The sequence below is a fragment of the Ooceraea biroi genome, chromosome 9, assembly GCF_003672135.1.
Source record: "Ooceraea biroi isolate clonal line C1 chromosome 9, Obir_v5.4, whole genome shotgun sequence".
Classification (NCBI taxonomy): Eukaryota; Metazoa; Arthropoda; class Insecta; order Hymenoptera; family Formicidae; genus Ooceraea; species Ooceraea biroi.
This window is the reverse complement of record NC_039514.1, coordinates 9,911,019-10,028,368: the sequence shown is the minus strand read 5'-3', so window position 1 is coordinate 10,028,368 and position 117,350 is coordinate 9,911,019. Positions and strand designations below refer to the sequence as shown.

Sequence of the window (117,350 nt, the reverse complement as noted above, 5' to 3'; positions counted from 1 at the left end):
TTGATTCGGGGAATCAGTGCTTTACAGAAACGTATTTTTGGAGAAAATTGAAGAATTCGTTTTTTTATCCCTCGCCAGGTTTCACCTTCAAGCTCCTTTCTGAGTAATAAATAAAAATCACAATTTATTCTTGCCTGAATTACTTCGATCCAGATTGTCAGACATTGTATTTAAAGCAATCGGGAACAATTCGACCCTCCCCCTTTATCTATTACGCGATATTTTTGAGGGAGGGAACCGGGAAGACGGTGAGTGCGAGAATTCTCGCAGATCCGCCTGCGAGCGCGGTGAGGATCTTCCGGGGAAGGCTTGCCCTCTTGTTCTCCACGACTTATATCCACCGTGATTCTCTTGCGGACCTTACTCGTCTCTTCGTTTCTATCTTCTTCTTGTTCCTACCTTCTCTTGTCCCTGCGATATTTATTACGAATGCACTCAGGTCCGTTCGCACCCTTATCGGGCTCCCGCCGGCCCTCCACAACGCGCGTCCGTACGAAGAGATCCGAGGGGGCCGCGAGCGACCACCGAGCAGTGGTTCCGCGCGCGCGAGGAGTCGATTACCAATTCGATATCACTGACGCAGCACGGAGGAGCCGCGGCGCAGTGCAACATTGCATATCAGTCATCGGTAATAAATTTAGAAACAAATTGCCGGTCACCCTTTCCGGCGACCCATCGCGCGGAAAGGCGCGCAAAGAGAGGCCCGGGGAGTCGAAGGGGTTGAAGCACCGTGAGCTATGAACGGAGGGAAAGAGGGCCCAGCGGATGCAGGCCGCAAAGCAAACAACAATAATTATTATTTGATACGAGTCGAGACGGAGTCAACGGAGGGCGATGCAGTGGAAGGTGGAGGGGGGAGGGGGCTTACGCGAGTTTGTAATATCTGTAATGGGCTGTTCTACTCGAGTGACCTGTCGGCCGATGCTGAATTAATGGCGGCCGAGATTTCGCGTGGAAACGAGAGACGATCGGTATGAGCATGAGGGCAAGAAAAGGGAGAGCAAGAGGCACAAAGAAAGACAGGGGCACCATAGCCGGAGCCCAGAGGGTGGAGAATCATTGGTCTCCTCAGTCTCTCTTTCTCAATGTGGTCTTGAATCATGACACACGAACACACAGTACCACCAATCTCTGCTACGTGTATCGGATCAAGGGAGGAAAGATGAGTTCCCCGTTCCCCCCTCACATAATCATACTTTCCACGTAACGTGGAACCGCCTGCGGACGAGCGATCCGTTCGCTGTTCTGAGTGTCGCAGCTGCAATTGGAGAACACATTATTTCCATTATTTCCACCGAGAGAGGAGCCATTCACTTCGCACGCATGGATTTTTCTATCAATTCGATATTAATTTCTCAGACAAAGCGGAGAATGGCGATTCAGAAGTTATTCCGCTTTCACGCGTACGAAATTTGTACGAACATGAAGAATGAACATAGTCATTGGAAACTACATCTGCATTTGAATCGTTTCTACATCCCAACAATTATAATATAATATCCTCATATGTGATTACAGATAATGATTGTACATGATATAATTGTCTCGTGTCATATCGTAGATATCAGATTACCCATTCGCCCGTTACCATATTCGAGGAGACTCACAGTACCGCGAGTTCGAGGCTTCTATCGTATCCGCTCACTCGCGTGAGCGATCCGCGAACTTAATGAATCGGCGGGATCAATTCTCATTACAAGTGATGACTGTACGCGCTCCTCTCGTGCGCTAACGAGCCACTGGCAATGAGAATCGGCGATTATTAATACCGCGATGTGGCGGTCATATCCGACGCGACTTATTACGTCGAGAAGTCGCGGAGTGCACTCGCGGGGTGCACTTGCGAAGTCACGGCTAATATGCTAATTACCACAAGACACCCGCGTCCGCGGTCCCGGGCGCATTTTAAAAACGGTGGGCGTTCGTGTGGGTACGTCCTAATAGCGCGCATTAGTCAAGTGAACAGTGGATCACTCGGGCCCGGAATTACCGTCGGCGAAAAAGCGAAATTACTGATATGCGGCGATGGCGACGGTCATTAGCGTCCAACGCGAGGGAGACGGACGGTATGCCTCCTTAAAAGAACGAGAAAGAAGAGAGAAAGAGAAAAAGAGAGATAGAGGGAGAAGCGAGGATGGGAGAATCTCGGGTTTCCTGCGCAGAAATATTTCCATGCAACTCGGCGTACACGCGCAGTCGTCCACCGGGCGTGCGACCGAAGTTTAACGCGCGGCATTGCTATTGCCTCTCGGTATCATCAGTATGCGACTCATTATGCATCGGGGAAGGAGAGAGCAGATGGGGAGGGTGGCACGACGAGAGATACGCGTGCGATTTTTGCGAACGCGCGAGAAGAGTCGCGCCGCACGCGTCGCGTGCAAGTCAATCGCATGCGCTGCGCGCGCGATGCATTGTTACTGCGTGCACCGCGCCCCGGGGGTAAATGCGGTCTTCCCTCCCCCCCGCCGATCGTAAATATCGCGCGCGGACACTCTCGCGACGACGTGCAAAGACCTTCTGCTTGTCCACTTCTCTCACGCCGAGCGTGGTGCACCGTGGAAGAGGAAATCTGCGTTATTACAACGCGAACGGGGTTCATTACCACCTCGCCCTGCGGGTCACTCGTGTCCGATATAGAAAAAAAAAAGAAAGAAGCACGCACGGAGATTTTATCTCCACGCGTTCACGTTGGTACACAAAAAATAGAGCAAAATTTGTAACGTGACTTTTGTTCCTCTTTATTTCTTTTTCCGCGCGTGTTATGATCTAAGTAAACAACGAGTTCTCGCGTGAATTTCTAGACTATTATTAATCAGCAGTAGGTGTTACCCAAATATAAACGGTGAATTATCTTGAGAGACTCGAACTAACCATCCAAAGGTTTTAATTAATTGCCATTGTCGGAAACGCACAATATGCTGCGCGTGAAGAGCCCAATTATTCCCGAGTCCCACACTCTGGGGTACACCGGAATTCTCGGTGATGTTACGGATTCCGCTCCGCTTTCCCGCGCGCTCGGGAACAATATGCCTCACGAGGGTTTTACGGGGGCGCTGCGGCGCCTCTCGGATTGGCCGCGGTCCCGAAAAGTCGATGTAAAATACGATGACGAGCGTGACGGGCCCCGTGGAACATCTGGCGGGACGTTTTCCGAAACAGGTAACACCAGAACGCACCAGAGGAGAGGGACAACGGAGAGGAGGAGGGGGAGTTAGTTTCAGAGCATAATGATACAGTGGAGCTGGTGGTAAAGGGCGAGATCCTCCCGCTGCTAATTAAAATCTGCCCGCGGAATACATTACTGAGGGGAGCCGGGGGCCCGCTTCGCACACACGTACCCGCGTGCCTGTGTGCCCTCTGCGTTACCGAGGACCCAAAGTGGAAAACAACGCCCACTGCGCCCGGCCGATTTGACACTTCATTATTCGCCGACCACGTGGGACCCTGTCATTAAAACGAGATTAGTCCCGTAATCGTAAAGTCCGACCGACGAGAGAGCCCCGGCGTCGCGCCCCCTCCCACGTTTCCCCCTTCGCGCCCCGGTTCTGCGGCTCCGACTTACAAAGTGGAATAAAGATGGTAATAAGCACCGGGGTCGTATTTCAAGTCCTCGGCGCAGCCAGCGTCGAGAGAGCCGAAAGCTCGCCCTCCGACCGGGCCCTCCCCAGCGACGAGCTTCACCTCGCGAAGGGCGACCGTTCGCGAGGGACTCGTTATCGCGCGATTTTCGAACTCTGCAGATTGAGATTGCGAGACAGCGTACAAGAGTCTTGAGAACGTAGGCTTTTCAGGATTCAGGCTCATAATTGTATCGAATATTTTATCGTCCGATAATGCACGATTTTTCGATTCGTAACTTCAATGAATGTTGAAATTTGCACTTGGAAACCTCGTTTCCGCTGATTTCGCATGTGCAGAAATAATTCATTCTATTCGAAGTACTCAAACATGCCTTTCGGCAGCGGTAGAGTGTGAACACGGTTAATTCTACATTTATTATTCTTTTATATTAATAATAATTCGAGGAATGACGGCGCACAATCGGTGCTTCAGGATGCGTTCGATCGTACTTCTCGGCTACTTAACCGTCATGGAGTTGGGTGCCACGGCGATGGAACGTCGCGAGTGTTCAGTCCAATCCGCCGAAAACGGACGAGGGGGTGGCGTTTTAAGGCGTCCCGGCCGATTCGCCGGGAGTTTCGCGCACGTCGAGTCGGTGCATACGCAAACCGCCGCGCCGGAACGGCAGAAAGACGTCCAGCTTATGGAGGATTAACGTCACGCCTTTGGCGGGGTCCACCCGTGGGACCGGCGTGGCACGAGAGTGCTCCCGGTCTTATGTATCGTGCGCGAGTTCTCTGAGCGAAGTTCCGAGGAAATGCGCGCGAGACGACGGTCGGCTGCCTTCTGCATTATCTCTTAGTTTGACATCGACGGAGCATCGCGAAAACAGGCCTTCATTCTTGCGAAGGGATGAAAACCCTGCTGAGAATGACGCATGTTCGTATTCGCATCGCGTTCGCCGTTCGTAATCGTCCAGCAATTTGATATTCGGACGAGCAAATGGACAACAGCAGGCAGATCGACGTTCTTCTTCGGCGATCATCGAATATTCCTTTACCCTTTTGAGAGGGTCGATCCACGTTTACGACGACCGCTCGAGGTTCCTGCATCGCGGCGATGCTTCGCGAGGGAATTCCGCGCGCTCTGGCGAGTCGCGCTTCCACGCGCCTTTTTTGTTTCGCGAAAATGAGAGTTTACTGCCTTACGTGGGGTAAGAGCGGGTACGAGCGCTCCTTTGTCTCTTTATGGCCGGAAAGTGGCCCGTGGCCGCGGCCGGGGCCTCCGTGGGGCCGAACACAGTATCGCCGCCGCCGCTGCCATCGCCGTCTTCTTCTTGAACGCCACGAAGAAGTACGGTCGGATAATAACGAGTTTCTCGCTGTCGTCCCTTTCGCCCTACGCGTAGCGCGAGTCGTAAAGTCAGCCGATGTTAACCCCTTGCCTCTCGTGCCCCAGCCGTCCCTTGTCAATTGCCATCGCCCCGCCGCCACCAGACCGTCCGTTCGGCCGTTTTTCTTCCACCGCGATGTGGACGATCGTGTCAAATTTTTATTGCGCCAACGAGCCTGTCTCGCGCGAGGTCTCGCAATCGCTTTGCCTTATACGGTATCACGGAGGAACGAGGTGGAGGACGAGAGGGAGATTCGCTTGATGCGCCTCGAGTTTACACGTGGTCGAAATGCACGAAGCAAATGTCACATCCCCCGTGAACGCCGATGAGGGTAATCGCGCGCTGATAATTGTTCAAATGTGATAAGGAGGTTCAATAAAATGTAATGGTATCAGCAGATCGTTTGAAGATAGACGAGCGAATTTCTTGTGAATTCTGCGACAGAATGTTTTTTGTACATAATGTGGGTAGTGACACGTATGGGATAATTGGTGGAATGGCAGAAATACAATAATTTCAATTTGCCACGTATGATAAAAATTGGAATAATCGTGCAGTTTGGTTGGTCGCAAAATGATTTGTGCGTTCACAGCGACAGAATTGGCGTTTTCAATAAGCTCAAAGGCCGGAATTGCGGTATCGGGATGGTACCTGTGTCATGCATCGTAAAAAGAGTCAATCATGCGATATCCATCGACGAGGTTACAAATACGAGGTTACATCCCCTCCCGGTGCACCCTGAAAGAATTTATCAACTCTGAAAAATCGCGAGCACAAAACCGTTGACATAAAATTTTTTTCCACCCACTGCACACTTCCCGTTCTTTGACAGAGTCAACTCGTTTCGCAATTCCGTTCGCTGCGCGCGCGGAAATTCGTCCAATCCATTCTGCGATATAATTGACTGCGCCTCTTCTCTGTGCCGGTAAGCTTATTATTAACCGGTTGAGTTCAGAAATTCCTACGCGAAATCTAACCGGGACGCCTCGCAGAGTCGCAGCCATACGACATGTAATTCTTGAAGAACGCAAAATTCCTGGCTCAAATAAAACGGAGGACATATGAAACTATTATTTCTAAACATGATTATTAATCTCAATTCCTCCTCATATTTTTCGCGTTCTATTTATATTCATTGTTTCAATGTTAGAAAAGAAAGAGAAATGACGAAGCAACGAGCGAACTAACAAAGCAAGTATATAGTTAAATAAATCGTCATTTATTTAACAAATCTCAAGATATGAAATTCCATTTCAACACGTGACATGAAAAAAGATCAATATAAGAAACAGCATCTTCTATCTATTAGTTACGCGAAAATTCGATCAATCAATTGAATAATAACGAAATTAAAAATGCCGAAGATGGTCCAGCTGCACGTTTCACTCGCGTACAACAATCCGTTGTTGTTACACTCGCCCTCTGTCATACTCGATATTCAACGCTACATCTATTATATAACGATGCTGTCTGATGTTTCAACGTGACGCGACCAGCCGATATTTTCTTCTCCCCGCACTTTTTTTCCACCTCCGCCGAATGAGATACAACGGGGGCGGAGGTGGTAAAGACGCATTACCAGATTGGCTCGCGTTCGCATTCAGAGGGTCCTTTACATTCATGAAGCTTTTACTCGGTTGATTTGACTACGCGTTTCGTGCATTCCACGATTCCCTCCCCCTTGCTCCCACGCTTTCTATCTCTCTCGCTCTCACCCCCTCTCGATTTGATTTGCATTGAGTGGAGTGGTCGGCTCTCCCGATAACGACCGTTTTTCTTTCGCGGTGGTGCCCGGACCCGCAGCTCGACCGCGCGGCACGGCGTCCGAGAACGCGCGTGTTCCACGCGAGCGCTTTCACGCTGATTTCGAGTGCGCGTAACGCGGACGAATTTATCTCGCGAGTCTTACCAGCAAACTGCAACCGTCGATAGTCCTCGTGTAACAACGAACCCCGTCTCGTTTTATAGATCTTGCGGAGAACCGAATATACGTGCGGCTTTCTTTTTACTTTTCTCGCGCGACCATCGCACGCACGCATGCTTATTTACCACACGATAAATTTGTTCGTAAATGTAATGATTATTTAAGATCGCAATTGCACAATTAAGGGAAGAACGTGAAATAACGTAAAGCAATATGACATATGGTGTTATAATTCTTTGTATATAAATATATATGAATAAATATTATATCATTCCTGCAATTGGGTTCTTTTGGAGACTATACTGATAAATTGTAATTTTTCTAGCAATCATGTAACACACCATGTTTTAACAACGCATACATCGCGCGCATACAGATTAAATATTAATAAAATATTAGTTATGAATACACAAGAACATATTGAAATCTGCAATATTAATGCGAATCGTACACCAATTACAAACATGGTTGCGGTATAATATTATTCGCACACGATACTCGCGAGATATCCTTTTATTCGCTCTTATTTATAACGTCAACGCGGTACAACGTAACGTTACAGCGAAATTAATTCTACTATTCACGAGTATAGAGCCACGGCACTTCTCGTTCCTTCCTGAACGCCTTGCAATATCAATTAAACATTAGTCACGCGTAAGCAATAAAGCATGCCGGAGTGCAGCGTTGACGCGCGCGAACAATGCGCGATTAAACGGACCTATCGTCGTTGAATAACACAGCGTTATTCGCACGTAATAACGCAGGTCGGATTTTTGCGGTGAGCAAACTCAACTGAAAAAATAAAAATAAACTCGCTTGCATCTCTTTGCACATCTCGCGATATGCAACGAGCTATGCCGATGGAGGAGACGGCAAGTACGGCTCTCCACTGTATCCCAATTTCATTCTCCTCCACGACAACGACATTGAGGCGGCATTGTGCCTCCTTGACAGAACGAAACGATGATTAATCGATCGCGACCGCAGCCGCGGACATCGCTCGTCGGCTTGTACGCGCGCGGCTACCACGCTTTTCGAGCGGAAAAGGGCGGTGAGGGATGAATGGCGCGTCGCGATCGTCTCCATTAATAAAAATCATATCGCTATTAAAGCACGAAAATATTTATCCTGTGTCGCGTAGCGCGGTTTTACACAGCGAACAGTCCGCTGTCACGTCGAGAATTCGAGGGTCCGGTGGACACTTCTGATCCAAGGAAGATCGGGAGAGATCAGAGCACGGTGAGGAAGATCGAGAGTACCGCGACGATGTTTAATAGTCGCGGAATGAGTCTCCACTTTCTTCTCTTTCTTCTCTTTCTTCCGTCGCTCTGACGTCTCTTCGTGGAGGGATGAAGGGCATCTGGAAATTTCCCAGATTAAATTGATTCGTACGTGCGCGCTCCGCTCCGCGGCGATCTGGCGACTCCGCGCCGATCCGACGATCCGACGTCGCCCCGTGACCGCATCATTCATCCACCAGCCTGGTGTACTATTAGCGTTGTTATTTATGGGCGAAAAGAAAGCGTAGATCCCGCGAGAACCCGCGCGGCGCCCATTATGTATCCGGATCGGGTCGCCCGGTGATTTATGCCGACCCGGTGCAAATTGCCGCTTGTCCTTTTGTGAGACCCCGGAGTGAAACGTCGCCGATTAAATCCCGCGCCGCTCGATCGCTCGTGATTTAGCGGCTCGTGGTTTAGGAGAGGGTCCCGGCCTCCGTCGCGCTCGCGTGATTGCAAAATCAGCGATCGCGATCGCGAGTGCCAACGAGAGAATCCGATGCGTGTGAGTGAAAAATGCAAGTGTCACTTGCCCGATCCCTTGCATCGATAGTAGGCTCCCTGAGGCACATATCCTGATTATCTGCGGGCTTAATTAAATTACGCAATGAAGAAGGAAACGATACCGATCCAGAAACTCCATAAGATCCAAATGTGAGCACCAAGTTTGCATTTTTACCCACTCCTTCTGTCCTCCACTTTCTCCACCGCGAAAACCCGCCCTCGTCTTGTAGTTAGTGAACTCCTTCCCATTCGAGCGCCATTCTTCGATTGTCAAATCGGAAGTTTCGCATCGCTCGCGGAATCTCATTGACACACTTTGTCACTTTGCTCATCATTCAGCGTCTCGAAGTAATCAAACGTGGGATACGTGCGCATTCGCAGCAACTCATGTTCGGTCTGCAATGTCAACAATTCGGCATAATTTTCTTGCACCTTCCTGATCAACTCAGCTCGTTGCCTGAATAATCGCATCCTTCGCTTTGTATCTTCGCTTTGCTGCGCTTCTTGATCAAGATCGCGCTCATACTCCAGCTCCCATCTCTTCACGTTCATCTCCATGATAGCGCGATCGAGTTCGGCATTCTTCTTCTTAGTACGAGCGATCTTTTCCTGGATATTCTTCAATTTGTTCATCTCTCTGGAGAGCGCCTTCTCCAAGGAACTCTTTGCGGTCTCGACCTGCTCCTCGAACTGCAGCGCGGTCTTGTCGCCACGCAGGCCCTTCGCCTTCCGCTTCAGGTACATCTTCATGTCCCGCGTGACCGTGACGTCCTTGAGGAAGCGCAGATCCTCCTCCAGATCCAGGTAGCGTGTCCTCAAGCAGCGATGCTCCCACTCGGCCGCCGCCAACTTGTGGCGGAAGTCGATCAAACGCTTGAGCGCGTCCAGCTTGCGCGCTCCGGCCGCGCGGATGTGCTCGTTCAGCTTCAGAATCTCGCTGCGCGGTATCAGAACGGCGTTCGCGGCGTCGCGACGCTCGCCTTGCATAGCAATCTCCACCTGGCCCCGCTTCAGCACCAGCTGCACCTCCTGATCCTGTTCGCGCGTTATCCGCGCCTCTCGCGCGCATTTCAGCCGTTCGCGGAGCTGGATCACGCTCGACTTGCACGCGTCGATCTTCCCCTCGAACACGCCGATCGTCCGCTCGAGCGCGGCTATCTCCAGCTGCCGCGCCCTAATCCGCAGCTCTACGTCGATCTTCTGGCGCCGCAAGCGGACCAGGTGATTCCAGTGAACCGCGTCGATCGACTGCGGCAATTCGTTCGGTCTCGCGTCGAGACTATCCAAGATCTTCAGGTAGTCCATGCACTCGGCGGGGAGATAGGTCGGCTTCACCTGGTCCAGGTAACCCGCGAGATTCACCAGGTCGCAGGCGACGATGTTCTTCAGGGAAACTTTCGGCCTGCGCTTGTATTGTCGCTCGAGAACCTCGAAGTTGCTCTTGGACAGTATGGCGAAGTCATGCTGAAGCTTCTTCGCGATCGTTTTCTCACGAGTGCAGAGTGCGTCGTGTTGTGCGAGCATATCCTGGTAGACATCGTGCAACTGTTGTACTTGTTCCTCTAGAACAGTCCCGCGCTGGCGCTTTTCGGATATCTCGCACTTCACCTGGTCGTCCTCCTTCACCGCCTTGATCCGCTCCAGATTCCGCAAGCGGCCGCGGATGTGCCGCAGCTTCAGTTGATTTATCGCCGCGTCGATCTTCAGTTTTAACTGTAAAACGAGCGTTCCTCTTCCGATGAATCTGATAAACTCGTCAAGTATTACAGAAATCACGCGTGTTACCAAATAAATCTTAATTAAAAAAATCTTAATTAAAAAATAAAATGAAAAGAAAATTGAATTAAATTAAGATTAAATTAAAAGGGACGTGCATAACTTTGTATTACTCCATCTGTAGAAATTTATGCACATTATAGTGAAATCAGATTTTTTTTAAATTAATTAAAATAAAGCAATCTTTTTAATGAGTTCACGGTAATTAAAATTATGACCAGAAAATAAGAGGAGTACCTGGAAGAGTTCGTTCACTTTGGTGTCGAACTTGCCGATGCCTTCCTGCCGAAGCGCGCTGACTTTTACATAATCAGCCTCAATCAACCTTTTGTAACGCTCGCGCTCTTGCCGGAGTATCTCCACTTCCGCCTCGTATTTCTTCACCGCCACGATGTCCTGTGCCGTGTACTTTTCTGGCTGTTTCTCCAACATGCATGCTGGCTTGCGCACGTCTACCTTGATAGTGTCCTCCCAGCGGATCTCCAGCACGCCGTCCATCATCTGCATCAGGGCGCGCTCTCGAAAATCGTCAGCCAGCAATTGTCGTCTAACACGTTCCGCTTCCTCCGCCTGCTTCTCCAGAACTTCCTGCTGCGACGGCGACACGTACGGCTTCGCCTTGATCTCGCGCTCCTCTACTTGGATGATGCTTTCAACCTTCTCCTGATCGATATCGATTTACATCGCGTATTTAGTTGCTATTATTTGCAATTACGGGAATCAGGCCAATCAGGCGTCCATAGCGCAAAATTAAATTACGAACGGGGAGAAAATTAATTTTAATCGCCGCCAGGTATCACAAATTTCATTAAGTTTCTCATTAAGAGTGAAGAATCCTCACGACGAAGTATCGCGAAGGATCAGCGCTGTACTCTTCATATCGTAAAGATCATTGAGAGCACGATTTAAAGATTTCTCGAGTTCGAGGTATATTTAAGTTCGAAGAAAATTACTCCGTTTTTCTCTTAGTAAAATCAACTCGCGATGATTTCAGAGATTTCTGAGACTATTAAGTGGAAGCGACGTTCGTGTCTCGCGTTTACCTTGGGATGCCACTCCGGATCGATGGGAAGCTGCGGAACATTCTCGCCGAACATCAGCTTCAGCTCCGAGTCTATGTGACGTATCTTCTCGTTCTTCTCTCGTATAGCAGCCATTTCCCGCTCCTTCGCCGCATACGTGTCGTCGAAGAGCTTGTTGAAGTATGCACGCAGCTCGTTGCAGTCATGCATCAAATAACGATCCTCCAGCGTCGCGTGCGCGAACCCATAAGAGTCCATCTGCGGATAATAGTGCAGCGATTGCTCGACGAACTGATGCGTGGTCATACCTGCGGACCAGTGTTGCGAGGCTTAATTGGGTAAAATTGGGAAACACAAATTTCATCTCGCGAAACGAAATTGCAGCTTCAACCTTGCGATTATTTTAAATATCCAACTTTTACAAGTTTGTGTATAATTTTCTGGGAAGGAGATCGCAAAATCCAAGATAATTTCTATTATTTTACTTCTTAAAAAATTTTTGATAACTTAAAGAAATACAAGCGCACGAAATATAAACACAGCAGATTAATCAAAATCAAAGTTTCATCACGATGCAGCGAGATTCAAATCCAGCGTTTCAGAATTTATCAAGAAAAGAAGGAAAACCAAGTACCATCGAGCGCCCGCAGCTCCGCCAACTCTTCAGGATCGACCTCACGTTCCTCTTCCTCCAAGAGCACATCCATTCTGCGTTTCTCATCCTCACGGTACACCGTGACAGGTTTGCTCAGCTCCATCCGTAGCTGTTCGTCCGTGTACGCGCGCCACGACTGGAACGTGTCGCCGCGGATGATGGCGCGCTCTGCGTCCCGGTTAAATTGCGCCCATTGCAGGTGATCCTTGAAGTATGGGTCCTCCTCGAGCGCCGGGTAATTCGTCACCTCGGTATCTCCAGAGAACGAAAATATAGAGCGACCCAGCACGACTTGCGTGTCCCAGAAAGTACTCTTGATCCATGCAGCCACGCCGTCCATCGATTCGCACAGACACTCGAGCTCCATGCGAACTTCCTCGCGCTCATCCTTGGCCGCTTTGAGCTTCTGATCGCGGCCGACCCGGTCCAGATCGAACGCCGATACCGGCAGTCGTTCTATCTCTGGAAGGGTCTCGTTAACATCGAGGAGACGTTTTACAGTATCCTTCAAGGCCGCCAAGTCTCTCATGATGGCGGCCTTCTGCGTGGCGTACATCTTCTCTTCTCGCTGCAGTTGCAAATCTTGCTGCCATTCCTCCCAGGTTTTATCCGAGACTGGGAGCTCTTGCTTAGCGCGAGTCAAGGAATCCCGAATAGCCGGATCTAGAGAAGCGTAATCGGCGAGTATCTCCTGCCTCTGTTTCTGGTAATAGCCATGATCCACTCGATACACACTCTCAATCTCGATCGTGGGGGACGATGCTTCGATTTTCTGCAAGCGACAGAAATTGTCATCGAAATTATTGACAAAGCAAATGAAGCGAAGAGAAGAAATTCAGAAGTCAAATGTAATTATTTAAAATTCAAATTCAAGAGTTAAAAGAACTTAAGAAAGTATTGAATTCAAGAATTACAATTATTTCGGGAATTAAAAACTAAATGTCCTATTCAGTACATAGAACATAATTATTGTACATAAAAGGCATTAGTTACAATAATTACTTATGAAAAAATCAATCATGTATTATGAACGTACCTTCCTGTTTGCGCGGACGCGCACGGCAACGAGGGAGCCATCGTGACCAAGTGCGACTATCATATCACCTTCGCGATTGATGATCGCTTTTGTGCTACCTGAGTCCAACCTATGATGCGCCGGCATCACGATGACGACCCTGCTTACCGTCTCGTCACGAACGATCACTAAACCATCGTAGGCGCACGTGACGATCCAGCGGCGATCAGTGAAGATGCGAGCGAGATGCACGTGGTGACCGGTCAGCATCGCATCCACCAGGTCGGCGTTTTTAAAATCGCGCTGTAACCTGAGCACATGCAGCTGTCGTTTAAGATAGGGCGAGCCTATCAGCAGCCGGGATGCATCGCCGGGCGCGTGGCAAAGATCGCGAAAGAGAGCAGGCAGTGTGATGGACACATCATCAGCCTCGTCGATAACCGGACGATCCGATCGCGACACGTCGTAGACGAAGATCTCCTGTCCCACCGCTGAGCACCATTCGTACTTGACGAAAAGAGCGAGTACTTTCAGATGGCCGCGACGTTCGGTCCCATCGTCGTGCAGCATCACATCGGCCAGCCGCCTTCTGGTCTGTACCTGGGCGATCACTCCCCATGGCTTGTCGCGGCGTACATTTATGCAATAGCAATTGCCCGTCTCCTTGTGCGCAGCGATCACGAATCTACCGGCGACAATAAATCGGCTGTCGAGCGGTGTGTAATCCGTCCGGAGCGGCGCGCGTTCATCACGAAATCGCCGCGTAGCTGGGCGGGCAAACGAGCGTTCAGAGGGTTCTTTGGAGGAGCTGTGGACCGCCGTCGGCCGCACGTTTATGAGAACGGAACGTGGAAAATCGACGGTCACGTTGCTGATGGAAAATCACGCTCGCGAAAGGTGACGAGCGACCGCGGCGCAGAACTCCCACGATTCTCGACACACTGCTCGCTCGGTCAGCCGCCACACCCAGCAGGAAGAAAGTAGCTGAGATGGCCGGAAGCCTTTGGCCTTAATTTGCGTTACGTTAGCGTGCTCGATAGCACGCTCCGCCTTTTGGCCAAACAATCAGATTTTGCGTTTATTTAAAACTATACTTAATAACTTTATAGATTCTGTGGACGTACAAGACGAGGACAAAAGTTAAGTAAAAATGGTCTCTATCTTCATTAACGATATTTTCATATTATTTAAAATAATTACAAGTCTCAAAAAGTTATTGCATTACCTGCCGGATTGCGAGAATTTCACGATGTCTAAAGGTTTGCGCTGCAGCCGGAACCGCGCTAGGATTGTCGGTTTCTCCGGATCAGTAATCCCCACGAGTATCATCTCACCCTGATCACTGACTACGACGATCAGCGGGTCATCCGGATGCAATGCTTGAGCCGACATGACGCCTTCCATGTCGAGCTCCATCTTAGCGACCTCGCTACCTCCATAGCTCTCAAGGACAGTCAGGTTCTTCAGATCATCCGTTACTACAAGATGATGGCACCAAGGACGCACAAAGTCGACGAAGCGATACGTGCCGCCGCAGTGCAGGTGCCTGTAGATCACTGGGGTGGCGGTGGCCTCCCCGGGGAACACTATTTGCATCAGGTATCCTTCCAGAGTGTAGTAGAAGAGCCAGTCGCTCCTGACGGGATGCGCGACCAGGATGTGAGGCTTGTAAATCGACTTGACGTACCACTCTTTGTGCCAGGTGTCGGTCCGTGGCTTCCGGCGGAAGTAGCGTATCTGGCAGAACGTAGTCCTGAGGATGATCCCACCGCGGAACCAACAGACGGCCGGCATCTCGATCTCCTCGCAGACGCCACAACGCTGCGAGAGGACGACGCGTCGCACATCGCTGCCGTCATAGTTGCTCAGATAGATGTGCCCCTCTCGATCCGTAATGGCCAACAGGGGTTCGCTCATCCCGGGACACCAGTCGATTCCGTAGGCGTGAGCCTCCCGCGGCAGCCGCACCTCGTGATCTTCGCGACGGAAATACGCGCGTTTTTAAAATCCTCCGGCAGACAGGCGGGAGACACGTCAGGCGTCGTCCCGTTGCGCGCACCGCCTTTCGTTCAAAATGATACTTGATGCGCCTTAATCATAGCTTAATTACATCTTAATTATAGTTATTATGTGAAAAAATTTTTATCAATTTGCCTATCTATAAAAAACAATGATCGATTCGGACTAGAATAACTCGCTAAACAAGAAGCAAGAATCATGTGCCTTTCAAGATGACGAGCTCGCCGACGACGTCGAGCTCCCAGGTGAGCAGGTGGCCGCAGGTCTTGCCTATTTGACCGATCACCGTGCGACCGGACGGCGTAATCTTGATTCTCTGGCCGACCTCGTCGCGCACCGGCGTGTCGACGATCGCGATCTTCCCGCCCGTTCTCCAGCACCACACGATCAGAGGGAAACTCGGGTACGAGCCCAGCGACACGAGATATTCGTGAGGCGTGAACGCGATCGCCAAGTAACCACTCTCACATGCCGGGGGGCACTCGCTGACCTTCGCCATCGACGGGTACACGTGGACGAGAATCCGCGGGTTCAGAGAGCGCTCGGCGAACGCGAATACCGGTGCGGACACGTGACCGGACACGCAACGGGCCCCGTCGCCGGTCCCATTGTTCCAGCACCATCGCAGGGTCTCTTGCCGCTTCACCACGTGGAAGAACACGATGTACAGGCTGCTGCACCAAGCCAGTACATCTTTGCCGATCCAGATTATCTCTTCGACTTTGCCACCACGTACCCAACATGGTGTTCTGGTAATTGCTCGATTCATATCATAAGAGATCCTGTCGTGGCGATATTGGCTAACAATAAGATAAAATAACCTGAAGAAAATGTTAATGAATTTGCAACTGCAATGACGATAGCTGAGAAGCCGGAAACAAAAGACGAATATATGAACGAACAAGACCTGCTAGCTTCCTTTTAGTTATGTTTGCTATAAAATGAGATTAATAAATTGCGAAGAATAAATAGGATAATTATAAATGGTAAATGTTGGTGATGAATAATTAACGTTAATAGAAATATATTAAATCAGTCGACATGTCTGATTTTAATTCGTGTGTTATTTTCTGTATGTTTGTAAAAGCCGAATTCACGTTCCTATTATTTTCGATATATCCATTTCGATTTGATTATTCGATATTGGTTTGAACATCTTCTATATTTTTCATTTCCGATAAATTCTTAAGTTTCTCTAATTAATATATATTTTTAACCAAATCTTTTGAGGCAGGTTATTCGAAGCCGCCGTGTCGACCAGAGAACTTCTTACGCCAAATTACGGCAATATTCCAAACTAATTTTCTATGGGGTTAAAACTTTCCATTGTTCTCTATTGTGATGGCAACAATGTAAAAACCCGAAAACTCGATGGTCACTTACAGGATTAACGTTGGAATAAATCCCGTTTTTTATATATTAAAAAGATATAATCAGATATTTTTAACGCCAAGTTTTTCGTGTTAATTATGAATATTAAATATCGTATTTAATAATAATTTTAATAGATAGTCAAAGATTTAAATGGAATTCAGTTCCTGTGCAGTGAAGCGTAACAATGACTGTGACGACATTATATCATAGCACATTTTATGAAATTAATAAAAGAGCTCTCACACACAAAACATGTCAGTAGCGAGCAACGTGTTTTAAAGGCGATGAGATTTATGACGTCCATTCATCTCGTCAAGGTACTCATGTTATTAAGTAACGACGAAGCGGGGAGCATTCAGCCGAGAATTACCTGTTTAACTGTTGCGCCTCCATTGTCTCTGCTGAATACAACTAGTGACAACTATTCTCCGACAGCATCCGTCATGCTTATTATCTAACTGTACTCTGAAGGATTCTGACGGAAGGTAGATTTATCTCCACGAAAAGAAGAGGAGCATTTATGCTTTATCGATTCGACTCGATAACCGTGCACCTCAATGGTGAAAGCACTTCAAACTCGTTCCTTCAGACGCCTGCAAAAAAATTCAGGCTGCCAAAGGCGCAATTTAAAAGAAATTAAACAAGCGTGAAAAGATGAAGTTTTATGCACGTTAACGCGATGTTTTATTCGCCATATAGGTGACTACGCACCTGTTTCATATTATAATCATCCCCTAAACCTCAGTTTCGTATTTCGCGGATACCGAAGGGTGCACTTTCTTCTCGAGCATTTTGCGATGGCGACGAACATCAAGATCATCGTTCGACGGAGGAGAAGTATAGCAGTCAACGCGCCGCTCTCTTGCTCCGGGGAAAAGAGTTTGGCAGGCTTAAGACAAAAGGTGATTAGGATACGCGCAGTCGATGGTGCTTTATAAAGACCCCCATAGCGTGGCGTGATGAGGTCAACCAGCAGGGAGTCATCCGTATAGCGAAGCCCGATCAAAAACTTATCCTTGCCACGTGATATACTGCCCGTGGATGCCTGCCAAGCGTCCTCCACTCACTCTCCCTCTTCAATCGTTCTTTCTTTCTCTCCCTCTCTCTCTCCTGTTCGACCTGGTCTCGACTGCCCTTCCGAAACCCTCTATGAACGGCACTCTGACTGACTGACTGACTGACTGCTTGCCTCGGGACCGCCTGACTTCGTATTCCTCGCGCGTATCCACTGAAGGCCAAAGAGACGACGCTCGCTTGGCCTCGCGGCGTCGCTCGCCGTCGCCTCGCCATTAAAGCGACGCCCGCTGAGATCTGTATTTGCATAACCACCCGGCCACGATCGGCGTTATCGACGGCCGCCCGTGAACGACGAGCCTAGCCCGCCGGCCCGCGTGGGAAACCAGGGTGGCAACGGAATTGCAGCTTGCGTTGAAGACCACGTTGAAGAAGAGTCTGTTATGACTCGGAGAACCCCTAAGTCACCTCATCTAAAGGGACGAAACTGAAATCATATTCGTTGTTAATTATCATAATCCTCGGACGAATCCATTTCCCAGTTTTTTATTTTTGTCTCAATTCCGCCAATGATGAAGGCATCCCGCGTGCAGTCCATAGTGAACACCCCATATCCTGGTGGACGTCGTTTAACATTCCGCCTCGCGATTCCGAGCACCGACTCCCGGGGAAGACGCGCGCGCGGCGCCGAGGGACGGCGGCGGAGAAAAATGACGGTCCCCCCGCGTGGCGGAAAGCGGCGCGGCCAAAGGGCGCCATCATATCTGCGTGCATCCCGTGGCCGGCACGCACACGTGCTGCGCGACGAGCAACCGCCACGTCTCGGTATCACATCGCTCGTGCAGTGTGGGAAACGCACGCCGCCGAGAGACGGGGAGCAAGAAAGAGATATGGAGAGGAGAGACCCTCGGCGACCGTCGCGAGAGAGAAGAGGAGATTAAACCTCCTCCAGGAGGAGGAGGAGGAGGAGAAGGTGGACCGCGAGAAGACGCTAAGAGCAAGAGAGGAAACAACTCGAAACGCGGCGGAGTAGCATTTAATCAGGGCCTCGCGTCCAAGTGCACGGTACACGTGTACGTGTACCGCGGTGGGGGAGGGGGGAGAGGAGAGCGAGAAAGAGAGAGATAGGCAGTAGAGAGAGCGGTATATGGTTCGGTTAGTTTTTGCTCGGGAGGTTGCTTGGAAATTGGCGCCAAATTAGTAAGGAGGACGAGGCGAGGCTCACGGTGCCTTGGGCTGCGTGACGCGAGACATTAAAAGTAACCTCTGCTCTCGTACACCCCCGTCCCTCCGCCGATCGCTGCCGCGATCTTCTCCTCCTCTACGCGTCCTCCCCCCTCCCACCCTGGTCCGCGGTCCTTCTCGCTCTTCCACCCCGTAGCATCGCACAACAACCACCTTCTCCTTCTGTTTCTCTTCTTCTTCTTCTTCTTCTTCTTCTTCTCTCGTTCCTCGTCTTCTCCTCCTCCTTCCCCTCCTCCGCAAAGATATCCGTGCTCCGGAGAAACGGGCAGCAGCAGCTTAGAACTCCTCGGCCTCCCAGTAATCACGTCCGCCCAAGCGAAAGGAAACGAGAGAAAAAGGAGGAATTCGCACTTACGTCGAACCCAGGTCTGCGTAGCGATCGAGAGGGGTAGGGTAGAAGAGGGTAGAGTAGAGCAGACGAGGAGTAATGGTAGAGAGGACGGGGGGCGCCGGGGGAAGCGTGTGATACCGAGCCGAGGCCGTTCCAGGATGGTCGTTGTCGAAAAAGGGTATCACGCCAGAGGATGGTCGCGAGGGATCACGGAACTGGGTCTCCCTCAGGTCCCCGCACGCCATAGCGCACGCTGACGGGACCGGTCGCCACCGAGGTCTCTCACGGGGCCCCGAAAGAGTTTTTGCACCTCACCCGAATACCTTGGAGACGCGAACCTCACCGGGAAGTTTCCGGAAAGCTAAAGGATGCAAGGGGAGGTCGTGGTAAATTCGCAGGCGCCACGATTACTTTCAGCGAACAGGAGCGATGTGAAAGGGAACTGGCGCTTGTCCATGGGACTGGAGGCTTTTTGAGGAGGCTCTCCGACATACCTACCATGCACTCAGAACGCCATCAAGAGATTATTCGGATGATTCTGCGAAATGAAATGAAGCTATTAAAGTCAATCTTCAAAAAATAATGTATGTTTACGTAAAGGTTTGCGAAGAGATCAAAGCGCGAACGTTGAGAAAATTTTTCGACGGATCACGTACATTGATCAACTACACGACTTCAAAATAACTTACGAAGAGAACCTTAATTATTTTTCAGTGATTATAAAATCATTGCACAAAGTTTCTAATATCTACAGCTATTCGCTACTAAACCGACAAGTGCGTCTCTGCATTAATTCGCATCCGAATAACGTCAGGAAGCCGCAGCTTTCTGAAGGATTAAACTTGCGACAACATCGTTACAGTTGAAAACTTCCATAGCATGTAGCATACCCGCCTAGCCACCGGCAAGCCATTCGGATCGATTCCGCGTCGTTTCGGGGAGGTAAGCGTGGATTCAATGGTCATTCACTCGCGGTAGACCGGTCGCTGGTTGGTGCACCTAGCCCAGTAATTTGATTTCCATTTCCATCCGAGAGGGGAGTCTGACGAACACGACCAAAATGCTACTCCCATTACGAATAGATACTCGGGATCCTGATTTGCGCCGACGATAGCGCCGGCACACCGCCGGGGGAGGCGTAGAAGAAAGACGAGGACGCGCGAGGATGGCGGAGGAGGACAGAGGAGGACAGAATCCACTCGGACCAGCCGAGGCAGACAGCTGCGTTTCGGGAGAACGTGCGTGCGCTACGCGCACGCACGGGGTGGCCCCTCGTCCCCGCATCAACGGTCAGGAACGCGCGCGTAGATTATAGGCGCGTCGCGCTGATCGCGCAGACGAACGTTTAAGTCGCTAAACGTCGAATTACACGCGGCGCGCATCGGGGGCTCGTCCCGCGGGGGCCCGTCGGGGATAATGACAGCCCTCGCCTAGATTCGGCTAGCTGCCGGCTTTCGTCTTCTACCGTCCTCGCCGACAGCTGCGTTCGTCCGTCGTAGATTCGTAGCTCGAATAGAAGCTGATTTCATCGCTCGCACCGGCGCGCGCGTGGTCATTTGGACGCCAGCGGGTCCCGTCTGCGCGTTTAGGCCTGAACAGATACAGAAATACAAATCGAAGAGAAGAAAAAGAGAAGAAATAACTGCGACACCCCTGAATCATCTTTCGCACCAAATGCATGAATTATTTAAAGACTCAAGTGCGCTCGAGCTTGGATTTCGCGGCGGATTCTTTGCGAGATTCTTTGCTCGCCGCGCGGACCACACACGACGCGTCGACACTCTCGCCGGGTCACTCCAAGTCAGTAACATCAATTAGCGTTCGCTCGCGCCTTCTTTGCGCCTCTCGCCCAGCACGGCGAGCATTGCCGCGCGCTTAAGTGTCCACGCCGATCTATCCCGCCGTGGATGCTGCGACCACGGCCGCCATCATCCAACAAAAGAAGCGGCGGCCGTCGTAGACTGCGGCCCGCACGATGACATATGAGCTACCGGGCCCTTTGTGTCGCCTTGAATACCGCTTAAATTGGGGAACGCGGCCCCGTCAGGGGCTACTGAACGTCGCCGCGCGGACGCCGCGATTTATCACGTACCGTACCGCACCGGCAGCGGACGATGATGATGACGAGTCCTCGAAGCGTGAAGCTAATCACTTACGCGCGTAGGTAGATCGTAGTGAGCTGGAAAATGGGATTGTTGAAAATGATATTAGTGTTCTTCATAATATGCATTAGACCTAATAGCATTTTCTAATAGAGTTTTCTTTTGTTACTAGAAAATTGACTTGAAATTTAAATTTATTCCCGATCTTTTACGATTTTATAGCATTCATATTAAAATCCTAGAGCAAGTCACTATGATGATTGAACTATTTTTTACATATTGTGAGAATAAAGCGAAAATTTTTAAAAAGAAAACAAACTAATGCATCTGATAATTTCGAGATTTGTGCACCTTCCTTTATCCGCAACCCACCGATCATCCAGATCCGAGAGGAAAATGGTACTCGCGTTCGTTACCTACAACTGCGCGCGTCGGCGGCGGTAATCTTGTAGTTTAGTGGCGGAGAGCGCGAACTTAACAAGATAGACGATCAAAGCTCGCGCACTCGAGCAGCGCTAAAAATGTCGAGTATTCGATGAGAGACAGAGAGAAAGAGAGAGAGAGAGGACGAGGAGCGAGGGGGCGAACGAGGGAGGAGGTCCGGCGTATGTGCACGCCAGGTAGATATATAAGAAGCAGATGCGTCTGTCATTAATATGAGCCGGCCGAGCTATTAATAACCAGTTAATGAGGACTCTCGTCCCGCCACCCTCTCCCTGCCGCCCCCGTATACATCCGACGTATGTGCGTGCGTACAGGGCACCGACTGCCCGTGCCCGCCACCGCGGAGATAGGGGGATGATCACGCGCGCACATATACACGTAGATGGACGTCTGTGTCCAAGGCGATCGGCGCATTGTACCCCTCGCGGGGTGTAGGTGTACGATCGCGGTCGTCAAAAGGCCCCGCCGAACGTTGTGATTTATAATCGAAGGCAGATACGTGTAGTGGCGGCTGTTGAACGGGAGGACGGAGGGGATGATTACAGTTGAAGCTGAAAATTCTTGACCTCGCAGAAAACGTTGGGACGCATGGATAATTATTTCTGGATGGACACGATGGACGTGTCTTCATTGCGACGTCAACTGCGTTGAAGTGGCGATCGCGCAAATCGCGTACTCGTGAATAATAATAAACTTTCCATTTTGTAATTCCGACAATTTACCAGGCATGATAGATTAATGCTATCAACGATAATTGAGGAGATAATAGTAATTAATACGATGCGTTCCAAGTACAGGATTAATATACGCTGCCTTCCCAGGTGGCATGAACTACATGACGAATTTGGAAACCAAGAGGCGAAGGTCTCGTGAATGGCATCCTGCTCATCTTTGTTCGTCCAAGAGAACGACACTGGCCGTGCCAGGTCAATAACGGTTATCGATTAGACAGGGTATCAGAACAGATAAGCGGGTCCCAATTCCAGCACACATCTAACGTATCGGGGCAGAGGTAACTCGGAAATCTCATCGCTCTGAATCACTGAGAAGACGATCGTCGAGTGAGAAATCCGATTTAACACCTTCGTGAGATCCACATCGATAGAGATGGCGTCGGGAATATTGAAACCTCTTACCGGAAATCGGTAGCCGCGGTGTACGAATGATCACCCGGTACCAATGTACACAGAATTGAGTTACACGTATCCCATCATATTGACGGATCTAGCTTTGCAGTTGAATTTTATCCATCTAAATAGACTGGAAACTCTCGTCCTTCGAGATTGGAAGCGAATTTCACGTTGCACATCTAGGGGGGATGGCGGAGGGGGGCACGCGGCGGGGTTGGCTTGGATAATTAAATGAGAACCCCTGAGTATACGGACGCAGGAACGCCCACGCCATGCATCAACCGTGACGTAGATAGGTAACGCCGCTGCAGATGGAGGAGAAGATGGTCCTCCGAGATATACTCTCCCCTCCCCCAACCCCTCTTTACTTCTCCCCTCGCCATCCTCCCGTCTCCTCCCCGGTCCCCGGCCCTTCCACTTTAGTTAAGGGTCAGCTATCTCGCGCGACCCATCTCCGCCTATCCAATCACACACCGCGCACCGCGTATATGGCACGCAAGCGATAATACACGGTGTCCCAATTATCCCGCGACACGGCACACGGGGTCCGCGTTGGCCTCGCTCGCCGTGAGAGTATTTTCAACACGCCCCTGCTGCTGGCCCCCGTCTCGCTCCCTGTTCCCCGCCGTACCCTGCCGCCGTACGCCGATCGGACCCCTCGGTACATGCTCGGCCGCGGCGATGAGCGTATCGGTGCCACATTGTAAATCGCGAACACCCGACTGCGCCGAGTCGAGCTCGGTTCTCCATTTTTCGCTGGTTATCTATTTAGTTGTTAAACGGATTGTTTATCTCGAGACAGCTCCTGTCAGGGATTATAAGCGGTCTTTAATTTATAAAATCTCGGCACTATATACATTGCACGGATACGGATTAAAGTGATTGTTATTGCATTGTTATGTACATTGGGAGCATAAATATGTAACGCATAATACATATAAAAAATATCGGAAATATATCTACAATTTACTTATAAAGGATATGGAGAAACTCAGCTATACTGATCCGTGAAACTACCCCATAAACGACGTGCCGATATTCCGTCATGACGTTACGGAATATCGAGACGATACGTTTAAATTGTGCGCTTTTGTATCGCGCGCTAATATAGTTCTGCAACACAAATAAGGTATTCCCTAAATAGGGGAGGGCGCACGATAAATAAAGAAGCGAACGGACGTTTGCAGCGAACAACGCCTATTAGCAACGGATAGCCAATTTAACGCACGCAAGTCTGGCGCGATGTGCCCTCGCTCCTTTCAAAATCCGCGGCGGCAAAACGACGAATAAGCTCCATTGAAAGCAGCGTCTTCAACTTTGTACGGCATGAAAAAACGCGGGACACAAAATTCGCGAGCTCGAATCTCGTGGCGTCTCGTGTTTCCAGCACCGAAACGTCTGCGATCGGTCATTTTCGCTTCAGAGAGCAGCGCACCGTAAATGTCCAAATTTTGTAAGTTCACGATAACGTGAAACGCAAGGCAGACGCGGACCAATTCGAGCTGCAGAGCCATATAATTATCGAAAGACGCGATGGAGGTGTACCACGCCCCTGTCCCCACAGCCGACCAATCCCGGCTGTCGCCGGTGTCACGCTATGGTGGGGACAGGGGACAACGACATCCTGAGTCGAGGAGACGAAAGCACAGCATGGCGACGAAATCCAATACAAGTGTCTCCGCTCTCAAGTGGGGGAAAATACGTGGCGCGACGCGAGCTGATTCGCTGAACTGAAGAGTTCTGGTGACACTTCACTCGACCTATGATCGCGTCGTAGAGGCGAGGAAACGCTCGTCGTAAACTGCAATTGCATACAGTGACAGCAATTGGATAGTGGCAAAAATTATTACGCTTATCGCTGTCGCATTTTTTAATAATTTTTCGATATCTTTATAAAAAATGTACTTTTTTATAAACATTTTTTATAGCGTATTAATCAAATTGATTTAATATTTTTTGTTCTTTATGAGTTTGTATGGAATATATAGAAACGAGCATGGAATATAAATAAACTTGCTTGGTCTATTAAATATAATATATTTTATCTATAAATATTCCATTTAGTCGAGGAAATAAATTTTCCCTTTGTTTTTCTTTCAGTTTTAAATAATTAATTTCCGACCTTGCTTATGATTTACACTTGGTATGCACGTCTTTGTCATGCTATCCTACTCTCTTCTCTCACTCTCAAATTTGACCTGTAGACACCCAGAGAACCCAAAAGCAACGAGAACAAACCCTCAGAAAGGACTCCACCCACGAAGGGCGGCGACGACAAAATCTGTCGCGATCTGCATCTTCGTCGAATGACGTTTCTTTCTCGCTGGCGATGCGTTGATTGGAGGGACAGAGACAAGAGGAGAGCGGTCTCAATTGGGGGAGGTCACGAGACCATGGACGGGCGGGATGAGGTAGCGCACGGGGGAACTGAGCGAGCCGTCGAGTGACAATCTCGGAGAGGAGTTGTCACCGCGCTCTCGGCGAATCAGAGACCCGAACGAACAGGCGAAGCGGAGGAGGACGAGAGAGGGAAAGACAGAGGGAGAGAGAAAGAGAAATGGAGAGGACAGGAAGAGAAAGAGAGACCGAGAAAGAGAGGATGTCAGGGCGCAAGCGCTCGCGACCCGCTGGACACGCGGACGACACATCGATCCACGGTTCCACAACCTCCACCCCGTTCCTCGTCCACCACCCCCGAACCTGCTGCCGTTACTTCCTCTCCGTCCTCCACCTCCTTCTCCTCCTCCTACGTGTCTTCCTCGTCCTCCTGCTAGATCGCCCCCTTCATCTCTTCTCGCCCTGCGCTCCACCTTCGGAAACCCCACGCGCTTTGTCCCTCCATCCGCCGTCGTCTCCATCTCCCACCCCCAATCCACCTCCGTCTCCTTTCCTTGATTAAACCGCGCTCACCGCCGCCGCCTCCGTGTTGTTGCTCGCAAAAGTATCAAACCGCCTCTCTCTCTCTCTTGGCGCGAGGGATTTCCGGTTGCGTTCTAGTGGATGAAAGAGGGTACGCGGAGGTTGCACTGCCTGGCGCAGAGCCGGGGTTTAACACATCGGTTTTTCGAGAGTCTTCTTAGCAATGAGCAACGTTACTGGAACAATTGCTGCTAAGTTCAATCAATAATTAATCATTTAATTAACGCATGAAAATTATTTGAAACGCGATCTTTTTACAGACTCGATAACACTCACGAGAAGACTGATTTCGTTCAACGATTAATTTACGTCAGGCATGTATGATGTGGGAAACAATTCGTCAGCAACTAGATTCTTGAGAAATAGATCCTCAGACCCGACATGGGATTTAAAAGAAACGGTCATGTTATAATCTAGAAAGAAATATCGCCGCGGAGGGTTTCCGAGTGACGACGGACGCGTGAGCTTCTGAATACATCGATCGACTTTGAATTTAATCTAATCGGCGAGGAGGGTAAAAATCAGGTCAAATTCGCCTTGCCACGAAGGATCTGGCCGGGTGGCCTTTCAGGATATCGATCTCGATCTCGCCGGGGGATGAACGTCAAGGGAGAAACTATCCAAACCGCTATCCACCTCGCACAACGTCCGTCACAGACGTATCTAGGAGTATCGATCCCTCCTCGCGCCTCTCCGCTCCTCAGGAGCTCCTCGTGAGGCAGCAGAGGGTGAGTGCGGGGGTGGATAGTGGCCGACAGGCTTACTCGCGTCTCACGGACGACAAGAGGGTGATATATTACCGCGAACTACCCACTGGGACCGCCGCACCACCAGCACTACTGCTACCACCCTCTCGTCCCCCTCCCGCCTCCTCTCTTCCTCTGTCGCTCCCGGTGCCTCGTCTTCTTTCCTGCCACCCGCCCAACCTCCCTCTCCATCGCAGCCTTCGGTGGCGGCTCTTCAAACTACCCCCTCGTCTCCTTGCCGCCCTCGCGCTCGTCCCACGAGCTTTATTCGAAGGAAGATCCATCTCCATAATGGCCCCCACGCCCATAGACTTCTCACACGCTCTATCCGCATTGTGTATACGCCGTCCCGGAAACTCACAAGTTCGCCTACATAGTCCACTACTTGTGTACGTATTTATAAAAATATATATTTATAGTTTTTATATATGTATACGTACATATGTGTGTGTATATGTATATATATATTGGTTATCTTAAAAATCGAGCACGTTCCCTTGATGTTCCTTTATCATAGATTTTTTAGCGGTGAAATGCTATCGATTAACTAAGAGTTAGGTACCACCATGAGTATACGGTTATACAGCACACACTTTCATCCCCCATTGCTCTTAATACCGCAGAACACGAATATATGATATGGTAAATTAAATCTGACAGAACTGATAACTCAGTCCTTATCACGGATAAAGCAAAATCCGCATTCATGTGCATTTCGATATATCGCAGGCAGGCGATAGTTATAATTACGCCGTGACAGTTTAAATAATTATAACTATCGATAGTGTCGAACGCATTAACGTCACGTGTATACCCGCAAAGCTCGATTCGTCAGTATTTAATACGTATTAAACGCTTGGTCATGCATGTTTCCTGCAAACAAGCTGGATGACGATGTAACCACCCCAAAGAAATTCACTCGAGTCCCACAAAAGAACGAAGCGGCCTTATTCGGCTGCTGCAGATAATTAATTTGTCCACGATCTTCCACGTTGACTTATTTCGTAATTAAGTATCAATGAGAAGGGAGAGGAAGGGCATTGCATATCGTGCGTGTGTGTGGCGGGGACGTCTCGGTGGAGCTGATCGCGACTGACAGGAACCAGAGATTTTTTGGCACGATGCTCGGTCCGGGCCTCGTGAAACACGCTCGTAGACCGACTTCAGTGGGGCCGATGACGTGTATTCCTCGGTGGCGTGCAAAATCGGGAGCTTGTACGGCGAACGGGGCGCCGGGGGAGAGGGTGGCCAGGACGCCTCTTCGCTCTCCGTTCGACACGTCCTTCCTAGAGCCCTTTTTCCGAACGCCTCTCACGGAGCGGATATCTACATTTGGGATTTCACGCGAGCACATCTCGGGAACTCGGGAGCGGAGAGATGAAGAGAAAGGGAGAGCGAGAGACAGAGAAAGAGAGAAAGAGAGGAAGAGGGTGAGCTCTCGCCCTCTCGTTCTCTCGAAGGAGAGTCGGCTCGCCGGGAGTTCTCACGCTATACGTTGCATTCTGCCCACCTCTTATAATTCTTTCTTTGCCCTCCTACTCGTATCTCTCGGTATACTCGCTCGACAGCGGCACGAACCTTTCGGGGGCGAAGCTCTCATTATGCGTGTCCAATCCACTCCATGCTCGCGAACGGCACGAAGGCTTCGGAGGATCGCGAGATCGCGTATTCCCCGGAGATCCTAGTGCGCAGTATGCCGATACGTACGCACGCGGATTCCTCATGAGTGCAGCGCGTGTAGTTTGACCCACCTCGGCGTTCATCCCGGTAGGCCGTCGAGTGTTCCCCTGACTGAACACTGACGTTCAGCGATTAGAGCGCCGAAGAGTATGCGGATGCATCGAGCGCGAAAAATGTATCGTACTGTAATTATCACGTCACGAAACACACATATTGCAATTATGCCACACAAAGTGCCTCTAAGCACGCATCTACCCTATTCATCTGAATATCCTACTCGTCACGGATGCTGAGATTCGGAATCGGCTCCGAAAGAACGATTCTTCTTGGACGAGCGAAACGCAATTTTGAATCCGTGCATCATCATCCCTCTTGTCGGCTCCGTCGTGGGAAAAAATCCGCTACCCTCCGTTCCCTCGATCTCCTTCCTGAACCGTGGTGGCTCGCGCGATCTCGCAGCTCGCGATCACTCCCTCCGCCTTTCCCCGTCCGCAGAAGTTGCGATGCGTGCAGGGGCCGCGCTGGGAAGGGCGCCGGATTTAAATTCTCGCCGAAGGATAAAAAATTATGAAAATCCGCGCGCGGTCCGCTCCGAGACGTATACACCTGCCGCCCGGGGTCCGCGGGAGTTTTCCGCGACGCGGGTCGGCGGGGGGAGCGGCGGCGGACAGATTAAGCTTAGGAGGGAGATTTATGGGCGAGCGTGTAACGAGCAACTTTTTCATGGGATGCGCACGCCGGGGTTAGCCTCCGGGGGTGGGATTAGCATAAGATCCAGCAGCTGCAGACCGCGCGCGCGAGGACCCCGTCCTCTGTACGGATCCCGTAACGGCTCGTTCCGCCGCCGCTGCGCCTCCCCCGCCCGAGTTTTATTCCGTGCAAAAAGGAAGAAGAGCCAGCATCATCCTCCGCTCCGTCTCGGCCCGGCTGCGGGATTCGCGCCGGGACGACGTTCCGCCGTCGTGATGTCGAGGAACGCGTACCCTAATCACTTCATCGCGACCCGCAATTTCGCATTAAACGTACCGCTTGGTATTAAAGATATCCATCCCCCTTATATCCGGTCCCCTTTCCATCCTACCGCGAGCGATTATAGTTTGCATGTATGCGATGCACGCTCGCGTATCCGAAAAATCAGATCTGCTCACGTTGGACTGACGAGTCGTCCATTTCTCCCCCGAACGTCGATGGTTCCCCATCGTCATCGTCGTCGACGAGGAATTCCCGTTTCGTTGGTACTCGTGCCACGTTAACACGCGCGATTATCTGTACGATTGCACCCTCGCATGCATTTGGGCCTTGATAATGTATAATAAGAGTATAATTGGCAGTGAGGGTCCAAGGTAATGCGCCGATTACGCCGCCGCAGGAAGTGGCTCTACGCCACTACGGTTACTGACACCGCGCATCAATCGTAGTCCTGAATATTCAATTAAGTACCTCGCCCTGTCACCCTCCTGCCTGACTTTCCTGTCTCCCTTTTCATTTTTTCCCCTGCTCGCTCTGTTCCGATCGGCGTGTTCTTTCGCGAACATCTCCTTTCGTGATAGTTTTCTGACTAGCATCGATCCGCGATCGCGATTCGGACGATCATCGGTTGCGCCCGCAAATCACTCCCTCGATCGCCATTAAATCGGTATCCCACACGCATCCAAAACTCCGCGAGACTTGCGTGGTCTAATGATAGCCGCGAGCTGGATTAGCATTATCGTTGAGATCGGCGTTGAAGATGGAAAAAAGCGATGCGTATGATCGTGCATAATCGATCGTTCAGATGGAATCTTGTGGAGAATGTTGTTAAAACTGAAACTAAAAAATTCTTTTAAATCGTTTATTTAACATATTATTATTTATTATATCAATTATCGTTGGTTTACTAATCTGGATGAAATTATTCCTTCCTTGTGATGTACAACGTATTATCGAGATATGGGTTTTTATATGAGTGTGATTGATTCAAATTTTCATGATAGAAGATTTCCTTCTTTATTTCTAAGGTGAGCTACGAGGGAAAGCTTCAGCTATTGTTTCGGTGAGTTGATGGACACCATTGTGTGTGCGTGTACAGCGGCGGTCGCGCAGCTTCCCCAGGCGACTGTCGCCGGAGATCTGGACCGACAGAGAGGCCGCCACGGACCTCCTAAGGTCGGATATTAATGAGAGGATATAGAGGCGGCCACCTCACACCACTCCGGATCTCGGCAGCAGACTCACGGATCGTCTCTGATGGAGAGAGGTTACCGAGAGGCCTCCTCCTCATCCTCCTCCTCCCACCTCCACCTCGTGAGATGAGAGCCGAAGAGAAGCACCGGCACACCGGAGGAGGAGGTCGAGGTAGGGAGGACCAGGGAGGGTCTCCACCCTACGACGAGATCGTGGAGGGAGGACGTCGTCGGGTTACGAGAAGACGAGAGAAAGATGCAGGAGGAAAAGAGAAAGAGAAAGAGAGCGAGAGGGATAAGCGAGTGGGATATGAGAGGACCGGGGGATGGAGAGAGGGACGAGGGAAGCAGCAGGGGACGCGGAACGAGAGACAGAGGAAAGGTAAAGAGAGGAGAGAGCGAGGAAAGAGAAACGACAGAGAGGTGGGGGAGGAGAAAGAGGAGAAAGAGATGGAGGACGAGGACGAGGACGACCAGGAGGAAACGGAGGTCGGGTGGCGCGGTGAGAGGGAGAGGGAGGGGCGAAAAAGGAGCGAGCAAAAGGGAGAGAGAGAGAGAGGGACGAAGCAAGGAACGGAGACACAGAGAGAAAGTAAGAGAGAAAGAGAAAGAGAGAGAGATAGGGAGGGAGAGAGGACGAGATCTGGACCCCACGTAGGAGACGTTCAATACTGTAGCAACGACGCCGAGGCAGCGCCATTGGCTACCATTTTCTCTCTATACCTTCTAGGCATACACCTTATACTCTACTCCGGTCTACTCCACTTTATTCCCGTTTCGCCTCCGTGTACCCTCACCGCCTGCTTCCCAACTCTCTTTGCCCATCCTCCTGCTCGTCCTGCTCGTCCTCCTCCTTCTCCTCCCCTTCCTCTTCTCGTCGCGCTCTCGCGTCATCCGCGAGATCGCGGATCCGGATCGGGAAACGAGAGGAACGGGAAAACCTTTTTCCGCTTTTTCCCTGAACTCGTGAGAGACTCCGAAGATGGACAGCGGACGGTGAGGTGGTTTCTCTTTCGCAGGGTGGAAATCGTATCTCGTCGCGGAAGCGACGTGTCGTCTCCGCGAAGTAGCTTGCGTCGGATCGATCGAATATTCGCACATTTCAAATTATTCGTGCATGTTTGTTTGTCACTCACGATCACTTGAAATGCGAGGATGGTGCGAACGCTGTTTTGCGAGTTCCGTCCGATTAAACTCTCCTCGACGTACGTAACCGGTGCGCTTCCATAATGTTCATGTTTCGCTTTATTATCATCTGTGTTCACCGAAACAACAACAACGGCCGAAAAGCCAAACAATGCAAATCCCCAATGAACACCTTAATTCGCGTTTCAATCCATGTGTCTTCACAGTTCGATATTTCCGACGCGCATTTCGTCCTTCCTTTCTTATCTTCGACGTGCCATAAAAATTTATACGCTATAAAAATTGATTACGTACTCTTGTACCGTTTCAGATTCAGTATGATTAAAGAGAGTGGATACAGAGGAAAAGAAAGAGAGAGAGAAAGCAGAAAGAGAAATGTATAACATATCCGGAAAAATATATTTTCAGATTTCGCGATGCGGGACATCGGCAATTCTGTTGCGCGCATCCTATGGAAGATAAAGCAGGATATCAAAAAGAGATAGGCAAGAGAAATAATCGAGAGTATTACGTTGTGAATATCCGCGAAAAAGCGGAAGAAGAATATGATACATCGAGAGAGAGAAAGAGAGAGGATCCCTAAATGCCAACCTTCTTTTCATCCCTGCGCTTCGCTACGTGGTCACGCGGAGGTACATATTTTTCGGATATTCCTTTTCACTTTGTCAAATAATAATTAACGGACGCTACTCACGCGCCAGAGAACGACTCTCTCTCCCTCTCGCGCCAAATAACACTGGAGCTAATGTCGGATGTCCCATGGGAATGGAAATAGTTATAGCTTTAATTAATCTGAATAGTTATAATTTTAATTAATCTGATGATTACGGCGCGCACTCTGGCCGGAACTCGAGTACACGCATAGTGGACGGTAATTTGCTACATATACATAATGAATATATATGTTTGTTGCACCGCGCCAAACACAATGCCTGCGGTAGTCTCCTCGACGGACACGCGCTCTTAACACTGCTATCCCTTTCAGTTTCGGGAGGTGAAATGCTGCAGCTTCTTCGAGATCAGGATACTCCTTTGCTATAGCGATCCATTTTCTGGTCAGCTGCTGTCTTTGACATCAAAAGATCATACTATATATTATCACCAATTATTGATATTCAGTAAATATATAGTGACGTGGTCTTAATAAAGATGACGTTTCTTCGAACATCATGATACCTATATCGGCGAACATTCGTTGTTCCTCCCCTTTCGGTCATTTCCCGCGAAACGCAATTAGCGTAATTCACATGTATAAAACTCGTCCCTTCTCCATTCCTCTTACGAGCGATTCTCTGCTTTTGTAGCCTAGGCTACAAAAAAAGCTTTCTCTATGTTCACCGCGGCAATCTTAACGGCACGGATCTCGTAACGTGACTCGATAATTGCCGCAATCTCGGGGAGCGCCCTTTCGTTATTCCGGCCATATGCTGCGGCGGACCGGTACACCCCGGAGGTACGGACGAAGGGCCCCGAACTACCGACTGTAAAACTTCCTCCCCGGAATGGGAGCGTCACTCTTTTTCCCGTCTCAGCTCTTTCCTTCTCTCCTCCACCCTGCGAGCAAAACGCGAAACCCAAAAACGGATCGCCCCGCGGGCGATGACGACCGGAGAGGGTGGTGGCGGCGCCTGTTCGATTTCGTGCTTGTCAATTGCGAAGCCCTGAGCCAGTCCAAGCGAGAAAAAAAAAGGGGAGAGAAAAAGAGAGAGGCACGCTCCCCCGGTAAACGCGACTGCAGATTACCCGAAATTGTCTGGTATCCTTTCCCTTTTTACCCCTTTCCTTTTTTTTGCGAATATTCTGTTTGCAAAACGAACTTCCGAGTCCGCGTTCTGCGACATAAGGGTAGAAGGGTAGAAGGGAAGAAGGGAAGACTCTTATATATGCAATAGAAAATATATTTTATTTATCGTAAACATTATAGAAAATCAGTGCAACAGAAAATTTATTTGCCTATCGTAAATATTAGATATGCACCATGCAGGATTCGACTTATGCATCGTTTCGCTATTCACAAACGTTCAATGTCCATTGTATGTAGCAAATGCAAAGCGCGGAAACATTATTCTAAGGCATCTTGTCTAATATTACCGATTAAAGAAATTCCACCGTATCGATCTTGGTTAGACATTTAAGAGGCTAATCACGTTCAAATCACGATTACAATTGGAGCGATATACGGTAGCTTTAGAAAGTTTAAACGAATCGGAATTCACAGTACAATTAATTTAGAACAGAATTAATTTAATACCGATTATAACACTGAATCGCGCAAGAAATAACATACAACACTATCCTAGCTGCTCTCTCTCTACACATTCTTGCAATTTCGTTTTTTAGAAATTACGCGTTAAAAAGACACCTTATATCACATCTAAGAAAGGCACACGAGTCTCGGTATAGGAAATTATTGTCGGATTTGCGATTATAATTGTTTGATGGAATCAATCATGAATACACTATGATCTTTCAGCGATCAATGACAAAGTGAAATTCTGCCTACAAAGAGGAGTATTTCGTTTAAGCAATTAGATAATCATACGCGTATAAAACGACTTGTATACATACATACACATATATTTATCTAAAGACATACCCAACTATGAGCTAACATTTTCACTACGGAGTATTATAACGTGATTTTCCGCGCCGGCGAACGCAATCGCAAAATGATTACCCGAATTATAAAATACAGTGCAACATTAATAATAAAAAAAGGATAGAAAAACGATTCTTAAAGCTTTGTACATGTAGGAAGTATTGTTTCATATGGTAAGCATCATTGATACAGATACCGATGACCGCTCGAAAGACCCGAGAAATCCTTTTCAAGTAATGTATCGCAAGCTGACTTCTGCGTTTATTACTCGTGCACGCGCGAAATATAGTATTTTCTCTCGCTTTATGCCTGCCATTGTTACTTAACGTTTCGACAATTATATATTTGCCCACCCTCACAAGAGTAGCATTTTCCCTCCTCCATATTACCGCCTTCCCGCACCGCCTTTGACCGTATCTTATCGCATACGTTTGCGCGGAATTTTATTTCCGTTCATTTTTGCAATCGAACATATATTTTTATCCATGGTTCCCGTTTGCTCGCACTCTATTCTTCCGAATTGCTTTATTCTACAAAATCGTCGATGACAATTACGTTTGCTCCTGCATTTCCTCCCTTGCTCGGTTTCATATCTTCGTCGCAGTTCGCCTGCTCATCACTCGCTTCCGGTTTCTGACTCTTCGCTCCGCTCGTATCGCTCGCACTTTCCACGAATACAATGTCGTTGTCGTCGTCACTCTTCTCCTTGCTTGTCGATGCCTCCTCCTCTTGCTTCTTGTTAATACTGATGGCCAGTATACGAGACTTCTCCGGAAACTGTTCTCCCCTACCGACGGAGATCAAAGTCGCCCGTTTCGGCGGCCTCTGCAACGACGGTAGCTTCGACGTGACCTGGCTCAATAGTTTCTGCGTCGGTTGCTTGCTCGTTTCCTCCCCCTCAGGTCTCGTTAACTGTCTCTTCATCTCTTCCTGCGTGATTTTCTTAGCAAACTGTGTGATGAGCGGCACGTGCTTCCTCTCCTTCTCCTTCTCCTTTTCGCGTTCCTCTTTCTCGGGCTTGTCAGCGACGTCCTGCGTGTTGCTCTTCCGACTCGGCGTTAGGATGTATGTCCAACGATTCGGCAATGACAGTTCCTCATCGTCAGGCAGGCACTGCTTCCGGATATCCGAGCTGACGTACCAGCAAGATTTCAAGTGCATCGGGCCCTTTTCCGGACACGCTATCCTCTTGGCGACCTCGTTGATCTTTTGTAGCACGCTGACTTTCGACAGCGTACCGTCGTCTTTTCTGTTCCAGAATGTCATAAATTCCCGCATGAGAAAGTGTCTGCCATGCGTGTTCCCGTGCAGCAGCCGGATCAGGTCCGCCAGCGCCTCGTTCGGGAACTTGGTCTTCTTCGGGCCTCTCGTCGACTGCGTCGGCGTCTTGCACTCCGCGTTGGCCGACGAGTCGTCCTCCGTCGTCGTCGAGGACGGTAGGGTGATCGGTACGCAGCGGACCCATGCTCGCCGTGCCGACAAAAGCTCCCTGATGTGTGGAGGAACTGAAAAATTCGATAATTATTAATAATTAATGATAATTATAATAAGAAATTTACAAATATCTAGCACTTTTTCATAATAATTTTGTATTAACTAATACCACTAGTATACATTAGCACGATAAAGGTAACGCGAACGACTCTTAAATGCTCGAGGAAAAAATTATTTAGTAAGTGTTATAATTGCATAATGATATATAATTGCGTATAAATAAGATGTATTTTTTAATCGATACGTGAATAAAGCAATGTATACCACCAAATAAGACAAGCATGTACTCACCGGATTCCGGAAACGACTTGTCAATTCCCTCCCAGCAGCATCCGATTATTTTCGGCTTGAGCTTGTGCGTTTTCGCGTTCATCTCGGCCTCGAACTGCTCTCCGAGTATCTTCAGCTTCATCTTCTGCGTGTGCGGTGACTGTAACATGAATGAGACGCTTTACGCGTGCCGATCTGTACCTCATCAAAGTGAGGCCTCCGCGGGAGCAACTTTTGCAACTTCCGTCATTATAATACACTTACCATATCCTCCATCTCCTCCTCGTCAGCCCGCGCCTCCTCGTCGGACAGATACCTGCGTGGCAAAGTGAATAAAATTTATCTCTTCCCCTTCTCTTCTCTCGCAAGGTACGCGCACAGGTGTTTCAGGAATGAAAGGTGCATCCTTGACGACGTGAAGCACTTTATGCAATTTTATGGTAATTACGGATGCACGATGGAGCAAAGATGACGAAATTTAAGATCACGAGACGAGCTAAAACTTTCTTCACGTTCTTGCGTGTCAAACATTCAGTCAAATAACGATATCAACGAATCGCTGCTTGTTCTCTAAAGTATCGATACTTTGCGAAGGATACAAGTACCTCACTCGCGCAGTCATCACCTTCGTTAGAAATCTTGATAAAATATTGGCATGGCTTACCCGTGAGGAACCATAAACTCATTGTCGACGTCATATTCGTTCTCCTCAGGATTCTCCTCGTCCTTCTCATCGTCGGAGCCCTTGAGTGATTCGCCTGGTTCCTCTTCCTCCCACTCGTCGTCGGAGTCGACTTCATAATCGAACCACTTCTGTAAAATAAAATGCACATTCATATAGTATGCAAAAGTATCTATCTGGTCTTATATTTGTTCGCAAACACTCAAACACGCGATCCTGACCCTTAAACTCTCAATTAATCAATTTATTCTTGATTTCCCTGAAGAAAGCTTCAAGAGAAGAAGAATCTTTAGAGAATTCTGCTTGTATTTTCGTGTCCTTAGCTTTCCGTCTCTTTCTCGACTTCAGCAACGGATTATTCCGCATTTTGACGATCCACATTGAAAACGCATTGCGTCCAAGTATACTTGCGCGACGCCGATATCGCTCCTCAAGGAAGTCGGTATCGACTTGCAGATAGTCCAGTCTTGTCGTATCTCGGCATCGTAATCTCTACCCTCGGCTGCTCTATTTCACGTTGAAGACCACGAAACCACCGGAATTTCATCGGAACTCGTCATGAATAAGCAGGACGTCGATATCAGGGCGACTTCCTTGACGGGCGATATCTCGGCGTCGCGCAACCATCTCCGCGCGCACGTTCCGCCGATCCTCTTAGTCACATAGTTACAGCCGGCCGTTAAACGTCCGGCTGTCAAGATGTAGTAGACGCGTTTGAACGCGTGCGATGTCAAACGTGCAAGTGTTCAAGTAGATTCCAGCGCGTTCACCGGAAATCGATTGAAGGAAACGAGGCAACAATCTGCGCGATAATCCGCGAGGTCGCCCTTCGAGAGGCATGTAGTATCTTCCGGGAGTCCTCTCATTCTTCTCTTGGATTCTCGTGTTCTTTTCTTAACGCGAATACGTGACACTACATCACCTATACAGCGTCTCGTTCTACTCGTGTGCAACTTGGTAGCTTGTCGAAGTAGCTATTTTCACTTTTGTACTCGCGGCGTTTGCACGAGTGGCTTGTGTCTCCGGAGTAGCTATTTTTCTTTTTTTTCTTTTTTATGGTATCCTTTCCTTCTGCTCTCTTTTTTCTCCTTTTTCCCATTTTCACATAGACGCGATACGTACGCGCAGCAATTCGGTTTTCCAAGACGGGATGAATTGAGCGTGCCAGCGACGATAACGCTTATCGCGTCGTTCCTTCTGCGCGCACAGCCGTGGCACGTCCGACCAGGCGCGATAATTCCCGGCATATAATTGAAATCAATTAGTTCGAAACGGTACAATATAAAACCGCGTCGCGGAAACGCGCTTCTTTGCCGAAAAGTCGATAAACTCTCTCTCTCCCTCAATCGCCCTTTCTGCTTTCCTCCTCTTTCTTTCTTTCTCGTCTCTTTTCTCTTTACGCCGCGGCGCGAAGCATCCTTTGTTCGATAAATCAACGTCGATTTCATCCCTACGTGAGCATCAATTACAAGACTCCTCTCGAGACATTAATTTATTATCGGGGAGAAACGTAATCTCACCGGCGATTGATACACTCGTCGCGCGCGCCAGGACGAGTAACGCAAAAACAATCGCCGGCCCTTTGCTAATAAACGAAAAAGGAGAAGAGGAGGTGCGTTCAAGCAGCTTTTGGCAGCAATACGAAGGTACGTATGCCAGGCGCTTAATTTATCACGAGGATGTCCCAGAGACCACAAGCGTGCTTTCAATCGCGGATTCCTTCGTCATCCTCAAATCAATTTTTCATCAAAATATTGAAGCGTCGATAATTTTGAAACTGGCAATTTTTTTGAGTAAGCTTGACCAGGGTTCGATTTAGGAACTATTTAAATACTTAATAATGAACTATTTAACTATTGAACTATTTAAATACTTAATATTGAAAACCAAGGAAATGCGCGACTACATCCTATCAAACTCTCGATAAGGGAAGGTCGACTGAAATTTGATAAACAGTTTAGAAGGAAATACAGTTATCTATGTTGTGACAACGTCTATTTCCAGTCGAATTGAGCAAGGAAAACCACAATCTACGGCAAGAACGCTCCACAAAAACAATCTGAGGAAAACTGTAGAGAGCATCCGATTACTTACAGATATATGTACAGAAAATAATGTTTCAATTACAGAACTAACAAGTCGTTAGTCTCCAAGTGTTATCGCAATGTTCAACAAATATGTCATTTTGTTTCGATGACTCTTTCACGATCACCGTTGTTTTTGTCGTCGGGATTAATCCGATGTCACAATTACCCGCGATTGGAGGCGCGAAGAACTCGAAGCAGATGTCTCACACCACTCTCATGTGCGCGCATACGCACACATGCACGTACACACAGGCACGCACGCAGCAAAGGGCCGCAACGGGAAGCCGAAAGGGAAGGCACAGTTATCGGCTCGCGGGCCCGGTGAATGCGTTTGCGGTCCACGATGCATGTGCCACGTAGCCCGTACATTATTTACAGCGTGTTGTCGCCCGGCGGGCCATCTGTAATGGCTGTTTTATGCCCCATTAAGATTACGAGCGGTGCTCCTCGTCGTGCACACCGTAGATTAGGAGGTCCCGGCAATCGAACTGATTTATTTCCCCCAATAATCCGACCGGGGCTGCACTTCGTTATTCAAATCAGTGTGTTCGCTCGCGTGACGGGGAAGCGGGGGCCGGAAAAGCGAAGCATCCCCCTTGGAGGGTAAAAGCGCGATCGGACCCCGCGAGTTCCGTCGTGGGAAGGAAAGTCTTAAGGGGTGAAAGGTATAAAGTCTAGTTCTAAGGAAATGGAAGCTGTAAAATCGAGATTCTTGACTCGTCGGATGCTCTCCGGCGGGATTGACGGAGGTGAGATTTTAGTTGTGAGATTTGTTGCAAAGCGAGCTTTTAATTATCCACTTGACATGGCACGCGCGCAGCAGCAGCGGAGCATGTTAGTAATGCAGGTTTAAAATGCGTCACGAGATAAACGCGCGCGTTATCTGCGCGAGGGCACATAAATTTCGCGCGAAACACACTATCGGCAAGATGACTATGCCAACCGCACGAGTGATACTTTAATTAAAATATACACGACGAGCCGGGACGAGTGTCGACGCTGGTTCTCGCGCGTACGCATCCGCTTCGTTCGTCGTTCAACGCCGATAACGGCGGTCTTTTTCTTTCCCTTGCAAACCACATTCCAGTTTACGCGATCGAAATTTCATCGGGAGTTGAAACCAATTTCATAATTCCCAGCGCAAACTCAGCTGGCACTTTCGCGAAAATAAATGTAAACCGACTTCAACTCTGAAGTTTTTTTCCGCTGAAACTGCCCGAAGCGATCGGAATGGATGACAGTCTGAAGGTACAAAGTTTCGCGAATACGAGCTGATTTACGCATTCACCGATGAGCGAGAGTTAGATGACTTTTCTAGCCAGCTGGATTATTAGGATCTACCTCGCATGTCCGTATAATCGTTTCCATGATTGCAATAAATCGAAATATTAGGTTGTTTACACTTTATCTGCGTTAGGCTTTTCAATTATTAATAAACAATCTCTATCTTGCAAATATACGTAAATGCGTGTTACAATATTATTAAATTAACGTGTCCAACACATTTGTTGCATGTCGGTCACCAGTCGGTCATGGCGTAAACGGAAAGCTCAATGCTGGTCACTGATGACCGTCGTGACTCTGAACGTGTCTAGACTGACATCAGCGATCCTTTTCTCCTTTCAGATCACGAGTTTACGTGACCGAAATTTCATCGAGCGGAAACGATTGATTGGATCATCTCCAACGATCGGCGAACGAACGGATGTCGTATGAGCTGCGAAAAAGCTTGAACGGAACCTCAGAAATATGTTTTCTGAGTTCATGCGGATCCGATCCGCGGAGAAAATGGAATCTGTTAAGGCCAAGGAAACTTTGACGCGATATACGGATAGCAACCGATAGAAATTGATACCTGATACACAGCGCGTGGTTGTGCGCAAAGGGTTAAAGCAGCGCGCGTGAATTACGAAAGCGCGTCGTGTTCGCGGAATATTACGTAGCGCGTAATACGTCGACCGTGAGATATCGCTCCTGTATAAAACGCGAAATCAATCCGATATCCGCACGTGCCAGGATTAGATGTCGGCGCGTAAAAGCAGATACCTCTCTCTCTCTCTACTTCCATTTCTTTTGCTTGTTCGTTGATGCTTTAAATCGATCGCCATTCCCTCACTTATTTCGTATTATTGCATGATTGCAGACTCATTCACCTACTTTCATCCTTCAACACGCGAGCGAGATACGTTTTTTAATTAAAATTATTATATAGAATCTAAAACGCGGTTGCCACGGTGCATATATTTTACATATTTTAAAGAATGTTAATAAACTATTGATAAAATATAGAAAATATTGATAAAAATAAGGAAGATAAGAAAAGAAAGTAACAAGAGATAAAAAATAAAAAACAAAAGAAACATTTCCATTACGTTCACAAATAAAAATTCAAAGTCGCAAGCACGCCAACTAATCGTAAGATGATTGTGATTTCCATGTTCGCGAATGATATACGATGGTTACTTAAAGAGATATCATCAACGTATATAAGATAGCTCTATTTAATAAAATAACAAAATAGCGCATTAAAATGGCTAACAAACAAAAATTAGAGATATCATGAATTCCGTGCGCGAGAACAATCCATTAATCTCTAGGTTGTAATAACGTAACGCTAGAAACATAATACCTTGCCCCTCTTCTCGGGGTAGAATAATTCCGTGCTTTTTTTCCTTATTTCTGTGCGGTATCACGAGTTCTCTCGAAACACGCGAGTGCAATGGATCCGAGCGCTCGCGGAGATATATCGGATCGTTCGCGCGTCCGCTAGATAATATTATAAAATAAATCCGCCAGATAAACGGTCCATCGTGCGGACGAGATCGACTGTGTGTCGTCACACACCAAGCCGTGATCTGTTTTTCATAACGCGCCGCAATTACCATGATAGCGCCTGTACCTTTTAGCGCCGCTTCCCAATCTCGAGTCGTCAAACGAGTCGACGCAAACGCGAGTTTCGGAATGGAAAACAACTGACAAGACGATCAACGTACGTAAGTTTGCAAAGTGCAACGTTATGTTCTATTTTTTGAAACATTTTAACGCGATCCGCGTATTAATTTATATTTATGCAACATTATCATAAAAGCAAGCAATATCGATAAGTGAAAAGAAAGAAAGAAAGAGAGAATGATTGTTAATTGCAAACCATAATAATTATAATCATAATATATAACACACACACAAATTTAGTCAAAAAGTTTGGTTTGATTTTTGCGTCAAAAATCTCACTTTATTGCATTAAGTAAAAACAAATTATTGAACTAAGTAATTACCATCGTTGTCTATAATTAGAATAATGATTCTTTATTACATAAACATTATCAACATTGTGTGTGTTACCTATATTACATATATTATATGTGTGTGTGTGTATATCTCGCGCGTCAGCGATATGGCGATATTGAAAATCGAATTAAACTTTTTGACTGACTTTATATAATCGTGTATTAAAATATTATATTGTATATAAAACATGATATACGTAACAGCTGCAAATTATTTACCTATAATTTTATAATGCCTTTACGTAACGCTGGTACCAACTAGCATCTCACTTTTAGCATCTCGCGATTAGCTCGCAAAGCGGGATCGTGTAATAGTTGCGTGTGCCGCGCGATCAGGAACGGCCGTGAAAAATTGCCACTGATCGCATATCGTCTCGAAATTAACACGCGGCACCGAGGTGGTGCGTTTAGCGTTTTCCAAGCTGCAGCAAAAAGAAGACGCGCGAACGGCATGCAAGGGGATGCCTAGGCATCCGAGATCGCCTAGGCTGCGTTACACTGTATTTAATATTTCATACCGGAGTGTTTTGCGTCCCCTTTGGCTTCCCCAGCGTCGAACCCGGTACCCAGCAGTCCCCGTATCCCCGGTACGCACGGGCGACCCAGGAATCTGACCCCCATCGTCATAATGGCAGGCTACGTTAACGCGGATACGGCGCGATCGAGTTGCTTTCCGTGACTTTCGTTAAGCTGCATCACGCTTATCAGCCTCCGCGAGATGTTTCGCAACTAGACTGCAGAACGTTGAGGGCAAATTCCTGAATACTCGAATACGAGCGGGGGATTCTTGAGAAATTTCACCCTCTCGGCTCTTCGCTTTCTTCATTTCTCTCCTTTCCTCGTCAGGCCGATGTTCAAACGTAAAATTGATTCCGGACGACTCGAGAACGTCCAGAGAATCAGCGAGAAGTCTCCCCGAAGAGTGTTGTAATCGGGGTGCCGGATTAATCTCACCTATGTGTTATTTTCCGCGCGATCGCGGGTCAAACTCGAATCTCCAATTGAGCGACAATACAGCGTTTATCTGAGGTCAACCTCACACCGATAAACAGGCGATCGAACTCCTAATGGCAGTGGCTCGGGAATGGGACACCTTTATCGAGACCTGTGTCGCACTCTGGGTCAAAGCGATCATCGCGCGGCAAGAGGATCGTCACGCACTCGCGCTACGTTTCCTCTCCATTCCTCGTCCGTTTCGTGGCGCCGAAAGTAATTCGGAAAGATTCCACGCGTTTCGGGTCAACCGCTCGCGGCCGATACGACGTTTTTCGCAATCGGCGAATCGGCAACGCGGGTTCAGGCCCTCATTATACGCTCGTTGAAGATTGATTCGCGCGTGAAGAAGCCGCAAGCGCGCTTCTCGAATGCCTCTGCTGTGAATTTTCCGCGAGGATGAGCCGTTTGTTGAAGGTTCTCTGTAATATCGTGACGTCATTGATACGCCGAGATGAACTTTCCCGCGCGGGCCCGATCGTAGAGCGGATCCAGCAGCCCGCTCCTCGGATTACATCACGGATCCGAATCGCCAATATATCTGGCGGCCGAGCCACGTGCGCGACAGCGCGACGACATCCTCGAGACATCGCCGAGAAGGCGAGGAGAGGACGAAGCTCTCTCTTCCTTTCTTTTTCTCTCGCCCACGGCGAAATCGGCGGCGAGCATTATCGGCGATTATCGGCCCGGGGGACAGTAAATTAAACGGCTAGATTGTCTGATGGCTAGGGATGGGATCAAGTTCGATGTGTGTCGATCGCAGAGTCGATGCAGATTGCTTCGTCAAACTCGTAATAGCATCCGCGAAGGCTGTCTTGCTCTTCGATAGAGAATCTGGTTTCCGAATCGTTCGGAAACACGCTTCCTTCGTTTGCACCTTCTACTACACATGCGAAATGCATCTTCATCTTCTTTGTTTTGGCACATCTGTTCTTTTGAGATTTCAGCGTTCATTCTCTTCTCCACTCTTTCCTCTCTAATCTTCTCCCATTTCCATTTCTGGCGAAAACTTTCGAAAATGATCATTAATGTCTTCATTCATGTCAAGACTTAACAGGACCAAACTATTAAAATTGAAAAGCTCATCATACCGACTACGATCGCGGAGATTCACGACTTTTGCGAGACACTTAATCCCATCTCTACTGATTAACACCAGGAGAGGATAAAGCCGACTGCGAGGATGGTGGTGCCGGCGTTCTCTCTTTCTTCCTCTCTTTCGGTGTTCTGGGATCGCACGTTGACGGTCCCTGGGGATCGGCGCGGTGACGGCACCGGGTGGCACAGACTAGCATCCTTATCTCGGGGGAGCCGTGCGCCACGGCTCTCTCGTCACAACGCTCTCGTCGATGCTTCACGCCCGGAGGATTAGCTCGACCACCAGTTGCAGTCTCGACACGACCCTCGACCGGTCGTGACGCACCGATCGCCTTTCGGCCCCCGCGACGCGTGCCCTCGCGTGCATCCCGCGCACGTACCTCGCTCGTTGGTTCATTGCTTAATTTCAGGACTTGCTTGTCTTGATCGTTTCTGAGCGGAATATACCGGTCGAAGAGATATCATCGATGTTATCGATGTCATTGAATTGATACCTTGTAACGTCAATCCCCTGATCAGGGATGTCTTCATTGCTCTTGGAGATCGAGTAAAACATAAATAAAAATTTGTTTCTACATCAAAAAAAGCTAAACTGGATCTGTCCATTTGCTGAACAAAACGCTAAATGGGCGAGACATTTATCCGTCTATCATAAACTATATAGATTTGTAATAATTAATTTGCCTCGCGATTGAATATATTGCAATCAATCCTCGAGACAATTATGTAAACGTGCACGTCACGGTTTAGTTGAAATTGTTCTTTGGAAAATTCTAATCGCGCACGATTTTCGATTTTCGCCACGGGAAGCCACCCTTCTACGTGAAACCAATACTTCGACCTCGCTTCCGACCGATCGATCATCATGATTGAGGAAGCTACGACGCTCGACGTGAGTTTGGGACATCTTCTTTTAGAATATTTCGAAAAATTTCTGTACTGGATATTTCTTATTGAATTATAATAATATAAGTAATATGAAAATAAATATTAAATTTTACATAAAAAGAAAAAATGAAGCAGAGGATATTATTGAGCAAAAGGTTCAAGCAGCACTTATAGAGACTTATTTTATCTCCAGATGACGGACGAACTGCTGTTCTCCGCCCTGGGCCTGACGATGGACACTAATGTCGACAGACAGCTATTGTCACCGATCGAAATGAATCTAATACCTAACGATCACGAGATATCGTGCGCAACCCCACTCAGCGATGATTTCGGAATATTCGACGGCCAATTCAACGTGGCAGCAAACCCGATGGACTGCTACACCGATTTAACTTCTAAATCGTCTTGGAACGACTGGTCCATCACCAACACGCCTACGTCATCGGGTATGCATTGTTCACGTACCAACACAATAACGGTAATTTAAAAGCGACGATTACAGATCACAGAGATCTTCTAGACAGACTCGAACGTGCCACACGAAAATTGGACGTTCTGCATCCATATTTTTCGTGCGTGTAAGCGTCTACTTTGGCGTAGACCTAAAAGACAACGCGCAATATTATTGTGGAGCTCGAAGCAGCATTGAATTTTATTTTATTTTCTAAAAAAGATCCAAATATATAATATTGGAATTGATGTTAGAATTAATCAGATAATAATCTTGATGATACCGATGATCTAGAGTACCGACGATACCGATAGATCCGGATAATTACAGGTTGTTTGAGCGAGTTGGGCGAACTGGATTCGGAGCTTGGAGACTGGTGCTTGGAGAGGAACTGGGACTCCGGTCTTCCGGAGAGAACACCGCTGTGCACCGCCGGGTGCGAGGGATTCCTGCATTTGCCGCCTCTGCCTAATCCGCAACAGACGCCCCAATACGAGGAACCGCTGCTCGTGCTGGGGATCGATTTACGAGCATTGGAGAACACATTAGCAGCGAATACGATAGGTACGATAGATTGCGAACGCTGCTACAAAAATCATTATTCGTCATTGTGGTCATTATAGTCATTCCGAGAAGGTTGGAAGTAACAGCTTATTACATCCAGTGTTCGAATTGATGTTGATCTCGTTATTTTTCAGACATATTATGTGTCGATAATTAAGCTATTTTAACGTTGTATTTCATTACATTGTACATTATGCATCTCGATTGCAGATTACAACAACAACCAGTTAGACGACAATCTGCTAATCTCGTCAGCAGCTACCGCCGCGTTAGCGACGCACGATTACACGAACCGCAGTTTGGCAAATGCGGCGGAGGATCGATGCTTCCCATGCACTTACCAAGGCTGCGTAAAGGTGAGTCTTTTTATTTTTACCGTAAGTCCCTGACATTTTTATCGATCATTTCGCATCAAGCCAATTTTTATCCTGCAGCTGTCAATTCTAGTATAATCGAGTCAATTTTAATATTTATTAAACTTTAATATTTTAATATTTATTAAACTTTAATATTTTAATATTAATTTTAATATTAATTTTAATTAAATCTCTCAGAAAAGAAAAATTCGATGTTGCTTCAAACAAGCTCGATGAATTATATAGTGATACTGTGCGTTCTTTTTTCAGGTCTACGCCAAAGCATCTCACCTCAAGGCTCATCTACGTCGGCACACCGGTGAAAAACCGTTCGCGTGCACTTGGTCTGGCTGCGGGTGGCGTTTCAGCCGATCGGATGAATTGGCAAGGCACCGGCGATCGCACTCGGGAGTCAAACCATATCCGTGCGAGATGTGCTCGAAGAGATTCGCGCGTAGCGATCACCTGGCCAAGCATCGCAAGGTGCATCGAAAGAATGCTTATCCGCTGTTCCACGGCGGCAGGGGATTACGCGGCGCCAAGATAGACGTTTTACCCGCGGAAATCTAGGATTTCGCAATATCCCATTATATCCCGCCGAGACGAGAGCTGCAATTCATTACCGATGACGCAAGCGAAACGATGTTGTATAGTTTTTATGTAGATTGACCAGAGTAAAGTACTTAAAGTGATTCTACAAGGATAATTAGCGTACGAGATAACGCGCTAAAGGAATAAAATGTAAACTGGTGATTCTTGGTATCTTCGGCGGCTAACATTCTTTTAAATTCTCGATGTGGTTTCGATGCCATCTCGAAAACAAAACATCAAGTTTCCTTTTCCTTATTTTACTGTTAAAAATATATATAAATGAAATGATGCCAAAAATTTGAGAGAGAAAGATAAGGAAAGACACATCTCTGCTTTAGAACCACTAGTGTAAATCGTGTTACAAGATCACATCAAGATTGTATTTTCTACGACAATCGAAAGGTTTGTCAAGTAAATTTTTAAGGTAGCAAATTTTAAACAGTTACTTTAAATTGAAAAAGTTACATTAGATTAACTCAACCTAATATTAGTGTGACCAGTCCCTATTAACGGCAGTTAAAAATTATTCCGATAAGAAATTTTTATCAGCATTGTATGGGATGCTAATAAATATTTTTCATGACGGAAAATGTGTTATTTGTATCTACCTCAAGCGTTTCTTTTTCACTTAAAAAATGTCAAATTGAACGCATTGGTTTATTAACGTAACAGCTAGTTGTTTCATAAATCGGATTTCAAAGTATCTAAAATTTGTAATAAATTATCTTTTCGAAAAAAAAAACACGATTTTTCGCTCTTAGTTTTAAAATCCAATATCATCAAATTAACGAGCTCCTAATCAACATTTAGAACAACAATCATAATTAATATAATAATACTTCTTACCTCATCTTTCACGAACGGCCGTCGGGAATTCAAGACCTTACTTCGCTTCCGCCACGTGCCCCAATAGGGAGGACGACGATTCTCCTTGAACTGCAATAGCTTCGGTCGGTGTTTCTCCAAGTTGTGCGCGTCTCTTATAATGTTGGAACTGCCGTCGTTGTCGTCGTCTGTGCAAACGATCGATACTCATTAGATTACTCAAGAAAATGGAACATTAATCTAATTTCAATAGCTTAGCAACATCTTACCTAGCAGAATAATGTCGTCATCCTTCGCCTCGAGCGGCCACGTCTTCAACGAAGTGCGCGGTACGATTCTGCCCTTCCTGAGGTCTTCGACGTACAATTTGGACTTCTGCACGTCCGTGTCACGCTGCTCATCGAGCAACGATTTCTCACCTTCGTTCAACATTCTTCGACAGACTGGCGCGATCTTCATATCAGCCTTGACTTCAAAAGGCATGAAGTTTTTCACCTCGACGACACTCTCTTCCTCAATTTGCTTGGCTTCATGCTTCCTGGAGACGAAAAAACTCGCGAAATTCGACGCAGCCTTCTGCTTTCTACGCTCAGCTTCTAACTTTTCTTCTTCTTTCCGTCTTTTTTCTTCCTCCCTGGCTTCCTCTCGTTTTCTGCGTTCTTCCTCCTTCGCTTCCTTATCTTTCTGTTTTTGTCTGGAAATTAATAAAATTGTTATAGCAATAATACAACGAAAAATAAAACGGTAATAAAATGAGGTTAGATATGCGTACTCGATCTCCAGTTGCTTCTTAAGCTCCTTCAGCTCTTTCTCTTTCTTCTTCTGCTCCTTTTCCATTCTTTCCTTTTCCTCCTTCTCCTTTTGTTTCTCCTGTCTCTCACGCCGTCGATTCGCCTTTTCTTCCTCTCGCTTTTTCTCTTTCTCCTGAACAGTGGAACGTAAAATGATTAATAAAATATCACGTTAGATTTTGCGAACCAGATGTAAAAATTCGGAATTAATCTCTGCACAACGTACCTTCCTCAATTTCAGTTTCTCTTCCTTTCTCCTAGCAATTTCTTCCCTCTTCTCCAACTGTTTCGGCGTCAGTCTTTTTAATGTCTTCATCACATGCTTGTCGCTTTTCGGAGTAACGGGCACTGCGGATTCTTCAGTTTCTTCATTTCTACTCAACGTCGACCCGTCCAACTCACTCGGGTTTTCATTATCTGAAGACAAAACGGCGACATCAGAGTCCCACTGTTGGAAGGAAGGACTTTCCGCCTGTTTATCATTATGGACACTGGGACTTTCCTTTCCTTGAGACATTTGCAACTTATATTTGTCTGAAGACTGTGGCTCCAAGCTTTCATCCAACGAAACCTCATTCTTTTCTTCCTGCACGGATGTATCTTGAAGGTCTTGTCTAGATTTTGACTCACGCGTACTACCGTCACTGTCGGCAGTAATTTTCCTATCTGTTTTTTTGAGAAATTTTGTTAAGGCACCAGATTTCTGTTGCGATTTATCCAGCTTCTTATTCTTTCCCAGAGAGCTCCTCTTAGGCGTGATATCACCTTTCTTGTTCTCATCATCAACGCTTTGCTTCGATTGAACGTCTTTTTTCTCATCGTCAACGCTTTGCTCCGATTGAACGTCTTTTTTCTCATCGTCCGATACTACGATGCACTCTTTACTACTTCCTCTCACATTCTCCTCTTCATCCTCTAAGATGTTCTGATTGAGGTGATCCTTCTTTGACAACTTAGATACCTTGGGACTTTTGAGACTCACTAAAGGCGATGTCACTTTCCTCTTCTTGTTAGGCTCAATGTTTGTACTTGGCGACAATTTAGCAGAATTTAATGCTTGAAACGGTAGTTGCGCTGAAATAACGAACCATTAATTATAAATATATGTTTAATTAATATAATAATTGATTAAGCATGTATGTTCTACATAAAAATAATTTTCTTGTACATGGATGATGGCCCATATTCAGAATGTATTTACAACAGTAAAAGCGTCTCTAAAAGTGGCTTAAAAACCACCTGATTAGCTGAGAAGCCACATTGAAGCCCATTGTTATAAGCATTTTCTGAACATGGCCGATTTTATGAGGAAAACAAAATACCTTGTTTCATTTTCTTCTTTTTCGCAGGCTTGACTGCTTCCACCGCGCAGTCATCGTCATCTATCGAAACGTCCATCATTTTCATTTCATTAAATCTGAAACGAAATGTCGCACGAGTTTTTCTTCGTTCTTCTCGTCACGATGTTGAAGTATAAAAGTAGTTGCACGCAGTTGCAAATTGGCAATTAAACAATCGCGATTTTACCTCGTTATTGCGATCCGTCCTCAGAGACGCATTCTGCGAAGAATTTATTAAGAACAAACGTAGGCAGAATGATCTGTCAATGCGGCATAACCTAGACGAAGCCGAAACAACTAAACGATTTAATCGATTGCGCGGATGACGTGTTCTTGAGCAAACAATAAGAGATCTATGGAAATATATCAATCCAAACGCAAACCATTCGCGTGATCAAGAAAAACGTTATGCAAATTAACAATAAAGTATCGCGCGATCACGTCGAACTGGAACAAAATCCGCGGGAAAATGCGTCCTTCCAGTGGCGAAAAGCGAAACACGTATGCGTGAAATAAGGAAACTGCCTGGTAACGTCATCTGAACTCTCTTCGCCTTCTCTTATCTCTTTCTCGCTGCTTAAAATTCGTCTCTAAATTGTGTCTGGAAAGTAAAACTTTGATCCGTTTATTAAGTCTTATTAATAAACGATAAACGTTTATCTAATTTTTTTATTCATTTACCATCTTTATTCTTGTTTATTAATTCATTGAATAATATTACTTATAAATAAAAAATTCTTGCAATCTCTGTCATCCTCTTATCCGCTATTGGATCACAATACTTGAAGATAAAAACTTCTTTTCATCCGCAATTGCTATGCTATTCAAAAATAAAACGTTCTTTGTAGTTCTATTAATTCATGCTACCTGAAAAGGGCAATTACGTCTGACCCATTGTTGAATTGTTCTCCTACCTCAACTTCAATCGAAAAAAGTAGCGGAAGTTTTAGGAATTAATTTTGAAGTAGACTTCATGGCAGACTCGTGACGCCTGCAGAGTGGCAACCCGCCATTCGCTTTGTTTAAAGGGACAAGGAGGGCTCGCTGTATGATCCATGTGAAGAATATTTCTTCTTATTGTGCATCAAATAATAATGGGAATAATATATTTATTGCTCTTATGCAATATAAATGTTTTATTTTGTTATTAAAATATATACAAATCTTTCGAGAGGAGCGACCGTGCTTCTTAAGATAGCTTGTCTTTCGATCGGCGTTTCAATTTGCTTTCTGCTGCTTCGACATCGTTGCTATGTCGCAGATACATGTAATAGTACGATAGCCAGCAATAAGTTATTCCAATTGCGCAATATACGGAAGTAAACGCCAACGGTAGAAACGGCAACTTTTCACCAAACAACGATTTGTGCAGCACTACTTCATAGATCGTGATTAACGGTAGCGGTATTAGGTATAGCTTTTCGTGCAATCGCAATAGAGGCTCGCCGTGTTGATTAGTCAACACCAGAATCGACGAAAGCACGTGTGCCAGAGACAATAATAATTTTAAGAGAAATAAATTAGCAGGATACAGCAGCGGCAAAAGAGCAGTGTATCCAGCATTGCTTAAAATTATAAATATCCGTGCGTCTCCCGCGTCCGTCACTGCGAGGATGCTGAGAATCGTTATTAATTAGCTCGCTTTACGCTCCAATTAAACGAATATACATTTCGTAAAATAATGAAGTATTTTATGTTGCGTATTTTAATCTACTTACCACAGAGGAATGATCGCAGTCAGTATCGCTTTCTCGTGCACGTGCCAGCCGAGCATGAACGAGCTCAACGCGCATATTATAACGCACCTGACGAAACACTTCGAATTCATGTAGGCCTTCTTAAAGAGCAGGCACCACAACGCAGGCTGTAACAATTTAAACAAAGTTACAATTAGTTAATCCATATTGTACAACGATTCTGGAAATAATAAAAAGTAAAACGCGTAATAGAAAACGAGTTAAATTACTCTTTCTGTGTTGCATGAGTAGACTTACGACCATCGCCACAAAAATGAGAAGAAACGTGACAACTGGCGTCGGAGTGGGTAATATGAGGAAACTCTGCTCTTGCACCAGACCGCCCGTCATCACTGCAGACTTAGCGTCTCGCAACCATCCCAGATTCTTCCATATCACGGACAGGATTTTCTCCACGGCTATGTATAGAGCCCAAGCATTCGCAGCCCAGTACGAATGTACCAAGCCCCTTTTGAACGGAAACAAACGGGAAATTACCTAATGGAAAGAGGATTAAATTGTAAGATATACAATAAAAGGGCATTTGCAAGTTAAAAATATTATTGCCTGTGGTAACTGAGCACTGAAAGGGCCGAAGGACACCGCCAAGATGGTCAGAACGATGAATCCAAGTGTAAATAATCGTCTGAAGAATTTGTTGCTGTTCAGGCAATATGACTTCAGTAACCAGATGGTGTACGCTGGTGCCACGTACAGGTACAGATGTTTCAGATTGAGTAAAACGGCGAACCACGCGGCACCTCGCAGTACTGAAGTCTAGAAACGAACTGCTCTTTACTGTAAGTAAATTCCAGGATACTCCTGCTTCCAGGATTTACCTGCTCACCAATCCTCGAGACGTTCGCCAGGGATATCAGCAACACGCCAAGCAGAAAACCATTGTATTGGAAATGTATGTGATCCACTATCAACAGCCCCGCGTTACACAGCGATAGAAATATGAAAGCTGCGCAGCTGCTCGCGGATTTGCAAAACGTTCTGCTTGCTCTGCAAGAAGAAAAAGGAGGGGGGTTAGAAATGATTACATTATACATGAAAAAAATCTTCCAAAATTAAATCTTTAAAGGAGAAGCTCTTCATCTCTTCACTGAGAAATATAGCTTCTTACTAGTTTGCAATCGCAATGAGAAAAGATATTTTTTTAAATTTTTCTAAGATTAGTTCAATTTTCTCGACACTGGATTTTGTGAATACGCTTACTCTCTCGCTCCATATGCCAATACCACATCGGTGAATATGACAGTGCCTCTCTGGAAATATATGGTGGCGAGTGATGCGTAATTCAGATTCTCCACTCTGACCATCTCCGGGTCGAAGAGCACAGCCACCTGGCTGAGGCAATACTCGAACCACGCGAACAGAGGCGGATAGTCGAGGGTCCAGGGAGACAGCGAGTTCACGTACCATTCTCGCAGAGGCAAACTGTGCGTGATGGCGAGCCAATTGCGGTGCACCTCGAAATCAGTAGAGTGACTACAGGAATAAATTCAATCAACAATTATTGACGCGGTAAACAATCTACACGAATCAGCTTTTGCCACTGAAGCAACCGGTTGGAAAAAAATTTCGTAAAATACGTACTAGGTAGGAATTAGGAGAACCTTCACGCAGGTGATAAGGAGGAACGTTCGCAGAAGCGTGCCGTCCACCCCCGGAGCCAGGAGGGACGCTTTTCCACCCTGTTCCACCGGCGTTTCTCTCAGGACACTCTTCTCCCCAGCTGACATGCTACCTAACCTAAACTTGCCATTCGCCAGGTAAGCGTCGTGTGACGGACGGCAAAGCGATCCGGTTGTGTGCGGTTGTTCTCGTGTCCGAGGACAATCTTGCTAGCTAAATTGAATACTCGACGAGAAAGCTACCGTCCATGACAATTCCGTCATTTACCCGCGGCAAAGTGTGAGTGCCACGTGGCGAGGATCAGCGAGGATACATACATGTGTCGTGCGCGATCGCAGGTTATGTTTATCTATTGAACGACCACGGGACAGATGAAGGCTGTTAGGTTATGGATCCTTTCCGGTTACTGATGACTCCGACAGTTCTGCAGAGAGCCGTGCATCTCGTTCGACGCTTCGATCAGTGTCGATGCGGCCTGCGAGCATTCAGCAAAAAGTCCATCGCGGCGCTGGACGCCGCGAATGACGGCATCAAAAAGCCGAGACCGAAGACGGTGGAAGTGCCGAAGATCACGCTGATATCGCTCGACAACTCGATCACGGTGACTATACTGGAGGACGCGCAGCGTCTGGCGAAACGTCGCAACTTGACCCTCACCAAGATCACCGACTTCGACAGCAAGACGCAACGAGCGGTATATAAGCTGTTAAGCAACTCCGATCACATCGAGGAGACTGATGAGATCGCCGAGGTCGAGGACAAGGACAAGGATGAACAGAAGCTCAGAAGTGAAAAGATGTTCTATATATCCGCGAAGATCGCCGAGCACGATCTGAAAACGAAGCTGAAAAACATAGTCAAGTTGTTGAACAAGAAACACAAGATTAAACTTGTGATCAAAGACGATAGCCATGAGGTGAGTTGATTCCTTGATTCTCCTACATTTCTTTCCCTTGTAACATAGCAGACCATTGATTGAGCTGACTAAAAGAACACTTCTTACATACATACTTTGTGTTGAATCCATAGAACAAGACGAAAAGCATCATACAGGATATGATAAAGGACCATGGTAGCATACAGCAGATGCAGTCAAAGAAGAATATGGCTTTACTTGTAATAACTCCTCTGTCAAACAATGACACCTCGGCGAATAGTAAAGAAACAATCAGTGCAAATAGCCAAAGCAACAATGCGTGAAATTTGATGTAAGAGAAGAGAGTAAAATAAGGTAAATGCAAGATGCCGAATAAATGTGTATAATTAATTATATGAGTATATAATTAATTACTAATAATTTATTATCAGCTCGAGGAAATACTCTCGACGCGAGACAATGGAGTCAGAAGTATACATACTTTACGTGAATATATTTATAGAGATTATTTTTATTCTGTATATATGTACGAATATATGATATATATAGTGATTTTACAAAAAGATAACATTTAAATAGCCTTTCTTGTAGCATACCTATTCTTTCTTTTCTTATTGTCGGTGAAAAGAATTTCACACACGTCGATAAAACGTCTCATTATGCGTTAAACAAACGGCTTACTACCTACTGATATGTCTACGTCGCGCTTTTACAATCATACTTTAAAATACCTCGCGGCTCTCTCGGCCCTCACAATTGAAGCTATTATAAACTTTGGTCTTACACTGAGATCTGCAATGCACGATAAATGCCATGAATGCGACGCGCGTTACGTGCGAGAAAACGTTATTGTTACGAGCGTTTGCACGCGCTTTACCTGTGTTTTGCGCTACAGAAACGAGTAATTTAACTAACGTAATATGTGCCGCGACTGATTTATGGTTCAGTTCTCGCTTCTCGCACTTTGAATTGGATTAAATATCATCAGCTGACGCGATTCACGAAGAAACTATACACGTATTCGACTATTTGATTATGATAATACGGATACACTCGCAAAAATTCTGATGCTTTCTCACTTTCTAAGCACAACTGACGCGTTGGAATGCAAATCCATGTTCGCCTTAACTTAATTTCCATTTCCCTTGCCGGGAAGATATCGTGTCTTGTGTCATAGCTTTAAATTAAGTAGAGCAATGTATTTTACTAATACATCGCGTCGCACATCTAAATCTATCATTAAATTATAATCCAGTATATTGACACGATGAAGTCGCAATCATCTGCGGTACGATTATCCTGTGCGTAGTAAATCACGCTGGAAGACAGAAGGTGGATATAGCTACATAAAATCGATTTCTACCCCTGATTCTCTTTTCGTTATAACTTTCTTGCAAATTACAGATACAACAATTTTGCTTCCCGGTGTTATACTGAAAATAATTAATAAATCGCAATGCGTCGTAATTATTTCAGATTGTCTGTCATAATCATTGATTCTAATTTTCTCTACTTTGGACACATTTCGCTAGGAATCTATGAATCAGTTTCTCCATTACGCAACTATATCCAATCCATCCCTTTTACCCTAACGAAGAGCATTTAGTTTTATCAATTTAATGACGATTCAAATTCAAGAACTCGAATGTTCTCTTGCTCGCAAAACTTTGAACATTTACCGTAAACGCAAAAACTTCCGTAGGATAAAATTGCTGCTCGTCCTCGAGATATCTTCTATCTCTTTTATGCTTATACGCTCTGAGATTTCGATATTGCGTGCGATATTTAAGAAGGGACGTTGCTAATCAGTCTAACAAGAGTCCTGTAAATTAAACATATGATCCTGGACAAATTCATAGCCGCGCATCAATGTCTTCTGTACTTGTCGACAGAATAGCGATGGAGAATGATGAAAAGGGGACATTTGTTATTGAGGACAATCGATTTTGGGGCACTTCTTAAACTCTGCTAGAGCTGGACAGAGCTTGGCCCATAATCCACGCGGCTGCACCATCACGCTTCTGACTCTGGTGCGCAAAGCCACGCCGCAAGTCGCACTGCATTTCGACCACGCTGACCACTTCGTCACCTTGCAATCTACGGAAACTATCGCGCAAAACGAGCGATCAGACACGCAAACATTTAATGTAAATTAAACAAGTGTTAATATATGTATAACAGTAAGTAAATCCGCTCCAAGTGATTACATGCTGTAATTGTACTTATTGAAAGTAGTCGAAAGTAAAAATTAATAAATAATTGAAAGTGAGAATCAGAAAATGTTTTGCATTAACTTGTAAGAATCATCTGCTCGAAGCAATAATTTAAAGAGACTATTTCGTGCGAAACTTACTCTCGCGATCGTTTCCAGTATTCCTGTCGCGATAATAACGGCGACCTGTTCCGTCGGTTGGTGAAGCTGCAACATTAACTATCATTAATTGCAAGTGATAAATTATTTTAATATAATTATTTTAATAATTTTAATAATTATTTTATAACAATTTAGAGAAAGTAAAGAAAAAGAGTACTCACAGCATTCTTGAGTCTTGTGACATTTCTTTTTGCGGAAAAGCTTTTTCGGACAATTCTTTCCTCCGCCTTTAGGTGGTATCTAAAAGAAAATTTAATTTTTGATTGTTAAGATTTGGCAAAAAGATTTATTATTATTTCCTGACTTCCAATTAATATTCTTGACGATACCGTAACATGCCGAGTGCTGATGGTGTACCCACGACAGTTCTTGCAATGCGACCATTCACTCCACTCGGAGACTTCGCAGTCCACTTTATTATCCTCGCTCGATTCCATTATCTGACTACTCGGTTGAAAGCCTTTAAAACGCTGGTCTGTAAAGGAAATGCAAGTCAATTTCAGCGAAGCAGAAATCGTTGTACATCGCTTAATGGTCCTTAAATTCACGTAAATCATTTTCAAGAAAAAGCACTATCTTAATGACTGCAAAAATGAATATCAATGAATTATTATCGCGAATATTAACGGAATATTAATTAAATTAATAAACGATAATTAAATATCTGTTCTATGTACAAAATGATCTTTTTTATCAAACTCATCAAGACACATTGATTTTTAATTTCTATCGATTCCAAACATAACTCAAACGAGAATCAGAATTCGTAAAACAGTTATATTTTTCATGAAACGCACAGTGAACGATCAACATTAATTAAACTTTTCATTTCTATATATTGTTGATAGAACAGTATCAAGTGAACACTTCAGTTTGAAACACTTTACCACCGTATTGCGCTCTCTTCGCCTTCGTGCTGCGCTGCTCTTGCACAGGGATATGATAGCTGAGGACACTGCTGAGGGATACCTTAAAGTTTTTCATGATCGCCGACAGATTCGCCCTCAATTCCCCTGGATCGGTTAGTAAGCGTGTGCAGAGTATAACGTGAACGGTTACTTGGAGGAAAATGACGTGCTTGTTATGGAAAAGCTCTGTGGCATAACGTTTTGATAGCAGGAAACAGAGTTTCGGTGCCTTCATCGAAAAAAAAAACAAAACTGATATACCCGACATAATTGTAAAATAATATATATTAATATATATTAATAAATATATTAATAAATATATTAATAATTATTATTTTATATAATACAATTATAAAATATTGTATAATATAACAAAATTTAAAGTGTGCGTAGTTACACAATAGATGTCATGCAATAGATCTGCTTGCAAGCAAACTGTATCGATTTCCATAGACGGGGAATTCTATTGACCCCATTTACATCCTACATTCAGGCCGCGGCCTATACCTATACGGTGATCCAAAGTAGTAATCTGAAGTTAGGATGGATTGTCTACCAAGTGTTTACGGCAAGCGATAAAATAATTTAGGTCGAATTTGAAGTATAGACCGCGGCCTGAATGTAAAGTGTAAACGTGGTCATTGATACGTTGTGCAAGTCTATTTTCACAAATTAATAACGTTACAAACAGCGCGCCATGGTCGAACAATGAGCACGGGAATGAAATTCGCGGACAGGAGTTGACCGGAAATAATTTTATCGATGTGGTGCGTGGGAGTTCATAATCCGCGGACACATCGGCGAGCGGCACAGCGCCAGGGAAGTAATGAAGTGCAATGATGATGAATTGCGATGAACTTACTTTGGAAATCACCGCAGACGTAATTGCAATCCACTATTGTCGGGAAATTATTCCGGTTACCGTTGCATCCTGAGTAGCTGAACCATTGGCAGTTGCCTGTTTGTTTGTTGAAATACACACGTAGCACGCGGCCCTTACAGTTTCCCTTCTCCAGCGGCTCGCTGCAGATGTCTGCAATCAGTCACGGCACATTGACTTTTCTCTCTTATATTCGCTTTTACATCTTTTACAATGGGTAGTGTAATTTTCCCCCCAGTTAGCCGGTTCTAGCTAGAGAAAGAAGAAGGGAACCGATTTTCTCACGTACTCTCCGCTTCATCCTTCGAAAAATCGCAGTTCGAGATTTGAGCCATGCACGAGGCCTGCTGTATCTTGCACTCCTCGTGATTGTCCTCGTCGTTGTCGTTTCTATCTGAACTAATCCAGGACTTGTTGTCCCACAGCAGTCTGGATCTCACTTTGACGCCGGGCCCGCAGCTGGAGGTGCACGGCGACCACATGGACCACTCTGTGTAGCGGTCGGGGGGACATTTCTGTGGTAAATCAAGGATCGATTAACGATGGAGAATAGTTGATGGAATTTTTCGAGGAATTGCAGTATCGAGATTCACATTCGTTTTCGTCATCTTCGAACAAATCTGTGATGAGACTTCAGAATTATTTTTCGAAAGATTTCCGTAAATCACACACGTAGATTTTTTGTCTGAGGAATTTACGAGAAATGTTAAATACGAAGCACGGTAAAAAGCTAGAATGAAATTATTACTCGTGGACGAGCGACGAGAAGAAATTTAGAGAACGCGGATCTCCCCTTTGCATCCCTGGTACATACACCCCACACACGTTAAATGTGAATTCCCATCACGATTGCTGAAATTGATTAATTGCGCCGATACTGCAATCGCAACGTTACAGACTAATTCAGTGACACGTGATTGTACATTGTACGCTCATTGCGCGTAATGAAATGTCATTAGCGTTAAACGTGCATCTGTCAGCGCTGGCAGTTAACGATATTGTTAAATAATCGAAAACGTTAGGACGTTAAATTAAGGCAAAACTGTATGAAACAGAAAAGAGAAGAAGAAAGATTATGTAGTCCGGACCTTTTTCAATGCGCTTTCGAATGCTCAAGATGCTTTATATACTTCACTGGCTTGTTGCATACCTGCTGTAATAGCGTCTCGTTAAAAAGAGAAAAAAGTGATTAAATTTTCCGTACGACAAAGCACAGGCTTTCCTTGTGACATCGCGTGACTTACGTGAGAGTGCCGGGATGCCGTGGATGGATCTACGAGAAACGGTGCAGGTATCGATTACCCGTGCGAAGCTGTCGCCGCAGACTGGCTGATGATATAATACTTAGCAAAGCTGTGCCACTTTCACAAATATCGAGCGGGAAACGTGCCTCTTGTATCTTTTCCGTTATGGGGAAATTTGCTGAGCGATTTCGATACGTTTCAAATACGCAATTTACAACAATCAACACCGCGATATGAAAACTAAACTTGTATAGAGTTTACGTGATACAGATTGCTTTTTCATCTCAAATAGGAATATTTTTCATTACAAGAGAATCCCGCTGGATACTTTTTTTCATGGAGAACAAAGAGGTAATCGTGCACGAGCGTCCGAAGTTTCCGACGAACTTAATCCGTATCATTAAAATAGTAACATGAAAAAAATAATTACAACGAGAGAAGTAGAGCTTAATTAAATAAAACGCTAATGGACGCAGTACATTTGTTTATCTCGAGCAATAATCAGGAAAAAATACTGTCAAGTACATTTATGGAAATAATCATCTCGTACGCTGTTGAGATAAATGTGGAGACGCTAAATAATGCGACTTAAAACCGCAATTACTTAACTGTCTTGATATAATTTTAGTAACTTTAATAAATTAGAATTTAACTCAGAATGTCACGGCCGAGTTTCGTACGATTCATCATATTTCAGCCTCGTCGGGAAGTTCGTTCGCCGTTTGGCGATCTCAGTCCTGATCCGAGCGATCCGGAATCTCCTCGTACCTGTAGCCACTCCTGTGTTATCTCCCCTGCCGCATCCGCCCTCTCATAGGCATAATCAAAGTCCTGTTCCTCCAACTGACTTTCCGCTTCGCTTACCTCCTCGTCCTCGCCCTCGCATGGGTCGTTTTCGCACTCGATGGACTGCTGCAGCGGCGGCCCGTTCGGCACGGCCATGCACTGCTTCCGGAACTTCTTCTTCCGGAATTTCCTGTCTCGCGTCTTGCTGGCCTCGCCGCAGGTCGACGAACACGCAGACCACGAGCTCCACGTGGTTAGTTCGCACTTGTCACTCTCGAGGATGCCGTCGTGGCGACCGTTGTCGGGGCTGGAGTAAATTGTAATTGTAATTAAATGAGTTAAGGAATCTCGTTGAGGCGCGCCCCCTCGTTGAAAACTAACAAGAAACTTGAGGAAATTAAAATTTAAAAAAGAAAATTAAATTCGTGGGTATTTGATGAATAATTGGAATAAATTTCGGAATAAATTAGCGCAGAGGAAATTTGCAGAGAAACTGTCTGTTACCAGGAAGGGCTCTGCGTGTTGTAACAGTTACGTCGATCCGTGAGGGATGTACTGCACTTGCTCGTGCTCGCCGTTTCGTCCATGAAGTGGCGTTGTCGCAATTGATGTCCTCTACCGCAGGTAACGGAACACGCGGTCCATTCGCCCCAAGATGTTACTTTACAGGTTTCTGCAAGCAGATCATCTTTGTTACATGTATTCAGTGTGAACAGATAAATTAATAAGACAATAAATAAAATAATAAATAAAATTCGCGTGCGGTAACATGGATGAAAAATAATGGGATTGACGACACTATATCGATTCGAACATTAATTATACATAGAAAAACTTTTACTGAGACATTCAGGAGTGAAGAAAATTGCACAGGAATCAGACAAGACTCGTGCGACAGAGTTTAAATTTATACAGCGTTCATCCCGTTATTTTCCAGATATGTTATATACTACTAGCATTATATGCGCGACGAGTAATCTCAAATTATACAATCAATTCTTCCATATATACATTTCCTGTCTGATGCTGGCGGCAAACAAAACGGCAAACAAAACTCCCGTTAAACAAAGCGAAGTGTGCTATCTTACCCTTCCTTTTCATTCGAATTCAGCGTACCTGCATCATCCGGGTCGCCGGCGATGTCGCAGGTCTTCTCGTACAATCTCTGCCTGTTCAAATAGAGCTTCGCCAGGGGTTTCATGTCCAGCCCCGACGGATCGTAAAAGGGTGATCTCGAGTCATTCGGATACGTCGACGTGATGCGCCGTATCAATTCCTGCGGCTCCGTCGGCGAGTCTGGTGACTGATAATTAAATTAATCAAAAATTACTGTGGCTGTTGATGAATGACTGGAAATCATTTGCCGAAGAATACAATTTTCTCTACGTTTTTTATACGCGCATATAAATTTTGAATTAAATTTTTCTTTATAAACGTGGAGAGAAATCTTGAACGATAGCAACTATAATTTTGAGTTATAAGTATAAGATATACTTACCACGTAAGTGATGCCATCATCGGTGCCAGCGTCGTAAGGATACAGATTCAGCTCCTTGTGTTCGATCCAGGAGCAATTGGGCAGGCAAAGTTCTAAGCCGGAAACACCCACTATCCAATCGGGCGATGGATCTGCAGAGAAAAGAAAAATATTTTTATCCATGAGCAGGAGAAGGAAATGTTTTAACGCGCAGAAATAGAAAACTCTTTTTTTTCCTTTTCTTTGTTAATTGAAGGCACATTTATTGATCTTACCGATCATGGACACAAGGGACATCAAGTGATGCTTGCGGTCCACCCGGAAGACAGCAAAAGTTTTACCCGTCACATTTGGATAACTGATCCCTCTGGCTTTTATTATAGTTCTGATGTCTTCACTCTATAAACAATAAACATTATTACATATAAATATGCAACGTTTATATTAATCTTATAATTTTTATCTTATTATTAATTTATATTATTTTTTATTATTCTTATATCGCTGCTACATAATTGATGCCAGCGTATCTTGTGTTTCTTGCCTTGGCTTTTAATTCGGACTCCAACTTCCGCGTCGAACCAAGCTCGGCCACTTGTCGCAGTCCGGTACTAGCTTTCCCATTGTATTTCCAGAAATGATATTCACCGGTATGAGACGCGCCGATTACATCCGAAAATCGAATCAGCCAGCCCTTACTCGGAAAATCCTAGAAAAGGAGATGAACGGTATAGATGTATCGATGATATAAGATCTGGAAGCGTATTTAATATAAGAAGCCTCTTTGTAAACGATATTCAAATCCGATATTCACATCCTTCGTTATATAAAGCGATATGTTCGAATATTAAATCTTCTTGTAATTGTTCTTGTAAAATTATTTTTCAGAAAGCACAGACTAATATCGCAACTTTCCAGCCAGTTTTTAATGTGCTGTGTGTTTCCACGTGCATACCTTGGGATGTGTGTTGCGCGACCAAAGCCCTTCGAAAGTCACTTCGTATTTGGCCTCGTCACAGGCGCAGCAGTCTTGCAAAACCGGACCTTGATCATCCGCCTCCGCTCTCGAATCTTGACATATGTTGATAACTAATTCGGAGTCATCCATGTACCACGTGTCCGGTGTCTCCAATACTGTCGCTCTGTGATAAAGGACAAAATAATAATAGAAATAAGAATAAAACAAGATAAGTACACTCGACTCTGTACAAATATTGTCATCTCTTATTTTTTTTATAAAAGCTACTACATTGTCAAATTCACGATACGTTCAAACAAATTTATTCAAATTTGCTCAAATCTGAAATTAATGCACGTATGCCGAAATCACATTAGCTTGATTTAATTATTATCATTGATTAATCGCGAAACGTGGACAAATTGTTTTCGTTTATTCGTCTCGCAATTGATATTTAAGAAGAGTAGCCCTTCACCTGAGAAGGATGCAACCGCTACCTTCGGCAGGACTGGTCCAGACCAGAGATATCTCATTCTTGTGTACTTTGGACGTCTCCACGACGGCATTTGCACAGTTATCTGCGAATTTGGTCATCATGTCGTCCTGAAGATCAAAGACACCTGCGTCGGCAGTCTCATTCATGTTCTCGGCTTCAACGGATATGAGGAATCTCGTGAACTTGCGAGGTACCTGATCAGTGTTGTCCGATCGCAGGATCACTGGAATAATTGCCAATTTTCATTCTGACTGCCACTCCGTTCGCGAGATGCGATAAGATCGAATAAAATGATATCGAGATAATTTGAGTCTCATTGATGCCGAAATGTCACGTCACATCATAAAAACGTGGACTGCAAGTAAAAGAAGTCAGGAGAATCTTAGTCAATCCGGCAATTTGCGCGAGGATAATCTTACGATCGTTGTACATATCCGTGTGCATCATCATATACGATTAACATCGTCACTGTAACGTTACAGCATCCTCGCGAAGGATTTTTTGAGAAATTTGACGATGAGCCGCTGCTGCGAATCGCTCTCTCGTCATAATTTCCGCGCAATCAAACGTACTCATAAAATTTTTTTTCCAGTAATTTCATCTAACAGCTAAGAAAAAAGACGCGAGGAATTCCCGTTTTGTTCGCGCGGAGTTCGTAATTGATTGAGAGCAGGAACGCGAATCCTCATCCGTCGGGAGGGAAAATTTAAGCGCTCGAGGTAGAAAACTTTTACAGAAAAAGCAATTCAGCACGATGGAGAATTTTACGAAACAAGGAATTACCGCATTTCGCGAGAAGAGTCACGTTTGTTTGCATACGTTTGCGATACGAAATATCAATTTCGGGTCTATTGATTTATCAGTACCCTTTCCGTTCTTGTTTCCCTGTGGGGAGAGCTATTTAGCCGCAAAAGCTACCAAAAGTATAATATCTTTTATCGAACATATCGGAAAAAAGCGTATTGAATAAATATCTTGCATGAATATCGGCTTATAGATTTTCCCGTGTCGAAGGAATATATTCGTGTTCTCGGAATAGAAATATATCAGCCAGAGGCTACTGGCCCGCTATTTATAGCATGGATTAAACACACGACACACCGTGGATCCGCCGCCGTCGCTGTTCAGAAGGATTCAAGTGTGTTTCTTTCTCAGTTACGAAATATTCTTCAACATGTATGTAAAGCGTGTTACATTTTATGCGACCTTATTTATGAACAGTGTAATCCGAGATTTCATTAAAAATTGCGGACCTCTCGGTAAACTCATATATCGCTTTACGCGACAAAGTTATTTCAGTAATAAATTATCATCAAATGGGATCCTGGAATCGTCTATATTACCGCAAAATTTGTAAACACTAATCTTTTTATTGATTGCATAGAATGAAAAATCCTTTTCCACGATTAAATATAGGCAGTGGATAGGGGACTAATAGAGTTTATGTGAAAAACGAGAAAAAGGTTGGAAATTACAGTTTTCTTCTCGGCTTATTGCCTGATCACAATTTTACATTTCGTATGTACAAAATAGGAAAAAAGTAAATATTTAAATATATAGAAATAGCGCTTAGATATTATATATTTAGTATATACAGATATTATATGTGTTTTTTTGTCCACTTATCAATAACGATTGTTAATTGGAATATAAAAACTAGACTGTATCATTCCTTTCGAAGAGGACGTAATAAATAACCAGAAACGTGGAATTGCGCAAATAATTAGATAAAACATTTAGTGTCGAAACATTATAGTCGCAAGGTTGTGCGTTCGTAGGTCACTCTCTATGTCACAACGTGTAATACTCAGCTGTTCAAAGCCATTTATGGCTTCTGGAGTTACGGGTCTTCTTAAACTACATCTCTTTTACACGCGTAAGACTCACACGTCGAATCTTAGAAAGGTTCTCGGCGACTCGAGATATAATAAATTGTGCATTTGATGAGTCGTTGATGACTGAACGATCAAATTATGTACGAAAAAGTTTATAAAATTACTAACAGCATAATTCGCAATATATGCTTGAAAATTTTTGACTCGCCATTTATGTAATTCTTTCGACCACTTTTATATTTAATTTTCAATAGAAATGATTCTGAAACATTTTTATTGGCTTCTGGATAACTAAAAATCTATTTTAAGTCTCGTTGATAAATTCGCAATGAAAAGGAAAAACAATTATTTTGAAAGCAATTATTTGTAGTATATAAAGAAATACGAACAAAGCTACATGAATAATTGAAACGCGATATTTAATTTTTCCATTGTGCTTTTTAACCCAATGTCATTCATATAAAAGATGTCACATACAGGTGGCTTAAAAAACGAGAAATTGAAATGTAGTTTTTGCAATATTAACAATATTATACACGAATATTTCATATGTACGGCATAAAGAGAATATATAACACATGAAAAAGACGCAATACGTTCTAGCGATCTGGCGTGCTGTCTGCGCGCATCGCGATGTAGCGGATTAAATTAAGAAGTGATCAAATCATTCCAAGAAAGAAAGAAAGAGAGAGAGAGAGAGAGGAGAGAGATTTTTTCGACATTTGGTATAGTCGCCATTCGGAACGCTGCATTTATCGAAGCTGAAATTTGTTACGTCAGCGAGATGAGAATGAGTCACGATGTCTGCGTTCACCTCCCGCACGATCATTCCCATAACCCTGAATTAGAAGAATTAAAACGGCAAAAACGCAGTTAACTCGGACCTTCGTCGAAGTATCACATTTCTCACGCAACAAGCCTCCCGACGTTTGAGAATGTCCGAAGAGAGTATCGTCTGATATCCTTTTGCATCCGATGTTCGGTGCAAATCGCATCTAACGCGATTCAGATAACGCTCTCGCTTCACGCTTGTTCCTATTCTAAAAAAGGCTCCTATTCTAAAAAAGGCGTGTTAACTTCGCGAAGTTCTTTTTTATCGAATATTGAGGCCTCTTTTCCGCGACGCTGATTGGTTCTCTCGCTCGAACTTCGTGTGACTTGAACTTTGTGTTGCGAATGTCAGAATGTCATAGTGGCTGTCAGTGCGGTTATATTAATTTATTATTTCTTAGGAACGTGAAAACGGCAGCTGTCAATTCTGTCAAATTTGTATTGATGAAACATGATGAAATAAATAACACCTTTAACGCCTTTTTTTAGAATAGGATTTGTATTATTTATTATATAATAAATAATAGATGAATATTATTATTCGAAAACATTATTAATATTGAAAAATAAAATAGCGCGCGCCTGTGGTGCTAGTAAAATAAAAATAATGATATCAACAGGTCAGAACTAACCGGATAAAGAAAAAATTTCTACGGGTTAGAACTTTTTCATTTCCGAGTTTACGGTATTTTCAATAGCAGAGAACTCTAGGCAATATAAAAAATAATGATTTCAACAACTCAGAACTTCTCGGAAAAGAAAAAATTTCTACGGGCTAGAACTTTTTCATTTCCGAGTTTACAGTATTTTCAATAGCAGAGAACTCTAGGCAATATAAAAAATAATGATTTCAACAACTCAGAACTTCTCGGAAAAGAAAAAATTTCTACGGGCTAGAACTTTTTCATTTCCGAGTTTACAGTATTTTCAATAGCAGAGAACTCTAGGCAATATAAAAAATAATGATTTCAACAACTCAGAACTTCTCGGAAAAGAAAAAATTTCTACGGGCTAGAACTTTTTCATTTCCGAGTTTACAGTATTTTCAATAGCAGAGAACTCTAGGCAATATAAAAAATAATGATTTCAACAACTCAGAACTTCTCGGAAAAGAAAAAATTTCTACGGGCTAGAACTTTTTCATTTCCGAGTTTACAGTATTTTCAATAGCAGAGAACTCTAGGCAATATAAAAATTAATAATATTAACAACTCAGAACTGCTCGGAAAAAGAAAAAATTTCTAAGGGCTAGAACTTTTTCATTTCTGAGTTTACGGTATTTTCAATAGCAGAGAACTCTAGGCAATATAAAAATTAATAATATTAACAACTCAGAACTGCTCGGAAAAAGAAAAAATTTCTAAGGGCTAGAACTTTTTCATTTCTGAGTTTACGGTATTTTCAATAGCAGAGAACTCTAGGCAATATGCCAATTAATAATATAAACATCTCAGAACTCCTCGGAAAAAGAAAAAAATTGTTTAATAAATAATAGATGAATATTATTATTCGAAAACATTATTAACATTGAAAAATAAAATAGCGCGCGCCTGTGTTGTACTAGTAAATATAAAGGCGAGACCTGTGGGTAAACTAACGTAGATGAAAATACATATAATTTATTATTAAGAAAGAAGAGTATACAAAAAGAAAAAAATATATAAAGAAAACTAGCTACTTTTAAATTTCAAGCTTTAACTTTCATCTTTAATTAATGATAACGCTCTCGCTTAATTAATGATACCTGTACAAGTTTTCGTTTATCGCAACCTGCGTTCCTCAATTTCTCGTTTGGCAAATCTTTTTTCCTAATTATGAGGACGTGGTGGACGCCTAAGCGGATAATCCCAACCTGCTTTCTTTCTCGTGAATTAAAAGCGATCGATGCCATTTCCGGTTACATCTCGAGAGCTTTAGAGTCGTTCAACCTTACGAGGCGACCGAACTCCGAGACCGATAGGAATTGAATTGGACTTGACCCGCGAATACTGGGATTTGTCTATGCGATTAGTAGTTTGCGTGATGCAAACGCCCGACTTTTCATACACAACAAAGCGGATTATACACGGAAAACCGAACAATGGACCGCCTGTCCTCGCGCGTAACGCCACTACGACGGCGCAACACGGCGATGGGATGAATTATTAATCAATCTGGAATAATAAACGAACGGCCAGATATCCGTGCGTCACGACTATCACGCGCGTGAAACCACGTTTCCGCCTTTTTTTCTGAACGCGCGCGCCGATTTCAAATAGTCACAAAGCGGGTCGAAGAGGACATTGAATCCTCTGGCAGCGACGAGGAATCCGCGATACCGCGAAACAACGGCGCGGATCAAGCACGAAATAGCACAATCCGCGCGACCGCGAAACGAAAACGCAAGACGAGGAATGCGGCATCGAAACACGTTGCGCTTCGCTATTCGTGTCATTCGATCGAATGAGTGCGTGCAAGTTCGCCGGTACATTTGCCGCAGGAATCGATATTGTTAATGTAAAAATGCATACGTCTCGCAAGCTGCGGTTACGGCCGCAATTAATTCACGCATACGCCGATTTACTCGGATAAATGTTAATGGCCAGATTAGACTCGCGCGCGCGATGGAGAACGCGGCGTAGATTTTTCTCTTTATTTCTTTTTTTCTCCGTCGTGCATGCAAAGGCGCGAGGCTAAAATTAAAGCGGTGGCACGCGTTGCCTCGCGGACGAATACAACATGGTGTTTCAGCTGTGTGCAGGTCGCAAAAGTGGGAAAGGAACGTGGCCGCGGAGTTCTACGTCTGACCGTACGCTGCATTATCCACTTTTGCTTAAACGGGTCGTTAGGTCGTTCCGGAAAATTCACGAGAAAAAGGAGACGCGAAAAGAGGAAAAAAGGACCGCGACCTCGGTGTTCGCAGATTATCAGGCTTTCTCGCGTGCACTCCAATTTTTTAAACGCCTTATCGTGTAGCTCGGAAGTACTCGCATTACATGCATTTATCACCACGCGAATACGCGAGGGAGATTAATCTAATCGGGGATGAATGTCGGAAAGCCGACAAATGATGTACCGTCGGCCTTGTAACGTTAAGCACCGGTATATTATAATTAACCGCTCCTAATTAGCGAGTCACAGTTTTGTGCGGGAGCGACGTGTAACGTTAATGCTGGGCGCTCCAAAGCCATGAATGAAAATGAGAATTCAGTCGAACGCGCTTAAAGTTAATGAACATTACGGCTTTTAGTGTCAGTTGCACGCTGACAACTTCCATTAACCTTTACGTTCTCGCGGCGCTTCGTTGAGCGCACTTTCTGCGAATTGCAACTTAGCGGATCACAAAAATACGCTTCGCTCTGCTTTGATATTTCGGCGCGATTCGCATGATTCCGTGCGTCGCGATTTTTCGATATATTTTCTCTCTTGTAGTTTCGCGACTCCTGCTTGCACGCGGTAAGCACGGTGATTCCTCCAAATTTTTCGGGACTCCTGGTCGCCTCAGGATTTCACCCTTCCTAGAGGTTCAACCGACACCGGCATCTCTCACGGCGGTATCGGCGCGATTTAATAGAATTTTATCGGGCCGGTTGAATCCGTGCGCGTTGAACCGGAGGCGCGTCGCGACGTCTCGCACCTGGCGTCCCGCCAGCGTTACGTAACACATTAATTCACCGGACCCGCGAGATTTGCATGCGTTAGTGCGCGGAGGTGCCGAAGGCGCGAGGAGTCCAGTTCTACGAGAGGCTTGACAGGGAAAAAGAAAAACAGAAAGCGAGGAAGAGAGATTGGATTTTACCACGCTGGACCGCCGATCGGATAAACAGAGACGTTTCCGTGGCTGACACCGGAAGTCGTCGTATCGACACGGCGATACAGCGTTACCACGATGGACAGATACTGTGATGGACAGCCGTGCTGCAGCGAGAGAATCATGATGTAAAAAGGATTGTCGGTCGACGAACGGAGAAGCAAACGCGAATAAACACAAAAAATGAAACTTGATTTGATTAATTTACGGGGAAAAAAGTTCAAGTTTCACTATTAATTAAATATTACCGTTATTTACGGTATCACGCACAGATGCATGTGTGTACGCTTGTATGCGTGAAGAGAAATGTAACGGGCAAATCGAACGCCGGTTAATCGACCGTATACGTCTAGGGGTAAAAATTATGCCTCGCCAAAGACCCCAAGTGTCTTCCGTAAAGCCATGTACTCTTTCCCTCCGCCCTCGTCGCCGCGACATAAATTCCGCTGTTATACGTCCCACCGTAAAATTCTGATTGGACGGTTTTATTCGGAAGGGTCTCTCGTTAAGGCATACGAGAGGGTCATCGTGCCAGAGGTATCTACCCTGTCGTATCGCGATGGGCGAGACCTGAGATGGTTCTACGGTCATCGATCCAGCGAACGATATCACGTCGAGTTAATGATACTCGATAAAAAGCCGTGAGACGGTAACTATATGTAGTCAAGTCTTGAAAAATGCGCGCCGCCACCTCGAACCGGGGCAACTAAAGCGAGACGGCGCGGCGGTCTCACGTGCGCGAAGCCGGGGATAATATTTTAATAATATTTTCACGGATGGGGGTGTAGATATGAAGTATCCAGATTTACCATAATCGCAACGTGCCTTTTGATACTTTTACATAATAAACGCGTTACATAGTAAACATGTGCGTTAATAACGAACGTGATTCGCCACCAAACGACTTTAACATGTCGCTAGTCGTAGTGAAAACTATGTACAAATAAACTTCAAGTTAATCGGCAGAAATTCATTGATGCATTCAGATACAAATTCGATTTGTACAAATCAAAAAATTATAATGCAAAAAATTATATTATAATTAAAATATGATGTAAGCCGACAACGAAATTTTCTGTCATGCAAGATTAGCCTCGATAAATTTCATCGTTATCTGATATTCATTTAATATTCCGTTCGACAAAAAACAGGATCGTCCTAGATTTATCGGGAGAATCGTCAATGAGAGGTTTCAAAGGAGCGATTCACCGCTTCCAGCGGCGGTGAACGTTTATCAAACTTGCGCCGTCGCGCAGAGCTGTCACAAAGTTAATCGGTCAAAGTTCATCGCGGCTCGCAGCATTTATCTCGACTTTCGGTGCGAAATGACCTTTTCGATTCTTCGCCGCGACTTCCCCCGAATCTCCGGTCCAGCCTTTCGGTTCCAGAGCGTGGTTTCCGCTAGCCGGAAGGCTGCCGTTGCGACGCGCGGAAAACTGCCGTTCTGCAACCATGGCGTCCCAAAGATCCACGGTTCCCCTCGGTAATTGCCATAATTACCGTCAGGACTCTGCGGCCTTAGCCGAGAAATCAGCTCGCGTAGAATCTCGGAGCGACCACCAGAATTCACGCGATAATTAATATGCCGACGATGTCCTCGTGCACGTCTCATCCCCTCGTCGCGACGACCGTCAATCCACGGCGATTGAATCTATTTTACAATAACTGTGTTTTTAACAAGGATTTCATTGAGAGTTCGGCTAACTTCTCGAGATGGAGTCTCAAGTATTTTAGTCTATTGAATTTTAATGAAACCTTGGAAATCAATAGGAGACGCGTAATGACTGTGTACATACACAGTATGTTTGGAAGTAATGGGACTAACGTTATATCGATTCACTAAAAATACATAAGAATTTAAATTTCGCAAATATCGTGTATGTGTTTTAGTAAATTTAAATTAATTGGGATATACGTAGATATGCAAATTTCTGAGTTCACGATTTGTCTATCTTCTCGTCGCGTTACGTCGTAACACGTTTTGATCTCATCAGCGTCATAAAGTCAAAGAGTATTGACGAAACAGCGCAATATCCGGCATTTTTAAGAGCCTCGGAATATTCCGTATCAGCAACGTCTGTATCTACGTACGGCTTATAAAGCATCAAAATTCCGCCATGGGATATTGCGACGGACGGTGCCGTTCATGGCCAATACTACAACGAGTTACGTTACCGATTTTCGGACGTCTGAATTTCGTAAGATGAACAGAAAGCATTATAGACACTAGGACAGTGCTTAATTCATGTAATAAACTTTAATAATATTCACGTTTTTGATAAAAAAAAGAAAAAAAAAACAAAACATGTTAATGTGCATCAAGTTTAACTTGTTACACAATAAATTAAATTTTGTGTTCTCTGGATAAGCTCTGATGTAACAGGAATTATATCATTTGCTTGAAGAATAAGCATTATTTCGATAAGATAATTTTTTTCAATTGAACTCTTATTAATACGTTAATACGTTAATTCATCTTTCTTTCTCTCTCTTTCTCTGTTTGCAGACGTTCGCGATAATAAAATCGCGACGAGTAAAAAAACGTCGGACTCGATTCTCAATATCTGTGCAACATGGAAAACTAAATTCGCGTCGGAATTACATTGAGCTTTTCCTACCCCTGTTAACGGCGCGTTTTCGCGCTCGAACATGCTGTACTTACCACTGTACCGGGTGTTTGGCATATAATCGTTCACGTGTTCGGTCCTGTTGAACAGCGTCACGAAAAAGTGGTACTTGCCCTCGGCGCTGGCTCGTGGCCTCGTGACACCGTCTATGAGCCGCGAGCATTTTGTCGAATTTGTGCTTGTTACCGCAACCAACAGCAACAACGCACCGCAATACGCGATCCTGTGCATTGCCTGCAAACGATAAGAACAACATGATAGTTTATTACGTTCGGTGTACCAACAAAAGCCGCGTTAACGAAGCGACCAAGTGTTTTTGCAAGCACGTTTATTCCGCGCTCGATGTTCGCAGTGCGAGAAGTGGTCCTCCATTTCCATTCGCGAAAAAATCTCTTTTCTCAAAAAGCACACCGACTAACGAGCAGCCAAATGATGGCAAAATTTCGGCAACAGTGTGCGTCGAGTACTCAAAACGCGAAATCAAAGCGTGAAGAGGCAAAATTAAAATGGAAATTACTTTCGAGAGGAAAACCGGCGATTCTTGATCCCTCTCGGTGTTTGGAGAGATCCGTCCGCGCAGCCTCACGTTCCTCGTTTATCTCTCCATTATGCGTTTTAATTAAAATTCGAGCAAAGGAAATAATACAGCGAGATTTCCCCGACGCACGGCGTCGACGCGTTTCGCGACCTAATCGTGAGCTTATCTCGCATTTCTTCTGTCAAGATGATTGAAAATGAGAGCTTTTTGAAAAATCGCCGAAAAGCCCTGATGTTCTCGAAAACATTGAAACGTCCAAATGAATGAGAGGCAGTATCGGGATAGAATACGTTAATTGCGTAAATACTGATTTTTCACTTGACACGCGACCTAAATAATTTGCTAAGTTTTACTTGTTAGTCTAAAAAAGGGTCCGTGTTCGATGAGAGCTGATTGGAAATTCGCCGAAGTCATCGCGACAGACGGCGAAGTACAGGATCGGAAACCAATCGACCCAATTCTCACGATCTGGTCCTGGGTGAACTGTCGTTTCTGGCACTGACGTGAGAGGCTTTAATCTTACGAGCAGTCGCACGGAAATTATACATTTTACACATTTCCTGTCGCTGTAGTATGCTTATCAAAATAGTTATATGTATTAGTTTTATCATAAAAATTAAGTTTTTCAATTTCTTCAATTTTGTCTATCGTCTAGACAGGATTGATTAGAAAGACTCATCAATATCGAATAAATAAAAAAGTGCAAAAACCGCGGTCGTTCTCATTCCGGATATTTGCTTGCAAATTGTCTTTGCTGACATGAGATAACGGGGAATTGTGGATACGAGGATTTGCGAACGTGGGTGCACGTGAGCGACTTGGACCAGAGCAATGCCAACACGTGAGACAATTGCCTTCACGGTGGCCACGTGCTCGCTACAACAAAGCTCTGCTCAAAATGCGCGCATCGCCGAATGAGTCATTCGCCGATCTTGGCGGGATCTTGGCGTCGAAAGGGGTACGTACAGCTCGCTCGTGCTCTCGGTTCATTGAACTATCGTGCACTCGAAATGTACAGCGGAGATTCCGTCGTCTCTTACCACGTAAAAGAGAAAACGCAGATGAGATAAATACAATCAGAAAAAAGCAAATTTCTATACATAATTATAGATTCGAAATGATACGTCAATTGCGTCCAAACGTGCAAATAATCACATAATTGAATTACTAAATTAAATAAAAGAACAGAAACAGTTCATCAAGAACTAATATTCGCGAGAGAGATTCCATTGCTTTCCCTACGGCCCTGTAAACCGATTACAGCGAAATGCGCCAGGTGTTTGGATTATCGGAGCTATTAATTACCGAAACAGGTGCATTTATCAGTTGCCGGTGAATACTGGTAAACGTGCGTTGTGCAGCGAGGCGTTGTAATAACCAGTCATGCATTCCGTTAACCATCAAACAATCAGCAATGACAAACAATCTAAATCGTTGTAAAGCTTCGGTAGCTCTGCGGGATGGGATGGTAAAGGGATACTCGATAGTCGACGCGGATCTTTCCGCCCTTCCGGCAACGCCGAGAGCCACCAGAAAGCGATCCAAGGATCGATCGCGCGCAAGATCAGAGGGACGTGTGCGACGCTCTTGTATGTGACATCCAATGTCGATCCACGGGCGCCGCCGGGCCTCTAATAAGCTGGTTAACCATAAATCCCAAGTGCCTAAATATATTGCCTGCAACCCGGTGTATATAGAGCATGGCATTTCACTCCGCTTGGCGTTCTGCCATGTTCGTCGTACCCTAGGCCGCACACACGCCGGGTACACCGACAGGAACTCAAACAATATCTATCAAGAGAGCCGAACGCGCGGCTACGCGTTTCCCCGCCGTTTCGGGCTGTTTACATCGAAATAGAATTATTACACGCACCTGACTTGGAGAGATAAGAGGAGAGAGGGATGAAATAAGAAATAAATATCAAGTGAAACGATATGTAATAATATGTAAATAAGTAAATAATATCAAATAAATATAGTAGTTTTTTATTACTTACTGATAATATTACTAAATGTTATACTGATAATATTACTGAATATCTATTGTATTATATTGTAATTAAATAGCAAATATTAATTTGACATTTAATATCAAATATAATAATGAATTCTTTGTAGAATTAATTAAATCCACGCGCTATTCTCAATCGGATTTACTTTATAGCTCAGCAAATCGCATTCTGCGCGCATTGTCCTTTCATTTGTCGCTTTATATTGTCTCTCTTTCACTCTGTCAGTTTATTATCACCAATTAATTACTTTTGTGTTATTAGATTATTAAGTAAAGCGACATTGTAAAGAAGAACATTGCAAAGGTCCCGAAAGATATAAATTAACAAACCTCGCTGGATTCATGCGAGACGAAAGATTCATTAGAGTCTTCCGATAAGTAAAGCAGCGCAGAATTAATGATCCAATCGCTAATTAGTTATTTGCATCTGGATAATGCTCCGGTGATGATTAAATGCACGTGAATCTGATTATGTCCTAATAATTTTACATTTGCTAACATTAATTAACAACTTAATCATACTAGCATATTGTGCGCTTCGTCTATATATAAAATGCCAATCGTAGGAAATTTTACTGCTGATGGAGAATCAATTAAAATGGAATGACGGACAGTATAATGAATGAAGTAATGGATCGGCAAATAAGAAGATAATGGCGTTTGTTTGCCGTATCAATGCCCTTAAAATTCCAGATCCGATCTTTGCAGAATTAATAAAATCTACGCGCTATTCTCGACTACTTCATAATTCAACAAATCGCTTTGTGCGCGCATTGTTCCCTCATTCGTGCTTCACTGTCACATTGTCTCTCTCCATCTCTGTCGTACAATTATTATCACCAGTTATCTTTTATATGCATACACGTATAATTACTTAATGTAACAATTTATTTCAATTTTGGCAAGATCGCGTCCGCTTTCCCGCCGGGATCAAAACCGATCGTTGAGCTGTCGGCCTAAATGAGGCTGCCAGATGAATAAACGGCGGGAGCCTAATGTAAGACGGATAGCGGAAGGTTTGGAGGGACTCGGAACTCCGTGTCGAGGAAAGAGCCAAGGGCTCAGAACGACGGATTGCCAGCCGGGAACGTCAATATGTCGGTTTGGAAGTTCCAAAGAAAAACGACGAGAGTGCGATGAATGGCGAGGACCTCCTTGGCGATATTACGAGGATCGAAGCCGTGCGAACGAGGCCGCTTACGCGAGCGGAGACGGGAGTATTCATGCCTCCGTCGAATAGCGGCGATTTAATCTGTGACGACGCCGAGAACACCGTAATCCGTAAATGATTTCTCGTCGAAGCTGCCGAGCATGCGGTTTCGTAAGATACCTGTATGCTTTTTCTCCTCCCTCGTCCCTTTTATTTCCGTAAAACGTCTCTCTTTCTCTTGTGCTCACGTAAAATTGCGCTCCGGAGATTTTGCCTCACCGTGGAACACGTTCTTCGCTTTATCGAATGCTTTCCGAGGGAAATTGCGTTCCGATGATGTTACTTACATAAATATGGCAATACCCAAATGGAGAACGCGCGCGCGCGCGAAAGCTTGCGATTTATAGTAATTTTTGTCATCGTAGAGAAACGATCGCTGAGATTGTGACATCATTATGAATATTCAAATATGAATTCTAGCACCGCGGAATTAATTGACGAAAATAGGTTGGAGCGAGCGCTCTTTCGCTGAATCTGAAAAAGATTTTAGTAGACCATAAAAAAATAAAACTTTGTCGAATTCGCAAAAAGGAATCCTCAAAGCTCACTCGTCTTGCTCGATTTTCCGGAATTGATGTGGATGGTCCCGATCGATTACGTTTCATCGCCAGATTGTCATCGTGCGGCTGCGTTGACAGAAAAAAAACGCTAAAACAACCGTTGCGCGAGGATCGCAAATTTTCGGAGGTTGCGGGGACAGAGGCAGGACGTATCCCGGCGTGACACGTATTCCCGAAGCAACCCAGTGTGGGAATCATCCCCCGGGGTTCGATCGCTTTTTATTCAACTTATCCACGTTGCACTGCGGACGGGAATCATCCTCCTGCACCCCTTCCGCTTCACCGTCACGGCCTTCCGCCGTTCTTATCTGTTCCCGCGAGCGGCCCGACAATGCGCTCATGTAACTGATGTAACGCGCCTGATCGCGCATGAGGGAATTCGGCACTATTGCGAACCGGTCGAGCGGAAACTGTCAGCAAAATGTTTCAATCAGGACGCGCAATTACATTTTATTACCGTCCGTCATCGAACCTAATTGAGCAATGTCGCAGATGCAATTAAACAGCGACGGCGATGTCGATGCGACAATGATGGAAGATAGGAAGATCGCACGCTCGATTGGAAGTTGGAAACCCACGGAAGATGGAAACTCCTCTCGACTAAAGTGCAGTTGAACGCTTGACGGCACACCGGGAGATTTAATCGCAAGAGGGATAAGATCAGAATATGGGGTGTACATGTTACGCCCCATAAAACTCAGCGAACAGAGGACGACTGCTGCGAAAACGATCACGTCGAAACCGCGTGGGGCTACTTGAGAAAACAGATGATAAATTAAAAAACGATGAACGGACACTTACTGTGATGTTGACCGCAGGACTCGGCGGGGCCGTTCCTCCTCTTCCTTCTCGACTTCCGCTTCTCATGAGTCACGTGCTTTCTCTGACACAACGGGGTAGTACGATTCAAAACACGCTCAACACCGTCGCGGGTCTCCCGCTAACTGACAACCGTCCGACTCTCCACCGGATCTAATATCAGCGTCCGCAACCGCTCCGGGCGGACGTGCGAGCGTGCGCAGCGACGAGCGCGCGCGCGGTTCCGAGCGGCTTTTTCCGCGCGCGCGGCTTCTTCCCCGAGCGTTTTCGGAACGGAGAGTTCTTCGAGCTGGAGTTTTCGGATCCGACTAAACGTGACTCTCTCGGGAGGCTGAGCTTCCCTCGAAATCCTCGAGAATTGTTATCCGGAAAAATATCTCTTTATAAATATCGCTCGTCTTGGGTTTGCGTGAAACCTGGCAAAAATCAGCAGTGCTGAATGCGCGAAACGTCGTCGACAGCCGCTCGGCTTCCTTCATCGATCTTGTGAACGCGTCTAATACAGTAACTTTACGGTCGGTCGCTTTACCTACTGAAAACGCACGAAATCACTAATTGCATCATGTTGCGAAATCGTCGCAAGCGCGAGCGCGAGTCTTTGGAAAGTGCATTCAACAGTTGGGTCCGCAAGCGCGCTTAAACTGATTAATTGACCCGACCTTGCCCGCCGCTCTATTCATTTGGGCGCGACAAAACACTTCGCGCAGTTTTTGGTAATTAGAGCGGCGCCGTCATAATCCAGCCGATATCCAGACGGACGCACTTTTTCCGGGAAGCATGATAAAAAAGTCCAGCGAGAAACAATTAGACCTCTTTCGTCGTAAATACCACTCGTACTCGATCGCGTCATACTTTGTATGTTTGAAAAAGTTTTACTGGGTCAGCGAAATCGTAAACGCCGGTTTTCTTAGTTCGATAGCAGCTATCTAATTATTACGTCAACAAATCATAAATTGCAACATCAAAATACAAACTTCGTACTATAAATAAAATATTCGATAAAGCATGAGATGAGGTGTATCATACTATCATGTACACTCAGTATTTCTGCATAAAATCTAATAAAATTCAGTGCACGTAATCTGTGCGTTTTATGGCTTAGAATATTTGCCCTGCCCGTCCTTGCAAACTGTCATTGCGCAGCATGCAGATGCAGATTGCAGCGCAAAATTGATCGCGATTTCGAAACAGCTCGGAGTCGTCGACTGTCTCGCGTTCGAGCCAGCGCTCGAGCGGCCGTCTCGCTGTCCAACCAACAAGATTTGTTACGAAATTGAGGCATTTCCTCGCATCCTAGAAAATCTCGCAGCTCCGCTCGCAAATCCAGCTGTCACCCGATCGCACCGTATCACCGTGGAAAAACAACCGGGACAATGCTGAACGAAGCGGCCGCGATAAATCCTCCAGGTATCGTGTATTCAAAATCATGACAATCATTTACCAGCGCATGTTGGTGAAATATATAAAAATGTGAACATATATATATATATATATATGTGTGTGTGGTTTTATTGTGATAATTTAACAGAAATTCGAGAGCTGTGTCTCATGTTTGCGCATCAACGTCACGCTCTTTGTAATTACTGCGATGGAAATTTACAAAAATTTCATGCACATGATTGACGTTACATTTCTCGTTTTACATGTTTTCCGGTTTTGCTGTTTTCTTGGATTTTCAACACGCTCACGGACGATCGAACGATCGCCCTCTCGGCTAGAAAAACGTTTCAAATAAAATGTTCAATTGACAGAATTTAATTGACAAAGATTTTTCCATTTTGCAGCGAAGAATTACGTTAAAATATCACAAAGGTTATGCAAAATATAAGTGACTGACTGTCATAGCGTAATTGAAGATTGCGATCTTCGCGATGAGCTTGAGAATTGTACTCTTTTTATGTGCGTCTTCTTTTAGTGTTTAACGAGAAAGCATTATGCCTTCACGACTCGAGAAGCAAGAAAGAAATTTCAAAAAATGTAAAATCTACGTAGAAACGACAAATCCCGTAGCATCTTAATTGCGCGATTATGTAAATCTATGTTCTTGCGAATAAGAATATATTCTTACCTTCTCGCACTTTTCACAGAAAAAGCGGAAGACCGCCCGTCATCCAGCAGTTCGAAAAAATTCGCGACATTCACTACCGGAAGCAAAATTCACAAGAGCAAAATTCCGACGACTCAGTTCGGCCGAAATGCTGCGCAGGTACATTATATTAATATTATAATATAATATAATGCATCACCAAATAGTTGTTAAATAGTTAAATAGTTCTGCGTTCGACGGTATGATAGGTACTACATGCTATTATGTGTGTACTCGGTGCTTGTCGTCTGATCTGTCGCGCGAAAACCGCAACGTGCTGTCGTTAACGTTTCCACGATAATCAATACACGATTAATATTCGCGGTTTATAATTTATAGTATTTTTAACATCAAAGATTATTTCTCATCGACGATCTACAATCTCGGGAACGAAATAAAATAAATAAAATAAATAAAATGAATAAGGAATAAAAATTACCTTGAGGCAATGAAAACAAAATAAAGTAGGGCCTGTCAATGCGAAGCGAAGATGCATCCTTCCCGCATCAATCTATTATATTATCCCAACATTGAAAAATGACTCTTGCAGGCCGACTCGGCAAGTCATCCAACGAATGAGGAGTCTTCCAGCGGCATTAGTTCCAATAACAACTCCGCTCGTCGACCGACCATGAGGACGTTGTCTGGACCGCCGTCTGGCAGGAAGTCGGCGAGCGCGGCCGCCGCGGAAAAACGCCAGCTAGAGATCCAGTACAGCTCGAAAAAGACGAGATACGCGAATCTCAAGAAAACGCTTGCCGACAAGCAGGTAAGTAATCGCACGAGCGATGTTCTCGCAAATCAAGAAAGGAAAATCGTACTTCGAATGCTCTTTAGTGCACTTCTTGTACCGATCAACGCGGAGATTCAAACGAGCAAACTCAGAATTGCGAGATCGAAAGATATCAGAATAAGATCTCGTTTTTCTTTCCCTCTGGTTTCCAGAAAGTCGCGCAAGAGCTGTACGACGAGATGTCAAGTCTGCGGGAGAGGATCATCTCCGTCGGAGGCAAGGATCCCGGCAAGCTCGAAGGGCCGAGACCGCTTCAGCCCGACTCTTCCAAGCAGAATCCACTGACGTCCGTCGACGAGAATCCACGCGATTCTGCTGAGCAGCATTCGCTGATCTGCATGGATGAGTCGGTGGTGATCGGCGTGTCAACACTGCAGAATCAGCTGCAGGATCTCTGCGACCGCTCGCAGGAGCTTTGCCGAAGCGCACTGGACGAGATCACATCACTCGTATCCTTCGTCAAGGGTCGGTTGACGGAGCTGTATCAGCAGGACAACGCGGAATCGGCCCCGGTAAATTCAGAGCAGGCACAGCTAGAACTGACAGTGTTCTCATTGACGGAGCAAGATTATGAGCAGCTGAAGGCGCAGCTGGAGAGACTAAAATCGACTCAGAACGACTTCCTCGCCGAGTTTGGGAAGAGATGCTCGACGCTACGCAGCGAGTACGAGAGTTATCGTGGTCGCGTGAACGAGCCGCCAAAAAGAATCAGCGATCGCACGGATCTGCAGCAGCAGTTGGATACCGCTCTGGATGAGCTTAAGGTGGAGCGTGACAGGGTGAATCAGGGCAGAGAGAGGACAAGGATGATGGAAGTGCAAATGCAAAAGATGCGGGCGAAGATTCGCGAGCTGGAGGGCCACGTGGCTAACGAGGAGACGAGGTCGCAACAGCTGCAGAACACTGTCAGGTCCTTGGAGGCGCAGCTGAGACAGAAGGATCAGACGATGGAGCAGAGGATGAGGGACATGCACAAGGCAATGAAGAGCAGCGAAGGCCTTGTGGCGAAGATGGAGAAGCAGCGCGACAGCTTCGAGTCACGGTTGTCGATTTGCCATCGATTATCCATTCGTTCGTTCGCTTGTTTGTTCGCTCGATTGCTCGTTCAGCTTTATTCGCTGTGATTTTCGTTCAATATTATCTCGCTTTTTTATTTCTTTTTATTTTTTGAGGATTTCTGTTAGGTATTCGCGTCATTATATCATTAAATAATTATGACTTAAGGCAATGATTACCAAATATAATAGTTGATAAATAATTATTCTTATAGTTCTGATTAAATAGAAAAATTATTATTCAATTACTCAATTATTATATAGAGAAAATTGCTTTTATATATTTTATTTTATTTATTCGATTGGATATTGAAGCTGCTTTGATAAGATAAAAAGTCCTATCTTCTATGCTTTCTTGATTGACGTTGCCTATTTCAGGATGGTGGAGCTCAAAGAAAAGATGGTCTGTAAAGAGGATAAAGCGAACGCTACCATCAAAGAGTTATCGGAAAAGTTTACAGGGATCGATGCAGAGATCAACGAAGAGAGAGAGAAGAGGTGAGTAACAGTTTCTTTTAGTACTTCCTGTTAATAACATTATCACAATTTTCTTCTCCTAATATAGCGTTAAAAAAAATCCATATTTCATATTGATAACATAAAATATGATATAAAGAGATTATATATAAGATCACGAATTAATTATACACGCGCGCGTCACTTTCTCTATCTCTCTCCCTTCCTGATTCGTAACAATACTGTTAAAAATATACATTTAATTTTGTTCCTGTTCCAAATTCTACTAAAAGCTAAACCTATTATATTTTATATCTATCAAATCTCAATTATTCGATTCCATTAGATCGATTTAATTAAATCCGGTTTAGGAAGCAAGCCGAGAGCGCTTTGGCCGAGATGGGGGAACGTTGCAAGCATCTCGAAGAGAAAAGCCAGCTGTTATGCGACCTCGCGAGCGAGAAGAGCAACAATCTAACAGTGTCAGGTTGGTAAGAAGCTGAACAATTCCACGTGGATGCATGCCTCTCAGTCTTCTTCTTCGCGTTTGCATCTCTCGATAATACCATACAAATGTATCGAAGCGCAAAACATCGAACATCGAGAGCTCTTATCTCCTAATTGTCTGGCCCTCAGATGACAATCACACGCAGAACGAGGTCTGTCTGTACAACGACCTGATGGCAGCCCGGGCCGAACTGGAACGTCAGAAGGAGACGATCGAGCAGCTCGAGAAAGAGAAGCGGGAGATTGTCGACGTGATGCATCAGGCGGCCGTTAGTTCGCACTACTTTCGGAAATTACATTCGTATAAAGACCAAGAAATTACTTTTCGATTCTCTCTTCGCGGTCGCTCTCTAAGCGACCGATCGATTCTCGTCACAGTTATGAGATTAGGTGTGTTCGCACAAATCCTTTCCGTTCGCCCGCAGAGTCGCGATAACGAAGACGAGACGAAGGATAAGCTAGCCGCCGAACTCGTGGCCAAGACCAATGATCTCCAGAACCTGATGCTGGAGCACGCTCAGCTCCAGAAGATCGCCCGATTCGTGTAAGTTTCCGCAGTGTTAACGTACGTTGACGTTATCTCGCTACTGTTGGCAAGATGTTGAAAGATATGAAACGTAACTGATACTTTCGCTTGGACAATAGGTGTTTGTATCTTTACGGCTTTGTTTTATTTTACGAAGATATTTTTTATATTTCACGCGTATTATGATACTTGACTGCTTTCTGATTCGCGTGACGCATTTCTGGTCCATTTGAACGCTTCGAAATTGAAGATACGCTTAATTCAAGTTCAGTGTTTCTGGGATGAATGCGATTAAAACTTTCGATTTCTGTCGCGCAGACAAGAGAGAAACGAAGTGCTGGAGCAACAGTTATCCGAGATTCAGCGTCGCCTCCACGCGAAGTCGAAGGAAAGTGGCAGCAAGAACGGGTTCGACGAAAGCGAGCTTCAGCAACAGATCAGCGATCTGCGGAGCAGTCTAGCGGAAGTGATACGGCAGAACCAGGAGATGGAGACCGCCCTGACTCAGAAACGGCTGGAGCTGGAGCAACGCGACCGGGTGATGCGAGAGCAGAGCAAGTTCCTCAAAGTCAGGGACGACTTACTGAGCCTCCTCAAGGGAAAACAGCAGGATAGCGCGGACAATCCCACTAATGAAAGTTACGAGGACGACGAGGTAACAAACAATTTTGTACCAGAAAATTTTTATAATCTTGGTACTTTATTCAAATCCAAATTTAACATTCTTAAATTTGATGCACCTGACGTTTCCGTCATAGCCTCTTTTAAGTTCAATTATGCACGCCGATTGTGTTTACAGATCAGCAAGCAGATCGCGGCGAAGTCGGAAGCGATCCAAGAGCTGTACGCCACGCTGGAGGGCAAACAGATGCAGGTGCTGCGACTGGAGAAGCTGGTGAAGCTGCTCGAGGACCAGCAGGATCGGGCACAGGCGCAGCGCACGCGACTCGAGCATCGCATCGCCCAGCTGGAGGTGAGCCTGCAGGAGAAGAGCAAGAACGGAAGCAACCGGTACGTCGTGAGGAAATGCTTCTCGCCGCGTACACTTCGGTCTCGCGTTGCCGACTACGCACCGTCACGTGCGTTCTCCACGTCGTTCTGTCTTGGTACCGCTGCGGATTCATGCGGAGCGTTGGAACCGTCGCGGTATCGCACGAGTAGTCCAAGTCCACCGCCGAGGAGATTTCACGTTAACAATCGATACCCGCTCTGCTCCGGTGGAGAAGAGGCTTTCGTCTGCGAGCGATGTCGGGGCGAGATCGACGGCAGATTCACGGACGCGATCGGTCACGTCCAGAGAGATCCACGGGACTCTATCCGTGAGAATCTTTATGGTTGGCTAATGGGTACCGCGGCTTTGGGAGCTTTCGGCGAGCCCACGAGAGCTTTAAATAGGTTTTGCGATAGATCCAGCTCGTCCGACGAGGACACGGATTGCTTCGTCGGGATTGTTAATCCTCTCGTGGATCTTCAGAATTGTAGTAGAGAGTCGCGACATCGTTGCGAACGACACTGCCGTCGGTACCGTAGTCGCTCCTCGAGACGATCTTTTCGCGGCGCATCTCCTCGGCAACGCAATCCGATTATTCATATAAAGTAGATTAATTTCTCTGATTGGATTCTTATTAAATATCCATTTAACTCCTAAGAAACAAGCGTATCGATTGCATTAAAATAATTTATTTCTCCTCTAAAACGCAAATTTATTCAGAAACAAAAATATTGCAATGCAATTATATCTAGTAATAGTTACATTAGTTTAATCTATTTTGTACAATTTATTTACAAAAGTGTAACGATAATTAAATTTTAAGTTACGTTGACATTATAACGTAAATAATCATTGTTTCTAATAAATCGGTCGTTGACGTTGTCATTAGAGATATACACAATAAACAGTCACACTCATTAACGCACTCAAGATAGATTTTTCTCAAATTAACATCTGCATATCTTCTTCATCTCGTAACAAAATTAAAAAAACAATCTTATCTCGAGTGTGTTAACACAGTCTAGTAGGCTAGGTACTCCCTGCTGCATTGTATTGGTGTTCAACCTGATAACGGAGTTTCTTACAGGAGTGCCTAGCCTTACGAACAGACCGATCCTTCAATCCCTTCATGCTTTTGATAATCTTTCTTCCTTTGTGTTCTAGGAGTAGAACCTTCGGCATCCTGTAAGAAACTTCGTAATACGTCGGCAAACAGTCAATAAGTATCAACCCGCAACTCACACGCACGTCGGATTAATAAATTGTCTCAAATCACTGTACGTTTGATCTGCCTGAAGGCATGCTCAAAATTATATGTAAAACGTCATAATTATATGTCAAAGTTTGTACAATTATATTATATATTTCGAGGCCTTTAGCGAAACATATTTGTAATCGCGCCGTTTGTAGATTCCGTTTATATTTTGTATACATTATATTTATTTTATTAATAAAAATAATCACATTTTAAACACGTATATTAATCTCTGTCTAGTCGCTACTGTCACTACTGTCGGAGTATGCACCTAATAACGAAAGACTATTGCTTGCAACATTCGATTTAATGCTCGTTGTCGTATTTGAGGGGCTCGTCGAAGGATTTTCATCTGATCGCGAAATTGTCTCACTGACCGTGCTCTCGATCGCAGACGTCTTACTTTGCGATGCCTTTATCTTTATACCGAAGTTGCTCTTCTTCACCAAGGTGGGCGGATTTTTCTTAGCGGAGGATAAGCCTGTTTGACTTTCTGACCATAATGACATCTTCGCAGGTTTCGAAACTTCTCCAGAACTCTCCTGCAAAAAAAAGCAACGATTGTAATCTTTGGTTCCGATATCCGCGGCTAAATTTCCTTCATTATGAAATTTGAGTTTAACGTTTATCAAGATAAATGTGAAATGTGCTTACCATTTCCGTACTATCCTCTTGATCTGTTTTAGATCTTTTTTTAATGGGCTCAATGCTCTCTTCTTCTTCTACTTCCTCAATCTCCTCCTCTACAATAGTTCCAGTTAATGGTTTTTTGCCAAAGACGGACTTGATGTATTGCTCGTCTAACTCTTCCAATTCCTTCTCCGTCTTCTGCCGGACAGCCCCTGTGTCAAATTGCTCCAGCATTTGATCGTAGTTAATGGTCTGCTGCCTACGATTCAGATCTTTTAACTCCTCAAGGGACTCGAGCAATTCCAGCTCTTGTTTTGATTGAAGCGTTCGTTTCTCCAGCAGCTTCATTGGATTTGTCGCCTCCTCCTCTTTCTCTTCGTCCTCCTCACGCTGTGCCTGCTCCTCGGCCAGTTTTAACGCCATGAAATTTCTTGTTGCACCTGCCTCGATCTCGTAATCCGTGTTCTTCGGATCAGTCTTGAAGGATATCTCTTGCAGGCAACGGGTGCACTTAATGTAAAACCTGTAAATGCGTATTCCCAGGTAATCGTCGCCTTCGACGTCCTCCTTACGTGCGTTAAATTTTTTGCCCTTGTAGATGTATTCACCGCAAGTTTTGCAGCGCATGTTGAACGGTGCCATCAGTCGTACGGTGTATTGGCGATTCCGCGCGAGTTTCATGCGCGGAATCTTCGACGGATCGAAATCTGGCGGATAGTATTTCTAAAATGCAAAAAGAACAGAATGAATAAAAAAATCGAATTATCGAAGCAATGCAAGTAGAGGAAAGGCGCCGAAACTGACATAGACCCAGAGAGACGTAACCTTATTTCTCAGAAAGTAAATGTCACATTTTATCAAAACTAATATAATATAAACGCGATCTATTTGGTTAGTTAACGTTATATATATATGTACGCAAATTTTTATTTCAAGCTTTATGTTAAGAGATAACCTCTAAAAACAAAATGATATGTCAGTATTAGCGCCTTTCCTTTATGGACGCGATTGCGTCGTAAATAATGATTATTCGACTTGAATCTCATACTTACGTTCAAAACTTTGCGCTCGGACATTTTGCGGCCTTAAATTCGTTGACAATTGAATGTTACAACGCAATTCCTTAAATCGACGAGTTTGAGGTTAGACTGCCTTAGACCGAACGTTGGTTATATCGTCTGTGGACTGCCGAGAAGTGAGTCACTTCAAGCCGAGGCTGACAGCGCCAGCCAATCGCGTGAGCCTATCGCTACTATCGATTCTAACTGATTGCGATTCTCGAATGGATAGTCGACAAATTTTCAGTTTTATCGGTGTTTGTTGCGTCGCGTCGCGTTTGGGCTTCGTATAATCGGTGATAATTTATGTTACGGATGGAAAGTTTAACACTGCAAAAATGCAATTGGTAAGCAAATTCGAGACTCGATATCGTGAGACATCATTTAGCGTAAGAATCTGGAGATAATTATATCTTTTGTCTGCTTAAAGATCGTCCGACTGGTGGCCACTTGCTGTGCTATGAGAGAGACGGCGTTTGCGAAGGTCAAATGGCGGAAAACGGTGAGCTTGATCGCAAATTTTCTTAAAACTATAACCTATTATGACAACAGACGAAATATTAGCATCCAAGGAAATGCTTTAGTATTATATACACATATATGCTCGATGTTACACTTGATGCTCCATATACGAGTCGGATTACGTGTTGGCATTGAGCTAGCGAACTGAATACTCGCATAAGTCCGCAAATAAAAGAAGATAAAAATAATACGAAGAATATTGATGTTCTTATCATTTCCGACATCGCTGCTCTAAGCGTGCATTCGGAAAGCGAAATATTGTCATTAATATTGGTCTCTCTCTTTCTCAAGACAGTCAATTATACAAGCCAATTATATATAAATATTACTAATTGGCTAATTAGTTTACGAAACATCACACGATTAATACGCGGCATTCGAGAAATTCCCGTCTCGCCCCGCGTTCCCTTCAAGACCACCCTGAACGTTTCCTCTGCTCTTCCCCGATCACCGCGTACCTTCCACCCTCGTACGGTGCTCTGGTTCGCTCCGTGTAACGCGGATTTAATATCCCGTGGATATAATGCGGGCATTCCGACCGAGCGACGGGGAAACGCAGCTTCGCACGTTTGAAACGCGCGCTTCGTGGAACGGGATTCAATTCGGCGCCGTGTAAAGACGCGTCTCTATGGCGAAGGTTCGAAGGTACAAGGGATTCCTCGTATCGGTCGGGAATCGCGGGTCGCAGAGCTTTTGCACCCCCGGCATTGTGCCCGGGAAACGGATCGGACTTCGCGGAATCAAGAGAATACAAGCGCGTAATAGAGCCCGTTTTGAACGGATGTTCGCCTAGGATTTGCGAATTGCAAATCGCGGCTTCCATTGTCCACACACGGTGAACGGTGGTTGTCTTTGATCGACCGCCGCTTTCCTTCTCGGCGGAATATTATTAATCCGACATTCGGTAGGAACCCGAATTCTGAATTTCGAAAGAATACCATCGAGTTTTCATGATATTTTCTGCAAATGATACTGATTAATTGTTCGAAAGAGAAATTATAACAATTTACGTATATTGATCCATATTCAGAAACGCACTTACAAAAGCCTCTAAAAGCGGCTTAAAAACAACCTGATCGGATGAGAAGCCACCACACGCAAGCGAATTGAAGGCGCTTTTATCATTTCACGTAATTTATCATTTATCGTAAGCACGTTCTGAATATTTTGGGTCACTGTCTCAGTAATCTTTTCAAAATCATTTTAGACTGTTATCTTGAATCTCACCTTCTTGACATCTATCATTACGTTTGCCATTTAATTGCGAGAGGAAAAATATATATACTGATTGATTATCGAAGATGCGCAAATTAAAACGTTTTTCTTACGTAAAGATTCTTTCTTCTCCTGAGAGATCTTCGAAAGTATTTCCTAGAAATAAGAGCTTTCTCTGGCAAACTCTTCTGGCGGTTTCCTCGCGTAGATCCATCTTCGCGTTCTCAGAGCTGTCGCCCGTAACGCGATTTCACAGCAGTAAATCCACGAGAGCCACGTTTAAAAGCATGCCGCTTAAAGCACTCGCAATTCGCGGTCGTATTCGTACGGGCTCATTCTTGCTCGTTCTCGCTCGTCGAACCTACCGCGTCGAGGATTCTCGGTCAATGGATAGTTCTCTCTCTCTCTCTCTCTTTCTTCTCTTTTTCTTTGCAAATCTCACGAGTGGTGGTGCATCGCATTTTCACCCCCAGGAATGCAGCCCATCAAATCCCTCGTCCACAGGGCAGGAAGAACACGAGAAAGAGAAAGAGATCATGGTGGAGAAAAAAGCAGACGGGAGGAGCCCCGTGTACGGGCGGCACGTGAAAATATTTCTTGGAAAGCCGAAAACCGAAACACGAGCCGGGCGGAGAGCTCTCTTGGTCGTCGTCGACGTCGTCGTCGTCTTCTTCTTCGAGAGGGATACCGGCGGTCCTCTATGTGACATCGGAGATCGCCGGCGTCTCCGTGGTGACCGACTCTTTTTCCTCTCTTTTTATTGCCATTTGCTTCACGCGCACGAATACAGCGAATCTGTACGTTCCGCAAGTGATATTCGATGAGATGATGAAAACCAGAAGGTGCACCTGCAATAAACGTACAATTACACTATGAATAGGTTTCGTATAAATCGAAGAATAAGTCAATAATGAAAAGAGTTGAAAATATTGGGTTGGCCAAAAAGGAATTGCGTTTTTTTAATATAAATAAAAGGCGAATTTTTCATGGGAAACAAAAACTTTATTAAACAATATATTGTCCATTTTGTTTGATTATCTTTTGCCATTTTTCAGGCAACTTCATGATTCCGCGCTCAAAAAAGTTCTTATCTTTTTCAGCAAAAAACAATTCCAACAACGATTTGATATCCTCATCAGCAGTCAAGGTTTTACCATTCAAGGCGTTTTGCAAAGAACGAAACAAATGGTAATCTGATGGTGCCAGGTCTGGCGAATATGGTGGATGTGGTAACATCATGGTAACACATCCCATCCAAACTGCAACAATTTTTCACGAGTGACCAAACTTGTACGCGGTCTAGCGTTATCATGGTGAAACACAACACCTTTGCGATTCACCAATTCTCGACGTTTCTGTTTGATGGCATCATTTAATTTATCCAGTTGACGACAGTATACGTCTGAATTAATGGTTTGATTGCTTGCAAGCAGCTCAAAATACACAATACCTTTAAAGTCCCACCAGACTGACAGCATAATCTTTCTTTGGTGAATATCTGCTTTTCAAGTGCTTTCAGCAGGTTCATCACGCTTGCTCCACCATCTTTTTCGTTTGACGTTGTTGTAGACGATCGATTTTTCGTCGCCTGTTATCATACGTTTCAAAAATCGATCATTTTCCTTGCGTTTCAAAAGAGAATCGCAGATGTCAATACGCTTAGTGAGATGAATTTCTTTGAGCTCATGTGCTACCCAAATATCGAGCTTACTAATGTATCCAAGTCGTTTTAAATGGTTTTCAACACTCGATTTCGATACGTTAAGATTCTCAGCAATCTCTCGTGTCGTTAAACGCCGATTGGAATCGATCAGTGCCTTTATTTTGTCATCATGAATTTCGATTGGCTTTCCTAAGCGTGGTGCATCTTTCACATTAAAATCTGCAGATCGAAATTTAGTAAACGAATTTTGACACTGCCGCAGTTTTAAAGCATCTTCGCCATATACATCAGATAACTTTTTATGAGCTTGCACAGCGTTTTTCCCTTTTCAGAAGTAATAAAAGAAAATATGAGGAAAATGTTCTTTTTGATTTTCCATTTTGAAATCGACGGCAAAGAAACAATTGTTAACGAAATCGTGTACTTTCTTTTTCTAAAACAAGCTTGAACTGTGAGTTGTTAACCTACATAATGAATTTGCGGTTTAGAATGAAGTTAGTTACATTTCAAGACATGTATGTCCATCTATTGGAAAAAAACGCAATTACTTTTTGGCCAACCCAATAGTTCACGAGAATTTCGAGTTCTGCGATTTACATGATATTGTCTATGCACAAAGAGAGACGTATATACGTTACAGTTGTAGAATATAGAATATAGAATATAAAACATAATGTATGATGATTAATAATTGTAAAAAAAATTGAATTGTATCTTACGTCGGATCGATTCTCTCTCATCGTTGTTATCGTTCGATCGCTAGTGCCTAATGTTTTGTTTGTTGCTCCAAGTTCCTCGGCAACCCTCGGAAAGAATTTAAGCCACTTGTTCGCCTCTGCCAGGGCTTTCGAGCACTTTGTGGATATTGTCGGCGTAGCGCCATTCGAAAATCTGTGCATTCTTAAAGAAAATCTTGAAGAAACGTTGCTCTTCTTCACGGTCGGCCTCTCCGACTTCGCGTCTACCTGTGAGGATTCCCACAGGTTGAGAATTTCTAGCTGAATGGCTGCATGTGTATTGAGACAGTGACCTGGTCCATGGGTAAATATATTCAAGGCTTTCAAGGAATCGCGCCGTCTCTACATACTTCAACGTGCGCCTGGGGATCGAAAATGAATCGTGCACCACGCGAGAACATCCTTCCCACTGAGCGAATGGGCTCTCATTACTTATTGCGATCATTAGCAAGCCTCATTGACCGCACGTCAGACATACTATTAACTCAATCAGTGCACTCGCGTGACAAATCGAAAGTTTACATTGAATTTTCCAACGAGAATAAGCATGGAAACTATCGCTGACCTATTACGTTGATCCAATAAAGGCTTGTTTTTGAAAATTTAATTATAATATTAGTTCAAGATTATTAGCGAAGAGATAAAAGAGTATAATAATTTCTTTAAAGGTTTGGCATTAATTATTGCCACCATGGCTCCATAAACAAATGTAGAATTAACAAATTCAATCGCTTCACAAAGGAGTATGGAAAATTGTAAAAATTTTGTGGTACAAAACCAATCGTTATAAAACTTGACACAAACTTAGTATGAGGTAAAATATGAAGAAATCTAACTAAAATCGACCGACTAAATGAGTGGCTCCTGGTCAAAAAGCAGAAAATGTGTCCAATGAATCGTGTGGCGGCAGTGCCATTTACCACTTATATAATCTAATTTTAGTCGACAAAGCTGCAGTATTTGTGAGGAGCCATTCACGAACAATGTTATTTTATTGCCAAAATTAGATTATATAAGTGGTAAATGGCACTGCCGCCACACGATTCATTGGACACATTTTCTGCTTTTTGACCAGGAGCCACTCATTTAGCCGGTCGATTTTAGTTAGATATCTTCATATTTTACCTCATACTAAGTTTGTGTCAAGTTTCATAACGATTGGTTTTGTACCACAAAATTTTTACAATTTTCCATACTCCTTTGCCACTGATTCTGTAGAAGGTGCATGAGGAACAGGCCTACAAATAGGCTGATTGCATCGGACAAAATAGCTTTCACGTGTCTCCCTAGATTGTCGTCGTCATTTTTAAAAAGCACACGGCTGAGCGTATCTATATACGCACACGACCCATTTTCCTTCGCGCTGTGTCGTCGTCATCGTCTGCTATCTCGGACTTATGATTATTGGTCGTTGCTATGATATAAACACCAGTTCCTGCGGTCGTAAGATACGCGCACCTCGGCTCTTACTCGGCCGCGCGATAAACACGCGAACGAGCGATAACGCGCTTCCATGGCACTTCCATAGCACTTCCACGAGGTCAGGTGACAATCACCATAGTAGTAGTCGCGTAGTAAAATACACGGCTGTTGCACTCCACCCTGTACGCGAGTACACGGGGACCGATAGCGCTATTTGTCGTGCCCAAGGAAGGAAGCAAGGCGTGAACGAAGCGGGTTTACTATGAAACCCGCCGGACCGTGAGAAATCATACGTGCCGGACGCGGCATGGCCGCTAAAAGCTAAATGAGATTCGGGAGGAAAAGCTGAGAACATCCTTCTTATGTTTCAGCCATCCATTATGCCGGACCTTTTAGCGAGAGTAAAATCAAGTGTGTCGTAAATGACATAATCTCCGACGTATATAACCGAAACGCTGCAAGTAGCAGGTACGAATGCAGATCTAAACGAAAAATGCTCCTTTAAAATTCTCTTTGAACCAAATAAAAAATCGGTTAAGATGTTCATCGATGTTTGAAAAATGCGATTAGCAGCACGTAGTTCGGTCGATCGTCGTGAAACTGCTGTGAAGACCGTGCTACGTCCGGCCGAAATGGATTCTCCAGCAAATCGATCGGAAAAAATGCCTCTCCCGAGGCCCGAGAAACGCGGCTCACGGTGGGCTTCGGGGCCCCGGGTTCCGAGAGTGTTGTATTCGGTTACCGCGCCTCGTCTGCGAAATCCTGTTTGATCCCACGGTCGGACCCGAAGGAAGAAGGCCTCCCCGATTCGTACGTGATAAACGAAAAAACTTGCCGCGTAACTGCAGCACCTACGTGACACCCGGCTAAAGAGATTATCGGATTCCTCTCCGCGCTCTTTCTCTCTTTCTCTCTCTGGCTCGCTTTCATCGTGTCTCTTTCGCCGTTCTCTACCCCCGAGCATCGCAAAATGCCGGCGAAATGAATGGATATCACTGTTGCGGACCGAACTTCGCATAAGCGGCCCCGCTGCTCGAGAAGTTCGACATGCGATCGAAGGAAGTCCGAGAAATACCGCAGCGAAGAATAAAGGGACGGAAATAACGCGCGAGAGACACGGACGAATCTGTATATTCTGTATATTCGTATTCGGGCCCGCTCGCATGCGCGTACATTACAATTTGCGAAAGGAAAAAATGTCGGTTTTCGAAACTATAAAGGATTTTCGGGGTGCCTTCCGCGAAGCTATTACAACTTCTAGAATAAATCGCGATTGACAAAGGGCGTCTTGCGGAAGAGAAGCATTAATGTAAAACTGTTACAAACAACAACGGAATAAGAAATTGTTACGTATAAAATATATTATTACACATTTAACATTTTTTCTAACAAATTTAGAAAATCTATCGATTATGTGTCTGTATCGACAATATATTAATAATACTTAAACATTTAACATTTTTTAATAACGTTGCAAATTCTTTTCCGGCGCTTCTCCAAATTTTTTGAGAAACAGACTTTCCGTTCGCGCTGAAACGGAGCATGCACGCCCTCGGAACGAGATTTTTCACGGTGAAATTTCTTCCTCGGACCAGGGCCCTCGGGGGCCTGTTCGCACGACGCAGGATTCCGAAGCGTGCGCCCCCCTGCATCGCCGGATTCCTGCGGATGCATCGCGCCGCATTGAAACAATCGGGCGTTGCACATTCGAGGCGCATTCTGCCAGCGCACATTTCACAATTAAATTAATAGTTGATCTTGCGACGGTTTCAATCGACAAGCTGTGGAAGCCCCTCGCCGCGTTCGCTGTCGGGTATCATTACTCATTCACTCGTCGACGCTTTGTTCGCTAAAAAGTACTTAATATCGCAGGCTATCAATATTGCTATCAAGACATTCTCGCGAAGAAGTATTTTCGAGAGACAAATTGATTTTTAAAGGACAAACATTATTTCTTCAAAAATTAGTAAATATTCAGCATTGTCGACATCCTTTGTTCCTTGATGTTCCAATTTCTACCTTTCTTGCTCGGCATTTTCTGGAGTAGTTTCTTGAAGCATCACATCTCTCGAGATGCAATCGGTTCCTGAGGGTTTCATTAGTGCCGCATTCGCCGTGAATTCGCTGCGTAACGTTCCTCAAACAGTTTATGAAACGTGTCAGGCAGAACTCGGAGGGGACTCTCGTATGCGAAGGATCTCCGACGCCAACGATAACCTGGGGATTCCTGACGATTCTTTCCGATGTGATCCACGTCAAAATTCCTGGCGATTGCACGTGGAAGTCGCGCGACAAGAATCCGGCAAAAGTGGATTAACGGGAAATCGCGCGGAATACGCGCGATTCCGCGCGCGTGCACGCGGTACATCCCTAATCGCGCCGCTCTCTCACGAGGATCGTGTTATCGGGGCTGTTGGCGGCAGCCGGGCGGTGGTTAGTTTAGCGGCGGAATTTTTCCTAGCGATTCAGGATTTGCGAGGGACAGGGGCGACCGGTTTAACCAGACCGGCCACGACTGATTTCTAAATTGATCCTTTTGGTGTCTCGAGCTCTTTAAACGCGCAACGGGTCCAGTTTCCACTCGGCGGCCCGTCCTGGGCTGCGAAGGATCGAGCAATTATCGTACGTGCCGATCCTCGCTTGGATCTTGGATCGCCGCGAAACTCCGGTAATAGTTTGTTGAAAATCTAAAAGAATAGTCGAGTTAATATTTGTTGTCTATAAGTGGCAGCTGATCTGCTGTAGATGTACTTCTAATATTTAATTATCTCAGAAATATCCTAAGTGCAATTGTTACTTGTTTTTCTTTTGTTTAGATAGAATATTGGAGAATATGGATCAGATACTTATGGCTGGCTATTATTATTTAACTTAATTGTTATATTATCTTCTACTTGCTGATCATTTTAGTTATCCTAAATAAATAATTGTAATGAGGGAACACTTTGCACATTTTTTCTAAAATATGCAAGCAAACTTAGAATTATTTAAATAAAATAATCTTTGAATGAGAGAGGGATCTCGAAAATGTAAAATTAGAGGATTTTAATCAAGTTAATTTTAAAGAAGTAAACTTGAGCAATCCTTTCTAAATTATTTCTTAAATATCGAAAGTTCAAGTAGTCCTCTCTCATGCATTGCTTACAAAATTTCCAAACATTTCGTAAGTATTATCTAAATGCAAATCGGTATTTCCAATTAAATTAAATAATAGTCGATTTGCACTAACACCTCGACGTTGCGCCTCAAACTTCCCCCAGGCCCTTACCCCCCGGCTGTTGATTAACGATCGCTATGGGAGGCGCGGGTATTCGGGTGCGATGAACCCCCATTAAATCGCTAACATTGTACGGCAAGCGTCCGAAAAGGATTATTGAACTCGCCGCGGACAAGATTGATCCCCGACCGGGCGAGGCATCCTCTCGTCGGCAAAAAGCCGCGCGCGCGAAGAAGCGGCATTACCCGCTCTCGTGAGAGCGAACGAGAATGGCCGGTCGAGCAGGTACTCCCTCATTGCAAATTTCAAGCAAAATCGCGGCAACTTTGTACAGAGAAAGAGGTTTTCCGCGTTTGCTCTATTGAATTTCAAGAATTTAGACGTCATCAATTAGCATCGCGAGGGATATGCCTCGCGCGATGCGATTGCAACATCCGGGGACCAGTGCCCCGATGACGAAAGGCCGCTCGATCGCCCGCGCGAGAATATCAAACGCGATCGCCGAGCCTGATCGCGAATTGCACGTGCACGGCGAGGCACGCCCGTTTTCTTCGCCGGCAGATTCTACACGAATCGGCGTGCACGGGTATACATACGTAGGTGAACGCGGCACTAAAAATAGACGATGGGGATATCTAACGGTGTCGAATCGCGCGCGAGAACGCATCCCTCGCCCCGGGGGATGCGTGCGAAACGTGAAATTTCAGCGGGCAGACACCGGCGCGCTGGTCTTCATCGCGAGCACGCCCAAAGGCCGGAGATGATAATTCCGCGCCCTTATGCCTCACGGAGTGATAAAAGTGCGCGCTGAGAGAATATCTCGGCTCGACCTTGTCGTGTCGTAAAGCCGACATGCAGGATGTCCCGAGTTCAGAATCGTCGCCCTTTCAGGATTTAGGAACTCGCCTCATTCAACATCTCTGACGTATGAAATATATATTAAGTATATATAATATTAAATATATTAAATATATATTAAAAAAGAAACCGATCTTTATTTGAGGGAAAAGATACTTTGATTCGACGAAAAAATTGTACATTTACCTAATGATATTTTGCAACTGACTGCCATTGCGTTCGCCGGGGAAAACCCCGGTTTGGAGATCGCACGGGCAACCTTTTCATCCTAATAGCTTTTCGCGAAAAGTGGTCCGCGCAGCGAGAGCGCATCGTCGCAAGAGACGGGATGTCGCCGGCTATTAATAAAACATGATGCGGCGCGACTGTATCGCACGCACGCGGCACGACCGGATGACGACGTGGCTCCGTCTGGGATCGTTCGCGAGGAGGCGAGATCAGCACGCCGTGATCTCCGCGCGCTTCGTGAGCGACAGCGAGCGACGGTGGTGATGCCCGATGCCGGCGGGGTGCACGATCGTTGGCACACACGATCACGACAAAGGAGAGCTGGCTAATCGAACACACGTGCCGTATCTCACGCCGGAACCCACCGGCGTTTTCTCTTTCTCGCGATCGGCAAACAGCGCGCGGTGTTTGTGGACGTTCGATCGAGTGCTGGATACATAGTAGCGACTCCTGCCGCAGAATAAAATGTTGCGCGAATGAATGAACACGGATGAGCGTTGCGCTTTTTTTGCGGCGCCCTGAAGAACGTCTCTCATGCGATGGAGCTGCTCCTCCGCCTTCCCCCGCGCTCTGTGGTACGCAAATATCATGAAATCGTACTCGTGCAAGAGCGACTTTGGCGTTTTGCCTCTCTATTCGTCGCACTTGTTCACGTTCGTATGCATAAAGCGTATCTGTTTGGCGTAAATAGTCCGCGAGATGCTTTGTACAGAGTCATGCTCATCAAGGGGAGTGATGCTTTTCACTTGCAGATGGTCTTGACTTTCCCTTTCTCGAGATTTAGCCGGACCTCGCCCTTTCACGGAACACAAAAATAAACATTAAATATTATACACATGATAATTAAATTCCAGGATTCTCTTAAAATTCGCTCGAAATTAAAAGGATGATTTAAAAAAGTATCTTCTTATTCATCTGTATCCTTGAAAAAATCAGTCCATTGCAAATCCTTTAGCGCTGTTCGTATCTTGAGAAACAGGTCTCTAAGAGAAAAGATCACGTTAGTGCTCGGCGGGAAGACCGTGTTGCGCACCAAGCAACAGGCGCAGTTAATAAGCGGACAGCTTGCACATTTTAGAACAAATGATAAGAAAGTGCCGAATCGGCAGGTCGCTGGAAAGAGGAGCGAACTGCATTGTAATATCGACGCGATGAGATGAAGTAACGAATGGTTGTTGCAATAAAGAGCGGGTGCCATAAACGGTATTGCACGCCTACCCACCACGTCGACCAGACAACCTCGGGCCGCACGCACGAGCGGTCCAAGGTAATCAGTTGAAAAGTCGTGCACTTATCAGGCCGTTTCCCACGCCCACGCATTCGGCGCGAAGGCTATCGGCACCGGCGGATATTTATATGCAACTCACTCGCCATTCAAAAGTCCGCCGGTCCGAGACATTAATCCGCATACCTTGATTTTCAGGGGCTCTTAGGTTCGTTATCGCGCTGTTTTTACGTCCGATGTTGCCTCGAGTGGCTGCTCAACGAGGGGGGATTGTTCTCCGTTATCACTCAAAAGTGACGATGCAACATAATCATGAAGTGTGGAATTGGTTTTGTTGCTTCGCGAATTTTCTTCTCGTCGTTGATGTTGCAAACGCATCCTCGCTCGACCGAGATTACGCGAAGCCTGTTGGATCGTTCTCAAGTTGAAGTTATCACGAGATTCATAGGAGTTTCTTCCTTGTCGTCTCTCTTTGGTCCCCTTTGTCGGATTCCTGCAGGCCCGCATTAGACATTCGCGAGAGCCGAGTATTGTCGTGGGTGACCGTTGTTTCTTCCTCATCAATTTACAGCGGACGCATCCTTGCGATTGGTATGCATCCTTGCTTCAACCTGTCTGGCGCGCCAGTATCACATTGGTAACAACACTCGTCTCTCTTCCTTCCTGCTTCTTCCTCCTCTTCTCCTTCTCTTCTTCTCCGCGCCCGTCTTTAAGCTAAAAGCGAGCTGCGAGAATCCCTTCAAGTTACCGCGTTGCCTGCCAGCATCTACACCCCTCGCGACCGTATCTGTATCTTCTTTTTGTCTTTCTCTCACTTTATTATCTATTTAGCGACGCGTTCCGTGAAAGGTATGTTGTTTTTTTTCATTGACCACACTATTCTGTATTTTAATTTTTTAACTTAAATGCGGTGCGCGCACTTAAAATGCGCCTTTAAGTGGTCGAGCTTGCGCGAATGGCATTTACATGCCAGTTTCAATTAACCCTTAACTCGCAGTGTCAGTCAGCGGAATTGCTCATGTCTTTCTTTCTCGTATTTCCGTTGTCCGTTGAATGTTATTTACGAACACTCATCCATTCTCAAGACATCCAGTTTTAACGCGTCATTTCTCAATTGAAGATATCCTCAAAACGTAACAAAAATCCATTTCAATTGTAGAAGCTGACGATAACGATTTAACGACCGGCGTGATTAGTGACTCTTTTTATGCAAGCAATTTATTTTCACAAAAAAACTGCATCGAGAGGAATTAAAATTTCATACGGGAACTATCGCAACGCGACGTTACAAACGAATGATCGCAACCTGCCTTACGTGATCACTTCACCCTGCGCACCCCCGAAGCTCCTTTACTCCTGCGAGGTTTTGGGGTGGTTCCACGGGCAAATTGATACGTCAGTCGCGTGCATCCATCGCCATTATATAACCACTGTGCCTCCCAAGGAATGCGAGCTTCTCGCGTCTACCGTATCCGATGTCGATTTGTTCCCTCTCGGTTCCTCTCTTCCTCGGCCCTCTCCACCAGTTAATACCTCGTGTGTGGTACACGTGATTTACATGTGAGCCGGGGCGGTGGTGTGCGGCTTTGTGCGATGCGAGTGTGGCCATGGAGGCCGGCAACGTCGTCCTCGTCGTCCTCGTCGTCGTCGCCGAGACTTTCATACGTGGAAAAGGCGTTAGCCGAAGGCAGGATGTTTTGGCGAGACTCGTGAAGGAATTGCCGGCGGAGGTAGGACAGTCACAAGGAGACACGCAGGAGTGTGTAGGGCAAGGGAGCAGGGGAACAACGAGAAGGATGACCGTGCACGGTCCCGCGAATCGTGCCGTGCGATTTGCTTAGCAATCGCAATTAATAGCCCCCGCGCGCGCTCAAAACCGGCCGGTCAGCTCAATGGTAGTCTTTGTTGTTGCAAGTGCAGAACCCGTATCGCACGCGGCACCGCATCCCTGCGAAAAATTGACTCGGGAATCGCGAAACCACGGAGAAGCAAATGCTAACACGGGAATTCAAACCGTTCCTTAATTTAGAATGATCCTCTGAATAAATTGACACGGTGAATGAAGGAAACGACGAGTCGGAAATCGCGATTCTTTAATTTACAAAAGTAAAACATATTGCTTTACCAAGTGAATAGAACGAATCGGACTTGATAATTCGCCTTTATCGCAGAAATAATTTTTAATATAATATTTGCCACGCCTCTCATAATCCATCTTTTTCCTCGAAAGTGATCATAACGATCTTCTTTTAAACAATATTATTTACATCCATTAAATGCGTTTGCCGCTGGAGGGCCCGCTAATTATGTATGTTCCATGGGGAGAGCTGTTCCCCATGCAAATGTGCTTGCGAGGGGCCGCGCGAAGGGCCGACCGCGGTCAGAAGTCGCGCCGTACCACGCGCATTCTGTGCGCGGATCGTGATTTGCAACCGTGCGGTGCACGTGCAATCGGCGTTACGTGCGGCGTCGCGGAATCCTCTTGCGTGCGATCGTCGTGCGAAGATGCCGCAGAGAAGCACCTTTCCCCGTTTGTCTCCTACCTTTCGGTATTCGCTCGCGAGACATCGATAGCGCACAAATTGCACGTCGCGACCGACGACTTCCCGCGAGCCAGAAGTCCTGCGAGACTCTTGAAGAGAATTTCAACTGACCATTGGTCTCTTGCAGTCTATCAAACCAATCGAATTTGGTACGACGATCTGCACGATCATCGGAAACTATCAAATTCAGTTGTCGTAATAGAATATTTATTTAATTTAGTTAATCAGCGATATAACGTATGAAGATCGATCTGGTACGCGATCACTCGAAGGTAAGCCGATACCTTTGGATGATGGGAACACTTCTCGCTTCCTTCTTGATGGCGAGCACCGGATCCGCTGCATCGCACGCGAGTCTCGAAACCTTGGCTGCAAGAGTTGAAGGCCACGCATCCCAGCGTGGCACCTCATGGCGCTCACGAAAGTCCTTACGGGTAGCCTCCCGGGTTGCTCCTTGCCGGCCATTAGGCCGGGCCGGCGCGGCTGAGGCTCCGTTCCTGTATAAAAAGCCCCCGCATACCAGACGTTCTCAATGAAATGAGGAGGTGCGCAGGGGATGAGGGGCATAGGGAGGGAGAGAGGTGCGGGGGGGAACGGCGGGAAAGACAAAGGAGCGAATGGAGGAACGAGGAAGGGCGGAGGAATGACGGAAGAGAGACGGAGAATCGGGGAAGGAAGAGGAGCGCATGTTAAGGACGAAGAAGTAGAGGTTCATATGAGAGGAAGAGGAAAGAGAGGAGTGAAGAAAGGAGAGGCGACATGGAGATTGAGGAGGTGTATGGAGAACGTGGGAGGGTAGGAGGAAAGCGGGAGATAAGGATCGGTGATCAGGGAAAGTTAGAGGTTGGGGAAGGATAAAAAATGAGAGAAACGAAAGAGGAATCAATCGGACAGTGCGGTGCGCGAAAGTGAATCGACCCACCGCGTTGTGGTTCACCGGCGAAATCGAGTTTGGAATGCCGGATTTTGTGTCACCGATTTTTGTATGTCAGTAAATAAACATGTGGCCCCTCTTGTCCGATGTTTCGATATTAATAAATAAAATCCTTGATATTGTTTTCTGCAAGTAGCACAAAATGTATCAATACTTATCTACGCACGCAAGTAATAAAATATCAAAATTTCAACTAATTTAATTAGAGTATTAATTGATGTTTTTCTTTACGGCTGCGTCTGATTCTCATCGCGTATCTTTCTCTTGCTCTTTCTCTCGTTTCTCTCGGGCGCTCTTAAAAATTCACTAAACATTCACGATAAAACTCGAGATTAGGCAATCGTGCGGAGCGTTAAATGGAGGCAAGAACGCGATGATGATTTCTCTCTCTCTCTCTCTCTCTTCCTCCCCCTTTTTCTCTCTGTTTTTCATCGTGGAGATAGTAGCCTACCTGGAGATATTTTTGCGGCGTGATGATTAACGAAGCGGAACGTCTCCCCGCGATTCTGATTTGCAGACAATCCAGAAATGCATTCCCCGGATTGTCCCTTCCTCTCTGATCCAGGGCCCTTTTACTTATGCGCTCGTTTTCGAAAGAATGTTGCCTGGTCGCGTATGTATCAAGATGCACCTGACTTGCGTGCCAACACCGGTTCAACAACCCGTAACCGTCCTCGACGATTTCGTTTCCCTTTCCTCTCTGTTTCTCTCTTTTCGTCTTTTCTTTTTTTTACTTTCTGCTCGAACGGCGACGTGTAATTTAGCGATCGCGGCCGATTAACCGAGTACAATGGTGTACTCATTAGGAACCAACCGAATAACAAATTTTAGGAGTAAACAAATTTAAAGGGATCGGGTAATTTATTTGAGCCGTGCGTTTCGGCAAATCTCAACTTTATTGAAATCGATAATACGCGAGAAAATCATCGAACGCGCCAAATAGCTGATAGCTTCGTTAAATCGTTATTAAATAGCGTCATTACTATTTTATTTCCAGTTCTTCTTTCTATTTCTCATTCTCTTCTTTAATCTCTGCATAATTAATCATGCGTAAAAGTATCATTGTTACATAAAATGAATAAATATTCCTATTTTATACAAGTAAAATAACAAATTACATTAAACTATTACCTTGTAATCTCATCATGTTATTGTTACTCCAGACGCATATCTTATCTTCGACAATAATGTTATTGTCGAAGATAAGATAAGATACAACTAATGTGTATCAAAATAATATCTTCTGTTATGCAAAAAAATTGTTTGCTGCCAAAGTTTTCGGTAAAAGCAAGAGTAGCGTAAATCACAGTGATGGCAGGATTTGTCGCGTCTCATAACAAACTTACCCTTAACTCGCATTATACGATCTGCGTCTTGTACAACGTATTATCGATTGTTAGAACATTTTGTACGCGTAAGCATTGTTAAAGTTTATTCGTTTTATATACGAATCCTTATGAAGTCGTGTTCGATATGTGTAATTAGATCCGACCGCGCGTTGTCGCACAATTGTGCAATTTGCCCTGCGAACAGCAAGTTTATTGTAAAATGGTAGATACATTGCAAAAAAAGAGAAAGATACTTATGAGATAATATGAGATGACATTAAATGAAACTAAAGTGTTGGAACACGACTTTACGTGAGATACATGAGATAATTTTATTGCGAAGCAGGATTATTAATATTTTCTATAGACAACACTAGTGCTAATGAACATTACGGTAGACAACACGTAGTGCTAAGTTATAAAGTTTTATGTCTCCGTAATCTTTAAGTGAGTGTCGCATTAAAATATATTTATGCTAGTGTGCAACATATTACATGTAATAAATATTGTCCGAGCAGGTTCTGATGGACTACGATGGACTACCGACTCTGAGGAGCATCGGCATGCATTGGTGAGTCTTTAATTTTCACACTGATAGTCAAAGTAGTAGTAGTAGTGTATGGGTAATTTATAAATCGCACTGGTTTTTAAAAAGATAATTGTAAGAGATATAAGTTTAAACTGCATTAAATCCGCAGGAATAATTCGTACATGTGTTGCGAAGTAATCTTCGTAAATCATGCAATTCATGTTTCGCGCGCGTGCACACGTACACACGTTTTCTTGTATATATAACATTACATTGAAAGTTGTCAGGTAACAAATAAAGAAAAATGTTATTTCATTATAAAAAATTTATTATCTTCAATTATCTATGTATACTTACTTAAGAAAAGAAAAATGCCAAAATACAAAAATTACTCGATCCTTCTTTGTGAATCGAACAATTTTAGTCCGAAACTTATATCTCTGACGTGCATTATTCAAGAAACGTTTCGGCCGGCGATAATTGCCGACCCGCTCCGCGTATACAACGAAGCGCCGATGACTTTTTATCATTTACTGCATTATTATATGTACAAACTCGCGCGAGTGCGATAATCAATATAGATAAATAATATTCCACAGAATCGTGATTATAACTCAAATAATACATAAGAGCGATACGGCATTGCACTCGCAGCGAAGCGGAGAACGGGCGCTTTTAATTATCGACGGTTGCGGGCGTGCGCGATTAATTGACGTCTTACTTCGATGATTGTTGAAACTCGGCGTGAACGCGAAAAGGGCGGAGTTATTACGTGCAGTAAATTCGATATTTTTCTTTGTCTCTCTCTTGTCTGGCCGATCGAGAATTCGGCGCGAATGCAACCGAGCGTAGACGCGTAAACACGAAAACGGTAAGAAACGAAGATGAGGGTGGTCGCAAGCAACCTCTCTCCCATTACATTATATCGTAATAATATTCATATAAGAATAAGATAAGAGAATAAAATCATTCGCAACGTATGTATTGGCCATCGTGACGAGATCACGTTCACGTCCGAATCAATGATGGTACCAAACGAATGATAATCATTTGAACAAATCTGATAATTTCATGGACCCTTTATGGACCCGCCGCCTGATCGGTGGTCTGCCGTCATTTTCGCGTATCTTAATTTTGAGCCAGGTAAACGGCAGTCTAATTTAATTTTTATTAATGCAACTGCGATCACGCGAGCTCTAACAGTCATCCGCGCTTTTACGAGCTACGCGTCATTCGATATCACGAACCAATTAATGACTGATCTCAGTCAGTTTTAATAAAACCTGGCATTTCAACGCGTCGCCGGTTGCGGTTGCTTTTAACGGACTATTTAATGAACATGGTTATGCCACGTGTTCCAGACATTAATGTCACTTTACGGTTTGAATCGCGGGGGAATCGCGTAATTGCGAGGATTCGCGCGAATGTGATGACGCATCAGAACCTCGTGCTGACTTTATTGCGCGCGGACGCATTGCGCGATAAACGTGATTAAAAGGAGTTGTTCGCGGGAGGAAGCGCGCGAAACGTTAAATTTTCCGATCGGGCGAGGCGCGAAAATTTACGAGGCGGTAAATTTCCTTCGTATCTGACGCAATATTCGACTCACATCACCGAATCGCAAAGTCGTTAACAATTTCGCGCATGAAAGCGATCTTTCGCGTTTTGCTTTTTCTTCCTTATGAAAGACGCCTGCGTTTCAGATAGGCTACTCGTTATTATTATAATATTAATTTCCTCGTGCGACATAATCACTCCCTTTTCAAGAGAAGAATGAGCCGCCTCAAAGGGAGTTTCTAATGCGAATGCAACATGCGGAATTCCAGAATTCTCCGAGGACTGATTATGCGCGAATAGCAAAACCTAAAAAAAAAGACAGAATTCCTACGCGTCCATTCCTGAATGGAGTTTTGGTCGGCACCACCGTCTATTATGAGCGTTCGACGCAATTCAAAATCCTGCGCGGCGCGCGGGGCCGTTTGAATGCTGCTGGCGCGGAGCGGTCTCCGGCCGAGCAGGATGTGGTGCACCACAGAACTTTATTGCTCGTTAAATTGTAACTTACGCTGTACGTCCTGGCGCATATAATCAGCATTATGCCCGTCTCCAGATCTCTAAGCCGAATTATTACACGAGCGAGTTTCAAAGCCATTGTGAGCCGATCGGCGACCGCTATTCGCCACTGAATTTAGCTCCCAGGCTTGTCCCCTGGCGATGTACTTATAACGTTACATTTATATTTTTTTATCGGCATACCCTATTTGAACACTCGCTAATTAGATATTGGGTCGTCCGGAAAGTTCGTGCCAATTTTTAATAGATGGCGTTGGAACATGTCTGAATATATCAATGTTATTGAAAACATACGATTTATATACATATGCTTAAAGGTGACATTTCAACGCATCTTTAGGAAAAAAGTTGTTTCAGATAAATTGATTCGTGTCAGTTTTGTACTCTTTTTGAAGATGGAAGAAAACAAAGAACATTTTAGACACTTGATGCTTTTCTATTACCGGAAAGGCAAAAATGCCTCACAAGCAACAAATTCGATATGTTCTGTTTACGGAGAAGGCGCTTTAGCTGAAAGAACCGTACGTAAGTGGTTCGCTAAGTTTAGAGCTGGTGATTTTAACCCTTAAAGACCAAGAACGCTCGGGCAGACCCTCTACTACTGATGATGACCAAATCAAGACACTGATCGAGAATAACCCGCGCTACACGACACGTGAATTAGCAGAGATACTGAAAATATCGAAAACCACTGTCCACGATCATGTAGTGAAGCTTGGTTACGTAAGTCGCTATGATGTATGGGTTCCGCATAATTTGGCCGAAAAAATTTAATGGATCGCATTTCCATCTGCGACTCGCTGTACAAGCGCAACAAAAACGTACCATTTTTGAAGCAATTAGTGACGGGTGACGAAAAATGGATCATTTACAACAATGTAGAACGAAAAAGATCCTGGGGTAAGCGAAATGAACCAGCATTAACCACTCCGAAAGCCGGCCTTCATCCAAAAAAAGTCATGCTCTGTGTCTGGTGGGATTGGAAAGGAATCCTATATTATGAGCTCCTACCACACAACCAAACGATAAATGCAGATAAGTACTGCTCGCAACTGGACGAATTAAAGACAGCGATTCAGGAAAAACGTCCAGAATTAGCTAATAGCAAGGGCGTCGTGTTCCATCAGGACAATGCCAGACCTCATGTTTCTTTGACCACCCGACAAAAATTGTTGGAGTTTGGCTGGGATGTGCTACCTCACCCACCGTATTCACCAGACATTGCACCTTCAGACTTTCACTTATTTAGGTCTTTGCAAAATTCTCTTAGCGACAAGAACTTCAACTCTTTGATCGACATAAAAAACCACCTTGAGGAGTTTTTCGCCGAGAAACCTAAGAAGTTCTGGGAGAATGGAATCTTCCAGTTGCGTGAAAGATGGACAAAGGTTGTGAAACAAAACGGTGCATACATAAGTCAATAAATATTTATCGACATAAAAAAATGTTGCCTTTGAATTTTCCTTCAAAATCGGCACGAACTTTCCGGACGACCCAATATTATACAATATTCGTGCAAAATTGCTTTTGCTGCGCTTTGAGCGACCCGATGCGAAAATATCGAATTGAATGAATCTTCTTTTTAATCCTTACGGAAGCACTTTGTATGATTATCGCATACTGATCCACATACTTTACATTTATGTGACGTCGAATTTGGTTAACGTATTTAGGTATGAGTGTTGAAACATTAGAACCATCATAACGCGATTGTGTCGATCGAATTATGAACCATACTTTGAATCTGAAGTTTCACTTGGACTCGCGTCAGTGACCTGAAAAACCGAAGTTGTTACTTCAAACACACGTTAAATTGGTAGTCATTTGAGTTGCCGCGAGTGCATTATGCGCCAGGAATGAGATTTTTACCGCAGGGAACACTCACGACTTCCTTCGCGCCGGCGTCATCGACCCGCGGACAGAAGAATGAGAATGCCGTACCTAGGAGGTGCTCCTGCATGGCAAATAGATATGCATTCACAGAAATCTTCACTTCCTCCGCAAATAAAGTGCACGCGTGCGCGCGCAAGCGAGAGAGGTAGAGGCACATGCAGGAAGTCCAAATATACTTCCGAACAATCCCACTTCTGGCTAGGCGATCACGAATGTTGTTCACCGCTCGCATAACTATCAGGGGGAGGTGTCGGGAGGAGATCGGGAGGTGAATCGAGGCAACGTGAATCGTTGCTTCAAAGGCGCGAAAGAGCCTCCACGCATCGCATCGCATGCGCATAATTAGCCGTTCACCGTAAAACCGATGACTATTTTCGTACTCTCGTTATATTTCGAGATTTATTCCGATCTGGACGAAGCTACGTTATTCGGAAAAATTACTTCAATGAGGTCATGAGATTCATACGATTTCTTTTTGCCGAATTTTTTTCGTGAGATACGTACTTCTGGAATTTTCGTTTTTGATGCTCTTTAACAGGCATTCTTACTTTAATTTTTACTTGATTACGACGATATCGTGATTGTAACTTGACGTGTGCGAGATTGCCTTTACAATGTTTTTCTAACCGGCGAGGCGTTCACGTGTGAAGGCCCTCGAAGAAACGGCGCGTTTCTCCTTAAACCGACCCGAGCAACCGATGCGCTTCCGGTGTCATCGCGCTTCCTGCGGGGAATAATCACGAAATTAGTGGTGTATCGGGTCATGAGTACGATAACCGCAGGACGGAGGCGAGGAAGTCGTCGGAGATCAAATCCAAGGCGCGGAGGCAGTCTTGTGTGACCCCATCATCGTTCCCCCGAAAGCATATCCGCATTAGTAGAGATTACGGGAAGGAAATTAACCAATATGTCTCCGGAACACACTTCCGCTCCGGATAATTTTCCAACAATGGTCTCATCTCTTTATTATCGTGCAATATCTCACAATCCGACTGTTATAAGTTTCTGTAGAAGATTAAAATTGATTGAATTGCGATCATGATTAATATCTAACATCTTATTGTTAGTAACTCATTAATTAAATAGTTATGATATTAAACGAATCGTGTATCTATTAAATACGTGAAGATAGCTTTCTGATTAGTTTATAATGTCATATTTCATTAAAAAAAAACACTTTAGTGTCACATTCGGCCGATTGTCAGAATTACCCTTCCAGTCAACACCTGATCGTTAACGCGCGCAAGAACTTTGATGCTTGAGTAGCCGTTTCCCGAACGGCTAATCTATCTCGCGAGCTGTCATTCCCGGACACGTCGCTTCCTCCTCCGCGGCACCCGGTTTTACTCAAGAGAAAGACAAGAGGCTTCAGCGCAATAGCCCAGACTTCCGCAGGTAATGTAATAAATAAAGCCTCACCGCCGCCCTCTCCCCTGTTCGCCATTTCCTCGGCGGAACAAAAAGGCGGCCCATATGGTGCTCAACTACGCGCGCACGAGAAACGATAAGCATCGAAGGAAAGGGAGCAAAAGTCGGTCCCCGCTTTCTTCGCGAGGATGCGTCCGATGTAATATCGCTGCCGTGTTACGGAAAACGCGTTTTGGCACGTGACGACTATGGGGACCGTCCACCCTAGTGGACGCGGTAAACCGAGCTTCCTGCGAGAGTACGCTAAATCATTAAGTTAGATCGCAAGAAGGTAGACACGCGATGTCCTTAAGGCGTCAGTTGCGCCGCTTCGGCCCAAGCATAAGCCTTGCAGCACGCTTCTGAATCATAACTTGATTTTAATATGAACGGGAATTAAAATGATCATATATGATCATAAATGACGACGTAATTCTGAAAATCACCACTTTGATAGTAAAATTTTAAAAATAGAAAATGTTGATCGAAATTGCGTTTTCTGTAATGTCCAAAACAGTGCATTGTATTGAAATAGAATTCTAAAAATTTGTAAATTGTTAAAATTTTGAGGCAGGAGTATATCATGAATCGATACATTTACATTTTCAGTACCTGAAATTCAGTTACCTGAAATTATGTCTTTAGCGAAAGCGAATTTGTTAGAAATTTTGGATATTGCTTGTTCTCATGCAGAATTTCTCTTTTGACATTTTTTAATGATTTCACGTGTTTGCCGTTATAAATAATCATGTCTCTTCTAATTTTCTGTCTTGAGCTATTCTCCTCGAGGATATCCTTGAAACGGCGCGTCATCCGTGGGAACTAGAATCGTTTTATGACGTTACTATCCGCCCATTTGGTTTCTGTTTACATACCATAGAAACAACAGGATTCTCGGAAACTTCTTTCTATCTCTAGCCAGACGAGAATGTAAAACTGTCCGTTTTCAAGGGTTTTCACAGTCTGCGAACTACTTGATATTAAAACCCCGCGCAGAAGGCTCTGTCTTAAAAACGTCAATTTACGAAGACTTCTGAATTCAGAATCTGAACGAATCGCATCCTCAAGGTGCCTGTAGGAAGAGGAGAGTACAAATTCTATTAAAAGCCTCAAAGTAGAATTCGAAAAGACTCGGAGAATAATGTTATTTGCCTCACTCACTATAACGATGCATTTAATAAAAATACACCCACGCAAAGGTTCAATGCGTCGAGCATGGTGGAAGTTTTCGGGCGTCTCCCCCGAGCGGCACCCTGATACTCCCCATAAATTACCCGCAATAAGGGAGGCAGACAGTGTGTTTGCTCATAATCCCCGCGGCCGCTCGCCGATCATGCGAACATGAGATGCTCGCGAGAGATGCAACGCGCTGCTCTTGCGATCCTGACAAATTACGCGCAATAACGCGAGGATCGTGCAGGGTATTGCGGTAACGCGTACGTTTGGTGAACGGAGCATACCCCATGTCGAACAAGGGAACAATTTTTCCTGCGGCGAGGTTTAATGCGACGCCGTATTTCTCTGTACGGTCTTTGAAGTTTCAAAACACTGCTTCGGTAATTGTTCCTGAGAGACCCTGCTACAGTAGAAAAATCACTTCCTCGGAGCTGAGGAAAACGTGACTTTGTTAGACTCTCGAAGATCAGGAAAGATAGTTTGACAAAAGCTACGGTCTTAGTAGTGTAGTAAGTATTGGAGTCAAAAAGTTCAGTTTTATTTTTGTATCAAATTTTATTTTATTATGTTCTAGTAATCTATTATCATTACGGTAATCACAGTGATGGTGATCACTTAGTTAATAAATATTTTTTAAATACTTTGTACTGAAATGCAAACTTTGACGGAAAAATCGAACCGAAATATTTGACTGATCCAATATATTAATTTACATCAAGAAAGTTGTAGATATGTGATTTTCCTTAAGGTACTTTGGTCTTCCATTAAAAAAATTCTAATTTTCAGCTTTTCACGGGAAGTATCGACAGGAATGGCATCAAACACATATTCTCGGGATATCTTCTTTTTTTCTGTTTTTCTCAGGTACTCTTGGCTACTTAAGAAATACCTCTTTGCTTTTTTCTTTTTGTAAAATGGAAAATGGAAAATGTACGTGCCATCGCTAGGATACTCGAATCTTAACCGAGATGAATACTGTTTTTCAAGCGTATAGGCACAACTTTACAGTTTTAATGAACGTGATCACGCGTGCATCCCTGAATGCAATTATCGCCGGCTTGGTGAACATCTTCGCGCGTGAATACACGATGACGCAGACGTTTCCGCAGAGAGTTCGCCGGTGTAACGCGATACCCGTGCGTTAGTTTTCTGACGACGGCGAAAAAAAGGAAAAGATAGAGAGAAAGAGAGAGGCGGCCGACTTCCGACATTAAGTCCGAATCGAATTCGTTATTCCAACGCAGTCACAAAGTTATCTCGCGCATACACACGCGTACATGTACGCACACGCGCCGAGAATCTCGCCGACACGGATTCCGTTTCTGAAGGAGGCGCAATAATAAAGGGCACCGAATCTCTCCCTCCGGGCGCGCGGAACCTTTTTGTGACGCAGCGCGATCGCAGAATCTCTGTGGCTTCAGAGAGATAAAAGGCCGGAAGGAGAAAGTTCAATGGCTGATCGTCCCCCGAAGGACTCTCCCACGGTTCGGCAAGGAGTTCCTATCTGTTTCTCCCTCCCCTCTCCACCTATCCTCCTTTCACCCTACCGATTTTTTTCTTCTCTCCTACTTGCTCCCGCGACTCCGTGCAAGTATTTAGGTCATAGTATACGCGCGGATTCACCTCCACCTCGAGAACCCGGGAAGTTTTCATTACCCAGCGTGTCACCTGGTGACTCCTCGCGCTCGCTTGCGCCGGCGCAGGAAGACTGTGAAGTACGTGGGAAAACTTTTTACCCCGCTTCGTGATCGCGCCGAAGATCGCGTCCGCCCTTAATCAAACCTTGTTTGCCTCGATCAAGGGATCCGAAAAAAACGTAACTCATATCGGCGACGCGGCGAATAAGTATAATGAAAACTTCGGTTCAGGGCGTGAAGATCATTCTATCAAACAGTTTATTAAATCAGAATAATACGAATAATACATTGTTTTGTTTTAATGTCTCCGAGGACTCCCAGCGCTCGTTCTGGCTTCATAAAAATCGTGATCCCAGCTTCGTTTGTGGCTGAAAATCAACTTGTAATATTTGCACGTGATAGATGCGGGTATTCCTCTCTCGTAATTTCGTACGTCACGTTCGTGTGGCACGAGTCGAATGAATTTTTATGTCGCAATCTGCATATAATGATGCAGCTTATTGCACCGGATGTGGCACTCCCATGAGTGCGAGCGCGTTCGCGAATCTTTATCTAGATGTTCGATTAAAGAGCGCGCCCGAAAAGGTTGCTCTCGAAAAGTGTGCGAGCGAGTCGAGGAAGCTTCCTCGTGCTTCATCGTTCACCGCTCGCCGGAAATGACGTATTACTGCCGTATTATCTTGTAAATACGCGCCGATAACCGACCGTTCACGGTGGACGAGAGCGCGTTCTCCTCTGTCAAGTCCTCGCTTATGAAATTGTCTTGCCGTGATCAGGATGTTCCTTCATCGCTCGGCTTCTGGACAGGATGCGAACACTTTCGCGACGAAGTCGTTACACGACGTGACAGCCGAAAGCTCGCATCTTCGCTCGTCTGCCACTCACCCACAGAAAAGATTTCTGGACTTAATGCTATTACTCTTTAATCTATCATAAAATAAGATCGCTATAGCGACAATCATATTTATTATTAAAAAGAAGCATATTTTAATCTTGAATAGAAAATTCTAAAATCTAGATTCAAATAATCTTGGTGCGAGCTTTCGGCTGTCACGTCGTGTACCGACTTCGTCGCGAAAGTGTTCGCATCCTGTCCAGAAGCCGAGCGATGAAGGAACATCCTGATCACGGCAAGACAATTTCATAAGCGAGAACTTGGTGCTATCTCATTAATTTTCTCAGAAGGATTTAGATAAAAATTTGTAGCAAGTTCAAAATATTCTTGATTTAAGAATATTGTGAGATCTAAAAGACATCTTATTCTATTCTTGTAAGAGAATTTGTAGAATCTGCACAAAACGGCCAATATTTATGTGTTGCAATCGAAAATCGGGAAAGTGTTTCTGTTATTTGCAATGAATAAGTGCAATACTCTACAAGAAATATTAAAAGATATGGAAATGTCTTATCTCGAATCTTATTTCTCAAGTAAGTATATTGTATATACTTACTTACATTTCCATATCTTTTAATATTTCTTGTAGAGTATTGCACTTATTCATTGTAAATAACAGAAACACTTTCCCGATTTTCGATTGCAACACATAAATATTGGCCGTTTTATCCGAATAAAGGACGGCGCCGAGTCGACGAGCGACTGTGAGAAAATGATGCGTCGACATCGACAAAGCCTACTATAAAGTGGCGCTAATATCAAATTATTCTACATACAAGAATATATAAGCATAAATTTGTATATGTTACTCTTGTCTCAAGACAGTAAGACAATCTTATTTAATTCGAGAGAGAAGAATAGAAATTACTGATTTAAATTAAAAATTGTTTTATTTTCATATTTTTATACTTGTGATACGATTAAATTAGTCAAGAATATTTTTCGTCTTGTTATCAGAAATCCTTTCTGAGGGTGCACTGATATCGTGTATCGTACAATATTTCGTTTGAAAAGAATTACGCTCCACTTGTGAAAATAAAGTAAAAGTTTCTTCGAGCGTGAGACGCATGATTGATCCATCAACCTCCATCAGTTATGCATACATGATCCACCGAAAAGTTCTCCCGCGTTCAGCTGGAGTTCGAAAAATAAGGATACCAAATTAAATTCTGATTGTCGCTTTGTGATAAAGATCCTTCACTTTCGCCTTGCCTGACAGATTAGAAAATTATGTACATTTTATTCTACCGATTCTAAGATGACTACTCACATCCTGATCGTATCTTAAAGATTGCGACTGCATATCAGACATTGACAGATGACGTGACAGTCTCCTGTACCACCCATCGTTCAATTCTAGACTTCATGAAGTATCAAGTATCTCATGGTTGGTATAATCGGAAAGTACACGAGCTGTATTGACTTGCAAGTCTGACATGGGGGTCGGAAGTCGCGCGAGAGCTACTACGGAGCATGTACAAGCATAAAGCCATGGATTCGGTGTCGCGTGCGAACCTCTCACGGGGGGCACATCGCCGATGAATAAACCCTCATGATGCGAGTAGAGAATCGATACACACACAGACACACAGACACGTGTGTAGGACCGCCGTCTCCTCGTGAGTAACGCGGGACCAGCCGATGCCGATGCATCGGGCCCACAATGCCAGTTTCATTGGTAATTGCGCACGGGAGGTAGGCAGATGCGCATCGCGCTGTCGCCCCTATATTTTAATGACCCGCCGATGAGAATCTCTTTCGACTTGGCGTAATGACGCGCGCGCAGGTAGCATGGGAATTCGCTTAAGTCGATAAAGCATCGGGCCCCGATGAGTCAATCGCGAGACTCGGCCAACTGTTGTCCCCGTCGACGATGATACTGCTGCAATTAGGCGGTCCGCGCTGGGTCTGCTCGCGATACGCGCTAATTACTATTATCTTATCGCCTTAATGCGCAACTCGATGCGGAAGGGATCGTGAACTCCACGTTTCCGGAAGATTGCCCTCTGTCGATCGCTATTTAAAGGGCTGTTCCAAATGTGACACCAGAATGCCCTAAATGTTACTGTATTTAATAAGCATGACAAGGAAGCAAAGAGAGAATCGGAGCTGTGTTATTTTCATTTCTAAAAAATGTTTAAAGTATTTGAAAGATGTTTAAAAAATTTAATTTTTTTATTGAGGAGGAAGTTACGGAGAATCGTATGAAACATCGATCTTATTGATCCTCAGACGAGCATTTGCAGTGAGAAGTCATTGCTGCGCTGATCTCGTGCTGATCTAACATCACATTCGCCGATATTCATTTCCCATTTCATGGGCGAGGGAGTATTCGACGAGTAGCTTCCCGGTGAAACGTGGAGTGCTCGTCGATCTCGGAGACCGTTTGATGGGTGCCGACCCGTAACAGCTCTTCACGTACAATCTAAGTCGGGTCAAACCAGACTGACAACCGTTCTGCCTGTGAACGGAAGACGCCCTGGCATAGCCAATGAATTCGTCTGCGACCGAATGGTAATGTTACTGCGTGCGGTCCTTATGTCGACGGCAGAGAAAAGGGAGGAAGGGAGAGAGATAAGAGGCAGAGAGATCGAGAAAGAAAGAAAGAGAAAGAGAGGAAGAGCAAAGACGGGAGAAGGAAGAAGGCAGGAGCAAGAGAAAAAGAGGAAGGGAGAGAGAAGATGAAGAGGAAAAGAAGGAAAGAGAGAATGCCGCGTGCGTGTGTAAGAGCGTGCGCGCGCGCGCGCGCGCGAGCGCGACACACATCGTGTATACGTGCGGTACCGTGGTATACGACAGTTTGCAATTTATTGTCTGGACTTCAATTTGCCAAGTGAGTGGCCGTGGGCGCTACCGCCGCTTCCGACGGATATTCGGCGTCGAAAATTGCCAATTGTCTCAATGGAACTCGATTCGTATTGTGCTGCAACATTTATGCCGCAACAACGCGCGCGCTCACGAGCGAGCGTGCGTGCGTGCGTGCGTGCGGTGCGGTGCGTGCGTGCATGCGTGCGTGCACGCACGAATATGTGTATTGTAACACAACACGCGTGAGGTCCTTCGATCGATGCCGTGGACCCTTCGTCTTTCGCAGAAGCGTCAATCAGTCGGGATTTCTACGATAAGTCGTTCCTACTGCCGTGGCGAATTTATGCCGTGAGGGGACGCGATTGCGTGGACGTGGAAGAAAGGGGCTTCGACGTTCATGAGGAGGAGAGTACAGTGATATTAATATCGATACGTGAGAGTTTAAAGAGTTAGGGATGATAAACATATCATTTTCAATATGAAAAACTTTTTCATATTGATTAATGATCCTTTGAGTCGCCAGTGAAGAACAATAGTTGAACAGTTTGGTCGTTAATAAACACGTTCTATTTTTCATATTGAATCTTATATTTAAATATCCAGATTATAAAATTTATTTCAGAATCACGAGAATAAGAAATAGCAAGACCCTGATACTCGTATAATAAGTAAAACACTTTTTATATAAAAGATACATATAAAAAATGTAATAATCAGTTTATACAAACTGATTTGATGTATACATTGTCACTTATGTAAAAAGTTTTATGCTTGCATCTTCCTACGCGGATTACGGTCTTTATTTCGAAAACTCTCGAGCTGGGAGTGCTGAATGCAAGTCCGAGTGGGGTTGATCGCCAATCTATAAAAGAGTCTCGGATATCTTCGGTGTGCATGACCCCTTCTCATTAACACGGCGAGGCTGCACAAGAAAGTAACCGCTTGGTCACGAATTCGTACTGCCCATCGCTCGGAGGACGCGAAGGCGGTCGGTTCTACCAGCTGTTAATCCGCGCGATTCCATCGGCTTATCCTCTCTCCCGATAGCGATTTACGTCTGGATCCCCCGTGTGCCGTTCATGTCGAAATTAGCTAGTCAGCGCCCAGATTGATGAGGCGGGGACCGCCTTGCCGACGTCCGAGGTCTTGTGATACGCACACGCGGATCGGGGCTCCGTCCAATTAACCGCGGACACATTCGTCGAGGTGATATTCTCCGAAGGATTCCACTCCTCGTGTCCTTGAATGACGTTGTCATCGTCGTCGGGCTTCCTCGGGACGGTGCGTCGACGGGACAGGATCGCTGCTGTGAAAAGCATCGGCGCTTTTATTAGCATCTCGACATTTGAATATGGAGATATATGCGGAGAAAAGAAATATTTTTCACTTTCATTCTTTGAACTTTCGTGAAACTGGCGTAGCTATATGTGTCAACAGTTGCTCAACAATTACGCGAGAACATGCCACGTCGCGAAATACCGTCTTGATCATGGAAATAGGCCTCGCAACTAAAACCATCCGAATTTTTCTCGCGCAACTCATTTTTCTACCGGCCTCTGTCATTTACGTGGAATCACGCGCCTGATTTCATGAATAAGCCGATAATCGCGGGCAAAATTCCGATTCAAGGGCCGGAGGTGCCGTGCGCGATGAAAGGGAAAGATGCTCGTCGAGGAAGCAGCAGCAGCAGCATCAGCAGCAGAAGAAGGAGAAGAAGGAGCAGAAGGATGAGAAGGAGGAGGAGGAGGAGGAGGAGGAGAAGGTGGTGGCGGTGGAGAGTAGACGATGGGAAGGAAGTGCCGGGAAGGATGAAAGGCAACAGAAAGAAACGAGTACTACCGTCTGGTGGGTCTTTGTACTCGAGTCGAGTCTTCGTCTTGCTCTCTCTCTCTTTCTCTCTCACTCTTTCCCATCATTTATTCTCTTCGTTTCTCTTTCTCTCTCTTCGAAAGCAGCGTCAGTAGGACAGGAACTGGGATTGTCTGGCACCGGGCTGGACCAGCTCTCTCGCATTTCTCTTTCCCTCTGTCTCTTTCTCTCTTTCTCCTCTTCGTAGTACGGTTAATGCGACGATAATGTCTGCGTCGGCCAACGGACGACGCTCGCGGGATTCGTCGATAGAATTCCCGGGTAATTCCGTCCGCGGCAGGACCCGTTCTGAAAAGAAGGGCAACCGAGAGTAAAGGATAACGAAAAAAAGGGAAAGAAAAAGAGAGAGAGAGAGAGAGAGTCCTTCCTTGCAGGAAGATAATGACCGCATGCAAAATCACGATGCGCGTCGACGGATTCCCGCGGAGCCGTTCCCTGTTCCATGGCTCCCCATT

At 45.0% G+C, this 117,350-nt stretch overlaps 8 protein-coding genes and 1 long non-coding RNA gene across 14 annotated transcripts; 4 read left to right on the top strand and 5 right to left on the bottom strand.

Annotated features, from left to right (window-relative positions):
- Positions 1-8,965: 8,965 nt before the first annotated feature.
- LOC105284731 (cilia- and flagella-associated protein 43) lies at positions 8,966-16,916 on the bottom strand. Its single transcript, XM_020033372.2, has 8 exons — positions 16,894-16,916; positions 15,354-15,949; positions 14,356-15,106; positions 13,152-13,815; positions 12,095-12,887; positions 11,482-11,768; positions 10,676-11,101; positions 8,966-10,375 (listed from the first exon to the last, which is right to left on the bottom strand). The coding sequence occupies exons 1-8, from the start codon at positions 16,914-16,916 to the stop codon at positions 8,966-8,968; spliced, it is 4,950 nt and encodes a 1,649-aa protein (XP_019888931.2).
- Positions 16,917-33,324: 16,408 nt separating this feature from the next.
- LOC105284708 (chromatin assembly factor 1 subunit A) lies at positions 33,325-50,234 on the bottom strand. The gene is made up of 10 exons (XM_011348436.3): positions 49,949-50,234; positions 49,744-49,838; positions 48,648-49,495; positions 48,403-48,554; positions 47,900-48,324; positions 47,652-47,818; positions 36,470-36,618; positions 36,070-36,121; positions 35,827-35,965; positions 33,325-35,546 (listed from the first exon to the last, which is right to left on the bottom strand). The coding sequence occupies exons 2-10, from the start codon at positions 49,826-49,828 to the stop codon at positions 34,567-34,569; spliced, it is 2,997 nt and encodes a 998-aa protein (XP_011346738.2). The 5' UTR covers positions 49,829-49,838; positions 49,949-50,234; the 3' UTR covers positions 33,325-34,566.
- Positions 36,633-47,389, top strand: LOC105284707 (oocyte zinc finger protein XlCOF8.4). Of its 2 annotated transcripts, none has more exons than XM_011348435.2 (5): positions 36,633-38,133; positions 45,034-45,289; positions 45,625-45,858; positions 46,069-46,214; positions 46,485-47,389. In XM_011348435.2, exons 2-5 carry the CDS (start codon positions 45,034-45,036, stop codon positions 46,782-46,784), a joined length of 936 nt encoding a protein of 311 aa, XP_011346737.1. In that variant the 5' UTR covers positions 36,633-38,133; the 3' UTR covers positions 46,785-47,389. The 2 variants fall into 2 exon arrangements, with proteins under 2 accessions (XP_011346737.1, XP_019888944.1); XM_020033385.2 differs by lacking the exon at positions 36,633-38,133 and adding an exon at positions 42,937-44,844.
- A 645-nt stretch (positions 50,235-50,879) lies between the features above and the next one.
- LOC105284704 (probable dolichyl pyrophosphate Glc1Man9GlcNAc2 alpha-1,3-glucosyltransferase) lies at positions 50,880-53,279 on the bottom strand. The gene is made up of 7 exons (XM_026972118.1): positions 53,100-53,279; positions 52,719-52,991; positions 52,337-52,505; positions 52,065-52,274; positions 51,756-51,995; positions 51,480-51,625; positions 50,880-51,377 (listed from the first exon to the last, which is right to left on the bottom strand). Exons 1-7 carry the CDS (start codon positions 53,243-53,245, stop codon positions 50,951-50,953), a joined length of 1,611 nt encoding a protein of 536 aa, XP_026827919.1. The 5' UTR covers positions 53,246-53,279; the 3' UTR covers positions 50,880-50,950.
- Positions 53,280-53,502: 223 nt separating this feature from the next.
- On the top strand, positions 53,503-56,289 carry LOC105284705 (translation initiation factor IF-3). Of its 2 annotated transcripts, none has more exons than XM_026972119.1 (3): positions 53,503-54,054; positions 54,168-54,369; positions 55,908-56,289. In XM_026972119.1, the coding sequence occupies exons 1-2, from the start codon at positions 53,527-53,529 to the stop codon at positions 54,336-54,338; spliced, it is 699 nt and encodes a 232-aa protein (XP_026827920.1). In that variant the 5' UTR covers positions 53,503-53,526; the 3' UTR covers positions 54,339-54,369; positions 55,908-56,289. The 2 variants fall into 2 exon arrangements, with proteins under 2 accessions (XP_026827920.1, XP_011346732.2); XM_011348430.3 differs by lacking the exon at positions 55,908-56,289 and adding an exon at positions 54,447-54,568.
- LOC105284706 (spondin-1) lies at positions 54,383-77,505 on the bottom strand. Of its 3 annotated transcripts, none has more exons than XM_011348431.3 (17): positions 77,342-77,504; positions 72,257-72,455; positions 63,118-63,361; positions 62,640-62,826; positions 62,229-62,393; positions 61,960-62,083; positions 61,706-61,836; positions 61,324-61,510; positions 60,712-60,880; positions 60,190-60,514; positions 58,467-58,692; positions 58,160-58,330; positions 57,277-57,402; positions 56,719-56,864; positions 56,551-56,629; positions 56,369-56,434; positions 54,383-56,121 (listed from the first exon to the last, which is right to left on the bottom strand). In XM_011348431.3, exons 1-17 carry the CDS (start codon positions 77,405-77,407, stop codon positions 55,943-55,945), a joined length of 2,790 nt encoding a protein of 929 aa, XP_011346733.1. In that variant the 5' UTR covers positions 77,408-77,504; the 3' UTR covers positions 54,383-55,942. The 3 variants fall into 3 exon arrangements, with proteins under 3 accessions (XP_011346733.1, XP_011346734.1, XP_011346735.1); XM_011348432.3 differs by having other exon boundaries at positions 60,286-60,514; XM_011348433.3 differs by lacking the exon at positions 57,277-57,402 and having other exon boundaries at positions 77,342-77,505.
- A 1,040-nt stretch (positions 77,506-78,545) lies between these two features.
- LOC105284701 (myosin-16) lies at positions 78,546-85,250 on the top strand. Of its 2 annotated transcripts, XM_026972252.1 has the most exons (10): positions 78,546-78,766; positions 79,447-79,565; positions 79,996-80,214; positions 80,391-81,280; positions 81,672-81,791; positions 82,121-82,236; positions 82,386-82,525; positions 82,682-82,800; positions 83,101-83,437; positions 83,582-85,250. In XM_026972252.1, exons 1-10 carry the CDS (start codon positions 78,733-78,735, stop codon positions 84,380-84,382), a joined length of 2,895 nt encoding a protein of 964 aa, XP_026828053.1. In that variant the 5' UTR covers positions 78,546-78,732; the 3' UTR covers positions 84,383-85,250. The 2 variants fall into 2 exon arrangements, with proteins under 2 accessions (XP_026828053.1, XP_011346726.2); XM_011348424.3 differs by having other exon boundaries at positions 82,386-82,800.
- LOC105284702 (YJU2 splicing factor homolog) lies at positions 84,451-86,859 on the bottom strand. Its single transcript, XM_011348426.3, has 3 exons — positions 86,711-86,859; positions 85,683-86,381; positions 84,451-85,570 (listed from the first exon to the last, which is right to left on the bottom strand). Exons 1-3 carry the CDS (start codon positions 86,732-86,734, stop codon positions 85,265-85,267), a joined length of 1,029 nt encoding a protein of 342 aa, XP_011346728.1. The 5' UTR covers positions 86,735-86,859; the 3' UTR covers positions 84,451-85,264.
- Positions 86,860-86,935: 76 nt separating this feature from the next.
- LOC113562544 lies at positions 86,936-103,337 on the top strand. The gene is made up of 3 exons (XR_003406966.1): positions 86,936-87,063; positions 87,147-87,218; positions 103,127-103,337. It is a non-coding gene; the product is annotated as an uncharacterized LOC113562544 (long non-coding RNA).
- Positions 103,338-117,350: the final 14,013 nt, after the last annotated feature.

Coding starts and splice junctions, on each gene's coding strand:
- LOC105284731 (XM_020033372.2), bottom strand. CDS start 16,916: ATGGAGGCGCAACAGTTAAACAG. Junction 13,816..14,355: donor AAATTCTCGCAATCCGGCAG/GTAATGCAATAA, acceptor TGTCGCCGGTAG/ATTCGTGATCGCTGCGCACA. Junction 10,376..10,675: donor AAGTGAACGAACTCTTCCAG/GTACTCCTCTTA, acceptor CTCGTTTTACAG/TTAAAACTGAAGATCGACGC.
- LOC105284707 (XM_020033385.2), top strand. CDS start 44,818: ATGATTGAGGAAGCTACGACGCTCGAC. Junction 45,859..46,068: donor ATTAGCAGCGAATACGATAG/GTACGATAGATT, acceptor TCTCGATTGCAG/ATTACAACAACAACCAGTTA. Junction 46,215..46,484: donor CTTACCAAGGCTGCGTAAAG/GTGAGTCTTTTT, acceptor TTCTTTTTTCAG/GTCTACGCCAAAGCATCTCA.
- LOC105284708 (XM_011348436.3), bottom strand. CDS start 49,828: ATGAAAATGATGGACGTTTCGATAGATGACGATGACTGCGCGGTGGAA. Junction 49,496..49,743: donor AAAGAAGAAAATGAAACAAG/GTATTTTGTTTT, acceptor TCGTTATTTCAG/CGCAACTACCGTTTCAAGCA. Junction 35,547..35,826: donor CAAGTCGTTTCCGGAATCCG/GTGAGTACATGC, acceptor CGAATTTTTCAG/TTCCTCCACACATCAGGGAG.
- LOC105284704 (XM_026972118.1), bottom strand. CDS start 53,245: ATGTCAGCTGGGGAGAAGAGTGTCCTGAGAGAAACGCCGGTGGAACAG. Junction 52,506..52,718: donor TTGGCATATGGAGCGAGAGA/GTAAGCGTATTC, acceptor TTCTTCTTGCAG/AGCAAGCAGAACGTTTTGCA. Junction 52,275..52,336: donor TCTCGAGGATTGGTGAGCAG/GTAAATCCTGGA, acceptor GTTCGTTTCTAG/ACTTCAGTACTGCGAGGTGC.
- LOC105284705 (XM_026972119.1), top strand. CDS start 53,527: ATGGATCCTTTCCGGTTACTGATGACTCCGACAGTTCTGCAGAGAGCC. Junction 54,055..54,167: donor TCAAAGACGATAGCCATGAG/GTGAGTTGATTC, acceptor TTGAATCCATAG/AACAAGACGAAAAGCATCAT.
- LOC105284706 (XM_011348431.3), bottom strand. CDS start 77,407: ATGAGAAGCGGAAGTCGAGAAGGAAGAGGAGGAACGGCCCCGCCGAGT. Junction 61,511..61,705: donor ATGATGGCATCACTTACGTG/GTAAGTATATCT, acceptor TTTAATTATCAG/TCACCAGACTCGCCGACGGA. Junction 60,881..61,323: donor CGGCGACCCGGATGATGCAG/GTACGCTGAATT, acceptor ATCTGCTTGCAG/AAACCTGTAAAGTAACATCT.
- LOC105284701 (XM_011348424.3), top strand. CDS start 78,733: ATGCTGAACGAAGCGGCCGCGATAAATCCTCCAG. Junction 80,215..80,390: donor AAACGCTTGCCGACAAGCAG/GTAAGTAATCGC, acceptor TCTGGTTTCCAG/AAAGTCGCGCAAGAGCTGTA. Junction 83,438..83,581: donor AAAGTTACGAGGACGACGAG/GTAACAAACAAT, acceptor TTGTGTTTACAG/ATCAGCAAGCAGATCGCGGC.
- LOC105284702 (XM_011348426.3), bottom strand. CDS start 86,734: ATGTCCGAGCGCAAAGTTTTGAAC. Junction 86,382..86,710: donor CCGAGCGCAAAGTTTTGAAC/GTAAGTATGAGA, acceptor TTTGCATTTTAG/AAATACTATCCGCCAGATTT. Junction 85,571..85,682: donor AAGAGGATAGTACGGAAATG/GTAAGCACATTT, acceptor TTTTTTTTGCAG/GAGAGTTCTGGAGAAGTTTC.